The following is a 118,231-nucleotide window of genomic DNA, read 5'->3' as shown; positions in this document are numbered from 1 at the left end:
TTCAGTCTTTGTCTTTTGGTTGGAGCATTTAATCCATTTACATCAAATATAATTATTGATATGTGCATTCTTGTTGTCATTTTGTTAGTTGTTTTGGATTTTTTTTTTTTTGGTCTTTTTTTCTTCCCTTTTTCTTTTGTTCTCTTCTCTCGTGATTTTATGTCTAACTTTAGTGTTGTGTCTTGGTTGCTTTTTCTTATCTGTGTGAGTGTCCATTGCAGATTTTTGGTTTGCAGTTACCTTGATGTTTTAATATAGGAGCATATATATATATGTTGTACATGTATATATGTACAACATTGTTTTAAGTTGCTGGTCTCTTGATTGCAAATGCATTTCCAGTGTCCTTCATTTGTACTCTTCCTCTTCTCATGATTGATGGTTTTGATACCATATTTGTATGTGGATGATTTCCTACCTTTACTATATGTTTGCCTTTACCAATGAGCGTTCTCATTTGTAATATTCTGGTTTCTAGTTGTGGCCTTTTCTTTTCTTCCTAGAGCTTCTTTAGTATTTGTTCTAAAGCTGCTGTGGTGATGCTGAATTCTAGCTTTTGCTTGTCTGTAAAGATTTTGATTTCTCTTTCAAATCTGAATGAGAGCCTTGCTGTGTAGAGTATTCTTGGTTGGAGGCTCTTCTGTTTCATCACGTGTGAAACAAGTATATTGTGCTACTCCCTTCTGGCTTTCAGAGTTTCTGCTGAAAAATCAGCTGATAGCCTTATTGCAGTTTCCTTGTATGTTATTTGTTGCTTATCCCTAGCTGCTTTCAATATTTGTCTTTGATTTTGGTCAGTTTGATTAATATGTGTCTCAGAGTGTTCTTTCTCAGGTTTATTCTATATGGTACTCTTGCTTCCTGGACGCAAATGAGTGATTCCTTTCCTATGTTAGGGAAGATATTAGCTATTATCTCTTCAAGTATTTTCTACAGTCCTTTTTCTCTTTTCCTTCTGACACTCCTGTAATGTGAATGTTGGTGCGTTTAAAGTTGTCCCAGAGTTTTCTTAGACTGTCTTCATTTCTTTTCAGTCTTTTTTCATTAATCTGTTCTGCAGCAGACATTTCCACCAGTGTCTTCCACCTCACTTATTTGTTCTTCTGCCTCCTGTATTCTCTATTGATTCCTTCTAGTGAATCTTTCATTTTGATTATCATGTTGTTCATCTCTGCCTTTGTTCTTTAAATCTTCTATTTGTTGGTTAAACCTTTCTTGTATTCTTGATCTTTTCCTGTTTGTGTTTTTTTTTCTCCCCTCCAGAGATCTTGGGTCATCCTTACTATCAGAACTCTAAAGTTTTTTTTCATGTAGGTTTGTTTATCTCCAGTTCACCTAGCCATTCTTTTGGGATTTTGTCTTGTTCCTTTGTTTGGCTCATATTTTTCTGCCGTTTCATTTTGTCTAGCTTTCTGTATGTCTCCTTTCTGCAGTCTACATGGTTGTAGCCTCCCTTGCTTCTGGTGTCTGCCTGCTTGTGGGTGAAGTTGATACAGGGACTTGTGGCTGACTTCCTGATGGGAGGAACCAGTGCTTACTCACTGGTAGATGGAGCTTAGTCTTGTCCCTCTGGTGGGTGGGGCTGTGTCTCTGTGTGTGGTTAAAAGTGGCCATGTGCCTGGGAGGACTTTAGGCAACCTAGTTGCTAATGTGTGGGCTGTGTTTTTGCCCTGTCTGTTGTTTGGCCTGGGGCTTTTGGGCACTCATGCCTATACCCTGTTGTTGTGTGGGGCCAGCTTTTTCCAAAATGGTAGCTTCCAGGGGAGCTCACACTGGTGATTATTACCTGAGATCTCTATTCCCAGTGTCCTTCCCCCACAGCTGACCCCTTCTTTCCCAGGAGACCCTCCAAGACCTGCAAGTAGGTTTGACCCAGATTCTCACGGAGTTTCTGCTTTGCTCTGGGACCCAGTACACGTGAAACCCTGCATGCACCCTCCAAGAGTGGAGTCTCTATTTCTCCCAGTTCTGTGGCACTCCTGCACTGAAGTCCTATTGGCCAAATGTGCCAAGGGCTGCTCCTTCCAGTGCCAGATGCTGGGTCACCTACCTGGCAGGTATGTGATTGCTAATATTGTGAAAGCACCTCTTCTACCATTTCGTTGTGGCATCTTTTTTGTCTTGGGGTGTAGGATTTTTTTTTTTTTTTTTTGTAGCTTCCAGTCTATTTTGTTGATGGTTGTTCGGCAGTTGTAATTTTGGTGTTTTCGTGAGAGATGAGCTTGAGTCCTTCTGCCCTACCATCTTGTCTGGAATCCTTGGAAGTATTTGTTTTGTCTAAAATTCCAGAGTGAAAAATTCATTTCCTTTGGTCTTCTTTAGAGATACATTTTCCCCAATAATGATTTCTTATTACTTATTAGTCATTTACATCATGGGTCACCAAACTTTTCTGTAAAGTACTAGATGGTAAATAGTTCAAGCTTTCTGAGCCAAGAGGCAAAATCCACGATAGGGTATGGTTACTTATATAATGGGGGAAAATAAATTTCTTAAAATATGTTTTGATAAAATTAAAACATTATTAATGGACTGCGAAACATAATTTTCACATGTCATGAAATATCTTTCTTTTGATTTTTAAAAGCCAGTTAAAAATGTAAAAACTGTTCTTAGCTCATGGACCAAACAAAAACAGGTGGCTGGCCAGATTTGATAGGTGGGACATCCTTTGCCAAATCTTTATTTACATCATACTGTGATGGAAGGACTCTGTTTATCATTTTAAGTGATGAAGTTTTTCTCTTTTGAACAAGAGAGATAGTGGGGATCTTGGCCACTGTTATTTTAAAGTATGTGTGAGCTTGTGGGTCTTTCTGTGGGGGGTATTCTTGGTTTGGCTCATCTTGGCTTTCTGTTTTCAGAAAAGCTCTGGGTAAGTAAAATATCTGAAAAAAATCTTTCTTTCACCTTCACTTTAGGAATGTATGTGAAATGAATGATTATGGAAAAATCACATTTCTGAGAATGTATTTTGAAAATATTTTGAGAATATAGCCACCCTAAAGTACTTTCTAAAAATTTAGACCTTGGTCTCACAAAACTGTAATTATTGTGTGACACAGTTTATTTTTCTTTGAATAATAAATTATATGATGATTAATTACCAAGACTAACAAGTTTATTTCAAGTTTTAATCTAAATATCAGTTTTCTTACTCATATTATGAAATTGAAACTTTTTTTTTTACTTTGTTATGCCAGTTGCTTACAACATGATGTTCATGGTATTCACATAAAGTTTTGAGAAAATATACTTTGTACATTATTGACTGAAAATTAAAGAATTGCCTTGTGGAGTTTTATCTTATGTGGGAGTCAGTTTCCCAAATCCGCACTTAAGTTGAAAATGATGAACTAACTACCCTAGAACATCTTGAAGGAAAGGGCCCATGTGAGACAGATGCACAGTCTCCACATAAGCACAGGGGAGCTAGACTGAGCCTAAGACCTGGCCAGTTAATGCTTTGGAGCTGTATGTCACCTTAAAGCTAGAATTACACTCCTTAGTTGAGGTGTTCCTACTCTGAGGCTGCACCAGGAACTGAAGCAGCAGCCAAGCCAAGCTTGTTATATTATGCAGATGCAAGAGCCTTGATTTAAATAGATTATTTCTTTTTCTTACCCTGCTCCCAGCATGTATAGTCAAATCTATGGGTGACAAATGAGTTCGTGATTACAAAGCAATTTACAAATGGATTGAGTTCTAAATGTAAATTTGTTCTTAGACCAGCCCATCTCTATTATATTGTGATTTAGCAATAGCAGGGATTTCCAGTGTCCCAGCAAGACCTGGGATCATTTGGAGGGAAGAAGGAATGAGCAGACACGGCGGCAGTGGCCCTCCCAGCACTCTCCAGAAGCCCTCACCTAACTGCAACATTCCCTTTTGAGCTACTTTATATGCTGGACCTTCAAGCATGAATTTGTTTGACTGAAATATCCTGCCTCTAAAAAAGTTGAAAGCCACTGATTTAAAGTTTATTTTCAATAGTCTTAATTTTCCATTGCCTATCACCACATATATCAGTTTTCTTGCTGCTCTCAGGCAGTTTCTCTCTTGTGCCATGCCTGTGGGCTGCCTTTTTTGGGGCAGACTCTCCCTTAAAAGTGAAAAGGAGCTGGAGGAAAGAAAGATACCTCCACAAATTCATTTGTTTTCAATTGGCTAAAACCCTTCTTCCATCCAGCCTGTCATTTACTACTCAGGGGGTAGGTTAAGGCGGCAGGGAGGACACTTCCCCACCTCGATTCCTGGTAATGTCCAGCACAGCTTAGGACTTTTAGGGGTCTAAAGTCATACTGTGTTGGTGCCAGGGCTGCATTATGCCTCTTGTGGGCCCTAGGTACTTTTGTCTATGGGGTCTTTTCTATCATAAAAAATATTTAAGGATTTTATTTTATGCCTCTGTTGTTAGAAAGGGAAATATAATCCAGGCTGAATTCATTATTGCATGTTCATAATAATTATATTTATCTTTTTCATCTGATTTTAAAAGAAATTAAGTTGAAAACTATTTTTGTAGATCCTTTTATGTCTCCTGACACTGCATCTACTGAATCCACTGGATATGTTTGTCCTAGTTAGAGCAGGGGGTTGGGCTGGGGAGAAAGATTTCTCTTCACCCCTTCCTGAGATATGTTACGTTAATTGATTCTTTCACTGTTTTCTTATAACACCCATCCCCCCAATTAGATACCTACTGTGAATCAGACATAGTCTTGCTAGACTGGACCAGGAAACAAGTTTGAGATGCAGAATTGTCACCTCTCTTGGAAGACCAAGGCTTTCTTGTGGCATTCTGCTCATCATGCCTAGCTTTTTCATTTGGTGGGGGGGGGCTTCTTTCCAGAAGTGACGATATATTCTTATGCAGACAAGATTTTGGGAAGTCTGTCCCATTAGACTTTTCCAGATGTATCCAAACATATCTGAATCCCATTTAAACTCAAGATAGCCTCCTTACATTTCGAATAGTTGAAGGTTATTTTTTTATTGATCTTTCCCTTTGATCTGTAAGGATATCCTTAGGGATTGGAGAATGACAGGAAGACTTGTTTCAAACCCTCTCATTGTTTCCACTGACTGTGTCCTAGTTTAGGCCCTCATCAGCTTTCACCTGGATCCTTCCAACGTCTTCAGGACCAATTGCTAGTTTTTTTAAAAAGATTTATTGAAGTATAATTGATTTATAGTGTTGTGTTAATTTCTGCTGTACAACAAAGTGATTCAGTTATACATGTACACATACCCATCTCTACATAAGTTATCATGGAAAATTGAGTAGATTTCCCTGTGCTATGCAGCAGGTCTTCACTGGCCGTCCATTCCATGTTCAATAGCGTGAACTGCCAGTGCTTACCCCCACTAAAGTTAATTCACCAGACACTTGTTATTATGTTATTTTTCTCACTAAAAATTTGGCTGTTTCCATATTGACCACAGGATAGAGTCAAACTCCAAAGATGGTCCTTCAGGATTTTGACCTTACCAGCCTCATATTTCTTCTCTATAATCTAATATCAGTCATGAGATGTGTAAAAAATAGCTCCATATCCCTAGTGGCTTAAGACAATATTTTTATAGCTCTCACATCTGTGAATTGGCTGGAGTTAAGCTCATCTAGGCTGGGCTTGCACATGTGTCTTTGAATCAGTTGGCATGTTCATGGGTCAGTGGGTCAGCTAGAGACTTTAGCTGGGGCAGATCTACCCCTATGTCCCCTCTGGGTCCAACATCTAGAGCAGGCACATTCATGCATGTTTTCGCCCTGAGTCGTTGGTTGACCAGGCATGTCCTTTTCACAGTGACAACAAAAGCTCAAGTGAGCACCATGCAAGACCTCTTGAGCCCTAGGCTTGGAATTGGCACATCATTACTTCTTCCTTATTTTTTTTTTGTCTTTTGTCTTTTTAGGGCCACACTCAAAGCCCATGGAGGTTCCCAGGCTAGGGATCTAATCAGAGCTGTAGCCGCCAGCCTACACCAGAGCCATAGCCATGCGGGATCCAAGCCGCATCTGCGACCTACACCACAGCTCACAGCAATGCCGGATCCTTAACCCACTGAGCGAGGCCAGGGATCGAACCCACAACCTCATGGTTCCTAGTTGGATTTGTTTCTGCTGCGCCACTACAGGAACTCCAAAGAGAGGCCATTAATGTGGTTTACTGCACCAACCATCCACTTTAAAAACTGTCTGAACATACCATGTCTGCTTAGGAAAAGGTTGTTAAGGGTTCCTTCTGAGCCATTGTGTCATGAGGAAGCTTGGCAAGTCTATTCTTGCTAAACCACAATTATGAGGCTTCTCGCTTCTTAACCCTGTGACTCCTTTGGTCCTTCTCCCACTGTTTCTGTGAGCCTGCCAGTCTTTCAATGCCCCCTGTATCACAAGAGTCTGTTTCTGATGCTCCTGACTGAGAATGTTGATTGAATCAGTGGATGACTTTGAGTAAGTAGAAGGAGGGAAATTAAAGATACAGATAATGTGGTACACTTCTTGAAACTTTATAAAAACCAAATGAATAGAGTAATTTCCCTTTTGACTTGGAATCTAGCTGTCAGAAAAGCCATTTTAGAGAATCAGGGCAGTACACTCAGGCATAAGACTCATTATCATCCCTGAGCGTAGATGTGGAGGTGTTAAGTGAGGGAGCCAATATGAAGATATCTTTACCTCACCCTGCTTATCTTTAGTAAGTAGCATGCGCATGCCTGCCCCAGGGGAAGAGAAAGGATCTGAAAATCTGGCCAGAGTCTTTCTCCACATGAAATGCCCTTTGTATTCCCTAGACACATTTAGTTTCTACCTTTGTCTTATGGCCCATTTTAAGGAAATACTGTCCTTCTACTCTAAATCTATTTAATCTGTCCCTCTCCTTGCCCTAACTCCATGGTACAGATTTTCCTTCTGCCTCTTTTATGACATGTATTGTTATTTACACAGACACCAATATATGTGTTTGTCTAAGCTGTGAATACCTAAGTGATCAGAATCAAATCTTACTTGTCTTTCTAAATTTAGTAGGATGGATCAAATGAATGCTGAATCTATTTTATTAGACCATAGACAACCTGGGGGCAAGATTATTTGTCTTTTGTCTTTTTTTTTTTTTTTTTTTTTTTTTTTAGGGCTGCACCTACAGCATATGGAAGTTCCAAGGCTAGGGGTCGAATCAGAGCTGTAGTTGCCATCTACACCGCAGCCGCAGCAACTTGGGATCCAAGCCACGTCTGTTACCTACACCACAGCTCATGGCAATGCCAGATCCCTAACCCACTGAACAAGGGTTTGAACCCTCGTCCTAATGGATACCAGTCAGGTTTGTTCCTGCTAAACTACAAGGGGAACTCCCTCTCTTTTGTCTTTTTATCCCTCATGTCACCCCACATAATTCCCTGGACTTAGTAATTACTATAAATACATATTTGTCAAGTGTTGTAAATACAATTATGTTTATTTTGGGAAACCTGAATTTTATTATTGAAGTTTTTATGTTATTAATTCATGTGTGAGATTAGGAGGTTTCAAGAATATTGTTATGGACACTACTGAAAATCATTTCCATCCCAGATCCATATAAAAAAAAGTTTGGAGGAGCTGCAGTATAGAATGGGGAGGAGATAACTGAAGTCTGATTATTAATGCTCCCTGATGGATGATATTAGTCATTCTTCATCATAACTAAGGAAGTTGTATACATTGCATAAAGTATAAACATTGATTGGATATTATTTATAGATTTGTATTTCTCAGGGAACGTACAGAATTTCCTTCTTTCTTTGCCTAGTAATAGGACAAAGAACCATGTTCTCAGTGTATCCTGCTTCTAGAAAGCTCTTTAATTCTCTAATTCTGTGGTTTTCATGAATTTTGTAGTAATGGTGCATGACATGTGTCGTTTAAAGTTGATGACATATATAATTAAATGTTAGATGATAATATTTTAATATTTATAATGTACAGAATAATTATGTGGGACAAAGAAGGACATAAAGTATTACCCAGTATATATTGCTAACGCAAATTGTTTTGTATTGCCTAAAGACTTAGCACAAAATACTTAACTTTTTAATAGACTTTCTTAAACAATATATGTCTTTGATTTATTTTTTTAATGATTTTTATTTTCTCCATTATAGTTGGTTTACAGGGTTCTGTCAGTTTTCTACTGTACAGCAAAGTGAACCAGTCACACATACAATATAGATCTTTTAAAAGGGATAATTAAAATTATGTAATTATGGGTAATAAAGAAGAAAACACATAATTAAGTAAAGAATAGTAATTGTTGTGAGATCTTGAGCTATTAGGTTGTCCAGGAAATGCCATGAAATATATGAAGAGCTAGAGTTTTATTTCTGGAGCCTTTTTTAGTTACTTATTTCTTTGTAGCAAATCACCCCAAAACTTAACAGCTTAAAACAATGAGTATGTATTATTTCACATAGTTTCAGTGGGTCAGGAATTAAAAAGTGTCTTATCTGTACGATTCTAGGCTTGTGGTCAAGATGTTGTTGGGGGCTGCCATTTATTTGAAGACTTGATTGGGACTGGAGGATCTGCGTCCAGGATGTTTAAGTCACAAGACTAGTGATTTGGTGCTGGCTGTTGCTAGGAGACCTCATTCCTTACTATATGGACCTCTCCATAGGATTGCCTGAGTGTCCTCATGATGTGGCAGCTGGCTTTTGCTAGAGCAAGCGTTCTGAAAGAGAGCATGGTTGGAGTTGCAGTATCTTTAATGACAGCCTTAAGCCATCATTTCCACTGTATCTTATTAATGACACGGGTCCACCATATTCCCTGAGGAGGGGTCTACTCAAGGACATGAATGCTAAGAGGTAGAGATCCCTTGGGACCATCTTGGACACTGGCTATCAGAGCCTTTTTGTAATAAGATCTGCAAATGGTACTCTGAAAGTTTCTGCTGAATATTAGGATAGGTTAACTTGTTGGGTTTTATTTAAGTTAAACTTTTTGGAATGGTTTTGCAATAGAAAACATTTAAGAGAATTAATTGAGCTTATTTGATTTAGGACAGTGAAAACTGAAAGAAACCACAACAAACATGTTTTCATCCTTCTTTAGTTTGTGTCCTGAAAGTTTTAGTTTTATAGATTCCTATTGACTGTATAAACAAGACAGGTATAAGAACTTTCAAAACAAATTGGCCAAGTGCATAGTTATTTGCAGATGGTCTTATATTAAGATATGAGGCGTTTTCCCTTCCCTCTTCCTCTGTCCCCCAACCCAAGAATCCAGTTCTTCCCCAATTTTATTTTCCAGTGGCATAATTAGAACTGGTGCATTTTTTGATATTTATACTCTTATCCTCATCTCGTTATATAATCTGGATACCTATTGAACTTGGAGCCTGTGCATAATAATTATGCCTGATTGATACATTGCTTTACCTTTTAAAAAACATTATTTCTCATCTCTTATTATTATCTCTTTCTCATTATTTCTCTTTCTCTTATTTCGTCTCTTTAACTAGATTGTAAACTTCTTGAAGAAAACAGTCTTGCCTCATGTTTCTCGCAGATTCCTAGTCCCGATGTACCATGGCATAGTGCTGCTCACATAGCTGGTTGTAATTCACCAAGTAGTTGGTGCTTACTTCAATGGAATATCATATCTGATACAGCAACCACTATAAGCTAGAGGCAAGCATATTCACTCAAATTTATCTGTAGTTTTATGAAAGGAAAAGCCCAGATGTTGTGTTTGTCTACCCTGATATAAATGTCAGGGAGTAAAGGATAGTGCCTATGGCTTGACCATAGACTTGATCATATTCTGAAGATATTTTATTGATCACATCTGTTTTAGATGACCTGTATTAAACAAAATCTTCATTAATGCTTTAATAATTTTTTTTCTAAAAGTACTTTATAATTTTATGGTTAGGGTACCTATCAGAAAAGTGATATAAGAAATGAAAGTGCACTTGAGGAGTTCCCGTCATGGCACAGTGGAAATGAAATCTGACTAGGAACCATGAGGTTTCAGGTTCCATCCCTGGCTTCACTCAGTGGGTTAAGGATCTGGCATTGCCATGAGCTGTGGTGTGGCTCCCATTGATCCTGTGTTGCTGTGGCTATGGTGTAGGCCTGTAGCTATAGCTCCAACTTGACCCCTAGCCTGGGAACCTCCATGTGCTACGGTGTACGGCCCTAAAAAAAAAGCAAACAAAAAAAAAAAGGAAAGTGCACTTGAAATACAGTATTCCAGAAATATATTTTTTTGAACAGTCTTAAATAACAGACATTATCCTGTTAAGAACTTTGTGGAAGAGCTATTTTACATATTTAGTTATAAATAGTGACTGTAACAGTTCCAATATTTACATCTATGTGGCTACTATTCAGCTTCTGTTTTTTTTTTTAAATCATATTTTTGAAAACTGACAGTTTACTGAACACAGGGTCCAGCCATCCAGAACAATCATATAAAATGTTAAAAAAAAAGCCACATGTGGTTAAGAATGAATGCAAAGCAGCTCTGACACATTCTTGTGCCTGTAAGCAGGATTCTACAGGCCAATGCCAGTAGGGTTTTGCCTGCGGGAAGCAAGAGAAAGTAAATGCAAATCAGGGCAGTTTCTCAAGAAAATAACCTGTGTGGACAAGTATCTGCTTAGGGCCATAGAAATGCCTTTTTCCCCCTTCTTTCTGAAACTTGAACTTCATAGTAAGTTATTTAAAGGCAGTGCACCTTGAATAAGTGCTGATGAAACTGTAAAAGGGTATGTGTTAGAAACACGCTTTTGGCCCATAACTTAGCAGCCAGCATCATTTGGGGAGAACCGGGGGAAGCTGTTCTTCCCATCTCTTCTAAAAGATGACTGAAAAAATCTTGGGCCTGCCTAAACGGCCAGAGAAATACTGCTGCTTCTCTTGCTGGCCCATCTGCTTGAAGCCGTTTAGGGGAAAGGCCATGGACTCTGTTTGTTTTGGATACTTCCCAGAACACTTTGGGGCTCAAAGCTCCGGTTTCAGAAGAAATATTGGCTTCCTTCAGACTATACTAATCTCTCAAGTTCCTTCCAGCTCTGACATTTTGGATTCTAAGTTAGACACCACAGGTAGAAACTGCTCTGTGAAACACATGAAAAATGTATCCAGGAGTATGAAGCTGGACAGCTCATGACTTTATAAGTTTTCAGGTTTTAAAACATTTGTTCAACACTGTGCCATACCCTGTGAAAGATGCAGAAATATGCTACTCATTATAGTTTCTGACTCATGTGGGGAGACAAGATAGAATTAATACATGTTAGGCAAAATAGTAATTGTATTTCTTTAAAAAGTTCTCTTTGGTTTTTTCCTTAGTCTGAAATCCAAGATTTCTGACTCAAAGGCAATTTTTACCTCTCAGTAAAGTTTATAATTTTCCTCACATTTGTTAAGGCACTGTTTTGGTAGTTTATATTATTTGTTGCTTTTTGTGATTTTTCCTTTTCTCATTTTCTAAAATTTTTATCTCTTTTTGTCTTTTTAGGGCCACACCCACAGTGTATGGAGGTTCCCAGGCTAGGGGTTGAATTGGAGCTACGACTGCCAGCCTATGCGACAGCCACAGCAATGCAGGATTCAAGCCATGTCTGTCACCTACACAACAGCTCATGGCAATGCCAGAGCATCAGACCTGCATCCTCATGGATGTTAAGCAGATTCATTTCTGCTGAGCCATGATGGGAACTCCTCATTTTCTAAATTTGTTTTTTGTGAATTGATTTTATGTCCAAATAACATTATTTCAAATACTTTGGCAATAGATTTTTTTTGGATTTTCTAGGCATATAGTCATAGTCTCCTCAAACAGTAGTAATTTGGTTAAATCATTTCTTACAATTTTATTTATTTCATATCTTGAATTTTCCAGTATAATATCAAATGATGATGATGACAATAGGCATCCTTATTTTGTTTTTTTTTTATTTCAAAGTGAACTGTAATAGCTGTAATTATTACTCTTTTCTCTTTATGGCTGCACCTGTGGCACATGGAATTTCCTAGGCTAGGGGTGGAATTGGAGGTGTAGGTGCAGGCCTATGCCACAGCAGTGTATGGGTGCAGGATCTGAGCCACATCTGTGACCTATGCTGCAGCTTGTAGCAACACCAGATCCTTAACCCACTGAGTGAAGCCTGGGATAGAACCCACATCTTCACAGATACTATGTTGGGTTCTTAACCCATTGAGCCACAATGGGAACTCTTCAGTAATAGCTATTATTATATATAAAATATTTTTTTTGTTTTCATGTGTTGTTGCATTTATCCCTCACAGTAAACATAAGAAGTACGTAAGTATACACTATTATTATCTCCATTTTATAAAACTAAGGCCCAGAGAGATTAAGTAACTTTTTTTTTTTAATTTTTATTTTTATTTTATTTTTTTGTCTCTTTTTTGCTATTTCTTGGGCCGCTCCCGCGGCATATGGAGGTTCCCAGGCTAGGGGTCTAATCGGAGCTATAGCCACTGGCCTACGCCAGAGCCACAGCAACGGTGGATCCGAGCCATGTCTGCAACCTACACCACAGCTCACGGCAACGCCGGATCGTTAACCCACTGAGCAAGGGCAGGGACCGAACCCGCAACCTCATGGTTCCTAGTCGGATTCGTTAACCACTGCGCCACCACGGGAACTCCAGATTAAGTAACTTTTTAAAGTCTGCCTAAAGTGACTGAGTTAAGTGAGATTTGACTTGAAGCAGTTTGACTACAAAGAATGTGTGCTCAACCAACTTGGCCCAGTGCCTTCCCATGTGATTGCTACTTGAGACTACCATGGCAATGATTTTATATATTTTTAGTATAAATAGTAAAAATAAATAGTATACATTATTTTATTATATACAAATTAATTTCCTAATGTTAAATGAAGCACTTAAAAAAACTCTTTACCTGTTATCTCCACAACCATTTATATTATGAAATTTATGTTACTAAAATTTAGATCTAACACTATCCAAATTATTATTGATACATCATTATTTTTTACACTACATATCTTTAAAAATGTCCAATGTGAATTTTATTTCTATGAATTTGCTATAATACAGACAATCAAAATAAGTCCTTTTGCCATTGGACAAAGTCTTAGGACTATCAAGTATAAATTTTACTGCTATGTTAGGAAGTATTGAAGGAGCAGGGAATATTTTCAAGTGCTCCTCAAACCCAATCACTTTTTTTTTATATTGAGGTGAAAGTCATATAACATAAAATTAACTACCTTAAACTGCACAATTCAGTGGCATCTAGTACATTGACAGTGTTGAGCAACTATCTCCCACATCCGGTTCCAAAACAATTTCATCATCCCCAAAGGGTATCCCACATCCATTAAGCAATCATTCCCCATCTACTGCTCTCCTTCCAGCCCCTGGCACCTGTAAGTTGGTTTTCTGTCCCAATGGATTTACCTCTTCTAGATGTTTCCTATAAATAGTATCATGCAATATATGACCTTTTTTCTGGTGTTTTTCAATTAGCATGATATTTTTGAGGTTCGTCTGTGTTGTAGTATGTATTAATACTTCATCTCTTTTTTTGGCTGAACATTGCATATGTAGCCATTCATTTTGTTTATTCACTCATCAATTGATAGACATTCAGTTTGTTTCCACTTTTTGGCTATTGTGAATAGTGTTACTATGAACATAGATGCACAAATGTCTGTTTGAATACCTCCTTTCAATTCTTTTGAGTGTATTTCTAAAAGTGGAAATGCTGCATCATATAGTAGTCCTGTGTTTAAGTTTTCGAGTAACCACCAAACTTTTCTACAGTCACTGCACCCTTTATGTTCCCACCAGCAATATGCAAACATTCCCAGGCTAGAGGTCAAATCGGAGCTGCAACTGCTGGCCACAGCCATGGCCACTCAGGATCCAAGCCTCATCTGCGACCTACACCACAGCTCACAGCAATGCCAGATCCCTAACCCGCTGAGCAAGGCTGGGAATCGAACTCACAACCTCATGGTTCCTAGTCAAATTCATTTCCATTGCGCCACAATGGGAACTCCTAAACTTACTTTCTTAATGATTACCTTTGAGATTACAGTTAACATCCTAACATAATATGGTCCGTGTTTATATCAACTTAACTTCAATAATATAAAAAATTGTTCCTGTATAGTTCTGTTCCCCCTTTGTGCTTTTCATATACATTACATGTTTATATATTATGTGTCCATCAATACATTTTATAATTATTGCTTTATGTATTTGTCTTTTAAATCAGATATAAAAAAGAAATAAAAACAAATTTCTTTTATATTGTCTTTTGTATTTACCTGTCTATTTTTATCAATGTTTTTTACTTTTCTGTGTATTTGAGTTATTGTCTAATGTCCTTTCATTTCAGCCTGAAGACTCCCTTTTATATTTCCTTGTAGGACAGTTATGCTAATGACAAATTCACTTTTGTTTATTTGGGGATGTCTTAATTCCTCCTCCTCCTTTTTTTTTTTTTTTTTTTTAGGGCCGTACCCATGCAATATGGAAGTTCATAGGCTAGGGGTAGAATTGGAGCTGCAGCTGCCAGCCTATACAACAGCCACAGCAACACCTGCTCTGAGCCAGGTTTGTGACCCACACTTCAGCTTGTGGCAACTCTGGATACTTAACCTACTAAGTGAGGCCAGGGATCAAACCTGCATCCTCATGGATACTAGTCAGATTTATTACTGCTGAGCCACAATGGGAACTCTCCCTCCTTCATTTTTGAAGGGTAATTTTGCTGGATTTAGAATTATTGTTTGACATTTTTTTTCTTTTAGCAATGTAAATATGTAATGCCACTTGCCTTTTAGCCACAAGATTTCTGATGATAAATCAACTGTTAATCTTATTGAGAATTCCTTGTACCTAATGAGTTGCTTTTTTTCTTGCTACTTTCAGGATTCTCTCTTTGTCTTCCAGTAGTTTGACAGTTTGGTTATAGTGTGCCTAGCTTCTTGGATATGTAGATTTATATATTACATCAGTATTGGAGTGTTTTCTGCCATTATTCTTTCCAATATCCTTTCTGCTCTCTCCTCTTCTTTTGGAACTCCCATTTTGCTTCATGGTGTCCCACAGGACTCTGTTAAATTTTCTTCATTATTTTTTCTTTTCATTCTTCAGACTGAAAAACCTTAATTGACCTTTCTTCAAGTTTACTAATTTTTTCTTCTAAGTCTGCTCAAATTTCTACTGAGCACCTTTATTGAAATTTTCAGTTAATGTACTTTCCAGCTCCAGAATTTCTATTTCGTTCATTTTTATGACTTCTTTCTCTTTATTGCTATCATCTATTTGATGAAACATTATTGTCGTACTTTCCTTCAGTTGTTTAGACATGGTAAGTTAAAGTCTTTGTCCAACCTTTGGGCTTCCCCAAGGATGTTTCTATTGATTATTTTGTTTCCTGTGTTGAGCCATATTTTTTCTCTGCATATCTCATATTTTTTTGTTATAAGTTGGACATTAAAAAAATACAGTGTGATAATTGTGGAACTCATATCCTCCTTTCCTTCCAGGATTTGTTATTATTGCTTTTTTCTGTTGTTCTTATTTTTATTGTTATCATTTAAAAAATGTAGTGGCTTTCTTGAACTAATTTTATAAAATCTGTATTCACATTCCATGTATGACCACTGAAGTCTCTGCTTGCTTAGCTTAGTGATCAGGTGATGATTAAATATAGATTTCCTTGAATACCTGGAACCACTGTCTCTGATTTACTAAGAAGCTCTTTTGTGTGTTGTGACACACCTTCAATGGCCAGAGAGGCAGTTTAGAAATCTGCACTAGCCCTCACTTCCAGCTTTCCTGGAGCCTCAAGTTCAGTCAGATGTGAAAATCAAGAGCTTCCTGGTCTTTTATGAGCATGTGCACAGCCCTTGGCATGTACTTCAGTGTATGTAAGCACCTGACAATTAGCATTTTATTTTTGGCTGGACCTCTGGCATGCAAAATTTCCAGGCCAGGAAGAAACATGTACAACAGTGACCTGAGCTACAGCAGTAACAATGCCAGATCATTAGCCTCTAGGCCACCAGGGAACTCTGGAAGTTAGCTATTTTGTTTGTAATATGTGCCTGACATTAAGCTGTTGATTCCTGAGACATCAACTTCAAAGATATCCATCCTGACTAAACACTTTGCCGGCAACACAACTAGATAAAGGGCTACCCCACTCATGAAGTTCTCCTTTTTGGAAAGTTCTCATTGACCTAGATAACTGACTGCTTGACTGAGCACTTTAATTCCCACCCTTATGTTTTAAATTCACCAGTGATGAATAAACCCTTAAAATCCTGGGCACCCCATCCTTGATTCTAATAAAGGGAGACCCCCAGGTTCATTCTCTCTCTCTCTGTCCTTCTCTGTCTCTCTCTCTCTACCTGTGATCTTGCTCTCTGGCCATAGGCATGTTGTGTACCTTTCAGGACCCATAGGTAGTAAACCTGTCTTTTCAAAGTTTCCTGATGGTCTTTGCTGAGGTACACCTCGCAATCATAATAAGAACCACTACAGTTGGTGCAGCTCTAACAGCGGCTCCAGTCAGAGAAATGCCTATGGGGGCTTGCCACACATCATATGAGCCCAGGTGAGTGCCCACAGGCAATTCTAGATGATAGCATCACTATTGATAGGCCAAGAGCAGCTCAAAATAATCAAAGTATACATTCACATGGCTTAAGGTCACTAAAATATGTACTTTATTATTTATTTTTCAAGGCTACTGCTGAGCTAGACAGTGGAGTGTAGGAATAGGGCAAGTTTCAACACTAAAAACTCTGTTATTGCTGAGAGCAATTAATCTTTAGTGAACAAGCATTCCTTGGGTCGCTATAAGTCTTTCAAGAATAACTTATGAGACAAATAAAAAAGAACATATGCCCATACACAGGAAGAAAAATTAACAGAAACTCTTCTTGAAGAAGCCCCAGAATTGGACTTACTAGACAGATACTTTAAATTTTCATATATTTTTGTCTTCATACTTAATTTTCTTGGATGGTTTGAAGAGGCTATTTTTGGCTATTCTGATGCCCTTTTAACCTGGCATCGGTCTAGTTCCTGGGCTCTTTTCCTGTTGAAAGTCAGTATTTTGTATACCCAATGCAACTCCCAGGCTCCAGATGTAGCTGCCTTCCACCTTTTCTGACTTAAAGTTCCAACCCTAGGTGAGACATCATTGTGTGGAGGGAGGGTAAAGATTTGATCAGAAAAAAGTGACAGTGACATGCCCGATGATGCATTTCTGGGCGTCTTTCATGCCAATTTGAAACCTCCAAAATAAGGTCAAGTAACTCAAGAGGCTCAACATAGTGTTTTTGAGATTCATCCATTCCGTTTCTGGTACTGATAGCTAGGTTTTATTTTGATAATGGGATCTTAACTGGTTGTTGCTGGTATGAAATTTTATTTGTTGAATTTATTAGACATGCTTTTTTACCTCTACTTTGGTATGATAGTTTTTTGGTTGTTTTTCTTTTTCCCACTAACTATATTGTCACATAATCCATTAATAGCAACAGTTTGGTTTTCTCCTTTATGTTATTTATAATGCTTATTATTTTTTCTTGTTGCATTGGATCTGATCTGTTTGATGTTTTATTATGAAATACAATATTTAGTACAGGAATCTCCAACTATCTCTTGTGGGGTAAGTTTTCTTCTAGATCTAGTTACTTTTCACTCAGAAATAGGTTGAATTATAGTGATGATTTTCTTCAAGAATTATTGAGAGGATCATATAAATTTCCATGTTAATCTGTTAACCTTATGAATTAGCAATTAATTATCCATCTGGTTCAGAAAAATTGTTCCTTGTCAAGGTGCATTGTTTGTAAATATGCTGATTGGTTTGATTCGCAGATATTTTAATTGGAGTTTTAATTGGTTTAATCTTTTAATTGTTTTATGTTTTAATTGGGATTTTATGTTTATAAGTGATGTAAGCTATAGATTTCTTCATTAAGGTATTTTTATCTGTCTTTGATATTTTTATGTTACCTGCATTAAAAAACGTTGAGAAGTTTATTTTTATCAGGAAATATTTCAATTGTAGGGAAAATAGTCATCACTCAGATTAAAATTTTTTTATTTTATTTTATTTTTTTACCATATTCACTTCAGATGGGATTGGGTGTGTTCAGAGTGGTATGGCTGTAGACACCATATTCACTTCAAGTTGTTTAAATAAATAGAAAATTATAAGTAGAGACCCTCCTTTATCTCTTTCCAGTAATTCCCTCCCACGTCAGATGTGAACAATATCTTGAATTTGGTGTTCATCGTTGTCATGTTTTTATACTTTAATGATGTAATTGTAAAATTAAAAGGTGTTGAAAAATTCTTTTAGGCTTTCGCATTTCATAGTAAGTGTTTAGTTATTATATTTATAAAAAGTGTTGTCTCTGGAGCCAGATAGTCTGTGTTTGAAATTTCCAACTGTAGTAGGGAATTTTTCTGTTTCTGTTTTCATTTATTTTAGTTTTTGTTTTATGTTCTCTGAAGCTTTGTCATCAGTGGATACTATTATGTCTTCTGAGGAACTTGACTGTTTTTTATTTTATTATTATGCAGTGATCCTCTTTTTCCTTCTAGTACTTCTTGACTTGAGGTGTCTGCCTTGTCTGATGTTAATATAGCCACTCCAGTTTTCTTATGTTAGTGTTAGTATGTTATATTTCCTTTATCCTTTTACTTTTAACCTATTTGTGTCTTTATACTTAAAGCTGATTTCCCATAACAACCATATAGTAGGATCCTGTTTTTTCTGCAGCGTGGCAATCTTGGTCTTTTAATTAGAGTGTTTAGCACAATTTAAAAGCAATTATTGATATGATTGGATTTATATTTACATTTTACTATTTGTTTTCTATTTGTCACATTTGTTCTTTGCCCCCCTTTTCTTCTTTACCTGCCTTCTTTTGATTTTTTTTTTCTTCTTACAGCTGCATGTGTGGCATATGGAAATTCCTGGGCTAGGGGTTGAATCAGAGCTGCAGCTGTGGGCCTACACCACGTTCATGGCAATACTGGATCCAAGCCACATTTGTGACCTACACCGCAGCTTGTAGCAATGCTGGATCCTTAATCCACTGAATGAGGCTAGGGATTGAACCCGCATCCTCATGGAGACTATGTTGGGTTCTTAACCCACTGATCCACAACAGGAACTCATGACTTTTTTTTCTTTTAGCATTTCATGTTGTTTCATACTGTTGGCTTATTTACCTTTTTCTTTTATTGTTTTAGTGAATGTTATGGGGTTTATAATATGTATATTTTAACTTATCCCAGTGAATAGTGTTTCATATATAGTATGAGGAGCTTAGAGCAGTATACTTTTTTTCCCTCCTCTTATTACTGGGATCTCATTAATGCATACTTCATATCTATATATTTATTACAAATCTCAAAATACATCATTTAAAAAAATTTAAAGTCTATATTTTAAAACATTAATTTTTATAAATTATAAAATATAAAATATATAATACAAAAATAATATTTATTTTTAATATATAAAAATATATATTCAAAAAATCTTCAAAAAGGGAAAATGTCTCCTTTATTTACCCACTTTAAAAAATCATTCTATTACTTACTTTCATTGTATGCACTCAAGTTTTATTCCTTTTGCTTGAAGAATTTCCTTTAACATTTCATGTAATGTAAGTTTGATGGCAATATATTTTTCACCTTTTGTCTGCTACAAAAGTATTTCACCTTCAGTTTTAAAAGATATTTTTGTTGGATATGGAGTTCTATGTGGACAGTTGTCTTCTTTCAGTAAGTTACTCTAAATATGTTGCTTTCTCTTCTGTCTTGCATTGTTCTGACAAGAAGCCTGCAGTATTAGTTTGTGGTAATTAGTTACTGGTAATTCTTTATGTCTTTGTACTTAATGTTTCTCTGGATACTTATAAGATTTTTTCTTTATTTTTTTTTTTTGCCTTTTCTAGGGCCGCTCCTGTGGCATATGGAGGTTCCCAGGCTAGGGGTCTAATCAGAGCTGCAGTCACTGGCCCATGCCACAGCCACAGCAATGTGGGATCTGAGCCGAATCTGCAACCTACACCGCAGCTCATGGCAACGCCAGATCCTTAACCCACTGAGCAAGGCCAGGGGTTGAACCCGCAACCTCATGGTTCCTAGTTCGATTTGTTAACCACTGAGCCACGACGGGAACTCCTTTTTTTTTTTTCTCATTTTGATTACAATGCACTTGGCAGTGTTCTTTGTGTGCTTCTACTTGGAGTTCATGGAGCTTTTTGCATCAGGGTTTATAATTGTCATCAAATTTAGAAAAAATTTGGCTGTTTTTTGTACGAATATTTTTTGCTCTCTTCACATTCTCCTTTCTGGGACTCTAATTAGATACATGTTAGTGTGAGTATTTTTAATTTTGTTTCAGCTTTTATTTCTCTCCATGATTCATTTTGTATGGTTTCTATTTATGTGTCTTCAAGTTAACTCATCTTTTCTGATATTTATGCCACTCAGTGAAATTTCTATTTCAGATGTTGGACATTTTATCTAGATAGTACATTTGATTCTGTTTTTATCTTATATTTGCTCATCATCATGCTTATGTCTTTGAACATTTATAATACTTATATGTTTCGCTATGTTTATCAATTCCAATGTCTCTGTCACTTCTGGGTCTTTTTCTGTTGATTTTTCTTCTGGCTCATGCTTCTTCATATGACTAGTAACTTTTTTTTTCCTTTTTGTGGCCAAACCATGGGAGGCTTCTGGGCTAGGGGTCGAATTGGAGTTGCAACTGCCGGCCTACACTACCGCTATAGCAACACTGGATCCTTAACCCACTAAGCAAGGCCAGGGATCAAATGCTGGATCCACTGAGTGAGGCCAGGCACTAAAACCACATCCTCATGGAGACTATTTCAGGTCCTTTAATCTGCTGAGCCGTAATAAGAACTCCATGACTGGTAACTTTTGATTGAGTGCCTAACATTTTGAATTTTAGATTGTCGAGTACTGGATTTTCTTGTCTTCCTTCAAAAAAGGTTGGAGTTTGCTCTGTTAGGCAGTTAAGCTACTTGAAGATCAGCTTGATCTTTTTAGGTATTATTTTAAAGTGTTGTCAATGTCCAGAGAAGCCTTTACTCTGGGGTTAATTAGCCCTACTTATGTTTGATCCGTCTGAGGTTTATAGTGCATGTGCCATGTATTCAGAATGTCTCGTAGGAGATCTAATGATTCCTAGCATTGTGTGAGCTCTGGGAATTGTGGCTTCAGCTCTTTGGTAATTTCTTTTTTCTCTTGGCAGTTTTTCTTTGTTTTGGCCTCATGGGTCTCACCATTGCATGAGCAGATTGGTATTCTGGCAAACGTTCAAGGATTCTATGCATATTTCTAGTGCTCTTTCTCTGTGCAGCTCCCTTCTATCTATACTGTGCCCTACAAATTCTACCCTCTAATGTCTATCTCTTTAATGCAGTGAGCCACCTGGGCTCTGTGTGATTTCTTCCTCCTTGTGTTGTGGTCTGATAATTGTTGTGTAAGGCAGAAATATGGGGTATTTAACTCTTAACCTTCTGAGTTTCCATTCTCTTGGTCATTATAGTCTCGTATTCCCTTTTGTCAAACCTTAAAAGAGCTGCTCTTATATTGTGTCTAGTTTTATAGTTATTTATGACAAGCGGACATAAATAGAAGCCAGTAGCCTCAGTTGAATCTTTATAATGAAACAAAGAAGTAGAAAGGCAGCATTTTAAAGTACAAGGAATGGGAAGTTCCTGTTGCGGCTCAGTGGTAATGATCCTGACTAGTATCCATGAGGACGCGGTTTCAGTCCTTGGCCTCACTCAATGGATCCAGCATTGCTGTGAGCTGTAGTGTAGGTCACAGACATGACTTGGATCTGGCATTGCTGTGGCTGTGGGGTAAGCCAGCAGCTGCAGCTGTTATTTGCCCCCTAGCCTGGGAACTTCCATATGCCCCAGGTGCATGCAGCCCCAAAAAGCAAAAAAAAAAAAAAAAAGTACAAAGAATGTTCATATTTTGCTATTGATATTACTAAAAGCCTAGAGGAGAAAGGGGCTTTAAAAAAATCATAAACATCCATTTTAATGGTGATAAAACTGAGGTAAAGGGAAGCAGAATAACTTGCCTGTTGAATGTCTGGCCTGTGACTTTACAGTTTGTGCAGAAGCTGGATCTCTTGATTCCTATTCATTGTTAGACATTGTGGTGTGCGGTCTTCTTACCACTTCAGCTGACCTGAGAGTATATTGTAGCAATTAGCATTAATAATGATAAAAATAACACTAGCAGGTATACTCATTAAAATTTAAAGTATATTTATGTTCCTTCTTGCTCTTGGTTTGATTAAATTTTAGTTTTGATTTTCTCTTTCTTGAGCAGCCATTTAAGAGCAGTGTTTTTAGTATTTGATTTAATATTACCTAATTGTCTTATTAAATCTGATGTAGCAGTAGAGATCAATAATTTTTAAAAAGCCTTAAAATTGAAATAGTAGACAAAATTTTTTATTGTATCTTTTGTTCTGTATTTCTCATTTACTGCATTATATTGACTAGAATTTTAGTGCATTGCATTATATACCTCAGTGCTTTTTACAATTGGCATTATTTTAATTGTTTTCTTTTCCTCCTTCAAGGATATTTCCTTAATGGGAAAAGTGTACTGGTACAAAACACCTCAAGTGCAAGCAGAACAAGGACTACAGATAAGTATTAAGAAAACTCAAACGGTAAAGTCTTTAATAAAAAAATCCTCCTTGCCTAGATTGAGGTAATAGTCTGCCTTTTTTGCTTGAATGTTTATCTAGAGAGTTAAAAAGAAAAACTCTGATTTATTTTAGAGGCGTGTTTAACTATAAGCATATCTAATCTAATACCACATCAAGAGTCTTGGCTATTTTGGCTCACCATTGCTGCTTATCACAGATCTTCTGAACTAAGGCCTCAAACTCTTTTCAGAAGGAAGAGATCTTAACAGTTCTTCTGGTCTAAAGACATTTAGATCTAGAAGGCAGTTGGAGAATTAATTAAAATTTATTAGCTTCTCAGAAAGCATTACCTTATTCTTTATTTAGTTAGAAGAGTTATGAAAAACATCAACAAGGGGAGTATTTTGTAGAGAAATATGGGCACTTGATGACATGTTTAATTTCAGAAATAGAGCTTCTTTTTCATCCTTTGTTGGCAAAATACTTAACGGGATTCAAAGCAATTGAGAACCATATTCCCTGTGAATGGGAAGTGTCTTCCAGTGTATAGAAATCCACAGTTACATAAAACAAGTGATGGTGATCAGTCCTTTACAAAAGATTTGTAAAATTATTTCATTAAATAACAAGCTCCTTTAGTTCCTGAAAATATGATTCCACATACATAAAAACTCAGATCACAGTTCGTTTTAGGATTCTATACCATGTTTAGAAAATTATTGAATCCTTTCACAAAAATCATGGATCCTATATTGTTAAAGTTACTACAAATGGTTGCCTACCAGAGTTTGAGATGCTTTTGGACTGATTCGTGCATTTTCCCCCTGTGTGTTCTTATCACTTTCTCAAGACCCAGCATGTGTGGCACTATGGGGATAAATCAGTTTTGAAGCCTTACCACGTATGCTAACAGCTTAAAACTGACTTAGAGTAGCTGCTTCCAGGTGACACTGTTTACAGGTAGATATCAAAATCTCTGACCTGTAAGCTTCTAATAAGTATAGTAAACTGAAAATACAAGATAGATTAGGTTAAAAAAAAAACCAGAATTCTTCATTAATAGAAAAAACTTGACTTAATACCATTCACTGAATATTCATATAGTGTAAGAAAAAATGATTCCATTTTGAAGGAAACTATGAAAAAGGCCAATTTTCAGATACCTAGCTATATATACATCACCTCGATTATTTAAAATAAGGATTTAAACAAAAATATCAATTGCTTTATAATTCTGTAGGAGCCATACCCTCAAGCTTTGACATTTGTAAGCAATCAATCACTGGACCTCTCCTGGTCACTGGCTTTTTAGGAAGAAGCTTACCATTTCTTTAGAGGTATAATACCTTTTAAATTGGTATACCTGACCATGGTAAAAAACAGTTCCTCTGTGGTGTCTTTCATTCCAGGCAAGTGTTTTGGGTACCTACTCTGTGCCAGAGAACAGAACTCTGTCTTTCGTCCCTATCCTGTTGACTCGTAGAAGCTTCCCAGCCTGAGATTTATCTGGGCGGCACTGGCCAACAAGCTGCCATCCAGAGGGGGCCTGCTCTTTCCAGATGGTACCAGATACCCTGCACTTATAGCATAGCTGCCTCAGCTGTGAGCATCTTGAGGCCACAGGCCAGCTGTCTCTTAGTTCTTTGTTGTAACTTATTTTCTTTTAAAGAACATTCTTGTCTAATATCTTTCCTTTTGAAGTACTCACCATTTACTTTTGTGGGTTTTTTTTTTAATTTTTAAAAATTTTTGCTTTTTTAGGGTCGCACATATGGCACATAGAAGTTCCCACGCTAGGGGTTGAATCGGAGCTGCAGCTGCTGGCCTGTGTCACAGCCACAGCAATGCAGGATCTGAGCTGCATCTGTGACCTACACCACAGCTTATGGCAACGCCAGATCCTTAACCCACTGAGGGAGGCCAGGGATCGAACCCACATCTTCATGAATACCAGTTGGGTTCATTACTGCTGAGCCACAGCAGGAACTCCAGTACTCACCATTTTAAATTGTTTTTGAATCATCATCTAGAATGATTTCCTCACATACTTATCAAAAAAATCAAAGAATTTATCCATTCATTCCTTTTGTACAGTGTGGTCAGCATTGTTTTAGACATGGTTGATACAAAGATAGAAAACACAGTTCTTGCCCTTGAGGAACTCATTGTGTAGGATAGACCAGTATATGAAGAAACAAAGTACAATCCTGTGTAATAAATATTTTAAATAGAGACTAATTGCATAGTAGAGAAAAAATGTATGTAATTTTCTTTCCTTTCATCCGTTCATTCTTTCACTCAAATAATAGCACAGGGTCTCTAAGTGCTTAAGATATAAAAGACAGGTAAGACACAATTTCTTTTTTAAAGAATTCTCAAACTTTAAGATTTTGAAGTACTCAAACTTGATCTCAGGATGGCTTTAAAATTCTTAAAAAATATTTTAAGCACCCAAAGGAGTTTTGTTTATGTGTATTCAGTCAACCAATATTTACTGTACTAGAAATTAAAACTGAGAAAAACAGAATTATTTATTCATTCATTTAAAATAATAATAAGGAGTTCCCGTTGTGGCACAGTGGTTAACGAATCCGACTAGGAACCATGAGGTTGCAGGTTCGGTCCCTGCCCTTGCTCAGTGGGTTAATGATTCGGCGTTGCCGTGAGCTGTGGTGTAGGTTGTAGACGCAGCTCGGATCCCGCGTTGCTGTGGCTCTGGCGTAGGCTTGTGGCTATAGCTCTGATTCGACCCCTAGCCTGGGAACCTCCATATACCACGGGAGCGGCCCAAGAATAGCAAAAAGACAAAAAAAAAAAAAAAGCCTGTTATACATTAACATAAGACATATTTTTAGGAAAAATAATGTGTAAAACAAAACAATTCAGTGAAAAGGGTAGGATTGTCACTTTTTTTTTTTTTTGTAAATCTCTTTAATACCTGGTTTAAAAGAGAGCTAGATTCTCATATCTGCTACTGCATCCAGTTTGTTGAAGTGTGTTCAGTTTGGTTGAAGTATATTAAGTAATTCTAATCTGATACAGATTAGAAAGGAGTCATTTTAATAACCTTCTTACATAGTTATTGATGGTCTTTGTTAATACACCAAAGTTCGCAAGTGGTAGTTTCTTAACGATTAGTTGCAGTGGAGAATCTGAAACCCTATAAATGAATTTACTTTATATCATTACATTAAAATTAATTGATCTCCCTTGCTCCTTGAATGGAACTTTACTTTGCATGATTTTGTATCTTGTGTGTTAATTACTTGATAAGTATTGTCTCACTGTTTTACTCCTCAGTGCTTTTCCATCATCAAAGCAAAGGTCAACATAGTGAAAAAGGAAAATAAGCCTTAATATTATTATGAAAATAGTTCTGACATTGTAGCTCCCCTGAAAGGGCCTCAACTGTCAGGTGTCTGTGAACCACACTTTTGAGAACCAGTAGGCTATTGTATGAAATAAAAAAAGGGTAAGAGAATACAATTTGGATTTAGGTTGTTTAGGTTCATATACTGTCCTGCTACTTTCACTATGACCTTGGACAGGTTAATTAACTTTGTTAAGCCTCGGTTTCTTCATCCATAAATGGGGTTACAAAAGTTCCTACTTCATAGAGTTGTGGTAAAGATTAAAATTAAATGAGAAAATGCCCATATATGTCAGTGATTACGATGACAATTACTTAGACAATTGTAATGTAGTGTCATATATGCTAAAATAGAGCTGGGCACAGAGTAATGATAAAGATCAGTAATGGCTCTGTGAATCGGTGAGGCTGGGCAGCATTCTGAGAGGGTCATTTGCAGCTGGAGGATTACCATTGCTCTCTCAAGCTTATTTTCCTTTATTTTCTATTTTGAGGCTTCACATTTTTCTTAAGTCAGTTTGAGTTTCTTCTGGATTTTCAGAGGAAACTTATTACCTCTCCGTAATTTAAATCATGTATTTTCATTGTCATTTTGTTGTCAGAGAGAAAAACATTACGTAACTTAAAACTATGGAAGACCAATAACAAGAGTGTGTACATTTACGTTTCCCAACAGAATGTGCTTGAGAATGTTCCTGAAGCTGTATCAAGTATTTCCCAGATTGAACAAGAGGATATATCAGAATGGGGAGTCTCAGATGCAGAAAGTGTATTATTTAAACCCCAGGACACTTTGGAAGTTCAGCCAACAGATGAGTCAAGTAAACCTTTGGAAGGTGAACAGCCCATAGCTGATTCAAAAGCAGCTGAGCAGATGTCTTTAAAGGTAAAAATCCTACTTATGTTGGAAACAGAGTTGTGAGAGTTGAGAATGTGTAGGTGTGAAGATGTAGTAGTCCAGGAAGGGCCAGGGCACCGGGGAGGGTTCACTCTGAAGAAAGGGCTTTAGATGTGAAAGTTTCTTACTTGGGAAGAGGGGACTTCAGTTTTTAGAGAGCTTTTGGTTTCAAACCTAATTAATTGCAATTCCGGGGAGAGAAGATTTTTTTAAGGAGTGAAGGAAGCTCAGGGCTTTCAGAAATTGACCAAAGTTCTTGCTGTTCCTATATTGAGAGAAGTCAGGAGTTTATAGCCCAGGGACCAGGACTGGGTGAACTTTGTAGCTTTCATAATTGCCCCACTTAGGTTTGTGCGATTCCATGAGTCTTTTCCTACTGTGAGAATTTAATTTTGTTTCATTTTATTTGTGCGTAATTTTTATAATTTTATTGTATTTGTATATTGCCTTCTATTATTTACTTAGTACTTTAATTTGAGTCACTTTTGACTTAATTAAATGAGTTTATTTTAAAATAGATATATCATTATTAGGATTTTTGAAAAAAACACTTTTCCCTGAACCACAGCATCTTATCCTGATTATCACCAGATGGAGACCCCTCATGGGTAAACAGCTTTTCTAGTCAGTCCCTCTTCTTCTAGGTCCCCCTCTCCCCACCAAGGACCATGGCATTCAAGTCAACTGGCCATTACTAGTTCTTCAACTTTTGACCCAAACTCCTAACTCTGAAACCTTAGATTTAGCCATGACTATATTGTTTTCTTGTCTTTCACAGAATAATCAGTGCCCAAGGCTTAGATTCCTCCTAAACATTATTGCTTATAATTCCTTCTTCTCTTTTCTAGTTGTCCCCATATTAGTCTGTGTCCTGGTGACCTTATGTCTGGATTAGTGCAGGTGCCTCCTGGTTTTCATTCATTTCTCAAGCTCTACTTTCTTTTTTTTTTCTTTTTTGTCTTTTCTAGGGCCACACCTGTGGCATATGGAGGTTCCCAGGCTAGGGGTCGAATAGGAGCTATAGCCACTGGCCTATACCACAGCCACAGCAACACCAGATCCGAGCCGAGTCTGTGACCTACACCACCGCTTACGGCAATGCCAGATCCTTAACCCACTGAGGGAGGCCAGGGATCGAACCCGAGTCCTCATGGATACTAGTCAGATTCGTTTCAGCTGAGCCACAACAGGAACTCCCCTCAAGCCCTACTTTCTTAGGTTCATTGCACCTGATACCCGCATACTGATTTTCCCACAGTAATAAGTAGTAAGGAAGCGCCAAAGCTAATAGGTGACCAGAGAAAATCCATCACTGCTATCAGGGGGAAGGGATTTAGGTAGTGATTGGTGACTGACTTCATCAGAAGTCATGCAAGTGTGAGCTGTCTTGCTTCATCTCCCAAGCTTGGTGACCCTACTCATTGCCGACTACTCCAGGTGAAGCCTGGCATCTTCCACGTGTGGAGAACTTAGAAGGCATATATATATATATATTTTTTGGTCTTTTGTCTTTTTAGGGCCATACTTGCGGCATATGGAGGTTCCCAGGCTAGGGGTCTAATTGGAGCTGTTGCTGCCGGCCTACGCCAGAGCCACAGCAACACCAGATCCGAGCCGCTTCTGCGACCTACACCACAGCTCACAGCAATGCTGGATCCTTAACCCACTGAGCGAGGCCAGGGATCGAACCCGCAACCTCATGATTCCTAGTCGGATTTGTTTCTGCTGCCATGGAGGGCACTCCAAGAAGGCATCTTTAAAAACTATAGCATATTGATATACAAGTATTCGGCTGGTGGGTACAGGTAGTGTTTTTATCTATTCTCCTGCCTGAACTTTGGGACTTTGAAAATAAAATGTAGGCTTAAGGGGCGAATGGTTAGCTACTAAATGTGTCAAAGAATGAAATGGATTTTCTAGACAGTGGTTTAACCACTGTGGCCTGTCAGGAATTTAAATCCCTCATTGAAAAAAATCCCGTAATGTTCATTCTTTTGGTTTGCTGTGGCAGGTCTAACATATTATTAGGAAATATGCAAAATTATTTGTTTATGGTAAAAACAGTCATTTCCTAAGGTAACTAGAATTTAATTAATGTTTACCATGTTCCAGCCACTTTGTTAAATGTTTTACACATGTTATTTTTTCCTAATAGCAACCTTAAAACCCTCATTTTATAGTTAAAAAAAGCAAGTCATAGAGAAGATTAAATAACTTGCCCAGGTACAACCATATGTTTAAGTTGCAGAGGCAGGACTTGAACTGAGGTGGTCTAATTCTGGAGCCTTTGCTCTTTACATCTTTGCACCCCTGCCTTTCCTAACAACAACGAACAGGTATTTTGTTAAGTACAAGAACACAGACTCACAGTGGCACCAATGACTGTGGATGGAGTGTCCCTCACTTGACTGGGAGGAGTGGTTTGATGAGAGACACTTAGAGAATGGATTAAGAGGGTTCCAAACTGAAACCAGAAGTGTTTCAAAAGAAGAAGAGAATGTCTGATAAGACTTTATGGTTTATTGTTGTGGGATATTATTGGACACATCAGCAATACCAGAGAAAACAGTGCTGGAAGTTTTCTGACTCATCTCACCAAATCTTAAGCTTTTTTTTTTTTTTTTAATTTTTGATAACATCTCAGGATCAGTTATTGTCTGTGAACTTTACCTTGTTTGGACATTTGAGGCCATAAAGTTAGTCTCCAGCATCTCTGGCACAGGAATGAGGAACAATATACTCTAGCAGGTCAGGCCATACTGTGGGGGTGGAGGGGTAAGAAAACCTCTTCTCTTTTTTAAAATTTATTTTATTGAAGTATGTTGATTTACAATATTGTGTTAATTTCTGCTGTTGAGCAAAGTGATTCAGTTTTACGTATTCTTGGTTTATGGCAGGATATAGAATGTAGTTCCTTGTGCTACACAGTAGAACCTGGTTGTTTATCCATCCTACATATCCTAGTTTGCATCTGCTAATCCCAAACATGCAATCCATCCCTTCCCACCCCTTCTCCCCCTTGGCAACCACAAGTCTGTTCTCTGTGTCTGTGAGTTGTTTCTGAGAAAACTCCCTGTGACATCTCATAGAATTGGCACAGAGGAGTGATAAGGGAGAAATGCAGGACTTCCGCTGCTCAGATATATACCAGAAGGTCTCATTCAGCAATAAAGTAGAGAATTTAATTCATCCTTACTTAATTGACCATTTCTAACCCTTAGAAGCTCATTAGTATAATAAAATATATCAGAGCTCTGGTCTAAGTCATGACCAACAGAAAGAGAAATTAGATAATAGTGACTCTGTGAAGAAATGACTGACAGAGGAAGCCATGAGAGGACTGTTGTGCATTTTATGAGAGAAAAAATGTCCAAAGTCTGGTAAAAAAAAAAACAAAGCTGCACACATCCTTAGATTCTAAGTGGAATGGTGTTTGAGATGTGAGATACCCCACATTACCTCAAATTCTTATTAAACAATTTTGAGTGATTTATTGCATTCAGAGTTTTAAAAATATACAGAAGATGAAAGAAGAAATACATATTCATAGATAAACATTAAAGTGCCATGTGGGTATAACAATTATATCAGGAGGGCTAAGATCCAGAATGGGTTGAGGCCTGTGTATAATGCTAAGACTAAGAAAGTATTTTTTTGGTGTTAGTTTTGGAGCAGAGAGAGCAAAAAGGAAGGATAACCCTGTCATTGTGGATGAATAGTGCGATGACAACAGATGACAGAGAGGACTTAATTTATTTTTAGAAAAGGTTGAGGTTTTAAATAAACAGACCTATGACAAAAAGAAAGGGAAGCTGATAAAATTGTACTTTGCTTCTCTTAAGTCTGACAAGGAGAATGGTCCTTAGTTTAGAAAGAAAAGAAAAAGAATTGATAAAAGAAATTTGAAGCCCAAGATTGGGGAAAGATTTTAAGAGTTGGCTATCTGATCCTGTTGGCTCAGATAGATCGATTTCAACCTGTTGGCCCCTGTCAGCAGCAGCTTTGAGGAGGTAGGAGAGGTGCTAGGAGCCTGGACACTGGCAACTGCAAATCTGAGTTTTATTTCTTTAAGTGTAAGAGTTATGGTTTCTGAATATATGCACTGATTTTGGAGAAAATTCTGGAATGATTAAATGAATCATTAAAAGAATTGTGTTTGAACCCTTGTAAAAGGAACATGTAATCACCTGGAGCCAGCATGATTCCCTAAGGGCAAGCCATGGAAGACCAACGTTATTATTATTATTTTTTCCTGAAATTACTAAACTAAACATGAGAGAAGTGTTAGACTTGAGGTTCAACACAAGAGTATCATGGAAAAGAGCCAGGCATACCAGAAAAGACAATAAGGCTTAGTTATTGTTATTATCCTTTGGATTTCAGCGATCCATTTACGAAAGCCTCCCAGTGACAGTTTAGTAGACAAGGCTGTAATCAGGTGAACTGTTGGGTGGATTTAGAACTAGTTATGCAAAGGATGCACAATTAGTCATGAAAGTCCCTAATGGACTGTTACGAGACCATGTCCAATTAAGCATATTTTCTGATAATTTGGATAAGATATGGAAGATTTACTGATTGGATTCGCAGATAATGTCCAAAATGTGACTGGTTAGATTTGGTTGGTCAGACCTCAGATGAAATTTAATTGGGATAAATGTATGTATAGTTCTTTCCTTGGCTCCACAAACTAAGTGCGTAGATATGGGATGGCATGACTCAGAGCAAATGTGAAAAAGACTTCAGTGTTTAAGTTGTATTTTAGTTTTGTGATAGGAAGACATGTGCAATCATAGTTTGCATTGATTGACTGTTACCATAAAAGGGGATCATCTTTCTCCTGGTGGATCTGATCACATCCCACCTCAAATATTGTGTTCAGATCTGTGTACTAGCCCCAGGAGAAACACTGACAAATTGGAGACTTTGTGTTCTCTCCACAGCATATGGAGAGAGCACAAAGAATGACAATGCAGAGTTTTAAAACCATGTCATGTAAGGTAGAGTTAAAGGCCCTGGGGATGCTTATCTGGGGGGGAAGTAGGCTCAAGGGAGTCAACTATATTCAAATATTTGCCTGTCAAATGGAGGAGAGCCAGGCTATGCCTGTATGATCCTGAGGTTTGAATTGAGATTGGGGGATGAAAGTTGTTAGCCTCAATAATAAGCAAACAAAAATTCTAACACATGGAAGGGTTTCAACAGCAAAGTGACTACGGTTGGAAGTATCCAAGTTCTTTGTTTCTAATCATGTTTGAGACTGGATGGATGGCCTTTGGTGGAGATACTATAGAGGAAATTCAAACATAGACTGGATGGTGAGATGGAATGCCCCAAACTCGGAGCTTTCCTCATACATCATCACTTCCTTACTTAAGATGTTGCAATGTCTCTCTCCTGACTACTGCATCGAGCCAAACTTTCTACCTAATTTAGAAAAACCTCCCTTTATCTGGCCTCCTTCTATTTACTCAGTCATATCTCTCTGCTTTTCCCAAAGAAAACCTCCCTGCTTTCTTCCTGAAGTCTAGGCTCAAAATGTACAGAGCAGCCCATAGAGAAGGATATCTTTAGATGAACTGTTGCTGAGAATTCTGCAAATTTCCTAAGCAGTCCAGGAAAACAATCCTTCTAATAGCTGTAATGATTAAGAGGCAATTATTTGGCACAGAAATGTGTTTCCCAAGCAGAGGAAATAAAAATAACTATAGGATGTATAAATTGGTAAACATTACTAAAAATAGTTGTATAGAGCATTAAATTCATTTTGGCTTGTGGTCATAGCCACCAGTCATCCCAGACTAAAGAGCTAAAGGTAAGTTGTATTAAATATACCTATCAAGAAGTATAGATTTATAGAGGGAAAAATCTTTTATTTTTTCTTCAGTGGTTTAAAGGCAATAAAATACAAGTAAATATGGTACTAATATTTTTATTGCTCTGAATTTGTATATGTAAAAATTTAGAAATAATTTAGAGAAGAATATCAACTCTACCTTTAGGATTTATATTTTTTTATTTTATTTTATTTTTATTTTTAATTTATTTATTTTTTTGTCTTTTTGCCATTTCTTGGGCCGTTCCCACAGCATATGGAGGTTCCCAGGCCAGGGGTTGAATCGTAGCCGTAGCCGCTGGCCTGTGCCACAGCCACAGCAATGCGGGATCTGAGCCACGTCTGCAACCTACACCACAGCCCATGGCAACGCCGGATCCCCAACCCACTGAGCAAGGCCCAGGGATCGAACCTGCAACCTCATGGTTCCCAGTTGGATTCGCCAACCACTGAGCCACAACGGGAACTCCCAGGATTTATATTCTGTTGTAAAATATGCATAGAAAGTAGGAGTTTATAAATGGACCGATAAATATGAGCGAAAGATCTAACTTTCAGTTACAAGTTTTCTTAACAGCACACTTATGTTTTTTTAAAGGTGAAATCATCTGAATTGTTGCAAATCAAAGGAAAAGAAGTTACACGAACACGAAAAAGTAAATTAGGAATTCCACAACAGAGACAAACCAAGGTTTCAAAACCGCTGTGTGATCCAAAACTACCTAAAAAAAAGTAATTTCCTTAACAAATTTTGCTGTCTGAAGAGAAGTTATTCAGTAGCATTGATAGCTAAAAGTGTGTTTTTAAAGGAAAACTATGTGTTTTAGGAATGCATATGTGAGATCCAACTTAAACCTTCTCACAGGAAGAGGTGGTGGCAGGTATATAAGGATATATATGTTATGCTCCATACCTCTTTCTATTCTTTTTTTTTTTTTGATTAATGCACTTAGTTTAATGACATAAGAATAGCTAGAATAAAAATAGCTCTTTGTGAGACAAAAAATTATGTTAACTTGCTAGATTTGATTTTTTGGTCACTGTAATGCCTTATTTGAATTAATTGCTCATTATATCAGTTAATTTTTGTTATAATGAAACAAAAGACAACCCAACACAAAATGTCCATAGGCCGTCAGTTTGGGAATTTAGATGGCCTCATGTATCACTGCATGTTTCATTCCCCCACCTCCACATATTTTCAGTAGGGTTTCATTTTACACATATTGCAGCCACAATTTTGAATAATACTGTGCAAATGCAGTTTAGATTTATGGTTTATCTGTTGACATTCACCTTGTTGAAACTTATTTTCTCCTTATTTCTTCACTAGGTTTTTATAGGCTGGTTGATTCTAGATTCTTCTTCATTTAACTCTTTATGGAGGCTTAAAGAAGCTTTAATTATTAGCTTTTGTTGTTGCTTAGGGCACTGAAAAGTGTGCAGGACGTGGAAGACAACCTTTTTATGGCCAGCCTAAACTTTGTAAATGGGTATTACTCACAATTTAGTAGCTGAGAGTAGACTCATGGGAAAAGAATTCCAAAGTTTATGAAAGAGTCAAATTGGCATTTAAGTGACCCTGTACATGCCATTGCTTATCTGCATTGCTTTAAGCTCATTTAGTTAGCAAGATTATGTATTAAAACAAATAGTGACAGCAGACAACAAGTATTTTACCTTCAATAAATAGTTACTGTCAGATTATCAATGAAGCAGAAACTTCTTGATTTTTTTTCCCCAAAAAACCTTGCATTTAGTGCATTAGGTAAAGTAGTGTGGCCACACACAGAGACAGAGTCTTTTCTTTTTTATGTCTTAGTGTTTCAAAGAATGACAAATAGTCCTGTTTAAGGAGAGTGTGCTATAAAAACACACCGCCTTTCTTGAGCATGCCAAAAATATTTGTAGATCTTTTCGGTATATGTAGTACTGTGTTAATTAAGTAAAACTGAAATTAGAAATCTCCATTACAAAGACATGTGAATGAAATGCAGAAGAATAAAAATCTGGTATTTAAAAATTTTATATGATAAAAGAGGGCTTTAGAAAATCTTTTATTCACTGCTCCTTTTTCCTTAATCAGTTTTTTAAACCTAACTTTTCTCACCAGTGACTTGCCTCCAAATTAAATTATTTTCTTGGGAATTCCACCACCTCTTGAAAACATGGTGTTATTTAGCTCAATAACCAAGGGAGATTCACTTGGAGATCTGTGTTATTAGAGTATGATGGGAACATAGGAATTCAGATTGGTGCTGATGCTTTTTTAAGGAAAAAAAAAATCCGTAATGTAATCTCAAGAACATTCCACTAGCCAGGACCTGTCCCAGACAGAATGAAGACGTAGGTGAGCTTGACATCGGAACTCACCTTTCTTTCTCTCCTTTTTCTCCAGTCCTTTCTTAGGAACCCTGAGTGCCTGGGATCCTGGGCTGCCTGGAGACCAATTTTTAGTACCCGAGTTATGTCTTTTGTGTCTCAAACATTTCCAAATGCTTTAGATTTACCTCTGTTTTCTTTTTTCCACTAAAACATACAGATTTCATGTCCTGTTTTTGTTGGTCCCTGTGTGGGTTTGGAAATGACATAAACCACTATTAGTGATTCAATAATGTACATACTGTGCCTAGCAACAGGTTAGGTACTGTGCAGTGTAAATTAATAACAACAGCAATAAAAATAAACAAGCATTTCTTGAGAGTTCCAGAGACTATCTCAGGAACGCTAACTCTTATTGTTATCAATTTTTATAAAGCAAGAATTAAGAATTTTTGTTCTCACTTTGCAGACCTTCAGAGAGGCCAATAATAGAGTTTTAAGTATTAGAACTAGGATTCTGATCCGGGCCCAGCCAACTCCAACATCTATAATTTATACTGTCCTGCTATCCAGACACATGGGGCAGTTAGTGGACGGATCTGCATTAACCCATTAGATAAAGGGTCAGAATGAGTGGGACAAGAATAGGGCAACATATAAAAAGAGATATTTGTAAAAAAGAAAAAAGAACTTTGCAGAGAAGTTTGTCCTTGAGATACTGTTTAAAGAATGTTTAGGAGTTCTCCTGTGGTGTAGTGGGTTGTCATTTCAGGGGCTTGGGTCACTGCTGTAACACAGGTTTGATCCCTGCCTGGGAACTTTCATATGCTGCAGGCATGGGCAGAAAAAAAAAAAAAAGAATGTTTAGACATGGACAAAAGGGTAGGCAACAAATTATCCATATCTGAAAGAAAGGGATGGGCTTGCTGGCCCTGGGAAGTGTCCTGGAGGCTGATAATAAAAGCTAACACCTGCCATATGAGAGACACTTTTAAATGCATTCACTCCTTTATTTCTTAAAGCAGCTTACCCAGGATGTACTAATGTTGTTATTCCCAACTTACTGAGGTATAAAGAAATTAAATGACTTGCTTATTGCCAAGTGATAACTTTAAACAAGATTGGAACAGAGGCAGTCTGACTCCAGAGTCTACATTCTTAACTGCTGTGCTAGAAGTAGGGCCAGATTCTACGAGCCTTGAAACTTAGAAGGAGGAAGTTGGATGCCTGCAGCACGCAACAAAGAACCGTTGTGCTGGGTAGAAGAGTATTTAAAGACCTGTGCGATAGAGTTTTGCAGGAGGTATGGGTGGAGTAGTACTGGCTAAGGGTCACGTTCTCCTTAGGACTCATTAATAGGCATTAAAAGGAAAGAAACTTGACCTACAGTTAGCAGCACTGTGTTTAGTTCCTAGCAGCCACTCATTGACTTTGTGACCTATCTAAAATAAGTCTGCTCCAATGTAAGGACAGCAATACCTCCCATATGGTTTCATTGCAGATGCTGTATTTAGATCACCTCACATAAAATTTGGTTCATAGTAGGTGCTCAAAAGTGTTGATTAGATGGGATGTCGAGTGACAATGGGGATTAAGAAAGCAGATTTTCATGCCTTCTTCTCTACTTTGCAAAGGCAGCAGAGAGGCCAGTTCTGGCATGGTGGAAAAGAAGATGCCACATTAATTTAGAGAGCCCCAGGTTTCCACTGATGTTAGGTAGTGGAGAATGTATTATTTTGCTTCTTCAGGGACTTGAGCATCTGAGCAGAGTAGCAAAGGAGTAATGGATGATGGCTGGTTGTGGTGTCACTGAGCTACAGAATCCAGGAGAAAAGATATTAGAGGGAGGAGGGGATGATAATGAGTTTGCTTGTAGACCTTACATCTGACGTATCTAAAAGACATATAGGTTGAGATCTTCAGCAGGTTGTTGGCTATATGACTGATGATCTGGTCAATGGCCTGAGATCTTAATATTAACTTTGTTATAAACTGCTATTATAGTGTTAAGTGTGATCTCCTACATTTAGACATTCTTTTAGAGCCTGAGTGAAACTATCAGTGTAAATATATCTAAAGAGCACAAAATAGTAGAAAGAAGCTCACTTTCCTGTCCATGTTGCAGAATTCCACAAGACTACTCCACTCCAACCCTTCACGAACTGTGCGCCACTGTCCCCGCCCAGGAGCTGCCCATTGATTTGCGCCTGGCTTCTCGAGTGTATCATACAGCCAACAAGAAAGGCCACAGTACTCTTCTTGGAGTGTCTGGAACCTCTTTCTTAGACAACCGCTACACAGATGAAGAGCAAAGAGATAGGTAGGAAATCCACTGGTAATTTTGTTTTCAATGGGATTTAAATGGTCAAAGAATTTCTGTCTCTGAGGCTTAGATTTTGAAGACTTGCTTCTTTCTGCTCTTGGGAACTAGGGAAAAAAAAAGAAATTTTTGTCCTTTCTATTCCTTCTCTGTACATACACAGTCTAGATCAGTGTCTTCATTTCCTGTCATTGTTGACATGAACCATGCCTCATCCTAAGGTAATTTTAGATTGGTGGTTTTTTTTTTTCTTTTCTTTTTTGGACCACACCTGCAGCATATGGAAGTTCCAGGCTAGAGGTCAAATCAGAGCTGCAGCTGCCGGCCTGTGCTACAGCCACAGCAATGTGGGGTCTGAGCTGCATCTGCAACCTACACCATAGCTCATGGCAATGCCGGATCCTTAACCCACTGAGCAAGGAAAGGGATTGAGCTCACATCCTCATGGATACTAGTTGGGTTTTGTAACCGGTTGATCCTCAATGGGAACTCCAGTTTAGTGGTTTATAGTTCCCAAAGAGTGTCACATACGTGATTTATTTTGTTCTTTCTAATAACTCTGTGGAGTACAGATGTGGAAATTGAAACTCATAAAAATCAAGCAGCTATGCCAGGCTCATACAACTAAGAATAGCATTGATTTGGGAGTTGAAGCCAGCTTTCCGATTTCACCATCATTTGGTATACTTGGGTCCAGGGATCATGTACATAAATCATTTCCTCTGGAGTTTTTTCCATTTCTCCTTGTGTTTCACTTTTCTTTGGAATCTGAGTATTCTTTGTGGTGAGTAAATAATTTATAGCATCCTCAAGTAAGAGGAGAAAAGGAAAGGGAGCTAACGTTTATTTAACAGGAACTGTATCCCTTGTACTGTGCTGTGTGCTTTGCATCTTTCTTTTTAAATCTTCAACGATAAGAGGGAAGTCACAATTTCCATTTTATTCATGAAGACACTTAGACTTTATAATATCAGGTTATTTGCCCAAGTTCTTATCTCTAGATAGTGATTAGAATCCAGGTTTGTTTAATGTGGTTTTTCCTCAAATTTTTTTCATTATCATCCCCTTAAGAAGGCTTTTTAGACTCCTTTTCTCTAATTTCCCCTCTCCATTAAATTGCAGCATTCTAGGTATACTGTGTGTCTGTTTATGGTATTGTGTGCATATCTGTGTATCTGTGCCTTATACATAAAAAGAGTAAGTTTTTATCACCACCCACCCTAGCCACCAATTGTCACTTCCTTAGGGACAGTAGCACCTGCACATAAAGAATGCATACTCTAAATTCTCTTTTCTTTCAGAAGAACTGGTAGGAATCATGAAAACAAACAAGAAACTTCTACAACGCATTTAAAAAATACTAAAATATTAAGTTTTAAGTTAAATTTAAGGAGACGTGTTTTTAGTGTTATTTTTTGATCACTTTTAATTATGCTACCAAAAATTATTTGTAACTTTATAACCCCCACTTTTCAGGCTGTATTCTGATCTCATTTACTCAAACTTTTAGTAAATTGTAACACTTGACTCATTCTTTTAAGGTTTAAAGTCATCTGCTTTTCCTGTGTTTACTAATCACAGTGCTACTCAGTTTGAATCCTCCAGAAAAGGTGATTCTCATGTTTATTTTCTATTTAGGCTAAAAGATTTTTTAAAGGACTTATGCAACATTCCTAATTTTACGAATAAAATTATACGTGAAGAATTTTGGAAATTTCAAAATTGCTCCAGTATCTCTTGTAGGAAATATCAATTCCACGTGACCACCTTAGAATGTCTTTTAAAAGCCTAAAGCTGACAGTAGAAATAAAGACATAATAAACATAATCTAGTGGTCATGAAACTACTATATTGAATCTTTTCCATTAGCGCTCTGCAAGCCAAGCACCCTTTTGCAGACTTCAGCCTCTGTTATTCATGAGAAGTGTTAAAAATACTGATTTCTTTCCAATTCTAAATTTTTTTTTCTTCAAGTAGATCTCACTTTCTTTTTCCAAGAGAGTCAATAAATGTTCTATTTGATGATGATAATTCTTGGCAATTTGTTCCTAAGTACCAAATAAGAAGTTAATTTAAGTAGTGAATATTTAATTCTCTGGCATCCATCTCTTGAGGATTACCTCGCTAAACATAGCTTAACCTTTTCAAAATATATCTGTCTGCTGAGCCTACAAGTTCAGAGAAATGTATGATTTTTTCTGCACTAATAAGTTATCTCAAGAAAAGTATTTGTGAACACAAAATGAATACCCTTTCACTTGGTGCCTTTTTGGTTTTTCTGTGCAATGAACAGCTGACTATAAAACATGATACTTGTGGTTATATAGTTTTAATGCTTTCCTCATTTTTCATATAGTGTCACTTGTGGGAAACACCAAAGATATTTTAATGGGATAGCATGGTGTATAAATTTATTTAAAATAGCAATGTGTTGTTCAAACTTATGTTTATTTTGCTAAATAGCACTTTTGATGAGAACTGTAAAATACTCCATACTGATCATATTTTTGCTTTAAAATTTCTGTATTGTAAAGAGATGTTTATGGACATCTAAGAATAGAATTCTTGGCATAGAATTTTAGACTTTGGGTTTTAAAATAAAGGAAGTTATGAAAAATGTTTTAACGCAGACTAATGTTAACAGTTTGGGAAATAGCCTCTGAACATCTCTTGTGTATACATGCATTTAAACTATATATGACATTCTATAGATTGATATTTTTTACTCAAGTTTATGTGTGAATAGTTAAATTATTTCATAATATTTGTTAACTTAACCAAGCTGCAGTATAGGAAAATTCCTAAGTGTGGAATTATTTATTAAAATTTTTGGTTTAAAAATGTTGATGCATACTACTAGCCTTTTTTCCAGAAAAGTTATACCAACTTATATGCCTACCAAGCATTTACGACATTCATTTCCTCTCAACTACTAATTGTCAATATTCTTGATTTTTCCTAATCTATAAAGAAAAATATCTTTTTATTTTTTATTCATTTCTGGTAAGGTTGAGCATATTTTTAGGTGTCTCTTGGTTATTTTCTCCTTTTGAGAATTACCAATTCTTATTCAGTTATCATTCATCTTTTTCTTATTGATTTATAAATGATCTTTCTATATTAAAGATTTTACTTATTTGTTATATACACTGTAGACTTTATAAATTCTGTTGTTTGCTTTTCACTTTTTTAGTTGTGTTTTATGCTATACAGAGTTTTATGCTAATACAGAAGCAGTAAAAACTGGCAGTAGTTTCCTTTATGTGTTCTAATCTCTTTTTTTAATTTTAATTTTTCATTTTTTTGCTTTTTAGGACTGCACTTGTGCCATATGGAAGTTCCCAGGCTAGGGGTTGAATCAGAGCTACAGCTGACAGCCTACGCCACAGCCACAGCAATGGGGGATCTAAGTCACATCTGCGACCTACATCACAGTTCATGGAGACACCAAATCCCTGACGCACTGAGCGAGCCAGGAATCAAACCTGCGTCCTCATGAATACTAGTCGGATTTATTTCCACTGCACCACAAGGGGAACTCCTATATGTTCTAATCTTGATGTCATTCTTAGAAAGGGCATTTCTATACTTATATTTAAAAATATTCCTTGATATTTTCTTCTAGTAATTTTATGGCTTTCTTTAAGAAATCTTTGACCCATCTTTATTGATAAGAAGATAAGCATTGTTATTTCTTTCCCAAATGACTAACCAATCGCACAATGTCATTTATTCAATACACTCTCTTTTTCTCACTGATTTGTCTTTCTTTTTTCTTTTTTGTCTTTTCTAGGGCCGCATCCACAGCATGTGGAAGTTCCCAGGTTAAGGGTCTAATCGGAACTATAGCCACCAGCCTCTGCTAGAGCCACAGTAACACGGGATCCTAGCTGCGTCTGCGGCCCACACCACAGCTCATGGCAATGCTGGATCCTTAATCCATGGAGGGAGGACAGGGATCGAACCTTCAACCCCATGGTTCCTAGTCGGATTCGTTAACCACTGAGCCACGATAGGAACTCCTTTCTCACTGATTTGAAATGTCAGCTTTTCATATCTTAAATTTAGATGTGTTATCGAGTCTATGTATGGACTTGTATTCTATTTCACTGGTTTTTCTAAGAAGAATTGCTTGTGTATTTTGTTGACCCACCATCAATAAAGGAAGTTGATGGCAAAAATGTTATCTTCATAAACATTGGCTGATCTTCTCAATCCAGGTACTCCTTATAACCAGCTTCTGGTGGTAAAAGTGCTTAGATTATAGATCCCAGGTTTAGCCCTCAACTCAACTTCAAACTACAAGGGAAATTCCTTGTCACATTTTAGAAAAATGTGGACAGACTGTTCTATACATTAAAATAGCAGTGACTACAACAACAAAAATAAGAAAAGCAGAGGTTAAATGTCAGAATTCAGTGTTTAATTTTATTACTTTGCTATAAAATAATAATAAAAATGCAGTATTTTATCAAATACACACAAATATGCAAGAAAATGCTAAAGAGAAAGACCATTACTCAAAATCTTGCCATCCCGAGATAATACTGTTGTTAAGTATGATTGCAGACTTTTCCATATGCAAATAAATAACATGGAATGGAACTTGGATATTGCTATGTAAATAATGTTTTGTAACTTGATTTAAAAAACTTATTATGTTGTAATTGTCTTTCTAAGTTAAGAAATACAGAGCTGAATAATCACTTAAATTGATCAGAAGTTTTTTTGTGTGTATCTACTGTGTGGCGGGCATAAAGTTAGGCACTAGGTAAGCATCTGCAAACAATAGAAACATAATTCCTGCCCTCAGGGAATTTGGAGACTAGCAGAGAAGAAAGGTGGTGAATTAATTATTGTGAATGTGCCAATTAATATGCAGCTGTGCAGTGTGTGTGGAAACACGTAAGGAGCATTCCTGATGATCTGGGGAAATTTGAGGAAACGATAATTAAATTGAAATCTGAAGAATGAATAGAAGATAGCTAGAAAGGGGAGAAATAATTCTTTTTGGTTCTTTTCTAATCAAAAGTCTATGGAGTTCCCCTCGTAGCCCCAGTGGTTAACAAATCCGACTAGGAACCATGAGGTTGCAGGTTTGGTCCCTGACCTTGCTCAGTGGGTTAAGGATCTGGCGTTACCGTGAGCTGTGGTGTAGGTTGCAGATGCGGCTGGCTCAGATCCTGCGTTGTTGTGGCTCTGGCGTAGGCCAGCAGCTACAGCTCCGATTAGACCCCTAGCCTGGGAACCTCCATATGCTGCAGGAGCGGCCCTAGTAAAGACAAAAAGACAAAAAGACAAAAAAAAAAAAAAGTCTAGTTCACAATCTAGCAGCATCACCATCACCTGGGAACATGTTAGAAATGCAGATGATTTGTGTGCCCATTGAAGTTTGAGAGTCCATGTTGTGGACAGTTGGAACCCATCTGAGAAGTGGACAGATGACGTCCAGCATTAGAGAACAGGAGGAGCAGTGATGCAGTGGATGATGGAGAGGACAAAAGAGTCAGCTCATGTAGGATTTATAGATGCTCCCCATGTGTATGTAAGAACATGTGTGTGAGGACTTGGGGGAGAGATTGTTATTCACAGTGGATTGAGAAGCCACTGATAAGGTTTATGAGGAAGAATGACACGATCAGATTTGCTTTAAGATAGCACAGTCCTCGTTGTGACTTCTCAGTTGCATTTAGCACAGTTAATCCTTGCTCTTCCTTAAACACTTTTATCCCTTGGCCTTTGGGACTGCAGTCCTTCTTGGTTCTATTCCTGCCTCCCTTGCTATGTTTTCTTAGTCTCCTTTGCTGGTGTCTCATCATCTCTTGACTTTGAAACATTGGACTGCCCAAAGCTTATCCTTATTTCCTTCTCTCCCTATACTTTCAGGCTGATTGTATCCAGGACCAGGGCTTTAAATATTATCTATATATATTATCTATAGGCTGATAACTATCACTTACTAAAATCATTGATTAAGGACTTTCATTGTCCTTATGAATAACTAAAAACTGGAAACAACTTAAGTGCCCATCAATGGAAGACTTTTTATTGTGCATCCAGTGATGGGGGCATATATTAAAATTGCACTAAAGAATAAGGTAGATCTCTGTCTGCTGAAAGGAGGTAGAACTAAGAATATAAACAGATATGTGATTCTATACAAACAATTTTTTTTCATGGAAAAAAATCAGCACATTGTTAACTATGAGCCTTCTGTTTTCCTTGTAGATTGTACACCACATTGATAAAAGGTGAAACTCTACTTTGTCTTATTTTTTATTTATAGTATATATTTGCCCTTTCTTGTATTTTTATTTGTCCTAATGGTGTCCCTTGTAGATTGGATACTATGGAATATTTTTTAAGCTGGCAAGAAATTAATCTTCTTAGAGTAGTTTGGAAAACCCCATATTCATTTATTGTTGTATCAGATGTACTTGTCATTATTCTTATCACCTTATTTTGTAGTCTCTTTTTTTCTTCGATATTTCCTATAATCTCTTCTTTTGTCAACATTTGTCTATTTTTTGTTAGTCGATACCCAATATCTAATGTTCTGTCTCGAATCCGAAGTTTAAATCTTACTTTATTTGCATGTATTTCTATTTGTATCTTATCTATTTCTTCTCTACTCCTAGATGCTTATAGTATTTAAATTTTGCCTTCAGTTGAATAATTTCACTAGCATATGTTTGGGAGTGGATTGTTTTCTAATTACTTTTTCCTGGTATATGGAGAGCCTTTTTGATACACAAATATAGCTCTTTAGTTTAGGGCTTCTTCTGTTTTATTTTGAGTAGTATTTCCATTCTGTTTATTTGGCACATTTCTTCAGGAATATCAGTTAGCCGTATGTTGGATCTTCACTGTTTATCCTCTGCATTTATCATTTCCTTGCCTACATTCATCTCCCAAACCTGTGTTCCATATCAATAATTGCATTTTATGAGATATAACTTAAAAAATTCATCCTCATTACCATTTTTAACATCAGTAGGGCATTTTTCTTATTTTTTCTTAATTCTATAAGACTTTTAAGAAAAATCCAAGTCTTTTGTCTTATGTGAACTTTTACCTCTTTCATGAAAGCATTAAAAAAATTTCTTTCACAGTACAAAGCAGATCCTCTCTAAAATATTTTTTGATTTCTATAATGAATCTTTCTGAAAAGAATGTTCTTCATATAATTTAAAAAATTTCTTTCTTATACTTTGCAAACTTTCTTCATAGAACTCATATTGGATTCTTCTGTGTACTCATCTTTGAATGAAGATAGGTCATTTATGGCTGCCCTAAGCTAATACCAGATAGATTTACTTGGAAGCATTAGAATACTCCTTTCAGATCTTAAGTAAGAGAACCAGAAGATGAGGTTTATATTACTATTCAGTCATTCAGAATCCTGAAAGGTGTTGAGTGTGGGAGGGGATGGGACCTGAAAATTTTCTCTCTGTGATTTTTCTCTGTGATTGTTAAAACTTTTTTACTAGAAGCCAGCCTTTTCCTATTGAGTTTTCTATGTGGTAAGGATTATTCTAGGTTTATTCTTCTGTGCATGCACATATATTGCATATACATAGATTTTACAGAAATGGCATTAAAAATGTTGTTTTGGCAGCTTATATTCCTTTGAGGATTTTTATTTTAATACTGAAGGTCAGCACATGAGTAATTATTTTGACTTGTCTTTACTACTTATTGTGGCTTACAATCAACCACATAAGATGTCCTTCCAGGAGTTCCTGTTGTGCCTCAGTGGTTAATGAATCCGACTAGGAACCATGAGGTTTTGGGTTCGATCCCTGGCCTTGTTCAGTGGGTTAAGGATCCAGCGTTGCTGTGAGCTGTGGTGTAGGTCGTAGACGTGGCTCGGATCTGGCATTGCTGTGGCTCTGGCGTAGGCCAGCAGCTACAGCTCCGATTAGACCCCTAGCCTGGTCCAAATGTCACAGGAGCGGCCCTTAGAAAAGGCAAAAAGACCAAAAAAAAAAAAAGTCCTTCCATTTAGAAAGATTTTATCTGAACCCTCCCCACCCCAAATAGGGTGGCAATATTTGAATAGAAAACCAGAAAATTATCCAATAGAAAATGTTTTGAGGTGCATTTATTGCATAATTCACTATTAACAACAACTCTATGCCATAGATAAAATCATCCTATTTCCCAAATAAAGAAAATGCAGTTGAAAGATTACATGACTAAACTGGGAGTCAGACCAAGGTCTCTGATTCTGTGATTTCCATTATATCCCACTGTTCTGTGAACTTGTAAAAAATCCCTCTTACTTTCTTCTCCATGTTTTACTTTGAATACCCATTCTCATTGTGTTTTCAGGTCCAATCCTGATATAAGATAGGAAGAATCATATTTTACTCACCTTTGATGTTTTGTATTTGGTGTTTTGTGACATAGTTTTGGAAGCAGGGTTTCTGCTCATTAGGGTGGGGGTTCTAGCTTGAATTCCTTGTTCTCTCTTAATCCTGTTTTGGAGTCTTAGGCCAGGGCTCGGTCCTTGCTAACTGAGGGAGACTTCCTTGATGTTATTTGCTTAGGAAAAGCCTTCACTGAATATTGCTTTATGTCTGTGTTCCCCATCACTGTTGCCCCCTGCTAGACCTTACTGATGCTACTTGCAGTGCGCTACCACCTGTGGTCTGTAGCTCTGCATTTGGAATGTTGTGTTTCATCTTTTCTACATTTCCTTCCAGGGTGGGCGTCTGGGCCTCACTTTCCCCCACCTGCATCATCTGCCATTTGTTGTTAATGGTCAGGTCTAAACCTGGCTCTGGCCACACCTCCACTCCTTATTTGGCCCTGTTCCTTGCTACATAATCCAGACAATGACCCAAGATATTATAACAAAGAGTCTAAGACTTAATCCTGGTTTGAGGTCTAGCTGGTGATATGTGTGGCAGAAGCATGTATATCAGAGCTGTAAAAGATCTTACCCTTCTCCTAGCCTAACCAGCTCATATTATGGGTGAGAAAACAGAGGCAAGATTTTGCACCCCAAATCACATTTGGTGGCAGGGTTCAAATTAGAACCAGCAGTAACCTCAATTAGATTTTTATTATGTTTAAATTTCAAGAAATGTCCGCAATACCTAAGTAAGCCTTAAGCATATTTTTAAAAATACAGATTGGGCTGACAAATTTATTTTAGTATGCATGATCAATATTTGATATTAGGTTAGTGTATTTTTGCTTTTGTTTGGAAACACCAAAAAAAAAAAAAAAGAAATTATTTGGAAATTTGATTTCATCACTGCTAATAGGTGAAGGCTAGAATTTTTTTTTTTAAGCAAAGCAGTATCATTCCACCAGATGTCACTGTTTGCATGTAGCAGTGATTAAAAATAAAACTCCCCCCTCCCTAATCATGTTTTGTGAGAAAAAAATTCTATGTAGTTGCACTTTTAATCTTTTCCAGATGTATTTTTTTGAGACTATATTCTCTGAATTTTTAAAACTTTTGAAAGTATTCATTACTTCTGCTGTAGATTTTAAAGAGTTTATAAAGAAAATTATTTGTCGATTAGCATCTTCAAGAAGATGAATTCCTAAATTATTTTCTAGACCTAGGAGTTTGCTTTTCAAACAACATTCTTTTAATTAAGTTACTGTTGTCTAAATTGTGGATTATGACCCAAGAAGTCAATTTCATGGTTTGCTACAAGCACTTAAAGGAATGTCTGAGATAGACATCATTGCTTATTGCATGTAAATAATACTTTGACAAAGCTTTCGTGCATGGACATTCTTTTTTTTTTTTTTTTTAAACAAAAGAAGTATAATCCAGCCAAAAAAAAGTATATAAACATGAAATTCAGATAAGGCATATTACAAATAACATAGAAGTACAATAAGAAAAGCAGCTGTAAGGTGCAATACATTTTTGTTTTCACTGTCAGATTGAAAAAAATTCCTTAGATTGATGACACCCAGTGTTGTTCAGGATTTTGAGAAAAGGCCATTCTCATACTTTGCTGGTGGGAAAACAAGTTAGTACAGCCTGGTTTGAAGGGCAGTTTGTCAGTATCTTTCAACATTTAAAATGAGTTTACCAGAGTTCCCCTTGTGGCTCAGCAGATTAAGAACCTAACATAGTGTCTGTGAGGATGTACTTCGGTCCCTGGCCTAGCTCAGTGGGTTAAGGATCTGGCGTTGCTGAAAGCTGTGGCTCAGATCCGTTGTTGCGGTGGCTGTGGCCTAGGCCCAAAGCTGCAGTTCCAATTCAACAACCTCTAGCCCAGGAACTTCCAAATGCTGCAGATGTAGTCTTTTTTTTCCGAAATTTTATTTTTATTTTTTTTTACAGAATAAAATACATACATTTAAACACAGTTACATTCACACAGATTATTATATCATGGATCTTAAGAAACAGATTAGGAGTTCCCGTCGTGGCGCAGTGGTTAACGAATCCGACTAGGAACCATGAGGTTGCGGGTTCGGTCCCTGCCCTTGCTCAGTGGGTTAACGATCCGGCGTGGCCGTGAGCTGTGGTGTAGGTTGCAGACGCGGCTCGGATCCCGCGTTGCTGTGGCTCTGGCGTAGGCCGGTGGCTACAGCTCCGATTCAACCCCTAGCCTGGGAACCTCCATATGCCGCGGGAGCGGCCCAAGAAATAGCAACAACAACAACAACAAAAAGACAAAAAGACAAAAAAAAAAAAAAGAAACAGATTAAATGACTCCCTCTGGAGAAGTGGAATGGAAAATATGCTGAGACAAATAGGAAATTTATTCTATACTTTATCCCATTTTGTATGGCTTTCATCCTTATTATTTAGTAGTATCTATTACATTTCAATTTTTAACAATTAGCATTATATTAAAATTGTTATATTACGCAACTAAAATTTACAAAGAAGAAAGCCTTATATACCATTAAATATTTTATATAGCATAATAAAAAGAATAACTGGTAAGAATAACAAAAATAATATATCCTCTGAAAATAAGTATAAAATGCATAAATTGGTTAAAATACAGTGTAACTATATAAATATGTCCTCACAATTTGTTACATCTTATTGATTCTTCAATATAGGCATTACACCATTCTAGGTGACGTGATAAGACATTATAGACCTTACATTGTACCATGGAGAGAAATGGTTATTAATAATACAGTTGTAGAACTGTATTATTTAATTGTACAGTTGCATTATTTAATTATAATTATCATAAATTCTGTGACGGAGAGGAAATCAGAATCAGATCTAAGAAGACTTCAGCATTCCAAGAATGATGTCAAATGACCCCCTTCATAGTGGATTATGCACTTACTTACTATAAGATATATTTCTTCTCCAGAGATTCCTTGTTTGTGTATCAGTTGTAGATTTTTGGTTTGCAGTTATTCTGAAGTTTTGATATGAGTCTATATGTATATGAGATTGTTTTAAGTTGTTCTCTTAATTGCAAGTTCATCTCCAGTGTCCTGTATTTGTACCCACCTCTTCTCATGATTTCTGATTTTGGTGGTATAATTGTGCATGGATGATTTCATATCTTTACTGTATATATGCCTTTACTGGTGAGCCTTGTCATTTGTGGAATTTTTGTTTCCTGTTCCTGTCTTTTCTTTTCTGCCTAGAGACGTTCCTTTAGTATTTGTTGTAAGGTTGGTTTAGTGTTGCTGAATTCTGTCACTTTTGCTTATCTGTGAAGGTTTTGATTTCTCCTTCAAATCTGAAGGAGAGCCTTGCTGGGTAGAGTAATCTTGGTTGGAGGTTTTTTCCTTTCATCACGTGAAGTATATCATGCCACTCCCTTCTGGCTTGCAGAGTTTCTGCTGAAAAATCTTTGGATAACCTTATTGGAGTTCCCTTGTCTGTTATTTTTTTCTTTCCCTATCTGCTTTCAGGATTTTCTCTTTGTCTTTAATTTTGGTCAGTTTGATTAATATGTGTCTCGGGGTGTTCCTCCTTGGATTTATTTTATATGGTACTCGTTTTGCTTCCTGGATTTGAGTGAGTGGTTCCTTTCCCATGTTAGGGAAGTTTTTGGCTGTTATCTCTTGGAATATTTTTTCTGTCCTCTTCTCTCTCTCTTCTCCTTCTGGCACCCCTATAACATGGATGTTGGTGCATTTCACGTTGTCCCAGAGTTCTCTGAGACTCTCTCCATTTCTTTTCAGTCTTTTTTCTCTTTTCTGTTCCGCATCTGTAATTTCCACTAATCTGTCCTTTACCTCGCTTATTCGTTCTTCTGCCTCCTGTATTCTGCTGTTAGCTGCTTCTAGTGAGTTTTTTATTTCAGTTATTGTATTTTGTGCATGGACATTCTTAAAGTGTCCCTGAACACATCGTCTTTGAGTTGCATAAAAATGACCATGAGCTTTATCCTATGAAGTCTCCCCCATGTTTTGTACCACAAAGAGCACAATAAATTTTTAAGGAAGGGATAGCTAAGATGTGATGGGGGAACTTCTCAGTTATAGTCATGCTGTAAAGGGGAGAGGGTTGCTGGAGGGAGAACCCTTCTCCACGTTTCACAGAGTGGAGTCACAGTCAATTTTATGTAGCTCACACAAGGCCTGTGAGGAGATTTTTAAGTATGTTCACTGCCTAGAGCAGATGTTCTCTAAACTTCTTTGACACAACCTATAATAAGAAAAGCATTCTATGTCTCTGGCCCCAAGGGAGACCAGTGATGACTGGAAAGGAGGTTTAACTCACTTTGACAGAGGTGCTTGTCTTCCTCATTCAGTCCACTCAATGATAATAACAAAAATGATTGTAACATCAACCACTTACTATTTTTTTTTTACTTCGTGCAAATATATATATGAATATATATGTGTGTGTGGAGAGATATATATATATATATATATTATATATATATATTTTTTAGGGCCACACCCACAGCATGTGGAAGTTACCAGGTTAGGGGTTGAATCAGAGGTATAGCTTCTAACCTATACCACAGCCACAGCAACGAGGGATTTAAGCTGCATCTGTGACCCACACCATAGCTCATGGCACCACTGGATCCCCAACCCACTGAGTAATGTCAGGGATCGAACCCGCATCCTCATGGATACTAGTTGGGTTCGTTACCACTGAGCCACAACAGGAACTCCCATGTATATCATTTCTAAGTATTAGACCCGAAGGGCCCAATCACTGTTGCTTTTCATAGATGAGGAAACTGAGACTTTAAAAAAGTGACTTATCCAACACAACATATCAAAGTGGCCAAACTGGGGCTTAAATCTGGGTTTTTAATCTCATTCTGAAGCTAGCTCTTCTCACTATAGTGGTATCCTTTAGTGCTTCCCCTGAAGATAAGGACCACCTGGAGTGTTTATCAGTTCTTTGGGCTCTATCCGAAATCAAATAACTAGAATCTCCAGAGGAGGTATATGGGAAGCTATAGATTTGGCAAGCATCCCAGGACATTCTAACAATCAGGCTCTTTTAAGAAAAGAGCATCTTCATCGTGCATCAGAATCAACCGTAGGGCTGGTTAAAACGCAGACAGCTGGGTGCCATCCTCAGAGCTTCTGCTTCAGTGTGTGTGTGATGGGGCTCAAGAATTTTCACTTCTAGCAAGTTCCTATTGATGTTAATGGTGCTGGTTAGGCAAACACTTTGAGAATCAGTGCAAGTACATCCTGCCACCCATGGTTTTCAGTTTCTCAGAACAGGTTGTGGGCTGGCTTTGGCTGTGGGATTCTTCAAGGTCAGTATTTAACAATACTTATTCAGTATCTACAATATTCACAGTCAAGGAGACAGAAAATGACTAAGAATCACTCCTCCCTCCTCCCCAACCAGGCTGTAATCTACTGTGGAAAAAATAGTGAATAAAATGTAGTATATTCTGTAATAAGGTTGCAGATTAAATGCACCAGGGAAACTAGGGAGGCAAAGATGACATTTCTGGGCAGAAGGACATTTGTAAAGGTCTCCTGGAAGAGTAGAGATCTGAAAATCTTATTTTCAATGTTTTTATAGCCACACTGCATTGTAGTTGGGTTTGCCTATCTCCCATATTGCGCCTATAGTATCTCAGCACCTAGAGCACCTTTTTTTTTTTTTTTTTTTTTAACAGTGCATATAAGTTGGGCCAGGTGTTGGGGAGAGAAGTAGGACTGGTAAAGTAGGTGGTGCCCAGACTCTGGAGGGACTCCTGCCTGCAAAGCTCAGGAGCTTGGGTTTTATACTGCATGTATAGTTATTAACGTATTTGAAAGGGGGTAACTGAAAACAACTCTGGCAGAGGTATATTGCATGGAACAGAAGAGGGAAAGTCTGGAGGTGGGGAACAGCAAAGATCTTACCATAGGACTCAGTTGAGAGAAAATGCAGTGGAAGGGAGAGACACCCTGGACAGAGCAGGACCAGGACTAGTGATTACTGTTGGCAGTGAGGTAGAGTTGGAGATGAAGAGATTTTCATCTGAACCATGGTGAGATGGTGGTGGACTCCAAAGGGGAGAACTCTAGAAAAGATTTGTTCTTTTCTCTGGACATAAATAAAAAAAAGGAAGCAGGGGAAATCTTGACAAAAGTTTTACAGTAAGTAATTCATCTTTGTGGTATAGGAACAATTGCTAACATTGGCTAGCCTTTCCGCTAAGGTCCCAAATTCATGTCTGCCAGCACTATGCACTCTAAAATGTCTCTTCACTTCATTGACTTTCCCTCAAACCAGCCAGAATTTCCATTTCTTTGGTGTACATTTGGAAGGTGAAAAGATGATAAGATGTGAATAATTTTGACTTTGTTTTTGGGTTAGGGCCAGAAAAAAATATAGCAGTGCTTCAGGGTCACTTTTTAAGTTACCCCTCTCCTCCCTGGTCTTAGACATACTTTACTGATCTTGATGTACGTACTTTCTTGGCTCACTATTCTAGACAACAGAATACCCTGTTCTTTTGTTTTTCTTGGATATATCAGTCAGGATTCATTTGCAGAAAACAGAAATATTTTTTAGCTATTTTAGGCATAAATGGATTTAGTAATGAGAATATGATGCTTTTAAAATCAATGGAGGGAGTTCCTATTGTGGCTTAGCAGTAATGAGTCTGACTAGTATCCATGAGGATGAGATTTTGATCCCTGGCCTTGCTCAGTGGGTTAAGCATCTGGAGTTGCCGTGAGCTGTGGTGTAGGTCGCAGATGTGACTAGGAGCCTGTGTTGCTGTGGCTGTGGCGTAGGCCAGCAGCTGCAGCTCTGATTGGACCCCTAGCCTGGGAACTTCCATATGCTATGGGTGCAGCCCTAAAAAATAACTAAGTAACTTATTAACTAAAATAAAATAAAAAATCAAATCAAATCAATGGAAAGTTTGGACAAATGGGCTCTAGGCAGGGTGGGCTTTTCAGAGATGATTCACATAGCATGTTTAACTGGCTGCTGAGGCTGCTGCTCCTTCTGGCGCAGTCAGGAAGGTGGGAAATCCAAAGGTCAACATTGGCAACATACCACCTTAGCTGAGATTCAGAGTTCATGTAGCTTATACTGTCACAGCTTTTGATCCTGGAACCACACTATGTCTGTGTGAATTGCTGACTGGCCAAAAAAAAAAAAAAAAAATCTACCCACGAAAGAGGTAACTGCAGCCTTGCCACAGAAGAACTCAACATTGCCATGACTAATTGCCCGCAGGAACATTAGAACCTTCTTCCTTCCAAGTTGTATGTGGGTGTATCTGTTAGTAGATCCTAAATCACACCTGGGACACTGGCTGCAAGAGAGTCTTCACCTCTCCATCCCCAGCAGTTCAGGAAAGTGTGTTAAAAGGATGATGGATTGGGTGTTGAAGGATAGTCTACTATATTCACTGTGCTGAGACTTGAACTTTAATTGCATTGAATTCAAATATTTGACTGCATGAGATAGGAGGCTTTTGTCCAGCTACCTAGTTTGGCAAAGCCCTATCTTCTCCAACCTAGCTTGGGTGGGTATTGTTAAGTCAGTTTGGTATATGTGAGCTTTGTCTTCAGTTTGGTGGCTCATAAAGTGTCTATTCATATAATGGTATACTAAAAAGTTAGAGGGAATATTGACTCTAAATACTTCCATTTGAAATTGAACAATGGCTATAGTCTGTGTAGTCTACTTTATACTCACTTTATACTTCTTTTACAGTGAGTACTGCAGTACAAAAAATAATGTATTTTTAAGCAGTCTGTAAGTTAGTCATTAATGAGACATCTTCACATCAATTTTTTTCTTGGCCACACCAGCAGCTTGTGGAAGTTCCCAGGCCAGGGATTGAACCAGCTAGATCTTTAACCTGCTAAGCCACCAGGGAACTCCTTGCCTTCAATTTTTTTTTTTTCTGTTTATGGCCACGCCTGAGGCTTATGGAAGTTCCTGGACTAGGGGTCAAATTGGAGCTGAAGCTGCTGGCTTATGCCACAGCCATAGCATCACTAGATCTGAGCCATATCATCAACCTATACCACAGCTTGTGGCAAGGCTGGATCCTTAATCCACTAAGCGAGGCCAGGGGTTGAACCCTCATCCTCACGGACTCTATATGTGGTTCTTAACCCACTGAGCCACAACGGGTACTCCTGCCTTTAAATTTTGATTTACCTCATCTCTTTGGTTTAATTAAAGCTTTTGTTGATAAGGTTTAAACCTCCTATATATAATTGTATGCATGTGTAGTTTGTAACCTAGAAGTGAAAACCTGATGCTCTTAACAGTTTTCTGTTCATCCTGGCAAGCTATGAATGAAGAAGAAAGGCTTTTTTTTTTTTTTAACTTTTTAAGGCCACACCTGTGGCATATGGAAATTCCTAGACTAGGGGTGAATCAGAGCTGCAGTTGCCAGGCTGTGCCACAGCCACAGCCACAGCAATGCAGAATCCAAGCCCTGTCTGTGACCTGCACTGCAGCTTGGAGTAATATCAGATCCGTAACCCACTGAGCAAGGCCATGGATTGAACCCACATCCTCATGGATACTTGTTGGGTTGGTAACCTGCTGAGCCATGATGGACACTCTAAGTAGAGAAACCTTAATGTGAGAAGGCAGTTTTGCCTCAGCCTAAGGAATGAAACCATTTCCTGTGAGCTTGGAGTGGGGAGAAGATTAGGAATCAGAAAGTAGACACCCTTTCTTATAATCAGGTTTTCCTAGGGGGGAATTTATTATTCTAATATTACTTTAAAAAGCATCATAGGAGTTCCTGTTGTGGCTCAGTGGTTGACGAATCTGACTAGGAACCATGAGGTTGCGGGTTCGATCCTGGCCTTGCTCAGTGGGTTAAGGATCCAGGGTTGCCATGAGCTGTAGTGTAGGTTGCAGACGTGGCTCGGATCCCGAGTTGCTGTGGCTCTGGTGTAGGCCAGTGGCTGGGAGCGGCCCAAGAAATGCCAAAAAGAAAGCATCATAGAGGTTACTACTAAAATACATTCAGAAGTAAACAAATTATTTTTTTAAATTATTTCCTATTTTGGATTATCAGACTTATGCCCAATATCTGTTTAGTACATATTAAACATCAATGTGGGGAGTTCACTCTTGGCTCCATGGTTTAAGGATCCAGCTTGTCGCTCCAGCGGCTTGGGTCGCTGCTGTGGCGCAGATTCAGTCCCTGGCCTGGGAATTTCCACATGATGTGTGCATGTCCAGAAGAAAAAAAAAAAAAACAGCAAAAAAGTCAGTGTGTTTATTTTGGCTGAGATATAAAATGAGAACAAACATCTTTTGCTTTATCAATGACTTAAAAGTTTTATCTGTATTTTTTATTACACTGTAGAATACTGCAAGGAATTCCTTCAGTGGGTGACAATCAAGAACACGTTGGTGTCCTTCCAACAACACCAGGGATACCAACTGGCTTGGCACCAGGAATTGGACGGAATGCGCACAAACCACATCTGCTTCTATCAGGAGAGGAAGTAAGAACTTCCTTTAATATTAGTTTTCTCTACCTCACAGTTTCTCAACCTTTTTCATTTCAAGACCCTACTAATTAATTTATTTGTTTATTTTTGTCTTTTTTAGGGCCACACCTGTAGCATATGGAGCATATGGAGCATATGGAGGTTCCCAGGCTAGGGGTTGAATAGGAGCTTTAGCTGCCAGCCTACACCACAACCAGAGCAACTTGGGATCCTAGCTCACAGCAATGCCAGATCTCGGACACTGAGCCAGGCCAGGGATTGAACCTGTGACCTCATGGATTCTAGTCGGGTTCTTTAACCACTGAGCCATGATGGAAACTCCCTCAAGACCCTTTTTACAGTCTTAAAAATTATAGAGGACTTCAATAATTATTTATGTAGGTTATATCTATTGACATTTACAATTGTAGAACTTAAAGCTGAGAAAATGCTTAAATGTTTATTTTTTATTTATTAAAATAATAAATCCATATATGTTAACACACATAATGCATTTTTATGAAAATTATATTTTTAAACAAAAAATTAATGTGAAAACTAGGATTTTATATATATATATATATATATTTTTTTTTTTTTTTTGGTCTTTTTTTGCCTTTTCTTGGGCCGCTCCCTCGGCATATGGAGGTTCCCAGGCTAGGGGTTTAATCAGAGCTGTAGCCACCGGCCTACACCACAGCCACAGCAACGTGGGATCTGAGCCGCATCTTCGACCTATACCACAGCTCACGGCAATGCCGGATCCTTAACCCACTGAGCAAGGCCAGGGATCAAACCCATAACCTCATGGTTCCTAGTTGGATTCGTTAACCACTGCACCACAACGGGAACTCCATATTTTTTTTTTCAAATCTCTTTATTGTCTGGCTTAATAGGTGACAGATGGATTATTATGTCCACTTCTGTATTCAGTTTTGTGGTAGGATGTTTGTTTGAAATATGTGAGGCCAGGTCTGTCCTCACGCAGATGTGTAGTTGGAAAAGGAAAGATTATTTTAATAGCCCTTTAACATAATTATGGATATTTTTCTTTGATAACATGCCAAAACTTTACAAGCGGTAGTTTCTTGAAAGTCAGTTGTGAGACTTCCATTTCTGGGAAAGATGCAGTAGAAGCACTTTTTCCTATTCTTCCTTCTTAGAACAAGTAAAAACCTGGAAGTTAACAAACATAGGACAGATCTGAAAGTTGGAGAGACTGAGGCAATAACTAGGAACTTTGTGACCCAAGAAGTGACTTAGACCTGAAAAAAAACTGGTAACCAAGAAAGAAAACTAGGTAAAGACAGAAAAAAAAAAAAAAAAAAAAGAAAAAAGTCCCAACAAAAGCCTACCGTCTCTAGGCAACGAACCAGGAAAATGGCAGCCTAGCAAGGCAAAATTTTTAGACAATAACTGCTCAACCCTAGCCAAACACCACAGGAAAAATTGTGGCCCTAGTCCTTCCTTCACTTCACCAGCAAAGGCCTAGTAGGAAAACTAGACTTTTATTCCTGCCAGAGTATAAGAAGGCACCATAACACCGCTGCCAGAGTGGTGTTGAAGAAGGCTATATGGGGCTGGGACTTCATCCTAACAGGCTGGTGATGAGGTTTCCCACCTGTGGTGTCAGTTGAGACCACATGGGGCATCTGGACTTGTGTCCCCACCTTATAGTAATGAGCTCCTTCCCTCCCCACTGTGGTGGTATCCGAAGAGGCCCAGAAAACAGGAGGTTTAAATAAGATCCAGAGTCTCATAACACATTACTCCAAATATCCATATTTTTGATTGAAAATCACTAATCATACCAAGAACGAGGAAAATCTCCAACTGAATATAAGAAGATAATCAATAGATGCTGTCACTTAGATCATAGAGGTATTAGAATTATCTGACAATGATTTTAAAGTGGCCATCATAAAAATGCTTCAGTGATATTTATGAACACACCTGAAGCAAATTAAAAATATAGAAAGATTCAGAAAGGAAATAGAAAGTCATAGGAAAGAAGTTGAAGATATTCTAGAAATGAAAAAGTATAGTAATTGAAATATAAAAAGCTCAAGAGACAGGCTCAACAGCAGAATGGAGGAGATAGGAAAGAATCAGTGAAGTTGAAGATAAAACAATGAATTTATCCAGTTGAGCAACAAAGAGAAATAAACTGAAAAAAAATTAACAGAGACTTGGACTTGTGGAGGTATAATGAAAGATCTAACATTTGTGTTATTACAGTCCTAGAAGGAGAAGAAAAAGAAGAGAAGTGACTGAAAATGTATAGGAAGAAATAAGGGCTGGAAACATTCCAAATTTGGTGAAAGGATTTTTTTTTTGGGGGGGGGGTCTTTTTTAGGGCCACATCCATGGCATATGGAAATTCCCAGGCTAGGGGTTCAATCAGATATATAGCTGCCGGCCTATGCCACACAGCTACAGCAACCGCCGGATCCGAGCTACATCTGTAGCCTACCCCACAGCTCACGGCAATGCCAGATCCTAACCCACTGAGTGAGGCTAGGGATTGAACTGGTGTCCTCATGAATACTAGTCGGGTTTGTTACCGCTGAGCCGTGAAGGGAACTCCTGACAAAAGATTTAAACCTGCATATTCAGGAAGCTGAGCAAACCCCAAGCAGGAAAAATCCAAAGAAATCTGTACCAAGTCACTTAATAGTCAAATTTCTGAAAACTGATAACAAAGAAAAAAATCTTGAAAGGAGCAAGAGAGAAAAAAATATATATTGTCTCCAGGAGAAAAACAATTTGAAAGGCAGTGGATTTCTCTTCAGAAACTGTGGAGGCCAGAAGTGGCAGAATGTTTTTCCAATGCTGAATGAAAGACAAGAACTGTAAGCTCTGAGCCCTATATCCAGAGAAGATATACTTCAGAAATGAAGGGGAATCAAGACATTTTCAGCTGAAAGGAACCTAAGACTTACCCTAAAAGAAAAGCTAGAGGATGTTCTCTACACAAGAAGAAAATGATAAAAGAAGAAAACTTGGAGTATCTAGAAGGAACAACAACCATGTAAAGCAAAAAATATGGATAAATGCAATAGACTTTTCTTTTGAGTTTTCTAAGTTATATCTGTCCATTGAAGGAAAAATTGCTATACTGTTAAATGTATATAGAGGAAGTATTTAAGACAATTGTATTATATATAAGTGGAGACGAGTAAAGAGACATAAAGGGAGGTAAGGTTTCTACCCATCACTTGAACTGGTAAAATGGAGACATCAATAGACTTTGATAAGTTATGTTTATGATGTAATACCTAGAGCAAAAGTAGAAAAGCTATATGAAGAGATACACTCAAAAACACCAGAGATAAATAAAAGTAGAATTCCATGTAACAGGAAAGCAGGACACAGAACACAAAGAAATAAAAGAAACCAGAGAGAACAAACAGAAAACAAAAAATGAAATGGCATCTGAAACCCCTAAATCAAATGTGAATGGTATAAAGACACTAATTAAATGACAGAGCTTGCAGAGTAGATGAAAAGACATGACCCAACCACAAGTGGGTCTATAAGAAACTGTCTTCAAATGTAATGATTTAGGGAAGTTGAAAGTAAAAAGTGAAAAAAAAGATACAGTATGTAAATATTCATCAAAGAAAAGCAGGAGTGTCTGTATTAATATCAGATAAAGTAGACTTCCCAGCAAAGGTTATCAGAGACAGAGAGGGGTGTTATGATAAAAATGTCAAACTACCAGGAAGACATAGTAGTCTTTTTGTTTTTTTTTTTTTTAAATTGAAGTATAGTTAGTTTATAATGTTGTGTTAATTTTGCTGTATGATAAAGTGATTAAATTACACACACATATATACATTAAAAAAATATATATTCTTTTTAGAGTTCCCTCCCTGGCACAGCAGAAACTAATCTGACTGGCATCCATGAGGATGGAAGTTTGATCCCTGGCTCTCTCAGTGTTAAGGATCCAGCATTACCATTAGCTACAGTGTAGGTCACAGATGCAGCAAGGAGCTGACGTTGCTGTGGCTGTGATGTAGGCCAGTGGCTACAGCTCTGGTTCAACCCCTAGCCCAGGAACCTCCATGTGCTGTGGGGATAGCCCTAAGAAGCAAAAAAAAAAAAAAAAAATTTTCCATTATGGTTTATCATAGGATAATGAATATAGTTCCCTGTGTAATATAGTAGGACCTTGTTGTTTATCCATTCTATGTATAATAGTTTGCATCTGCTAACCCCAAACTCCCACTTCATCCCTTCATCACCTCCCACCCCCTTGGCAATCACAAGTCTATTCTCTATGTCTGTGATTCTCTTTCTGTTTCATAGATAAGTTTGTTTGTTGTCATATTTTAGGTTATGCATATGTGATATCATGTGATATTTGTCTTTTTCTGACTTCACGTAGTATGAAAATCTCTAGGCCCATCCATTTTGCTGCAAATGGAATTACTTCAGTATTTTTTGTGTCTGAGTAATATTCCATTGTGTATATGTACCACATCTTTTTTTTTATCCATTCATCTGTCAATGGACATATAGATTGTTTCCGTTTCTTGGCTATTGTGAATAGTGCTGCAGTGAACATATGTGTGCATGTGACTTTTTGAAATAGTTTTCTTCAGATAGATACCCATGAGTGGGATTGCTGGATCTTTTTTTTTTTTTTTTTGGTTTTAGGGCTGCCCCTGCAGCGTATGGAGGTTCCCAGGCTAGGGGTCGAATCAGAGCTGTAGCCACTGGCCTACACCACAGCCACAAGAACATCAGATCCTTGCTCCATCTGTGACCTACACCATAGCTCATGGCAATGCTGGATTGTTAACCCATTGAGCAATGCCAGGGATTGAACCTGCATCCTCATGGATGCTAGTCAGATTCGTTCCTGCTGAGCCATGATGGGAACTCCTGGATTGCTGTATTTTATGGTTGTTCTATATTTAGTTTTTTTTTGAGGAACCTCCATGCTATTTTCCATAGTGGCTGCACCAACTTACATTCCCACCAACAGTGTAGGAGGGTTCCTTTTTCTCTGCACCTTCTCCAGCATTTGTTATGTGTAGATTTTTTTTTTAATGATAGCCATTCTGACTGGTGTGAGGTAGCACTTCATTTGTAATTCTGATTTGCATTTCTCTAATAATTAGTGTTGTTGAGCACCTTTTCATGTGCATGTTGACTATCTGTGTGTCTTCTTTGGAGAAATTTCTATTTAGGTCTTCTGCTCATTTTTCAATTGGGTCATTTGTTTTTTTGTTGTTGAGTTGTACGAGCCATTTGTATATTTTGCAGATTAATCCCTTGTCAGTTGCATCATTTGCAAATATTTTCTTTCATTTTGTAGGTTAAGACATGGAAGTGTTACAAAGCATGTGCACAACACAACAGAACTGCAAAATATGTTGAAGCAAAAACTGGTAGAACTGAAAGGAGGAAAAGGGCGTACAACAATTATAGTTGGAGACTTCAACACTCCTTTTTAAGATAGTTGGTAGGACACTTAGAAAATCAGCAAGGATATGGAAAAGTCAATTAACTCCATCAACAACAAGATCTACTTGAAATGTATATAAACTACACTCAATAAGAGCAGAATACACATTCTTTTCTAGTTACTGCATAACATATACCAAGATAGAAATTCAGAGTGAAATAAAACTAGAGATCAATAACAAAGATAACAGAAAAATCTTCAAACTGTTGGAATCTAAACAATACAGGTATAAATAGTACATGTGTTAAAGAGGGAGTCTCAAGGGATTTATAAAAATACATTGAAAATAAATTGGACTGAATTAAAATGAAAATATAACATACCAAATTTGTAGAACACAGATGATGCAGTGCTAGGAGGGAAATTTATAGCACTAAATTAAATGCTTACAATAGAAAAGAGAAAGTATCAAATCGGTAACTTAAGCTCCCACCTCAAAAACCCAGAAAAAGAACAAAATAAACCCAAAGCAAAGAGTAGGAAGGAATAATGAGCAGAAATCAATGAATTTGAAAACATAAAAAATAGAGAAAAATCAATGGAGCAAAGAGGTAGTCCTTAGAAAAAAATTGATTTCTAGCAAGACTGACAAGGAAAAAACAGAAAAGACATAAATTATCAGTATTAGAAATGAGACAGGTGATAGCACTGCAGATCCTGGACATCAAAAGAATAATAAGGGAGTATTATAAACAACTCTAGACACATGAATTTGATATCTTAGACCAAAATGAAACAGTTCCTCCAAAAATGCAAACTATCACAATGCACTCTGTACAAAATACATAACTTAAGTAGCTCTATAATGTTAAGGAAATTGAATGCTTAATTTAAAAAACTCCTTTATCAGACCTATGAAAGATAGTTTGGCAGTTAAAAAACCAAAATAAACATGCAGCTACTATTAAATGTTGCAGAATGGATTCATATGGCTATAAGTCTTCAGAGTATTATGCTGGAAAAAACCAATTCCAAAAAAATGTTGAAGGATTTTATTATATAACATCCATGAAATCACAGAATTAGAGGACTGGTTTCCAGGGTTTTAGGATGGGGTGTGTGTGAGAATGAGTGGAGTGTGTCTATAAAGGACAACATAAGGGATTAGTTGTGGAGATGGATATGTTCTGTATCTTGATGGCCAACAAACACATGAAAAAATGCTCAACATCGCTGGTTGTAAGAGAAATGCAAATCAAAACTACCATGAGATATCACCTCACACCAGTCAGAATGACCATCATTAATAAATCCACAAATAACAAGTGCTGGAGGGGCTGTGGAGAAAAGGGAACCCTCCTACACTGTTGGTGGGAATGTAAACTGGTACAGCCACTATGGAGAACAGTTTGGAGATACCTTAGAAATCTATACATAGAACTTCCATATGACCCCGCAATCCCACTCTTGGGCATCTATCCGGACAAAACTCTACTTAAAAGAGACACGTGCACCCGCATGTTCATTGCAGCACTATTCACAATAGCCAGGACATGGAAACAACCCAAATGTCCATTGACAGATGATTGCATTCGGAAGAAGTGGTATATATACACAATGGAATACTACTCAGCCATAAAAAAGAATGCCATCATGCCATTTTCAGCAACATGGATGGAACTAGAGAATCTCATACTGAGTGAAATGAGTCAGAAAGAGAAAGACAAATACCATATGATATCACTTATAACTGGAATCTAATATCCAGCACAAATGAACATCTCCTCAGAAAAGAAAATCATGGACTTGGAAAATAGGCTTGTGGCTGCCTGATGGGAGAGGGAGGGAGTGTGAGGGATGGGGAGCTTGGGTTTATCAGACACAACTTAGAATAGATTTACAAGGAGATCCTGCTGAATAGCATTGAGAACTTTGTCTAGATACTCATGTTGCAACAGAACAAAGGGTGGGGGAAAAAATGTAATTGTAATGTATACATGTAAGGATAACCTGACCCCCTTGCTGTACAGTGGGGAAAAAAAAAAAAAAGAAATGTTCTGTATCTTAACTTTATCAGCATCAACATTTTGTTTGTTTGTGATATTATAGTTTTGCAAGATGTTACCTTTTTTTTTTTTGCTTTTTGGGGCTGCACCTTCAGCATATGGAGGTTCCCATGCTAGGGGTCAATTGGAGCTACAGCCGCCAGCCTACATCACAGCTATAGCAACGTGGGATCCGAGCCACATCTGTGACCTATACCACAGCTCATGGCAATGCCAGATCCTTAACCCACTGAGTGAGGCCAGGCATCGAACCTGCAACCTCATGGTTCCTAGGCAGGTTCTTTTCCGCTGTGCCACAGTGGAAACTCCCAAGATGTTACCTTTGAGGTAAACTGGATAAAGGATAGGTGAGGTCTCTCTCTATTATTTATTAAAACAGCATATGAATCTATAATTATCTCAAAATAAAAAATTTAATAAAAAATTGTGGTCATTGGACAGTACCAAAAAAAGAAAGAGGGAAAAATTAAACTTAGTTAAAAAGAAAATGTATTAAATGATAATTTGTATAGCTAAATAGTTTGTGCAATTGAAATCTGAGACCATGTCAGTGACTTTTTCATACTTTATTACATGAAAATCTATTGCCTTATTTTGTATTTTGAATGGATCTTTTACCCATCCATGATTTTATAACATTTTGCATTGGTCATTTAGAAAATACTGTTCATCAAGTTATGTAGATCTTCAAATGTTGACACATTTCACTATATATACATAATATCAAAATTCTCAATTTTAATATTATCAGAAAAATATTTTAGCATTGGAACCTGGCAAGCTCATGGTGAGGGACACAAATTTTCCAAACGTCTAATTTTCGCTAAAAGCTTACTTTTTTTATTGGCAAAAATACTTTCAATTGTTTTATTTGTAATGACGGATTTGCTTCACTCATTTTCAAGAAAATATTTGCCACATACCCAGTCTGAATAACTATAGTTTAATATTTGTCCTCTCAAGTAAAAATGATGACTAGTTTAGTTCACAACTCAAACAATAGCACACATGGTTTTCCTCAAAACTAGCATTCTACTTCACTTTGGCCACAGAAACACTTTATGTGTACTTCTCATTTAGTTACATTGACTATTAAAAAGATATTCACTTAAATGTTAAGATTTAATAAAATCAACATTTTTTGGCCTCTTCAACATTTTTTGTTGCCTCTTCAACATTTTTTGTTGCATTTTTAAAGTGCTGCTGCCTTAATTCATGCTAAAGTGCCATCAGTTTTACTGACATGCTTTTATACCAACAGTGCAAATTTTAACATAGTGGAAAAGGCACATGACCTGTTTATATTTTTAGTGTGGAAAGGGCTTGAAAAGACCCTTGAAAGGTCTCAAGGCTCTCCAAAGCTCAGACCATGTTTTGGAAATAATTGTTTACCCTTATAATTTGTTTATATTAAGCTTAATTTAGCCCTGAAACTAATTTGCATGTTTATCTCCCTTAGTGAACAGAATATTCTCATGTTGGGTCTTCAGTATGAACATAGTTGTTGTACTGGGTTGTAATATACATAGTAATTCTAGGGGCTGTGCAGGTGCTATTATACTAAATTAACCTACCTTGCTTTATTTTAGGAATTCAGTTTGCTGTGTAATCTCTACCCTCCTGTCAAATTCTAGCATCCACCAACCTGGCTGTTTCTATTTTTCTGGTTTCCTCTTAAAAAGTTCTGAGCATTGTTGGGGAAACCAGTTTACCATAATGAGTATTTCTTTGCTAGTTTAATTTGACAGATTCTTTCCTGAAAGTGTATCTGTGCTTTTGCTTGAGAGCAAAACAGTGTTGTTTAGTGATAGATTTTCCTCTCTTCCCAATTAGAGGCTTATATTTTGCTTTCTTCTAGGGGGATGATTTTATTCTGGATGCTTATTAAACTACTGGACATCTATCCAGTACAAGGGAAGATTTACCAGATTGTATGTGACCTCTCATTTGAATATCTGAAATCTTAATTTCTAGGTGATCTTTGGAAGAAGAGTTGTCAGCTGATTTTGGAAGATTTTACTCATCTTTTAGCAAGGAATTCCTGGCGCTAGGTCTATATAGCATAAAATGATATATTGTGTCCATCAAGACAGAGGATGAGTGAGATGGAAGCAGTTTTGAATTTCTATGGTGGACAAATTAACCTGGCAACTGCAAAATCTGCCTGTCTCTAAATAAATACCCTGTTGGTAGAGAGGAAACCTGTGATCATGGAATAGCTGACTAGAAATAAAAATGCTGAAGACTCAATGGAAGCTTATAATTGTGAATCTTTATTTACTGTGTTTGGGTCTTTGGATATTGCTCTAAAGAGTCTGTGTAACACCCAGGCTCCAGGAGATGTCACCGTTAAGGTTTCTTAGTTAATGCCAGAGTAATGCTTGCAAGTTAATGCTTTAAAACCATTTGAAGGAGTTCCCGTTGGGGTGCAGTGGGTTAAGAATCTGACTAGTATACATGAGGATGTGGGTTTGATCCCTGGCCTTGCTCAATGGGTTAAGGATCTGGCGTTGCTGTGAGCTGTGATGTAGGTTGCAAATGGGGCTTGGATCTGATGTTGCTGTAACTGTGGCATAGGCTGGCAGTTGCAGCTCCAATTTGACCCCTAGCCCAGGAACTTCCACATGCCTTGGGTGCAGCCCTAAAAAAATTAAAATTAAAATAAAAAAATAAAATCATTTGATTTCATTTTTTATCTAGTGCAAGACAAATCTTGGTCCAATTAAATATTCAAAACCAATGAAAGTTAAGGAAAACGTAATTACCAATAATACCATGGGTTCTGGAAGTTCCCATTGTAGCTTAGCGATACTGAGCCTAAGTATCCATGAGGATGCGGGTTCAATCCCTGGCCTCACTTAGTGGGTTAAGGGATCCACCATTGCCGTGAGCTGTGATGTACGTCACAGATGTGGCTCGGATCCCCAGTTGCTGTGGCTGTGGTGTAGGCTGGCAGCTGTAGCTCCGATTTGACTCCTAGCTTGGGAACTTCTAAATGCCTCAAGTGTGGCCCTAAAAAGCAAGCAAGCAAACAAACAAACAAAACAAACCTGTGGTTCAAACAGCTATTTTAAAAAATCTTGCAGTATTTTCTTTAAATCTTGTCATGAATGTCTGTTTAATCTTTTACTTCCAACTATTTAAGTTTTTTATTGTTTGCTTTGTTTTTTTTTAATTGATAGTAAACTATTTTTTTTAAGGATAGTTTTAGACTTCCAGAAAAATTACAAAGACAGTATGGGAGTTTCCTATATATCACATACTCTGTTTCCCCTATTATTGATATTATTGATAATAGTGGGTTAATAGTGGCCCCCAAAATATATATACAAGTCCTAACTGATGGTACCTGTGAATGTGACTTTATTTGGAAATAGGGCCTGCCTATGCAGATGTAATTAAGAATCTTGGAATGAGATCATTTTGGATTTAGGGTAGGCCCTAAATCCAATGACTGATGTCCTTTTTTTTCTTTTTTTTGGCTGCCACCTGCAGCATGTGGAAGGTCCCAGGCCAGAGATCCAAACTGTACCATAGCAGGGACCTGAGCTGCTGCAGTGACAACACCAGCACCAGATACTTAAATCGCTGAGCTATAGGTGGACTCTTTTTTGGGAGGTGGGGACCATAACTGATGTCCTTGGCGGAGAAGAATGCCTGCAAACACACAGACACAGAGGGAAGAATACCATGAAATAATGGAGGCCAATTGGAATGATGTAGCTGCAAGCCAAGGAATGCCAAGGGTTGTTGGAAACCACTGGAAGCTAGGATGAGGCAAGGAAGAATTTCCTGTAGTCTTCAGAGGGAGCATGGCCCTCCCGAAACCTTGATTTTGGACTTCTTGTTTCTAGAACTCTGAGAGAATAAATTTCGATTGGTATAAGCCACTCAATGGTAATTTGATACAGTAGCCCTAAGAAACTACCAATACATCTTAGAGCAATTTATACATTATTATTAAGCATAGGTCAATACTTCATCCAGATTTCCTTCATTTTATCTTTTTCTTATTTTTATGGTTTTTATTTTTCCATTACAGTTGATTTACAGTGTTCTATCAGTTTCCACTGTACAGCAAAGTGACCCAGTCATACATATATACATGCATTCTTTTTCTCACATTATCCTCCATCATGCTCCATCACAAGTGACTAGATATAGTTCCCTGTGCTATACAGCAGGATCTCATTGCTTATCTACTGTAAATGCAATAGTTTGCATCTCTTAACTCCAGACTCCCAGTTCTTCCCACTCCCTCCCCCTCTCCCTTGGCAACCACAAGTCGGTTCTCTAAATCCATGAGTTTCTTTTCTGTGAAAAGTTTCATTTGTGCCATATATTAGATTCCAGATATAAGTGATATCATGTGGTTTTTTTCTTTCTCTTTCTGACTTACTTCATTTAGTATGAGAGTCTCTAGTTCCATCCACATTGCTACAAATGGCTTATTTTGTTTTTTTTTATGGCTGAGTAATATTCCACAACATCTTCTTAATCCATTCATCTGTTGATGGACCTTTACATTGTTTCCATGTCTTGGCTATTGTCAGTAGTGCTGCAGTGAACATATGGGTGCATGTATCTTTTCAAAGAAAGTTTTGTCCTGATATATGTCCAAGAGTTGGATTGCTGGATCATATGGTAGTTCTATATTTAGTTTTCTGAGGTACCTCCATCCTGTTTTCCACAGTGGTTGTACCAATTTACATTCCCACCAATAGTGCAGGAAGTTTCCCTTTTCTCCACACCCTCTCCAGCATTTGCTATTTGTTAACTTGTTAATGATGGCCATTCTGACTGGTGTGAGCTGGTACCTCAATGTAGTTTTGACTTGCATTTCTCTGATAATCAGTGATGTTGAGCATGTTTTCATGTGCTTGTTGGTCATCTGTACATCTTCTTTGGAGAAGTGTCTATTCAGGTCTTCTGCCCATTTTTCAATTTTTTTTTTTTTTGCTGTTGAGTTGTATAATTTGTTTGTATATTTTAGAGATTAAGCCCTTGTCAGTTGCATCATTTGAAACTATTTTCTCCCATTCTGTAAGTTGTCTTTTAGTTTTTTTTTAATGGTTTCCTTTTCTGTGCAAAAGCTTGTCAGTTTGATTAAGTTTATTTTTGCTTTTTTTTTTCTGTTGCCTTGGGAAACTGACATAAGAAAACATTTGTACAGTTAATGTCAGAGAATGTTTTGCCTATGTTCCTTATAGGAGTTTGATGATATCTTGTCTTACGTTTAAGTCTTTAAGCCATTTTGAGTTTGTTTTTGTGCATGGTGTGAGTGTGTGTTCCAGTTTCATTGATTTACGTGTGGCTGTCCGTTTTCCCAATACCACTTGCTAAAGAGGCTGTCTTTTTCCCATTTTATATTCTTGCATCCTTTGTTGGAGATTAATTGACTGTAGGTGTCTGGGTTTATTTCTGGTTTCTCTATGCTGTTCCATTGGTCTGTATGTCTGTTTTGGTACCAGTACCACACTGTCTTGATGACTGTGGCTTTGTAATATTGCCTGAAGTCTGGGAGAGTTATGCTGCCTGCTTGATTTTTGTTTCTCAGGATTGCTTTGGCAATTCTGGGTCTTTTATGGTTCCATATAAGTTTTTAGATTGGTTGTCCTTGGTTTTAATGTAACGTCCACTTTCTGTTCCAGATCCCATCCAGAATACCATATTACATCTAGTTGGCATGTTTCCTTAGGCTTGTCTTGGCTGTGACAGTTTCTGAGACTTTCCTTGTTTTTGATGACCTTGACATGTTGGGGGAGTACTGGTCAGATATCTTGTAGATTGTCCTCCAGTTGAGTTTGATTTTTTTTTTGATTGTGTTATATGATTTTGAGAGGAAGACCACTTAGGTAAAGTGCCATTTTTATCACATTATATAGAGAATACATACTATCAACATTACTTATCACTGTTGATGTTAACCCTAATTGTCTGGCTGAGGTGGTGCCTGCCAGGTTTCTTCATCTTGAAGTTTCTCTTTTTGCCCCCTTTCTATTCTGTACTCTCTGGGAAGAAGTCACTATATGCAGCCTACACTTAAGGAATGAGGAGCTGTGCTCTGCCTCCTTCAGGGCAGAGTGTCTGTGAAATTAATTTGAATTCATCTGTGCAGGACATTTGTCCTTCTATTTATTTTTTCAATAATTTACTTATATCAGTATGACTTAACAGATATTTTATTTTTATTTTAATGTTTTTTTTTGTCTTTTTGCCTTTTCCAGGGCCGCACCCGTGGCATATGGAGGTTCCCAGGCTAGGGGGCTAATCGAAGCTGTAGCCGCTGGCCTACACCACAGCCACAGCAACATGGGATCCAAGTTGCGTCTGTGACCTACACCATAGCTCACGGCAACGCCAGATCCTTAACCCACTGAGTGAGGCCAGGGATTGAACCTGCAACCTCATGGTTCCTAGACGGATTCGTTAACCACTGAGCCACGATGGGAACTCCAACAGATGTTTATTTTAAACTTAGAGTTACACTCCAACACTACTTTATGATTATTATTATTTTCCTAAAATTGTTTGAGCTTTGTTCATTGAGAGCTCATTCAGTTGTCTCCTTGGACCCTATGACAGACCCCATCATTGTGGAATTTTTAAAAAAATTTTATAGTCATATCCATAGCACATGGAAGATCCTGGGACAGAGATCGAATCTAAGCTACAGCTGTGACCTATGCCACAGCTGCAGCAATGCCAGGTCCTTAACCCACTGTGCCATAGCAGGCACTCCTGGAATTTTTTTTAAAACACTAATTACTGGCAGTACAGATGCCCCTGCCTCATCTTGTGTATTTCCTGCCCCAGTCCATAGAATCAGCCATTTCTATAGGAAGCCCCAGTTCCCTTTATTGGGAAATGTAATTATAATATCTTTAAACTTCCACTCTAATAGTGAGCGACAAGCCTGGCTCCCACCATCCTATATCCATTCACATAATTGTTCAATCCCAGTATAGAAGTTTCAGAATTATTAACCCATATTCCCGTGACAACTTTATCGATTAAAGTATAGTGCTACATACAGTTTCTTTCGCCTTATGTATTCCACTCATTTCCGAAGTAACTGAGGTCAGCAGATTTTTTTTCACCCCCGTTATTGAGCTTTTTTCACATATTTATAAAACAGTTAGATTCTTTTGTTACATTCTACATTCTATCTTGGGATTCCTCTTGACCTCCTCAATGATTTTTTTAAAAATTTATATACATCGAGGCTCACTCTGTGTTGTAAAGTTCAATGCTTTTGACAAATGAATAATGTCATATATCCACAATTCTATTATCATGCAGGATAGTTTTATCTCCCTAAAAATTCCTTTATGCATGATTAATTTTTATATGGAAAAACCTTCAAAGAAACAAATACATACAGAAACCAAACTAACAAGCACATGAGTACATGTTATTAAGAATTTGTAATTAGGGAGTTCCTATCGTGGTTCAGTGGGTTAAGAACCTGATTAGTCTCTGTGAAGATGTGAGTTCCATCCCTGGTCTCACTCAGCGGGTTAAGGATCTGGTGTTGCCACAAGCTGCATGCAGTAAAGCTCACAGATTCAGCGCAGATCTGTTGTTGCCATGGCTGTGGCATAGGCTGCAGCTGCATTTTTGATTTGACCACTAGCCCCAGAATGTCCATATGCCATAGGTGCAGCTGTGACGGAGGCTAGGGCTAGGGGCTAGGGGTCAAATTGGAGCTGTACCTGCCGGCCTACGCCACAGCCACAGCAATGTGGAATCCAAGCTGTGTCTGTGACCAACACCACAGCTCACGGCAACCCGGATCCTTAACCCACTGAGTGAGGCCAGGGATTGAATCTGTGTCATCATAGTTACTAGTCAAATTCGTTTCCTCTGAGAAATGATGGGAACTCAAAAAAAAAAAAAAAGAATTTGCAAGTAACATTTTGTCATACTTGTTTTACATTTTTTTTTAAAGACATTTTAAAAACAATTAAATCGAGTCCTCTTGTGCCTTTTCCTAATTCTGTTTCTCTTCCCTTTTACCCAAGGGCAGTTACTGTTACAGTCTTGGTATTTCCAGTCCATGATTTTATACTTAATTGGATGTTTTTGTGACCCTAAACAATAAATACTCCAGTTCTGTGTGTACTAGGTACATGTTTATAAATGAGATGATTTTGTATGTACCTAAAACTGACTTATTTTACTGTTAATACTGTGCTGCCAAAATTCATTAATGGTTTGTGATTTTTTTTGCATGAATGGCTTTATAGTGTTTAGTCATAGGAATAAACCACATTTTATTCATCTGTTTCTCTATTAATTGACATTTAGATTGGGTTTTGTTTTTTGCTGTTTCACATCCTGTATGAACATCCTTGTACATATTCATGCATATGTGGAAAAATTTCCTTAGACTATGTGGCTGGAATTGAAATTGTTGGGTCATGTGGCATATACATTTTCTGTTTTATTAGAAATGATTAGTTTGCCTCTGGTGTGGTCCTACTAACTTCCCACATCCCTGGCATAACTGGGAATTGCTGACTTTATGTTTTTGCCGATCTGATAGATATAAGTTGTCTTTTCCAGACTTGCAGAGACTGTGAACCAATCACCTAATTTTCTCAGCAACTAGAACTAATTTGGACAGGAGCTTGGGTTTTTACCCTAGGGACCATTTGTTAGTTTCTAATAACCTTTTATGTTATTTTCAAAGGTGTCTGCTTACCCAGGATTTACAAAGTTGTTTTGGAATCTGACTTCACCCAAATTTTCTGCTCCAGTATCTGTCATAAAAGAAATCGTATACCCCAAATATGAGGTAAAATACTGAATGACTTTTCTCTATTGCTGTTTAATAATTAAACTGTATGGTTGATTATGACATTAAATTTTACTAGTTATATAAATCGTGTGTAAAGATTGCCATAATTGAATGATTAGATGGCACTATAGAAATTATATATATAATAAATAATCATATGTGTGTATTATGTGTGTGTACATATATATGTACATATGTATTTATAAGCCCATAACTATGTGTATACTTATATACATATTATACTTGCATTTCTAAAAAATGTTGTACTTATCCATGTTACTTTAGCAAGGTCAAGAATATTCTGTTTTCTTTCTGAAAGAATATTTTATTTGACAAGATATAAAGCTTCTTGGGTTGTTTTGAAGGTCTTTATGATATTTTCATTTGCTTTTAAAAGTGCATTTTTAGTTAATATTTTAAAAGTTTAAATTACCCAATACATTTATTAATCTGTTTTCTTCCCTTAAAATGTTTGCTTGCTCTTATTTTGTTATACTGCTTATTTTAAATATTAGAAATATCAAGGGAAGAAAACCAAAATCCACCTAATGTTTTTCTCCCTCAAGATAATTACAGCCCACAATTTGGTCCATTTTCTTTCATTCTTAAAATTCACTGTTTATGAACATTTGAGCTATTTGGGAAGGTAATTTTTTGACAATTAAACCTTTTTATTTTTTAGTTTTTGTTATTCATGTTTAATATTTTTTCTTGAGTCAATTAGTAATATATATTCATCCAGAAAGCTATCTGGTCAATTGGAATTTATAAGTTTATGTGCACAGTTTTGTATGTGTTCTCCCTTTAGATTTTAATCTCCATTTCTAAAGTATCATTGTCTTCTTTCCCATTTCTAATGATACTTGGAGAATTTTTCCCCCTAGAATAAATTTTCTAGAAATTGGTATACTGTTATCTTTTCTCATTTGTTTTCAACTACAAATAACCTTAGTCTGTGTTTGTCAAATTACCATATTCGCACTAGTGTAAAACCACCCCTTTACTTTATTTAGCAAGGTTTGTTATGCATGATACCCTAGCTGTTAGATATCATGGCCACTCAGTCAGAAAAACAAATGATTTCAACCTTACATCTTAGGCTGAAAAACCTCTGGATTAGTTATAAATTCAGTTTTTGCCCTTTTGAATTTTTGCTACTTCTCTTTAAAAAAATTTTTTTGGTTATTGATTTCCTGCTTCTGCAGAAAGTTGACAGATCCATTTGAGCATTTTCTTAATTTCTTGTTAAAATTTAATTTCTTTACCTTTCTTCATTTTAAGTATTATAAGTACTTTAACCTTATTTCATAATTTTTATTTATGGTATGTTCACTTATTTTCTAAATGATTTCTGTTGTAGTTTTCATTATCTTTTTGATACATAATTTATGTGGGAAAGTGTTCTTTAATCTGTTGAAATTATTTTGTTTAAATTTTGTTAATTTTTATTAATATAAGAAAATATGTTTTTTAAAATAAGTTTCTTGGAATTTATTGATATTTGCTTTCGTTAAAACAATTTCAATTTTTAAAAATTGAAGTATAGCTAATTTACAATGTTGTGCTAGTTTCAGGCGTACAGCTAAGTGATTTTAGATTCTTTTCAATTATAGGTTATTACAAGCTATTGATACAGTTTCCTTGCCTCCTAATTTATCTCTTCCCTGCTCCCCTTCCCCCTCCCAGCCATCCCCTTTGGTAACCATAAGTTTGTTTCCTATATCAGTGAGTCTATTTCTGTCTTATAAATAAGTTCATTTGTATCTTTTTTTTAGATTCTACATGTAAGCAATATCATCTGATATTTGTCTTTGGCTTATTTCACTTAATATGATAATATTGATGTTTGCTTTATGAAGTACTAGATATCCTAATACTATCGACTAATTCAATACTGTTATACGTAGTGGCTTTCATATTGTGACCACGCTAAGAGGAGCACAGGCTTTGCAGTCAGGCTTGGAATTGAATCCCACTTGTTTCCTGGATACCCTTTTATTAGTATCTTAACTTCTTTTTCTCCCCCCAATTTTTAAAATTGAAATGTAGTTGATTTACCATGTTTCAGGTGTACAGCAAACACTTTCAGATTCTTTTCCATTATAGGTTATTACAAGATATTGAATATAATTCCCTATGCTATATAGTAGGTCCTTGTTGTTTACTTTATATATAGTAGTGTGTGTCTTTTAATCCCAAATCTCCAATTTATCCCTCCCCCACATTTCCCCTTTGGTAACCATAAATTTGTTTTCTTAAGTATCTTAACTTTGTTTTCATAAGTCTCTTAACTTCTTGAAGTCTCAGATGAGTGTTCTGAGGATTTAATGAGAGAATATAAGGTATATTGCCTGATGAATGGTAAGTGCTCAACTAATAGTAGATAAAGCTGTTATATTGTTTTATTGTTCCATTCTTCTGTGGCACATTTCTGTCTTGATCTAAAAAATACTATTTGGGATTTTCATTGAAGCTGTGTTTTGTTCACTTCTTCGTATGTTACTAATAGCTTTTACTTTATGTGATTAGAAGCAGTCTAATTTGGCAATATTTTATCTTTATTAATTTTGTCTCAACTTTGACTGAGCTACTTTGGGCTATTTAATGCTGGAATTCTACTGTAATATGTCTAGCCCTTCTTTTCCGTGTTGAGGAATATTTTCATTTTAATCATTCTTTGTTGTTTTTTCTTTTTATGGCTACACCTGTGGTATATGGAAGTTTCCAGGCTAGGGGTCGAATTGGAGTTGCAGCTGCAGGCCTACACCACAGCCACAGAAACACTGGATCCAAGGCATGTCTGTGACCTGTGCTGCAGCTTGCAGCATCGCTGGATCCTTAACCCACTGAGTGAGGCCAGGGATTGAACCCACATCCTTAGGGAGACAATGTTGGATCCTTAACCTGTTGAGCCACAATGGGAACTCCATTTTTTTTTAATTGTCTTTTGTCTTTTTAGGGCCGCACCTGCAGCATATGGAGGTTCCCAGGCTAGGGGTAGTAGAATTGGAGCTGTAGCTGCTGACCTACACACAGCTACAGCAATGCCAGATCTGAGCTGCATCTGTGACCTATATCACAGCTCATAGCAATGCCATATCCTTAACCCACTGAGTGAGGCCAGGGATTGAACCTACATCCTCATGGATGCTAGTCAGATTTGTTTTGGCTGAGCCAAGATGGGAACTCTTAATTTGGTCTTACCAATATTATTTTCTTTTGGATTTCTTTTCAAAATTTTATTTCTAGCATGTTTTAAACCATCATTATTTTCCTTAGAAATATCATTGTCTGTGCTGTTTTCAGAGTGTCAAGGCCTATTAAAATTACTTAAGAACTTGTGCAAGTAGTATGTGAATACTTTCTTATAGAAAAAATTCAAAGTTGAGTATGGCATAAAGAGCACTCCCCACCTTGAATGCTGTCCTCCTCATTTCTCTTCTCCCTTAAAGTAACCACTCAGACATTTTCTGGTACAAAAAGAGGGCTCAGGACAGTTTCGATGCACCAGAACTGGAATCAGACCATTGTTCCAAGTCTCTTGGATCCTTTGAATGGGTGGTTCCTTTGTTTTTGTTTTGATTTTGTTTTGGGTTTAGGTGAACCCATGGCAAGCTCCCAGGCCAGCGATAGAACCTGCACCACAGCAGTGACCCAAACCACTGTAGTGACAATGCCAGATCCTTAACTGCGAGGCCACCAGGGAACTCCTGGTTGGTTCCTTCGGATAGGAAATGGTATACAAAGATCTGTGTGCCTCATTTTTTTTAAAGCAAATTTTACCTGTTATATATATTATTATTACTGATTTTTTTGTTTTACCCTGCCATTTAATTTATATTTTTTGTAGGTACTGCCTTTTATTTTATATTCTTTTATTTCTTATCTTAAGTTTATCATATTTTGGTTATTCCTTTAAAAAAATTTCAGTGATCTGCATATAACATATTGTGATTCTTTTTTTGAGAGATATTTTACCTCCAGATAATGTTATTGCAAATATTTTCTTTTAGCACACTAATGATGTTCCACAATTTTCTGGTGTTTGTGATTGCTGTTGAAAAGTGAGTCTTGAGTGTGAATCCTTTGAAGAGAATTAATTCTGTGCATCCACCCTAACTTTTTACTTTTAAGTTTTTCTTTTTTTCCAATGTAATGTGTCTAATTGCAGATTTCTCTTTATTTATCATGCTTTGAAGTCATTGGGATTTTAAAGCCTGTGGTTTGCTATCTTTAATTAGATTTGGAAAATTTTCAGTCACTATTTCTTCAAATTTTGTCCCTATCCATTCTCATTTTCTGGGACTTTAATTACATGTATTAGCTACATTTTTTTTTCTGTCGATACTAGATCTATTTTATAATTCAGGTTTGTAAATTCTTTTTTTTGGTTATGTATCTCTGATATGTTTATTCTGATCTATTTTATAGTTAGGGTTTATAAATTCTTTTTTGGTTATGTATCTCTGAATTTTTAAATTTGGTCTTGTATTTTTCTTTTTAGAATTTGTATTTTTTCCTACAAATCTTTTATGTTCTGGTATTTTGTTTCTTTGTGTATGTGTCTGTTTTAAAATGTTCATCATTATACTTGAGATTATTTTTAGGAAATATTTGAAACCTAGAACAGGAGTTCTTTTTTTTAGAGGAATTTTTTTTTTCTTAGAAGCTGAGATCTTTACAAATCAGCATAAGTCTAACGTTGAGGCTTGAGTTCCTCTGACCATCTCTGTGATGGAGCCCAGGCTGAAAGTTTATGCAAATGTTGATTTACTTCCATTCACTCTTTTTTTTTTTAATTTAATTTAATTTAATTTTTTAATTTTTATTTTCCATTTATAATGATTTTTATTTTTTCCATTATGGCTGGTTTACAGTGTTCTGTCAATTTTCTACTGTAAAAGTAGGTGATCTAGTTACACATACATGTATACATTCTTTTTTTCTCACATTATCATGCTCCATCATAAGTGACTAGACATAGTTCCCAGTGCTGTACAGCAGGATCTCATTGCTTATCCATTCCAAAGGTAAGAGTTTGCATCTATTAACCCCAAGCTCCCAATCCATCCCACTCTCTCCCCCTCTCCCTTGGCAAGCACATATCCATGATTTTCTTTTTTGCAGAAAGGTTCATTTGTGCCATATATTAGATTCCAGATATAAGTGCTATCATATGGTATTTGTCTTTCTCTTTCTGACTTCACTTAGTATGAGAGTCTCTGGTTCCATCATGTTGCTGCAAATGGCATTATTTTGTTCTTTTTTATGGCTGAGTAGTATTCCATTGTGTATATATACCACCTCTTCTTAATCCATTCATCTGCTGATGGACACTTAGGTTGTTGCCATGTCTTCGCTATTGTGAATAGTGTTGCAATGAACATTCAGGTGCATGTGTCTTTTTCCAGGAAAGTTTTGTCCAGGTATATGCCCAAGAGTGGGATTGCTGGGTCATATGGTAGTTCTATGTATAGATTTCTAAGGTAACCCCATATGGTTCTCCATAGTGGTTGTACCAGCTTACATTCCCGTGAACAGTGCAGGAGGGTTCCCTTTTCTCCACACCCCCTCCAGCATTTGTTACTTGTGGACTTATTAATGATGGTCATTCTGACTGGTGTGATGTGGCATCTCATAGTAGTTTTGATTTGCATTTTTCTAATAATCAGTGATATTGAGCATTTTTTCCTGAGCTTGTTGGCCATCCGTGTATCTTCTTTGGAGAAATGTCTATTCAGGTCTTTTGCCCATTTTTCAGTTGGGTTGTTGACTTTTTTGCTGATTCACTCTTAATCTGAGGGTGTGACCCTATAGTATCCCTATAGCCTTGGATACTTGTATAGTTTGGCATATATAAAATCAGTTTCCATAACTCAGGGAGATTCTGGGCTGATACTTTCGTCACACTTGCCCCAAGAAATTGCAGTTTGGCAGCTCAGATTTGCAACTGTTTTGGCAAACGTCCTGCAAACAAAAGCATCTCTGAATCCTGGGTTTACCTTTCCAGGTTTTTGCTTTTTCTTATATTTTGGCCCAGTATTTCCTCATCACCTTGTTAGCTCTTAGACATTTTAAAGATTATGCTTGTCATATTACATGTAGCTTTCTAGTTGTTCTTGGCAGAATTACCCAACCTGCCATAAGTAGAAGCAGAAGTCATAATTGACTTTTCTTGGCCATGTCTGCAACATGCAGAAATTCCTGGGCCTGGGGTTAAACCTGAGCCACAGCAGTGACAATGCCAAGACCTTGGCCCCTAAGCCACCAGGGAACTCCTATAATTGACTTTTAATGTAGCAAAACTGTATCCATTTCCATCTGCATTCCAGCCTTCATTGCATGCATGCTACTTTTAGCAATATCCCTAAAGAGCAGGAGAATTTTTACATCATCTATCATGTGATCAATACTGTCCAATGTTGTCCATACATGGACAGTATCCTGCCAGATTCCCACATTTGAACTACATTTTCTTTTTTAAAAACAACCATTGATTGTTAGTAAGTTCTTCTGTTTTGATATCTGTAAAATACAGTGTTAAGATTTTTGTCCTTGCTGTTTTTAAAAACATTTTAAAAATATTTAATAGCTGCTATTTCACCATATTTGAATATTTTGTGTAAGATATGGCAAAATACTTCCAAAATCTCTGTGTGTCACATAGTTTGTATTTGAAGAATAAAGATGAAAGTGACAAAGTATCTTTCTGCAATGTCAGTAATTCTCTTACCTTACATTGCTATAGGAACTTTCCAAAAATACAACAGAGAGGAAGAACAGAAATGCCACTGATTTCTAAATTACCCATAGCCTTCTCCATATCTGTTCCATTCTTAGTGATAATTACATTATACTTTTAAAAGTTGATTTTATGTTGAGTATTTAAAATTTGAATTGTTAGTTGAGACCTAAAAAATTCAGCAAACAAAGCAATAGTGTGATTTATTTCATTATAAATCTACCAACCTATGAAACTTAGGTCTTCTAGTTGTTTCTGCATATCCAAATCACTGATTATGAGATAAAGAAGTAGCACATTTAGTAATAATTATCTTTATTGCAGCAGTTTACCCTTACAACAATAAAAATATATAACTTAATTGACTGATAGACTTCAACCTATAAAGCATTTAAGGAAATTTTCATTCCAGTTAACATTTGGAATGATTACTTGTGTTTGTCAGTGAATAGTTGCGTATTGGCAATAATCCAAGTGTTATGTTTTATTCATAATCCTGATGTTGAGATGCTAAGTAGATTCAGTGCCAGCCTGTGATTTCACAGTATCTTTGTTTGCACCTAAGACCAGGGATGCCAGAAATAATGTAAAAGTATGTATTTGGCGAAAGTCCAGTGCTGATGCCAAATTGTGGGTTTTGACCAAATACCAAGGCTACAGCTGGACTTTGATGCATCTCGGGTGTTTTCTAGAATTCTACCTTTTCTTATGTTACTCTTTTGGTAATAATGTTGTGCTGTGAAGCCAGAGTAATCATAGGCTTTTAATAAGTATTCCACTATATATTTTAAAGCTATTATATATGTTTTTTTTTACCACAGAGTGTGCAAGCAAGCAGAATTTTAATTGAGAGATTTATATCTGAAAGCAAGGAAAGTGTCATTACTTTAAATCAACGTAGGAAAAGTTCTAGGGTATGTAAAATTTTTATTCTGATTTATGCATTGGTTGCTTTATCTGACTATAGTTCAGATATTATTTCTAATAATTTCAGAAATTATTTCTTGGTGCTTCTTCATTTTGAAAAATGCCTTGTAATATTCACTAGCGTCTTTGCTGAGGACATAGTTCCTTTTTTTCAAATATGTTGTCTTTATGACAGAAGAGTGTCATTTGTTGTTACTTTCTAATCAGTAGCAGGATATCTATTGTGACTTTTCCTGAAATTTCCAAAATATCTGGTTCAACACTTGTTTATAAGTGCTTGCTCAGGTCTCAAGTGATCAAAGAAACATGTTTATGAATGTTTTGACCAAATGGAGAGAAGTATTTATGTATGGCAGTGAAACAGAGTAAAACTGAATTCTCTAAATGGTGATTGGACTCATACCCCTAATTTTATTATCACTACAGTGTATCCAAGTAATTTATGTATGGCAGTGAAACAGAGTAAAACTGAATTCTCTAAATGGTGATTGGACTCATACCCCTAATTTTATTATCACTACAGTGTATCCAAGTAAACTAATTAAATAGTAAACACAATTGAAGAGATAAGAGATAGTGACTGAGGGAAGAAGATATGAAATTTATATCACTGGCTTGACAAATATCCTGAACTTTATGGGAGCAAACAGGAAACAGTTTTTTTTTTCTTTAGAGCCTTCAGCCTTCTGCTCCTCTTGATGGTATCTTGGGATGTTGAGGGCCACGTGGCAGAGAGCCTTATTGACCTGGGACAAATCAGATCCCTATTCTAGTGAGCTAACTAGGTTAAGTATGTGTCTCTACCTCTTTTTATATTCCCCATGCAGTCAGGTAATACTATTTTTTTTAGAGGGGGTACTATTTCTATTTTAATATAGATCACTTTTTCTATTTTCCTTATAGCACTAATTAATTATTTGTCCTTATATATGTTTGATCTTTTTGTTCTCATCAGCTTCAGTGATACAGGGGTTATATCATTCCTGTTTACTGTTTTATCTACAACACCTAGAACAATGACCATCACATAAAAAATAATAACTGACAAATGACACTTTGTAGTTGGAATGACTCTTGTGGTAGCACTACTTATATTTACCTGTCAGCTAGTCCCACTTTTTTTTAGCAGCTATTTCTAATCCATCTTCCCTATTGCTCCTAGGAATAGTATTAAAACACAGGGTGTAATTACAAGTCTCTCAGTCTCAGCAAACTGAATGACCCTACCTATCAGAGTTAGAATGCTTAACGAAGCCTCATAACCTGGCCTCAACTCTTGTTTTCTGCTTTACCTTCCATTATGCTTCTGTTTCCATGTAACCTCCAGGTACCTGGGTGCCACTCTCACCTCCCCGAGGGTCACTGCCAATACCCAGGGCCCTGCAACCCTGGAGCAGTCTGTGCCACCTCCCCACAGGTCCATGCCACTGTCAAGGGCCCAGAAACCAGGCCCTGGCTATGGGCACTGCCTATTGCTTCCATATTCTTGGAAGCTAGTGCAGGCTCTACACCGACACACCACCTATCAAGGGGATAACAGCCTGAACACACTGAGGAGAGACAGCAAGCATCCAAACCAAAAGCAGTCCTCATGCCAAAAAAAAAAAAAAAAATAGTAAGCCTTTACAAACTACCCAGGGGCACTCTCACATATAAATAGCCCTCTAAGACTATGGTAGTTGTTTCTCTAATATCACAGAATAAGAAAAATATAAGCAAAATGAAGTTACTCAGGAACCATTCTCAGTTAAAGCACAGGGGAATTCCCCTGAAAGAGGGAACAAGGAAACAGACCTCTGCAGTCTAACAGACGCTGAGTTCAAAAAAGAGACAGTGAAAAATAAAGGAATTAAGAGTGGATATGAACAGTAATGCAGATTACGTTAAAGGAACTCGAAAATGTAAGGAGGGGCCAAGAAAAATTAAAAAATTCATTCACAGAGATTCAAGCTGAGTTAAAGGCATCAAAGAGCAGAATGAATAATGCAGAAGAATGAATAAGTGACTTGGAAGATAGAATAATGGAAATCACCCATTCAGAATAGCAGACAAAAACCCAAATGAAAAAAAAAAAAAATGTGAGGAGTTCCCGTCATGGCTCAGGGGTTAACAAATCCGAATAGGAACCATGAGGTTGCGGGTTCCATCCCTGGCCTTGCTCAGTGGATTAAGGATTGGGCATTGCCGTGATCTGTGGTGTAGTTGCAGATGTGGCTCCGATCTGGTGTTGCTGTGGCTGTGGTGCAGGCAGGCGGCTACAGCTCCATTTAGACCCCTAGCCTGGGAACCTCCATATGCCACAGGTGTGGCCCTAGAAAAGACAAAAAAAAAAGTGTTTTCCATGATTATACACTTTTCTAAATTAATTGATGGATTTTAAGTTCTGTTCCTATCTGTGAAGTCAGTGATTTAGAAATCAGTAAGAATCTGTATTTTAATTAGTATTTCTGCATTTCATTTATTTACCTAGACAGATATCATTAGCCAATTGTCATGTGATATTTAAGTTTACAACATGATATCTGGAGTCAATGTATATTTATCATTTGATTATTTTAACAGTTTTTCTTCTTAAGAAAATCTGCATCATTTGAAAATATCCAAAAATGTTTCAGCACACAATCACCAGAATTAAAGGTATGATAATTTTCAGTTTTTATTATTTAAAAGAAATATTTATATTTCTAGTAATAATCACTGCCTATGTTTTTTGCTTGGCTTCCTAAAATAGTATTGTTATTTGATTCATCCAGAGTTTATTAAAATTTTGGAATCAAGTGTATTTTTGGTAGTCCCTGTAAGATAGTTGTTGGTCGTGCCTTTTACTTTTTTTCCATTATAGCTGGTTTACAGCGTTCTGTCAATTTTCTGCTGTACAGCAAGGTGACCCAGTCACACATACACATAGACATCCATTTTTCGCACATTATCATGCTCCATCATAAGTGACTAGACACAGTTCCCAGTGCTATACAGCAGGATCTCATTGCTTATCCATTCCAAAGGCAAGAGTTTGCATCTATTAACCCCAAGCTCCCAATCCATCCCACTCTCTCCCCCTCTCCCTTGGCAAGCACATATCCATGATTTTCTTTTTTGCAGAAAGGTTCATTTGTGCCATATATTAGATTCCAGATATAAGTGCTATCATATGGTATTTGTCTTTCTCTTTCTGACTTCACTTAGTATGAGAGTCTCTGGTTCCATCATGTTGCTGCAAATGGCATTATTTTGTTCTTTTTTATGGCTGAGTAGTATTCCATTGTGTATATATACCACCTCTTCTTAATCCATTCATCTGCTGATGGACACTTAGGTTGTTGCCATGTCTTCGCTATTGTGAATAGTGTTGCAATGAACATTCAGGTGCATGTGTCTTTTTCCAGGAAAGTTTTGTCCAGGTATATGCCCAAGAGTGGGATTGCTGGGTCATATGGTAGTTCTATGTATAGATTTCTAAGGTAACCCCATATGGTTCTCCATAGTGGTTGTACCAGCTTACATTCCCGTGAACAGTGCAGGAGGGTTCCCTTTTCTCCACACCCCCTCCAGCATTTGTTACTTGTGGACTTATTAATGATGGTCATTCTGACTGGTGTGATGTGCTATCTCATAGTAGTTCTGAATTGCATTTCTTTTTCTTTTTTGGCTGCCCCTTTGGAAAAGAGACAGGCACAAGGACTTTGCGGATCCTGCCAAGACCCCCCAGGCCAGCCACATTGGACCAGACCCAATTACCTGGCATGCACGAATCTATGACCACAAAGACATTCCTATCCACCAGTTTACCCACTTGCTGAGTCATCCTCCTATACCCACATGTGGCATGCAGACACACTCCGCCCCAGAAATGTATCCATCCCCAGGCTAGACATTGACAGGCCCACACTTCAAACCCACTGCCACCCGAGATATTGGGGCAGGAGAGCCCTGAGGCTAGCTTTATCTATCCAATTCCATAGCTATTCTGTAGGACTGTGTTTATGTGTGTGTGTGGGGGGGTGTATAAATAAATAAATAAATAAATATAAATATATATATATATATATATATATGTAGAGAGAGAGAGAGAGAGTGACTTACTTTTTTCTCAAGTAAGCTCATTCTTTTCAATCTGTTTTTATTTATCAATTTATTTTAATTCATTTCTTTAATAATGAGTGATGTTGAACATTTTTTCATGTAGTTGTTGGCCATCTGTAAATTACTAAATTATTGTAATTTTTAGTATACATTTTTGCTTAAACTTGTTTCTAGGTATTTTATTATTTTTGATACTGTTGTAAATGGGATTACTTTATTTCTTTTTCAAATAATTCATTGTTAGTGTTTAGAAATGCAGCAATTTTTTTATGTTGATTTTATATCCTGCAACTTACTGAATTCTTTGATTAGCCCTAAGAATTTTTTTGTGGTGTCTTTAGAGTTTTCTCTATAGAGGATCATATCATTTGCATACAAAGACAATTTTGCTTCTTCCTTTAAGATTTGGATGGCTTTTTCTCTTCTTTCCTTCCTTATTGCTCTGGCTGGGACCTACACTATTTTGAGTAAAAATGGCAAGAATGAAGAGATGAATCTGGATAAGTAGGATAGTAGAGACATAGACTTGCCTGAGATCCCATCCCAGGAGTGGTGACACACAGGAAGGATCCCAAAACTTTCCTTCAAGGAATGAAGGGATTGAGCCCCACCTCAGGAATCCTGATCCTTGGGTCTAGTAATGAAAGTATGAGCCCTCAAAATGTCTGCTTTCAAAATCAGGAGGGATTACATCCAGGAGAACCATTGAAATGTGGGGAATGGAGACAGTGCTCTTAAAGGATTCCTACACAGACCCATTTGCCGCAAGATCCAGCACAAAAGCAACAGTTTGAAAAATGTCTAGTTCATAAGTGAGGGAGACCCACTTACTGATCTTAAAGTAATTGCTGGTGAGGCAGGAACCTGCTGGGACAGAAGCGCTAGTGGACATCATTTTAAAATCTCAGTTCTAACTTATTATTATTTTTTGTCTTTTCTAGGGCTGCTCCCATGGCATATGGAGGTTCCCAGGCTAGGGGTCCAATCAGAGCTGTAGCCTCCAGCCTACACCAGAGCCACAGCAACACAGGATCTGAGCCATGTCTGCAACCTACACCACAGCTCACAGCAACGCCAGATCCCCAACCCACTGAGCAAGGCCAGGGATCGAACCTGCAACCTCATGATTCCTAGTCGGATTCGTTAACCACTAAGCCATGACGGGAACTCCCAGTTCTAACTTACTGATGAAAGAGCTGGTGGATGTCATTTTTTTTTTGTCTTTTTGCCTTTTCAGGGGCCGCTCCCACGGCATATGGAGGTTCCCAGGCTAGGGGTCCAATCAGAGCTATAGCTGCCAGCCTATGCCACAGCCACAGTAACGTGGGATCCGAGCTGCATCTGAGGCCCACACTACAGCTCACGGCAATGCCGGATCCTTAACCCATTGAGCAAGGCCAGGGATTGAACCCGCAACCTCATGGTTCCTAGTCGGATTCGTTAACCACTGTGCCACAATGGGAACTCCAGGGATGCCATTTTTTGGTTCTTCCTCCAACCTGCTAATGCCAGTAGATATACTCCACCTACCCCACACTAAAATCAGCCCAGGTGAGCATCCTGAGCACTGCCAACACACTTTGTGCAGCAGGCATACTGGAACCAGGTTGGATGAGTTCACCAAAACCTGCACACCATGTTCCACAGTTGTATTGCAGTCAGACAGGACAAGTACCCCAAGTTCCACCTACACCAAGTTGTGCCACTACAGCTATGCCACAACTGTGCTGGATAAACAAGTGTACCAAGCCTTGCTCTATCTGGGAAGCAGCTGTGTTCTTGGTATAATTGGCAGGTGCATGCAGCCTACACAAAAGACACCCCTTGAGTACCTGGCTCTGGTGGCCGGAAAAGATTGTGCTTCTGGGTCCTGCGGATCATTTCCTACTCAATACCACTCTTTCAAGACTGGGAGAGGTGCTCTTTTGCCTAATTCATGTAGACAAACATAAAGGATCTGGCAAAACACCTCACTTACAGTAATGGATAGACAGAAAATCAATAAGGAAACATTGATTTTAAATGACACATTAAACTGGGTAGACCTAATAGATTTATAAAGAACATTCCATCCAAAAGCAGCAAAATACACATTCCTCAAGTGCACATCAAACATTTTCAGTATAGAGCACATGTTAGGTCCCAAAACAAGTCTCAATACACTCGTGAAGATTGAATTCCTACCAAGAATTATTTCTGACCACAATGGTTTGAAACTAGAAATCAATTATAAGAAGAAAGCTAGAAAACCACAAAAATGTACAACATGCTACTAAACAATCAAAGGGTCATTGAAGAAATCTAAGGAGAATAAAGAAAAAAGATGCTTAGGAGCAAATGAAGACAGAAATATGACATACCAACATCTATGGGATGCAGCAAAAGAGGTTCTAAGAGAGAAGTTTGTAGCAATACAGTCCTACCTTAAGAAACAAGGAAAATCTCAAATAAATAATCTAACTTTATACCTAAAGGTGCTAGAAAGAGAAGAAAAAAAATAATCTTAAAGGTAGTAGGAGGAAGTAAAAAAATAAAGATAAGAGTGGAAATAAATGAAATTGAGACTAAAAAGACAATAGGAAAGATCAGTGAAACTTAGCTTGTTCTTTGAGAAGATAAACAAAATTGGCAATCCTGTAGCTAGACTACTCAAGAAAAAAAGAGAGATTTTTGATAAATAAAATCAGAAGTGAAAGAGGCAAAGTTACAGTGGCCAAGACATGGAAACAAACTAAATGTCCATCAACAGATGAATGGCTTAAGAAGATGTGGTACATATACACAATGGAATACTACTCAGCCATAAAAAAGAACAAAATAATGCCATTCGCAGCAACATGATGGAACTAGAGACTCTCATACTAAGTGAAGTAGTTCAGGAAGAGAAAGACAAGTACCATATTATATCACTTATATCTGAAATCTAATATAAAGCACAAATGAACCTATCTACAGAAAAGAAACAAACTCATGGACATGGAGAACAGACTTATGGTTTCCAAGTGGGGAGAGGGAGAGAGTGGGATGGTCTGGGAGTTTGGGCTTAGTAGATACAAACTATTGCGTTTGGAATGGATAAGTAATGAGATCCTGTTGTATAGCACAGGGAACTATATCTAATCACTTGTGGTGGAAGATGATGGAGGATAAGGTGAAAAAAAGAATTTATATATACATGTATAACTGGGCCACTTTGCTGTACAGCAGAAATTAACAGAACACAGTAAATCAACTATAATAAAATTAAAAACAAAACAAAACAAAAAGAGGTGAAGTAACAACTGATACCACAGAAATGCAAAAGATCATAAGAACATACTATGAAAAATTATATGCCAATAAAGTGTACAAATCAGAATAGATAGACATATTTCTAGAAACATAAATCTATCAAGACTGAATCATGAAGAAATATTAAACTGAATAGACTGATTACTAATAAGGATATTGAATCAATAATCAAAAACCTCCCAACAAACATAAATCCAAGACTAGATGGTTTTTCTGATGAGTTATTCCAAACATTTAAAGAAGCTTTAATACCTGTCCATCTCAAACACTTCCGAAAACTGAAGAGGAGGGAAACCTTCCAAACTCATTTTATAAGGCCACCATTACCCTGATATCAAAACCAGACAAGGGCACCACCAAAAATAAAAAGAGAGAAAGAGAATTATAAGCCAATGTATTGTTTAACAAAGATGCAAAAATCTTCACCATAATATCAGCAAATCAGATTCAACAGTATATTACAAGGATCATACACCATGATCAAATAGGTTTTATCCCAGGGATGCAAGGGTGCTTCAACACCTGGAAATCAATCAACATGCTATCATTAAAAAAATAGAGGATAAAAATCATATGATCATCTCAATAGATGCAGAAAAAGCATTTGACAATTCAGTATCTATTTATGATAACATTCTCAACAAAGCAGGTATAAGAGGGAATGTACTTCAACATAAAAAAGTAATATGACAAACCGAAGCTAGTATCACATTCAGTGGTGAAAAACTGAAAGCTTTTTGTCTAAAATTGAAAGAAGACAAGGATGCTCACTTTTGTTACTTTTGTTCAATGTAATATGGAAGTCTTAGCCACAACAATTAGGCAAGAAAAAGAAATAAAAGACATCCAAATTGTAAAGGAAGAAGTAAATCAGTTGCTATTTGCAGATGACAGGATACTATATATAGAAAACTCTAAAAAACTGTTAAAAGTATAAAATCAATAAAGTGACAGGATGTAAAACAAATGTACAGAAATCTGTAGTGTTTCTATATGCCAATAATGAACTATCAGAGAGAGAAATTTTGAAACCCATTTAAGTTGCATCAAAAAGAATAAAATACCTAAGAATAGTTGACCAGGAAAGTAAAAGACTTATGCCCTGAAAACTATAAGACATTTATGAAAGAAATTGATAAAACACACAAATAAGTGGAAAACTATTTTCTGCTCATGGATTAGAAGAATTAATATTCAGATGTCCATACTACCCAAAGCAATGCACAGATTCAGTGTAATCCTTATCAAAATTTCATTGACATTTTTCACAGAGCTAAAGCAAATAATTCTAAAAATTGTATGGAACCAGAAAAGATCCTGAATAGCCAAAATAAACTTGAGAAAGAAGAACAGAACTGGGGGTATCACACTCCCTAATTTCAACCTATCTACAAAATTATAGCAACTGTAACAGTATGGTATAGGCACAAATACACAGATCAATGTAACAGAACTGAGAGCTCAGAAATAAGCCCACACATTTATGAGCAATTAATTTACAAGAAAAGAATAAAGAACACGCAATGGTTTAAGGACAGTCCCTAAAATAAGTATTGTTGAGAAAAGTGGATAGCCATATGCAAAAGAAGGAAATTAAACCACTATCTTATACCATACCCAGAAGTTAACTGAAAATGGATTAAAAATGAATGTAAGGCATGAAACCATAAGAATTTCTTGAAGAAAGCATGGATGGTAATCTCATTGAAATTTTCTTAGCAATGTTTTTGTGGCTCTGCTTCTGAAGGCAAGGGAAACAAAAGCAAAAATAAGTGCGACTGCATCAAACTATAAACAATTATTACATCAAACTAAAAAGCTTCTGCACAGTGAAGGACTCTATCGTCAAAATGAAAAGGTAACATATTGAATGGGAGAAAATGTTTGAAAATTATGTATCTGATAAGGAATTAATATCCAAACTATATAAAGAACTCATATAGCTCAACAACACAAAAACAAAATACACAGAGGATCTGATTAGACATTTTTCCAAAGAAGATATACAGGTGGCCAAACAGGCACATGAAAAGATGTTCGACATCACTAATTATTAGAGAAATGTGAATCAAAACCAATGAACTATTACCTTACATCTGTTAGAATGGCTATTATTCAGAAGGCAAGAAATAACAAGTATTGGCTAGGACATGGAGAAAAGGGAACTCTCTTACACAGTTGGTGAGATTGTAAATTGGTGCAGCCATTATGGAAAACAGTATGAGGATTCCTCAAAAAATTAAGAATAGAACTGCCATATGATCCACCTATTCCACTTGTGGGTGAATATGAAAACTCTAATTGGAAAAGACATATGCACTCTTATGTTTATTGCAGCATTATTTATAATTGCTGAAATAAACAACCTAAGTGTGCATCCATGGATGAATGGATAAAGAAGATGTGGTATGTACACACACACACGCACATACAGCTATAAAAAGAATAGAATTCTACTCAGCCATAAAAAGAATGAAATCTTGTCATTTGTGACAACATGGATGGACTTTGAAAGTTTTATTCTAAGTGAAATAAGTCAGAAATAAAAAGACAAATACCATATGATTTCATTCATATGTGAAATCTAAAACAAAGCAAAACCCAAATGAATTCACAGAGAACAGATTCTTGGTTACCAGAAGAGAAGGGGGCTGAGGAGGTGGGGAAAAGGAGTGAAAGGGGTCAACTATATGTTGATGGATGGTAACTGGACTTTTGGGAGTGTTCCCTTTGCAGTGTATACAGATGTTGAATGATAGTGTTGTACACCTGATAATTATATAATTTCAAAAGATAATGATAAATACTGTCATTACTTATATGTAGAATCTAAAAAAGCTGAATTTATAGAAACATAGATTAGAATAGTAGTAGCTAGGTCTGGGGCAGAAGTAGAGGAATGGGGAGATGTTGGTCGACAGGTACAAACTTGTGTTTGTTTATTTATTTGGCTGTGCCCATGGCATGAGGAAATTCCTGGGCTATGGATTGAACCCACACCACAGCTGTAACCAGAGCCACAGCAGTGTCAGTGCCAGGTCCTTAACCCAATGAGCTATAAGGGAACTCCCAAACTTTCATTTATAAGATAAATTCTGGAGCGCTAATGTATAGCATGGTGACTATAATTAATAATACTGTATTATGGGAGTTCCTGTCGTGGTACAGTGGTTAACGAATCCGACTAGGAACCATGAGGTTGCGGGTTCGGTCCCTGCCCTTGCTCAGTGGGTTAACGACCTGGCGTTGCCGTGAGCTGTGGTGTATGTTGCAGACGCGGCTCGGATCCCGTGTTGCTGTGGCTCTGGCTCTGGGCTACAGCTGCGATTGGACCCCTAGCCTGGGAACCTCCATATGCTGTGGGAGCGGCCCAAAGAAATAACGAAAAGACAAAAAATAAAATAAAAAATAAAATAAAAATAAATAAATTGTTCTTTAAAAAAATAATAATAATACTGTGTTATATATTTGAAAGTTTCTAAAAGAGTAGATTTTGAATGTTTTCAGCACACAAAACAATGGTAATTATATGAAGGGACTGAGGTGTTAACTAATATTATTGAGGTAATTACTTCATAGTATAGATATGTGTATCCATCATTGCCCTGCATACCTTAAGCTTACATATGTTATATGTCAATATTATTTCAGTGAAGCTGGAAAAAACAAAAACCCCAAATCTGTTCTAGTAGTTCTGTCCGTAATTCTTTCCCAAGAGCTGCATGATTCATAGCTAGTCAGCAAGCAGGGAATATGGTTATCTTATGTTCACTTATTTTCAGGCATGTGTTTCCTTGGTACATATGTATATGTACACATATCTATATTCTGTAGTCTGTATTTCTCTATTCTAAGTACATATTGAGTTAAATACAATTTCTTAAGATGAGGGAAGTATAGTAAGTCAAAGAGGGTCAACACCTTTATCTCACTTTAGTACATCTTAACATATATAACTAGCTTGTGTGGAATTTTCTTTTTGGAATTTGGGCTATATTCATTACAAAGAAAAATATTTCTGTAACAAATAATTAGCTATTAGCAAAATTAAATTAATTTATTGACAATGGCTCAATAGGCAAGAAATACTATATCAAAGGATTGCAATTAATCTATTTTACAAGTAATGAGTGTTAGAGTTTGAAGTACTAATGCATAATTATTTCAAATTATTATTATTATTATTATTTTTTTTTCTTTTTAGGGCCGCACCTGCAGCATATGGAAGTTCCCAGGATAGGGGTCCAGTCGGAGCTGTAGCTGCCAGCCTACGCCACAGCCACAGCAACGCGGGATCCAAGCTGCGTCTGCGACCTACACCACAGCTTATGGCAAGGCCGGATCCTTAACCCACTGAGCGAGGCCAGGGATGGAAACCACAACCTCATGGTTCCTAGTTGGATTCCTTAATCTCTGAGCCATGATGGGAACCCTGGTTATTTCAAATTATTAATGAATTACAGTAATATTATTAAAATTAAGTTGATTCTATAATTAGATAAAATGAATATTAGGTTGAATTTAAGCCTATAAATACTAAATTGAAAATTATTGAAGAGAATATTTGAATACTATGTATAGCAATTCAATATTGTTAAGGTGCTTTTGACAATAAAATCACAAACTGATTTTATAGGATAGGACATGTTAGTGAGTTTTCCTATTCTATTTTTTTTTTTTTTGCATTAAACTAAAAGTAGCATGTACTTTATTTGGATATATAAAGAGCATTCTCTTTTAATTAAGAATATATAAAATCACAACTAATGCATATCTGCTTGTGGTGTTATTTTTACATAGCTAATGAAATGTCATGTGACCAAATTATTGTACTTTGCTTCAATTAACCAATTATTAACTTATAAAGCTCACTTTCGAAAAACATCAAGAATAGATGATTTAAAATTTGTCAACATTGACCAAATGACATTAACAATAATTATAATTGAATTTATTTTAAATGTGTACCAACTAAATTAATTTTCTGTTTTTTCTATTTTATCTGTTTCCTTATAAATAAGAGAGCAAACTCTGCAGTTGAGTTGAAGGAGGAGGAGACTGTAGCTCCACTGAAGATTCAGGATGACATGCAAAGCGATATCAAAGAGGTGATGTTTCAAAAAGCTAAGGAGCTGGAGCGTTGGATGGCTAAGCAAAATGAAACTGAGGAACCTGCCCCTGTGAAAGAAAATATAGATACTATTTTGGACAATATTCAGGACATACACAGTTCGAGAGACCTGTCTCTCTCTCTCATTGAAGCATCTAGACAAGCTGGCATTACTTACATTGTTTATCCCAAGAAAAAGAAGATGAAATTGAAGAAAGGACTGAAATTCAGTAAACTTACAGTTGTGTATGATGAATTATCCAAGCCTCCAAAAACTCTTACAAGGTCTTGTTTAATCAACATTTGTTATAGCTTAAGAAATATATTATGGTTTTGGCCTTAATTTTATAATTCACCCATTGAAGTATCCTTTTGTGTGTGTATTTCCTAGGCCCACCTCTGGTACCAGTTAATTATTTAGTCAGGGTCCCAGCAATAAACAGATAGCACTCTCAATTTAGAATAATTCTAGGAAAGTATAACAAAGGGGCAATTTACAAAGATGTCAGAGCATAGTGAAAACAAAAATGATTGTATAGTATGCTGGAGTGAGGAATGATAGACCCAATCTCTACCCTTAAGTCTGAGAGGATAAAAACAGAGTGATTAGTGGAACTTGGAAGAAAAGAATTATATAGAAAGGATTTTCTTGAAAGAAATAGTGAACTTTGGTCAAGGATCATTGCAAGTTTAAGAGAGCTCTTCATAAAGAAGCCAGAGGAATAGATAACTTTGGCTTCACTCTCTTCCCTTTTCAAGACTCTTAATTGGACATGATTAGAAGACAGCAAGGGAAGATATGAGAAAAAGAATGTATGTATATGTATGACTGGGTTAAATTTCTGTTCAGCAGAGATTGGCACAGCATTGTAAATCAACCATACTTTAATTAAAAATAAAATAAAATTAAAAAAACAGTAAGGATCCTATGGATCCCATGTAGTCTGTACAAACTAGTGCTCCAGGGCAAAGAGCAAGGCAGAAAAGGATAGCGATAAATGTGGAGGTGGAAACGAAACCTATCTGGCACAAAGAGTCTTTCTAAGGTGAGATCAGACATAGGAATTGAGAGGGGCCAGGCACCCAGAAGGACTGGGAAATGCAGTAGCTTTAAGGCTTGCTCTATGGTGGGAAAATTGGGAGGGAAGGGAGCAAGGAAGTGTTACAGATGTACTTGCTGGGGCCTCATTAGTTCCAGTCTTGTAGACTATGATGAAAAGCTTGATTTGTATTATAGGTACTAGGGGATGCTCTTGAGGGAGGGACATGATCTAATTTATATTTGTTTAAAAACAACAACAACCACCCATGCTGGCTGCCATGTGGGAGAATGAATGAGTCAAAAACCAAGAGTAGAAGCAGGGAATTAAAGAGTTACTGTCCTCTAGGTGGAAGCGATGATGGCGGCTTGCACTAGAGTGTGGAGAGGAGTAGAGTGTCATAAAGTAAGGAAAGAGAAAGGTACTGACGTCTCCTTATTTTAGCACAGGTCTTTCTCATAATACCCACTCAGTAAATATTTATGAAATGATGGGATTTAATTTTTTTCCCCAATATAATGTGTTTATTTTGTGTGGCTAGTGTAGTACCTTATAAAGGAAATGCTACTGAGTGAAAACTGTGTGGGAAATGGAAAATTTGAGGAAAATAATCCTAAAAATGTAGCATTTGAAAGTATATTAGCCATCACGTTGATAGCCTGCTAAGTCTGGGATGGAGACTGGGATGTTTATTTGGTAGTCTCCTATGGAATCAAATCTTTCCTTCTTCCCTCTTCCTCAAGTTCATGTCCTTGACAACCATTTGGGTGGCATTTCCTTTTTCACATCAAGTTTTAACCTCCTCAATTCTCCGCTGTATTTCCCCTAGTTGGGGGCAGGGGTCTAAATTCAAGCTGAAAGGAGCACTGACCTCTTATTTCAGTTCTCTACGAAGGCTACATCTTTAATAACAGTCCTCTGCTTTCATAAACTCTAGAGATTCTTCATATGATCTTAATGAATGAACAGGAGGACTTGGTTTGCATAAATGTAGCATGTAATTTTATTTATCTGATAATAGGGAAATAGTAATTTTGTCTGTGGCTGAGTTGATTTATTGATTATAAAAATTATATTTTTGTAATTTAAAAACTACTCTTTTGAAAACTAGATCGGTATCTCATGGAATCCTTCCTGGACAGAAGAAATTTTTGCTCAGGATTCCGCTGTATGAACGTCAGCTTCGGTGTCCCAGCCTACCTTTGTTTTTAAATTTTGACAAATTTGTCCACAGTAAGGGAGGAATTCCAGAAAATAGTGATCCTCAAAAATGGGCTCTTGAAGTGCTCTCTAGGCCTGAACGTGAGAAGACAGCAACTCTAAGAGAGAAAGTTGTTAAAATATCTGTTGATAAAGATTTGCCTGAAAGAGTGAAAAAACCACCACCAAAACTAGAATTGAGTGATTCTTTGAAGACTGGTCTTCCTCCAGAGGTCATTAAATATTATGAATCTGAAGTGGAGATCTTGACTGAAGAAATAAATAATAAGAAGAAATATCCTGCATTTTTATATTGTAGGCGTGGAGCTCTTTATAGGAAACTGGGAAAGTTACAGAGTGCCATGAATGATCTACAGGAAGTAAGTTTTATTTTAGTCAAAATAATAATACTAGCAATTTACCCTTGCTTGTAATCATATATTTTATTAAAATTTTGAACAATGAATATTTGTAGTATACATATGGGATTATGAAAGTATGATTATTGGCATTTTCAAATAATTAACATTAAAAACACTAGAGTTTGTCAGATTGGGAGACTTTTTATTTCATTTTCTTTTCAGGTCTGTCTGTGCCTTGTGTTTCATTTATTTAGTTAGTTAGTCTTTTTAGGGCCACACACAGGGCATATGGAAGTTCCCAGGACAGGGGGCCAATCAGAGCTGCAGCTGCCAGCCTATACCATGGCCACAGCAACGCCAGATTTGAGCTGCATCTGTGACCCACACCACAGCTCCTGGCAATGCCAGATCCTTAACCCACTGAGCAAGGCCAGGGATTGAACCTGTGACCTCATGGTTCCTAGTCGGATTCGTTAACCACTGAGCCACAGCAGGAATTCCTGGGAGGCATCACTTTAGAGTATACACATGCAAAGCCATTGCAGTAATGTTCGAAACTTTACTTGATAAATTAATCTTCCCTTAATAAATCAATTTAAGTTGAATTTACACATTTATTTTCTAGGCTATACTTTTGGAGCCATTGTTTCTCAATGCTTATTGGCATCGACATTTCATTTATCTTTTCCAAGACAAAATTAATGAAGCTTTGGATGACTTGAATTATATAAATAGATGTAATAAAAATAATGCAGGTGGGTTGTGTGTGCTGACAGTTATATGACTTGTATCTTAACCTAAGCTTTGATTATTTGGTGCTATTATAAAGATACATAATTCAAGACATATAATCTTCAAAAATGGTTGTGACTTTCCTAAATTAAATTACTGTTGGTATTATAAATTTAGGACTCATGATACTATATTGGTTTTTAAAATACTTACCATGGTTTGAAATATTAATATCCTTGGTATACATTACAATAAATTGACTCCTTACTCTTCATCCATAAGAAAACACGAACTTAAAATTTTTGGTTACAGAAGTGCCATCAAAATCTTTTACTATGAACATTAAAAGATTATGAAACCTGTCATATATACAAAAAGTGAGTATTTATCCAGCCTTTGAGAACAGATTTTGCATTGTTGAAATAAAAACAAATCTTAAGTGGTAAAGAAAGTATAATAGAGAAACATTCTAAGACTACAGTTTTGGAGGGAGAAGGATTAGTCTTTTAAAATTTGGGACTGTAACATTAAATTTTACCTTTTAAATTTTCTTTAGAGGCATATTTTTCAAGGGCAGAAATTTTCAGAGGAAAAAATGAGATTACTTTGGCCATTCTAAACTACACTCAGGCAATCAAGTGCAGGCCCACGGATGCTGATATGTATTTCAGGAGGGGAGAGATGTATGAAATAGAAAACAAAGTACTGGCTATTGATGACTTTTCTAAAGTAAGCTGTGTCACATATAATGCTGCCGTTTATGTATTTTAAAGCATGATATTCCCATACTAATGTTATACCAAATTGTTGAAATTCTTTCATATATGTCATATAATCAAAATTAATATATTTTAAGTTAGACCGTAGAGCATTTGTTACTGGGATTGATACCAACATGAATGACTTTTTAAAATTATTAGTGAATGAATGAATGGATCATCATTATATCATTAATGAATGAATGAATGGATTGTTATTACATCATTATTAGTGAATGAATGAATACATCATTACATCACAGTTGGATGTGGGAACATTGAGACAGCTTTGAGGGAGACTTCACTTTCCCAGCTTTTTCTTGGACTATGAAGCAGTGAATAAGGAAACCTTTGAAAATGGCTTCTTTCCTTTAAACAATAGAGAGAATATAATTTTCCACCTTTTAACTCTTGAGACGTAATCAGTTCTCTTCTGCAGCAAACCTATCTGCTTTCAAAGAAAGCTATGCTCACTGGTTATTCATTCATTCACTCACAAATATTTATTGGTTAAGGCACTACATAATGTAGTGGATAAATTTTGGTAAATAAAATAGACATGTTACAAGCTTATATGGAGCTTATTGTTTAAACAACCGATATTAAAGAAATGAATACATACATAAATATATAATTAAAAATTATGCTGAATGTTATGATGGAAATAAAGATAATGGAGGGAAATTTATATTTGGTTGGGAGATATTGGAGAATTCCCTTGAGGAAGTAAATTTTAAGCTGAACTGTGTTTTGAGCCTCAAGTCAGGCGGATATTCCAATTGCAGCACAACATTGTAACTTTGAATTCCTGAGTTTTAACTCTGAATTCTTAGTTCTCAGTACTATTGCAAATTTAGAAGTTATTTAAATAATTTTGCTTTTCATGTTCCCAACTGAAATTATTAAAATATTTTTTTTCTGATCATTTCCTTTGTCTGGCACCAGTAGCTTAACAATTGACTAATGCAGCAACTTGAGGTCAAATACCTTGTGATCTTCGCACTTCAATTTCCCTCCCACTATCAATAGGCAAGAGGCTTTGCAACTGAATATGCAATCATTTAGTCTGTTCACTCTAATGCCTTGTATGTCAGTGTGAAATGAATGAATCATGCCAATACCAATTCATTTCTTTTCACCATTCAGGGACTAGATTAATCCATATTTGATTTGATTGAGTCAGCCTTGATTTAGTCTAGTTTGTATCTTCTGTAATTGGAATGGAATGATGTGATAGACCCCATATAACCCTACTCTAGTTGAACAATTCATTTCAGAGGTTTTGTTAGTAAAAATTTTAGTGGGCAGAAGCCTTGGCTTCTTGTATATGATGGGTTGTATTTTTGTTTTTAATGAAACCTCCCCTCCCTAGAACTTGAGGACAAATGGACTTCCTGAAAGCTTGGTTTTTAAATGCAAGTCTAAAAGTTTTGGCATCTTAAAGTTGTTTGTTTTTACGTAACTTTAAGTTAAGAACATGGTTGTAATTCACTTTATTTGCTCTAGGATTATCTACTTTTTTTTTCATTATGTGATATGTTTTTGTGCTTCTCCTCCATCCTCTATGTAGTGTATTTTTTATGATCCCAAAAGAACAGATGCATTATTTAAACGTGGGATATTCTACTATGAAAATGAAAACTGGATTGCAGCTGAACAGGATTTTACAGCCTTGTTGAACATAGATCCCCAAAATTCTCAAGCAAGGTGAGAATTATTTTAGAAAAGGTTTAAAAAAAATTTTTTTGAAATACATTCTCGGGAAAGAAAATTACTTGAAATATACCAGACAGCACTTTAAAAATGGTGAATCAGGGAGTTCCTGTTGTGGCTCAGTGTGTTAAGAACCCAACTAGTGTCCATGTGGATATAGGTTCCATCCCTGGCCTTGCTTAGTGGGTTAAGGATTGGCGTTGCCACACATTGTGGCATAGTTCACAGATGGGGTTCAGATCTGGTGTTGCTGTGGCTGTGGCATACTCATCCCCTAGCTTGGGAACTTCCATATGCTGCAGGTGCGGCCCTTAAAAAAAAATAGACAGCAAAAAACTAGTGAATTAATTTTCTGTGGTACCAGTGAATGAAAATCTTACCTATACCTCAACAGTAGTGGGTAACTTAATTTATAAGTCATAAAATGATAATTTAGAGTTGTTTCATTTGCATTTTCCATATATTAGTTACATTCTCAATTTTTGAAGTATGGATCTATATTTTGTTTCCTTGGATTTCTTTTCCATATCCTTTGTATTCACTGAGTACAGAGAACTGTTCTGGACTATCTTATTATAATTGGATATTAAACTTTATTCTGCCAACCTTATTGTGCATAGCAGTTTCCATTTTGTTGCTTTCTTTTAATCTGAGTTTTGTTTTGAAGAGGTTAAAATGTGGATATAGTCATACCTATTCATCTGTTCACTTACAATTTTTGTTTAATATTAACATTTTTATAGTAAAATAAAGCATATATCCAAAAAAGTGTACAAAGTACAAATGTACAGCATAATGACTTATTATAATGTAAATCCCATGTAACATCACCAGGTCAAGAAACATTTCTAGTGCCCTAGACACCCCCTTGAGCCTTGGCCTCCCTTAGAAGGTAATAACCACTGTCCTGACTTAAAAAAATTAAAAAAAATTTTTTTTGGTCTTTTTTAGGGCTGCATATGTGGCATGTGGATGTTCCCAGGCTAGGGGTTCAGTTGGAGCTATAGCCACCAGCCTATGCCAGAGCCATGGCGACGTGGGATCCAAGCTGCATCTGCAGCCTATACCACAGCTCATGGCCAACGCTGGATCCTTAAACCATTGACCACTGAGCTCACGGCAACACTGGATCCTTAAACCATTGACCACTGAGCAAGGCTAGGGATCGAACCCATGTCCTCATGGATGCTAGTTGGGTTTGTTAATCTCTGAGCCATGATGGGGATTCCATGACTTTTATTTAATCACCTCCATGAATTTCCTTATAGTTTCAGTACATGTGACCCTAAACATTCTTAGCTTAGTTCTGCCCACTTTTTGAACATTATACATGTAGAATCGTAAGGTAAGTATTCATTCATGTCTGGCTTATTTTGCTGAATATTATGTACTATTACACATGGCTCTAGTTTTCTCATTTTAATTTTTGTATAGTATTCAGCTGCATGCATGTATTCCAATTTACTTATCCATTCTACCATTGATGGACAGTTGAGTGTTTCTAATGTTTGATGATGACAAATACTGTTTCCTTCATCCTTGTACATGACACACATATACCTGTTTCTGTTGGATATACAGTAGGAGTGAAATATCTGGTTTATAGGGTGTACAGTTGTTCAGCTGTATCCAAACAAATTTTGCCAAGTTGTTGTACTACTAACAGTGTATGCAGGTTCCACACCAACACTAGGTACCATTATAATTTTCAAACTTTAGCCACCCTAGTGGGCATGTAGTGTGATCTCATTTAGTTTGAACTTTCATTTTCTTCATTATTAACATGATGATTCATTTTCATATGTTTATTAATCATTTGGATTTTCTTTTTTGTCATTCATGACTTTTGGGTTGTTGTTGGTCTTTTTTCTTACATATTTTATGAATTACATACTCTTGATATAGGCCTTTTGTTGGTTATATTTACAACGAATTTTTTTCCTTCTCAGGATTGATGATTATTACACTCCTTAAATACTGTATTTTGATAAACAGAATTTTAAAATATAATAGTCTGATTTAGCAACCTTTTTCTTTAAGGTTAGTGCTTTTTTATGTCCTGTTTTTCCTATTCTTGTGTTATGTGGATATTTTCCCATCTGATCCTCTAGAAGATTTATTGTTTTGCCTTTAAAATTAAATTTATAGTACACCTAGAATCATTTTTTGTGTATGACGTGAAGACCAAATTTCATTTTTTTCTGTATGCATAGCCAATTGTCCCATCAACATTATTAAAAAGACTGTCTCTTTAGCATGGCTCTGCAGTGTTTGTAGAAAATGAAGATCCATGTATGGGTGGATCTGCTTCTCAATACTTTTTTCTATTTGGAGTGTTTAAAAAAATTATTTTTACACCGATACTATACTGTCTTAAATACTAGTGTTTCATAATAAGTCTTGAAATCCAGTAGAACTGTTCTTTTGACCTTTCAGAATTGTCAGAGCTTTGCTTGGTTTTTTGCATTTCTAAACACATTGGGTTGGGTTGAGAGCTATATGCAAATTGACTTCTTTATAGCTCAAAATTGTAAAATTTCACAATTTTGTATGGTTTAACCAAATGGAATTAGCATGTCAACTTCCCTGGTAACTCCTTTGTATTTTTATTGGGCTTACAATGAATTTATAGAGCAGTAGGGGGAAAATTGACAACCTGACAATGTAGAGTCTTTTCATGTGTGCATATGGTACATTCTCTTTCTTTAGGTCTTCATTCCTTTTGCTCAATAATGTTTCATAGTTTCTGTAAAGAAGCCTTATATCTATATTTTTCTTGATTTATTTCTATATGTTCAGTATTGCTTAGTATTACCTTAGGATAATTCTATTTTAAGCTTTGTGTTGCTAGTGTATAGAAATGCAGTTGATAAATTTATATTGACCTTGTTTTACAGCAATCCGACTAAACTTATGAAATATAATGATTTGTATATTCTTTTGGATTTTCTCCATGTGCAATCATATCATCTGCAAAACATAACCACTTTTATTTTCCAATCTTTATACTTTTTATACCTTCCCCTGTTTTTTCCTTATTGTATTCTTGGAACAGGAAAGGTGATAGCAGTCATCTTTATCTTGTTTCTAATCTCAAAGGGAAGTATTTTACTATCAGATATTATGGTTAAATTTCTTTTGGTTATTATATATATGTTAAATATTTTTTCCACCTCTTAATTTATTTTTTATTTATTTATTTATTTTTTTGGCCACATCGGCAACATGTGGAAATTCACAGGCCAGGAATCGAACCTGTACCTCAGCATTGACCTGAGCCACTGCAGTGACAATGCTAGATCCTTAATCTCATGTGCCACAAAGGAACTACAATCTCTTATTTTTAAACTTTCTATATTGTTTTGTTTTAAAAGTATCTTTTGAAAATAGCATGGAATAGAATTTTGTTTTTTAATCAGTATGACAATGTCTTTTATTTGTATATTTGGTCCATTTGTATTTCTTCCCTGCATCTACTCACCTTCTATCTAGAATAATTTTCCTTTTATATATCCCTTTACTTTAGTGCCAATTTGCTAGTAACGAATCATCTCAATTCTTGTTTGTTTGAAAATATCTTTATTTACCTATGTTCTTAAAGGTTATTTACTCTTTTCTGCTTGGTATGAAATTCTAGTTTGGCAGTTGTTTTCTTTTAGCACTTTGAATATATTTCAATGTGGTATCCTATAGATTCCTTTTTTTAAAGTGAAAAAAAATCAGTAATCAGTGCATTTGAAAGTAATGTGTCCTTTTCCTCTGGTTGCTTTTAAGTTTTTCCTATTGTCTATGGATTTCCAGCAGTTTTTCTATATTGTGCATAAGAGAGATTTTATTTTTACTTATTTTGTTTATGGTTCATAGGCTATTCAGTGAGTCTAATCTTTCTGGCCTCCGTGATTTTGGATGAGAGATCAATTATTAATCTTAACTGAGTATTCCAAGTACATGATGAGTTGCTTCTCTGTTACTGCTTTCAAGATTCTCTCTTTGTCTCTGGCTTTCAACAGGTTAATTATGATATGCCTCTGTGTAGATTTCTTTGAGTTTATCCTACATGGAATCATTGAGTTTCTTGGATCTATAGCTTCATTTCTTTCATTAAATTTGGGAAGATCTCAAACTATTACTTTTTAAAATGTTATTTCTGCTCCTTTACTATCTTCTTTTCTTCTGTGACTTGCAATGTATGCTTATTTTTGTATGCCTGATAGTGTTCCAGAGGTCTCTTGGGCTTTTTATCTCACATTCTTTTCCCTGCTTCTTCATCTGGATCATTTGATTTTCCTAATTTCAAGTTTCCTGAGTCTTCCTTTTGCTTTCTCAAATCTGTTCTTGAAACCTCTAGTGAATTTTTATTTGTTTTTGAACTCTTCAACTTCAGAATTTCTATTTGGTTCCTTCCCCCCCCCCCCAACAATTTCTGTATCAGTATCTTTCTTGCTAATCTCTATGTGTTGAAACATCATTCTCTTAGTTTTCCTTTAGTTCTTTATCTATGATTTCTCTTAGCTATTTGAGCATATTTAAAATAGCTGATTTAAAGTCCTTTTTTTTTTTTTTTTTTTTGTCTTGTTAGGGCCTCACCTGTAGCACATGGAGGTTTCCAGGCTAGGAGTCAAATTGAGCTGTACCTGCCACCCTATGCCATAGCCACAGCACCATGGGATCTGAGCTATGTCTGTGACATACACCACAGCTCACAGCAATGCCTTATCCTTAACCCACTGAGTGAGGCCAGGGATCAAACTTACATCCTCATAGATACTAATCAGATTCATTTCTGATGAGCTATGACAGGAACTCCTGATTTAAAGTCTTTTAAGTTGATTTTAAGACAGTTGATGTTAAGTCTTTAAAGTCTTTGTCCAATGTCTGGGCTTTTCTCTAGGATGGTTTCTGTTTATTTTTATTCTGTGAATGGGCCCTGTTTTCTTCTTCCTTTGCATTACTTGTAATTTTTTGTTGAAAAGTAGTCACTTTTAATGTTATACTGTGGTACCTTTTGATATCAGATTCACCTCCTCCTCTTCCAGCATTTTTTCACATTGCTTCTTGTCATTCATATTGTTTTTTTTAATGACTTTTCTGAACACCTTTTGTGAAATCTCTACTCTGTTATGTGTGGCCACTGAAGTCTCTAGTAACTTAGTTGGCAGCTAGTGATTTGACTGAGATCTATTTAAACACCTGGAACAAATTAACCAATCAACCAACCAAACAGAAGGAGTCTCAGTCTTTGCAGATTCACTCTGTTTTGGGGTACTTCCTCAATGCTCATCCAGACAACTTCAGTGCCTTAGCTTTCATGTCCTACTTGCACAGAGTCTGAATTAACCAGAGGTGAGAGCTTAGGGTATTCATACGTCTTGCTGTGTATGCTTCCAGCCTTGGGTTTGCATGTGGCCTTTAGATTCTCTGCTGTAAATGGAAACTTTCTAAAGCCCACATTCCCCTGATATCTCCTTATCCAGCTTCTTTGTCTTAGGGTTTTTGGTTTATCAGTTGTTTTCCCCAACTGTTATCCCTTGGCAGCACCTAATACATTTGCCTTTAAATAGTTTCGATAAACACCTGCTAGGAAGTCACATCAGTCCTGGAAAAGGCCTTATATACCATTTAGATGTAATATGGTATTATCATATGAGGCCTTATATACCATTTAGATGTAATATGGTATTATCATATAAGAGGCCTTATATACCATTTAGAAGAATTTAGTGTTATTGAAGCATTATCAGCAAGGGCTGTTGAAAGTTTTTGGGAAAAGTGACCATTATTATCTGATGATCAGCTCTTATCACTCAACATAGGCGTGGTATAAAATAGTAGCTCAGTTGTGATCTGATGAGGGTCTGCACTATTGAGGCAGTAGAGATGAAAGAAGCAACAGGTGTAAACATCAGTGTATTTGAAGAATTGACATAACTTAATGGCATCCTGCCAAAAATATTACCAAAGGTTTATTCTGTTAGATTTTAAGTTCAGAATCATATGTATACTGAAAATAATTAGTAGTATTCTTTAGCAATCAGAAATTATTAAAAATAAATATAAGATTCTTAGATTCACCAGAAAATAAATAAGACATTTCTTATTAGATGGGGTTAAAAAATATTCTGCTCCAGGATAAAATATCCTTAGGATGCTTAGTGATTTTGAAAGACTTCTCTTAGTAGTCTTCCAACATAATGGCTATACTCTTTTCTCCAAATTATCACTGTTTTTATACTATAACCTTCCTGAACATCTTTTTTCCTCCTCTTGGGTTAGCTTCTTCAGAGCAGGCAACCTACTAGCTTATTCTTCCTGTTTTTTCTTAATTATCTTTATTATTTTAGTTCTAAAGGCTGATTAGCTTTATATTCTTGAGTGATCAAAAATGAGATTTTAGGAGTTGATGTAAGTCAGTGAAAATTTAGAAATTAAATTCAGGGTTAATGGAGTTAGAATTCAATTCATAAAACTGATGAAATAGCTTTTATCTCTGTATATAAAAGCAGTCTCACAATTATTTGCATGTATCTTCTGAGTATCTTGGGTGTATCATTTATTTTTATTGACACACCTCTCTGAGAAATGTAAGAAATATAATAAAATTGATAACAATATAATTAATATATACATATCCTTAATAGGCACATATTTTGATAGATAATAAAATATAATGATTTATTTATAAAAAGTTCACATCCTTTTTGCTATTAACATCATAACTAAACTTTCCTGGAAAGCAAAAAAGATATAATCACAAATTGTTATTCAAATATAAAATTAATTTATAGGTTTTCCAAAAAGAGAAAATTTATATTACATGTTAAAATAATTTTTTTCTTTTTCTAGGACATACCGAGGGAGAGCATATTTTAAACGGCACTTTTATAAACAAGCAACTCAAGATTTTTCTATTGCAATTCACTTAGACCCTAATAACTGGTTAGCATTGTATTATAGAGCCTGCTTATTTAGAAAGAGTAACCCTCTTAGAGCACTACAGGATTATAGTGTTTCAGGTACTTCACCTTCAACTGCATATATATGGGAATTTAATCTGAGCTCACTTTCATGGAGTTCAGTACTAACAGATGACTAATGTAATATGTTTATTATTATATAGTTATACATATATTTATATAGTTAATATATTTATACTGATAAGCTACAGTAGTTTGGTTAAAAGTGTTTCTAATACACCCTTTTAGTGTGTGTAATTGTGTATAAATTTACATGTGTATAACTGTGGCAAAAGGGAATATAATATCTAAGAAACCTCTTTCTATATATTGAGTTCTATTTCTGGAAATCCAGGTCTATTACCTAGTCATCTTGCTAAAATAGCAGTGAATTTTTCCCTGGTGGGCTGTGTCCAGACAATGGGTGAGTCAAATTCAGAGTTTTTTAATCCTTAAACCAAAAATGAGCTTTGAGTAAGAAGATGCCAACAGCTAAAAGTGGCCATTTCCACCTTACCCAGACCCATTGCATTCTGGGCATATGAATATGTCCAGCACAATTCTGGGCATAGAGTAAGTGCTCAGTAAATAGTTTCCAGCTGAATAAATTAGTCCATCCTGACTGGCAGATTCCAGCTAGAGTTCCAACACTCCAGACATGCTGTATTCTTCAGGGTATAAATTACTGGAATCCCTTCATCCTAGATGAGACAAAATATAGAGATTAAGGAAACCCCAAGAGTCTTAGGAAGAGAACACATAGAACCAGGGAAAGCAGTCTAAGATGATTGTTCCTTGTTATCTCTAAGTCCATTTGCCTTCTGAGGTCACCCTTGCCATGAGTATTCAAATAAGATAATGGCCATACTACCCAAAACCATCTACAGATTCAATGCAATCCCTATCAAATTACCCATGACATTTTCCCCAGAACTAGAATAAACAATCAAAAAATTTAAGAGACCCAGAATTGGAAAGGCAATCTTGAGAAAAAAAAAAAAAATGAGCAGGAGGCATAACTCTCCTAGACTTTAGACAATGTTACAAAGCTACAGTAAACAAGACAGTGTGATACTGGTACAAAAACAAACAAACGGACCAATGGAACAGAATAGAGAACTCAGAAATAAACCCAGACACTTAGCAGTCAATTAATCTTTGACAAAGGAGGCAAGAATATAAAATGGGAAAAAGACAGTCTTTTAAGCAAGTGGTGCTGGTAAAACTGGACAACTCTATGTCATTCAATGAAACTAGAACATACCTTCATACCGTGTACCAAAATAAACTCAAAATGGCTTAAAGACTTAAATATAAGATAAGACACCATCAAACTCCTAGAAGAGAACATAGACAAAACACTCTCTGACATCAACTGTACAAATGTTTTCCTAGATGAGTCTCCCAAGGCAACAGAAATAAAAGCAAAAATAAACCAATGGGACCTAATCAAACTGACAAGCTTTTGCACAGAAAAGGAAACAATAAAAAAAGACAACCTGCGGAATGGGAGAAAATAGTTGCAAATGATGCAACTGACAAGGGCTTTATCTCCAAGATATACAAACAACTCATAAAACTCAACGCAGAAAAACAAACAACCCAATTTAAAAATGGAGAGAAGACCTGAATAGACATTTCTCCAAAGAAGGCATACTGATAGCCAACAGGCACATGAAAAAATGCTCAACATCACTAATTATTAGAAAAATGCAAATCAAAACTACTGTCAGGTACCACTTCACACTGGTTAGAATGGCCATCATTAGTAAGTCCACAAATAACAAATGCTGGAGAGCATGTGGAGAAAAGGGAACCCTCCTGCACTGTTGGTGGGAATGTAAGTTGGTACAACCACTATGGAAAACAGTATGGAGGTATCTTAGAAAACTAAATGTAGAACTAACATATGGTCTAGCAGTCCCACTCCTGGGCACATAGCCAGACAAAAATTTCTTTGAAAAAGATACACGCACCTGTATGTTCATTGCAGCACTATTCACAATAGCCAAGACATGGAAACAACCTAAATATCATCAACAAATGAATGGATTAAGAAGATGTTGTATATATACCCAATGGAATATTACTCAGTCATAATAAAGAACAAAATAATGCCATTTGCAGCAACATGGATGGAACTAGAGACTCATACTAAGTGAAGTAAATTAGAAAGAGAAAGACAAATACCACATGATATCACATATATGGAATTTAATATATGGTACAAATGAACCTTTGCACAGAAAAGAAACTCATGGACTTGGAAGGCAGTCTTGCAGTTGCCAAGGCAGGGGGTGGGGGAGGGAGTGGGATGGACTGGAAATTTGGAGTTAGTAGATGTAAACTATTGCATTTGGAGTGGATAAGCAATGAGATCCTGCTGTATAGCATTGGGAACTACATCTAGTGACTTGTGATGGAACATGATGGAAGATAATGTGACAAAAAGAAGGTATATATGTATGTGTGACTGGGTCACTTTGTTGTACAGTAGAAAATTGACAGAACACTCTAAACTAGTTATAATGGAAAAAATAATCATTTTTTAAAAAGAGAAAGACAAATACCATATTATATCACTTATATCTCGAACCTAATACATGGCACAAATGAACCTATCTATAGAAAAGAAACAAACTCATGGACATGGAGAACAGATTTATGGTTGCCAAGGGGGATGGGGAGGGAGTGGGTGGACTGGGAGTTTGGGGTTAGTAGATGCAAACTATTGCATTTGGAGTTGATAAGCAATGAGGTCCTGCTATATAGCACAGGGAACTATGTCTAACCACTTGTGATGGAACCTGATGGAGGATAATGTGAGAAAAGGAATGTATATATTTGTATAATTGGGTCACTTTGCTGTACAGCAGAAATTGTCAGAACATTGTAAATCAACTGTAAAGCCCATCATATGTGCTGAGAGGAGTCTGGTGCTCTCCCTTTTGTTTCCAGGGCTTACTGGAAGAGAGAACCAAGGATTACTGTTCATTTCTCTTGCAATCTTTGTATCTAGTGTCTGCTTTCTGATTGATTCTCCATTTTTGTTTACCAATTCACTTCTTATGGCTACTGTCTATTACTAACTCTTTTAGGGTTCAAAGGATGAAGTTAGCCCAGGTAATTTAAAGTTGAAAATTGAAAGTTAAACATCCTTATTTCTGTAAGTTTATCTTTTACCTGTCCATCTGTCATCTGGCTGAACCTGTTTCTTCTTGATTATCCTAAAAGCCTCTTTTTCATGTTTCCTCTCCTCCAAGGATCCTTTGGGATCCTCATTCCCTCTTTTCTAGGTTATAACAATAATACAGAGATCTGTGTTATCTAATTATTAAGGGCAGACCAGCTTGATTTTGGCCTCAATCCTCTCTTATAGGCTAGCCTAAGGAGTTTTATCTTCCACAATCAAAAAGGACCCTCAAGATATTTTTATAAGATAGTAATAATATCTAACATACATTAGGCATTTTACTACTTGCCAGGCACTAATCCAAATGCTATGTGTAAGGAGTGTCTCAATTGCTCTTCAGAATAATGCTATGAGGTAGGTACTGTTATCATCCCCACTTTATTGATGAGTAAACCTAAACACAGAGAGATTAAGTAATTGTAACATTTTTTTTTTTCCTCAAGAAGAAGGTTTCTATTTTTCTAGAGCAACCACCAACCCTGCAACTAACTTTCTTCTTGTTAGGCAGTGGTATTGTTAACTGAGCAGTCAGATAGCATTAAAGTGACTATTTACTTAATCTGTATGATCATTGCTTACACTAGGTATACTTCCTCAAATCTAGTACTGCAAACATTTATGTCCCGCATGTGAACATTATGTGCTTTTTTTTTTTTTTTTTTGCGAAACTTTTCCTCTTTAGCCAGAATATGCTTGAGAAGCTTAGAAGATGCGGATCAAAAGTAGCAATCTCATCTCACTCACTGCATGTTTTTGAAGGTAGAGGGGAACCAGTAAGTGAGGAGACATGAGATGACCTCTAGACTGGTCACTAATAAGAGCCATACACATGGTGTCCTGAGAAGAGCTTATCTTTGCACCATGCTTCTGTTATTTGGGACATGCATAGTCAAATTGCCTGCCTTAACTGCAAGGTCTGTTTGCACTGGAGTGGCCTCTTTGAGCTGCCCTTCCTGGCTTGTGTGTGTAAGCCTTACCTCTGCTTGTATCAGAGCCTGTTCTTTGACAGTAACGATGCCTTCCTATCTTCCTAATAATAACAGGCCATCAAGGGCAGTGGCACCTTTCTGACTGCAATTCCTCCATCTTTGCACTGATTTGCACGGTCAATATACCTGGCCCTTTGGACCTTAATCTCTTCATCTGTAAAGTGAGTGGTCTATCCTAGATTACCATCAAGATTTCTTCCAGCTTTAAAGGATTTGTGAACTATGACAGTTCTTATAAACAAATACATTTTTAAATATATTATTTTTTACTCACCAGTAATACTCATTATAGATATTTTTTATTTTATGTAGTGTTTAAAAATAAGAATAAATAGGAAAGAGTATCAACTAAAATATAACTCAGGTGTATTTGTTTAAAATCTGAATAAGATATATACCTTTATTTTTAAGCTCTCATAAATGATGGCTATGAGAATCTTGCTTGTTTTCTACATCGGGGAATACTCTATGCAGATCTCAAACTTTGGTTGCTAGCAATTTGTGACTTTGAAGCTGTTATTTCTCTAGAAAGGTACATTTTCCTTTTCATTCTTACTGATTTCACTTTTGTTTATAATTAAGAAAATACCAAAATGAAAGAAAAAGCTTTCTCTCCTCATCATTGCAAAAATGAGACAATGATAAAATCATCCTAGAATTAGAATATGACCTCTGAAAATAAGATTACTTGTAAAATAAGAATTGTTCTCATCATACGTGTGCCTCAGATGCTTTTGTAAGTTTTAGAAACCAAATGGATTTGATAGGAATTTAAATCTATGGATAACAAAATCAATAAGTAAAATTGATAAACTAAAAGTAAAACAAACAAAGAGTAAGTAGTCAATAAGAGTTTGGGGATGCCCAGGTTAGAATTTTTTGAAGTTAAGTTCATGAAAAACTGTCATCAAGTTTTAAAATAATGGCAGAAATTCTGCTTGATATATTATTGCTATGGACAATATATGACTTTGGGGGAGGGAGGGATCCTCTATTTAGAACTTCTAACTACTTTTTGTTTAGTAAAGCAAAAGAAAAAAAGTAAATGCCATTAGAACATAGGTTCAGGAAGAAACAGACTGAAAGTTTTATGTACTAGTTAGAAATTCAGGCTGTAAAAAATAGGATTTAAGTAATTTCTCTTCTTTCCAAAGGAGCATTCATTAAATGGAAAGTGTCAGAAAGAGTAGCGAATTGTGCCAATTCTGTGCCATTTGGCAGACTGCTTTGCTTAGCTTATTTAAGGTAAACTTTGATCATGACTCAGGAGAGCCATGGAGCATGGCTCCAAAATGGCCACAGTGGTTTTCTTTTGGATATATTCAAGTCAGGAAGAGAAAGAAATGAGTTTCAGTTGCAGAAAGCCAGAAAGTGGGCAGTAGGCAAAAATTCAGGGCTTCTATGATTTCGGGCTATAGGATGTGTAGTTTTCTCATTTTGAAAGAGGCATGGAACAAATCATTTCTAAGGACATTTCTACATTGAAAATTGTTTGATTCTAAGAGAGCAAAACATTTATTTGATACAGAAAAGCATCTGGGTTAACACCTCTATGGAGAGAATTTTTAACCCTAAGCCATGAGAATACTGCAGTTTCTCACTATTGCTCACCCTTACTCATGGTGAATATAATGCATCCTGAGGCCAAGACTTCTAAGTTGGAGAAAACTAAGATTCTATGCAAGATAAGTTAAGTCAAGGAAAAGTGAAGTATTCTTAAGAGTCTAAGAGACTTCAGGAAGCCTTCCCAGCACAGGACTCCACAAATGTTTATTCCTTATGAAGATTTTATATAGGTTTTCATAATTTTTTATAGAAAGTAGTTTAATTTACTTTGCTTTAGTAAAACATTGAGGGAAAAAACCGTGGTATAAATTGATGTACATATTTCATTAGGTTCAATTATAATTGGAGAACATTTGGAATAATTAAAATGTCTAAGAAGATTTTGCTTTCTCATTTTTTTTTAGAACTGTTACTTTGCCTTATATAAATATTGGCCTCATATATCTGCTACACCTGGATAACTACATTAAAGCTATATGGTATTTTTCTGAAGCTATTAGACATGACCCTTCATATATTCAAGGCTATATTTGTCGAGCAGAAGCCTATCATAAGGTATTTAAGGTTTGAGAACCTTGATTTTTAAAAAGAGTTTTAATTTTTCTGAATATTTGATATAATTTAAAATACATCAGTGTATTCTTTTTCTGCTGATTCCAAAACCCATTGCATTTATAAGCATTTCATATTAGGTATAGTTAGCTATAATTATCCACTTAGAAAGCCTCTCCTGATGAGGCGTAAATTTTTGTCTTTCATTTAAAAAAGGAGTTCCCGTCGTGGCGCAGTGGTTAACGAATCCGACTAGGAACCATGAGGTTGCGGGTTCGGTCCCTGTCCTTGCTCAGTGGGTTAACGATCCGGCGTTGCCGTGAGCTGTGGTGTAGGTTGCAGACGCGGCTCGGATCCCGCGTTGCTGTGGCTCTGGCGTAGGCCGGGGGCTGCAGCTCCGATTCAACCCCTGGGAACCTCCATATGCCGAGGGAGCGGCCCAAGAAATAGCAATAACAACAAAGACAAAAAAGACAAAAAAAAAAGCCTGTTTTTTTTTTTCTTATTACAAAAGCAATATATACTTATTACGTGTAATATATGTATGCAAATAATAAATTTAAAACCATTCATAATTTCATTCTCTAACTACTATTAACATTAAATTTTTTTATTAAAGTATAGTTAATTTACAATTTTATGCCACTACTGTTAACACTTTAGAGTCCATCAGTTTGTGTGTGTGTGTGTGTATCTTTGTGTGTATGAGTGTGAGTGGACAAATTAGTTTTGTGCATAGAATGGGATCCAAATCAACACACTTTCCTTTAAATTTTGTTTAAATTTTATAAGTCATTTAAAATTTTAGAGGGGAATATAACCTTAGTGTAAAATTCAAACGATACTGTAAATAGTAAAAGTTCTCCCTGACTTCAACCAAGACTGACATCCAGAGATAAACACTGCTAGCTGTTGTGTCTGCCTTTTAAAACAGACATCGCTTTTCACTACTCTCCCACTAGCTACCCAGTCCACGATACTGTCATTTCTTACCAGGATTATTGCACTAGCCATCTGGTCTTCTTGCTTCTGTTCTTTATTCCTTTTTCATGGGTTTTTGAAACAGCAGCCAAAGTGATCCTGTTAAAACATAAATCAGATTATTTCACTTCTTGCCCTGAACCCTTCAATAGCTTCTCTTTGTGCTCAGAATAACAGCCAAATCCTGCAAAAGCCCAAGGAATGTAAGAGCTCCTGTAAACCGGCTCTTCATTATCTTTCTGCCCTCATTTCCTTCAAGTCCTCTTGTCACATTGGTGTCAGACAGGTAGCCTGTTATGCTGTGGATAAATGATAATAACAAACAAAACTTTAAATCACCATCTCAAAATAGCAAAGGTTTACTTCTTACTCATACTTCCTATCCTTTGGGCATTTGATGGAGGATCTGTTCTCATTGTCTACATCTTGGGACCCAGTGGGGCTACAGTCCCATTGACAGTCCTTTTTCAGAAAAAATTTTTCAATTTTTATTTTTCCCATTACAGCTGGTTTACAGTGTTCTGCCAATTTTCTACTCTACCACAAGGTGACCCAGTCATACATACACATAGACATTCTTTTTTCTCATATCATGATGCACAATAATAAGTGACTAGATATAGTTCCCAGTGCTATACAGCAGGATCTCATTGCTTATCCATTCCAAAGGCAATAGTCTGCCTCTATTAAGCCCAAGCTCCCGATCCATCCCACTCCCACCCCCTCGGCAACCACAAGTCTATTCTCCAAGTCCATGATTTTCTTTTCTGTGGAAAGGTTCATTTTTGCCTTACATTAGTTTCCAGATATGTGATGTCATATGGTATTTGTCTTTCTCTCTCTGATTGACTTCACTCAGTATGAGAGTCTCTAGTTCCATCCATGTTGCTGCAAATGGCATTATTTTGTTCTCTTTTATGGCTGAGTAGTATTCCATTGTGTATATATACCACCTCTTCTTAATCCATTCATCTGCTGATGGACATTTAGGTTGTTTCCATGCCTTGGCTGTTGTGAATAGTGCTGCAGTGAACATAGGGGTGCATGTGTCTTTTTCAAGGAAAGTTTTTTCCAGATACATGCCCAAGAGTGGGATTGCTGGGTCATATGGTAGTTCTGTGTATAGTTTTCTAAGATACCTCCATACTGTTTTCCATAGTGGTTGTACCAACTTACATTCCCACCAACAGTGCAGGAGGGTTCCCTTTTCTCCACACACTTTCTAGCTTTTGTTATTTGTAGACTTACTAATGATGGCCATTCTGACTGGTGCGAGGTGGTACCTCACTGTAGTTTTGATTTGCATTTTTCTAATAATTAGTGATGTTGAGCATTTTTTCATGTGCTTGTCGGCCATCTGTATATCTTCTTTGGAGAAATGTCTATTAAGGTCTTTTGCTCATCTTCCATTGGGTGGTTGGCTTTTTTGCTGTTGAGTTGTAGAAGTTGTTTGCATATATTTTAGAGATTGAGACCTTGTCAGTTGCATCATTTGAAACTATTTTCTCCCATTCCATATGTTGTCTTTTTGATTTTTTTATGGTTTCCTTTGCTGTGCAAAAGCTGGTCAGTTTGACTAGGTCCCATTGGTTTATTTTGCTTTTATTTCTGTTGCTTTAGGAGACTGATCTAGGAAAACATTTGTGAGGTTGATATTAGAGAATGTTTTGCCTATGTTCTCTTCTAGGAGTTTGATGGTGTCTTATATTTAAGTCTTTAAGCCATTTTGAGTTTATTTTTGTGCATGGTGTGAGGGTGTGTTCTGGTTTCACTGATTTGCATGAGCTGTCCAGTTTTCCCAGCACCATTTGCTGAAAAGACTGTCTTCTTCGAGTTTTATATTCTTGTTGCCTTTGTCAAAGATTAATTGACCATACTGCCTTCATGTTTTTTCATTTGGTTTTCTGTCTGCTGTCCTGATTGGGTGATTTCCATTATTCTATCTTCCAAGTCACTAATTCGTTCCTCTGCATATTCATTCTGCTCTTTAGTGCCTTTAGCTCAGTTTGCGTCTCTGCACATGAATTTCTAATTTTTCTGTGTTCCTCCTTATATTTCCTCGTTCTTTTCTAAAGGAATGTGCATTACTGTTTTTATCTGCTGTTAATTTCTTGATATTCAGCCTTAATTCCTTCGTATTTGCACCATGTCCCTTTTGGACTCAACGTCTGTCAGACTGTAGAGGTCTGATTCATTATTTGCTGCTTCAGGTGAATTTTCCTGTTCCTTTAACTGGGAATGGTTTCTGAGCTTCTACATCTTGATTATGTTTTTCTTTTTCTGTGAGTTTAGGGAAACCAAACTGTAGTCTTGGAGGGCTACTTCTATGCAAGAGCACCCCTTTGTATTTTGTGCAGGTTTACTATTTATTTCTGGTGTGGGAGTTTGAGTATTTGCTGTTTCTTTCTTCAGTGTGAGCAGGCTGTTATCCTTAGGGTGCTGAGTGTGCTTCCAAGGAGAAGGAGGCCATGGGTAAGGCTAGTAGGAATCAGTGCCTGGTTGCTGAGCTCTTAACAGCAGCAAGGACCTGCAGGAAGGTGGCACAAGCTATTCCTATTGCAGGGCCCTGGGAAGCAGTAATGAGCCTAGGCAGATTGACAAGGTGCCCAGAACATTTGGCAGTGTCAGTAGCAGGATGTGTGAGTTCCCAGGGGAGTGAGAGCAATAACAGGTCATGTTCAGTTGCAATGCCCTCCTCTGAGGTGATAAGAGCTGCAAGTGATGCCTGTTTAGGGACCCCTAGTGGTAGTGGGCCATGCCTGCCTCTGGAGTCAGTGAAAACTGTGGTGGTTTGCCCCCACCACCTGCGGACTATGCAAGAAGCACTCTGTCTCATTTATCCCATACAGGAGGTGTTGCACCAGCTGCTTCTAGTTGCAGGATCTTGGGAAATGACAGAGTTTAAGCAAATGGACACTGCCCAGAGCATTCAGCAGCGGCAGCAGCCGGGCTGGTCTGCTCCCAGGGTTTGAGAGCAACAACAGGTGGTATTCGATCACAGTGCCCTCTTCTCTGGTGCCCTTGAGGTGATTGGGGCTGCAAGTAGTGTCTGTTTGTGGACCCCTAGTGGTGGCAGGCCACGCCCACTTCTGGAGTCAGAAATAACTGCAGTCCACCTGTAGACCATGCAAGAAGCACCTCATCCTGCTTAGCCCCCACAAGAGGTGCTGCACCAGCTGCTCCTTGTTGTAGGTTCCTGGGAAGGGGCAGTGATCAAGCATGTGGGCACTTTCCGGAGCACTTGGCAGTGACAACAGCAAGGCAGGTATGCTTCCAGAGGAGTGAGAGCAATAATGTGTGGTGCTTGGTTGCAGTGCCCTCTTTTTTTTTTTGCTGATCTCTGAGGTGACTGGGTTGCAGGTGGAGCCTGCTCACAGGCCCCCAGTGGTGGCAGGCCATGCCTCTCTCTGGTCTCCAAGATGACCACTGCTGTCAGTCCCTGCTGGCTATAGATCATACAAGAGGCACCACATCATACTTAGCCCCTCACTGCCCTTAGCCTACACAGGAGGTGCCTGGCCACCCGCAGCCTGCGCAAGAAGCGCCCAGTCTCTAGTAGCCCGAGCACGTGACTTCTTGCCTTAGCCTGCACCAGAGGCACCCTGTCCTCTGAGAGCCTGTGCTTGTGCTCACGGAGATTCCTATGGTGGTCTGCTGCTCCTCCTCTTGTCCTCCCCAACAATGGTGCCTTGCCCCTCCTGTGTGCCTAGACCTCCTCCTGGGTTCCCTCTGCTGTGGCATCCTACTCCCCAGACCATAGCACACCACTCCCCTGCCTGTGGCACAGAGCTCTTTAGCCCCTTAGCCTGTCCCCACACAGCAAACCCTAGTCCTCTCCTTGGAACTGAGCTCTGGAGCCTACATCTCAGCACCCAGCCCCAACCTGAGCATCTCAGGCCCTGGTGTCCAGGGTGGTGGCTCAGATGATCTGTGCCACTCTCTTTCCTTTGCTATCCTCAGTCCAGCTGCTGTGCTTTTCTCGGTGACTTTTAGGTCCCTCTGTCTCTCTATCAGTCAGGTGACTTCCCAGAGTGTGGGTTCCTTTCCTCTTTCACAGCTCCCTCTCAGGAGGGCTAGTCCTGTCCTGATTCCTATTCTCTCTCTCTCTCTCTTTCTCCCTTTTGTTCTACCCAGTTATGTCAAGGGTTTCTTGCCCATTTTGGAGATTTAAGTTCTTTTGCCAGCATTCAGTAGATGTTCTGTGCGAGTCATTTTAATATAGATGTGTTTTTTTGATGTGTTTGTGGGAGAAGGTGAGTCTTACTCACTTTACTCCTCTGCCATCTTGATCTGCGTCCCCATTTAAAGTCCTTATGTGATGGAGGCAGAAGACCTCGGGCCATTTTGGTATTGTCCCCAGGGAAAGTTTGCTCTTGTTTCCTGTTGGGAAGGGTATGTGGCCCTTTTGCTTAATTCCCTGTCGATGGAGTGAGGGAAATTGGAATTTCCTCTGAGCATATTTAGAAACCAGAGCACTAGCATAATATCAAGGTGTGAGGACATATAGTCAAAAAAACTCAGTTGTTCTGAGGGGGCAAAGATCTCTACACAGTAATGGTGAGTGAATTATATAGTATTCACTCTGTAGCGTATTTATATAATCAATAAAAAGAATAATTAGAACTACACCAGGAGTTCCCGTCGTGGCGCAGTGGTTAATGAATCCGACTAGGAACCATGAGGTTGCGGGTTTAGTCCCTGGCCTTGCTCAGTGGGTTGACGGTCCGGCGTTGCCGTGAGCTGTGGTGCAGGTTGCAGACGCGGCTCTGGCGTAGGCTGGTGGCCACGGCTCCGATTAGACCCCTAGCCTGGGAACGTCCATATGCTGCGGGAGCAGCCCCAGAAAAGGCAAAAAGGCAATAAATAAATAAATAAAGAACTATACCAAAATCAGGAGTTCCCATTGTGGCTCAGTGAGTTAAAGACCTGACATAGTCTCTGTGAGGATGTAAGTTGGTGCGAGTTACACTGGGCCTGGATCAGTGAGTTAAGGATCCAGCGTTACCGTTAGTTGCCGTGTAGGTCACAGATGTGGCTCAGATCCAGCGGTACTATGGCTTTGGTATAGGTTGGCAGCTACTGCTCTTATTTGACCCCTAGCCTGGGAATTTCTCTATGCCATGGGTGTGGCCATAAAAGGAAAGGAAAAAAAAAAAAGAGAACTATATCAGCTGATTTGGAGGGATTTCCAGGAGATATACTTGAGTTAAAAAAAAAATCAGATTTAGAAGAGTATAATGTGTGTACAGTATGATCCCCATTAGATAAAGGAGTGACAAACCAAACCCTATGTATGTATATTGATGAATACATGTGCCTACAGTGTTGGTTCAGCCTCCAGGGTAAATCCGATATAAGGCTGCCTAGAGAGGCCCAATCCCAGGAAAGGTTGTGAAGACCACAGAGTCTCCATCATTCCCAACCAAGGTTTTCTCAAGGCGTAGATTTGGATAATTGGAACCAGGTGGCACAATGCAGACATGTGATGAGGTAGTTTATTAATTATATCAACTTGATCAGAATCAATGTGAGAAGCAGCAGGGTTGAAGTTCCACAGTAATTCTTAAATTTATTTGAACATCTCAAACTCCTTCCTTCTTCTTCTTCTTTTTTTTTTCTTTCTGTCTTTTTTTTCTTTTTAGGGCTGCACCTGTGGCATGTGGACGTTCCCAGGCTAGGGGTCTAATTGGAGCTATAGCCGCAGGCCTATGCCACAGCCGCAGCAACTTGGGATCCGAGCTGTGTTTGCGACTACACTATAGCTCATGGCAATGTCAGAACCTTAACCCTCTGAGGGAGGCCAAGGATCAAACTCACAACCTCATGGTTTCTAGTCAGATTCGTTAACCACTGAGCCATGACGGGAACTCAGTCAAACCTTCCTTTTGAATTCCCTCTTTTGACTTAACCCACTATTTCCTCCAAACACTTTGTATCATTTTAAACAGGTGTTGTCTACTTTTGCGCACAAATAAATTTTGATCACCCTTCAGTGGTCACCATATTAAGAAGAGTTATTTGTTCCCAGCTTTGTTTTTCTGGGATCTGTATAGTTCCCCTTTTGTAATATTCCCAATGTTTGTACGTATTTGTGCAGATCCAGCTTATGCTTCTATAACCAGTGTTAAGGACAGAATCAATGTTTACTTTTCATTGTATGTTGATTTTAAACAAATAACTTTTTTCATCATTCTTGTATTTTGTTTTACTCATTCATTTTACTCAATAAGTGCAAACTTGTTTTTCTTCCCTTACTTTTAATAAAAAGTGTTATTTTTTATTTTACCTTAATGTTGCAAGCTAGTTTATAAGGATGAGTAAAGTCTGATATAAAAGGTGTTATGGTTGAGGGAGAAAAACTGAAAATCTAAACAAAAAGGGAAAACAAACTAGAATGTATGATATA

The 118,231-nt window shown here is 37.0% G+C and overlaps 1 protein-coding gene across 1 annotated transcript; it reads left to right on the top strand.

Annotated features, from left to right (window-relative positions):
• Positions 1–5,716: 5,716 nt before the first annotated feature.
• Positions 5,717–80,839, top strand: LOC125136636 (uncharacterized). The gene is made up of 8 exons (XM_047797473.1): positions 5,717–5,824; positions 22,672–22,764; positions 26,790–26,999; positions 33,446–33,579; positions 37,295–37,489; positions 55,219–55,360; positions 71,526–71,630; positions 80,630–80,839. The coding sequence occupies exons 1-8, from the start codon at positions 5,717–5,719 to the stop codon at positions 80,837–80,839; spliced, it is 1,197 nt and encodes a 398-aa protein (XP_047653429.1).
• Positions 80,840–118,231: the final 37,392 nt, after the last annotated feature.

Source organism: Phacochoerus africanus, chromosome 9 (genome assembly GCF_016906955.1).
Source record: "Phacochoerus africanus isolate WHEZ1 chromosome 9, ROS_Pafr_v1, whole genome shotgun sequence".
In the NCBI taxonomy this organism is placed as follows: Eukaryota; Metazoa; Chordata; class Mammalia; order Artiodactyla; family Suidae; genus Phacochoerus; species Phacochoerus africanus.
The sequence above is the reverse complement of the archived record's forward strand: the minus strand, read 5'-3'. Positions and strand labels throughout refer to the sequence as shown.

Excerpts from the sequence above, each read along its gene's own strand:
- LOC125136636 (XM_047797473.1), top strand. The coding sequence starts at position 5,717 with ATGTCCCCTCTGGGTCCAACATCTAGAGCAGGCACATTCATGCATGTT. Across the intron at positions 5,825-22,671 it reads CAGTGACAACAAAAGCTCAA|GATATTTCCTTAATGGGAAA; the intron begins GTGAGCACCATG and ends TCCTCCTTCAAG. Across the intron at positions 55,361-71,525 it reads TGCTTCTATCAGGAGAGGAA|GTGTCTGCTTACCCAGGATT; the intron begins GTAAGAACTTCC and ends TTATTTTCAAAG.